The 144,179-nt window shown below is 33.4% G+C and overlaps 1 protein-coding gene across 6 annotated transcripts; it reads right to left on the bottom strand.

Annotated features, from left to right (window-relative positions):
• Window positions 1-37,894: 37,894 nt before the first annotated feature.
• Window positions 37,895-121,519, bottom strand: Cdh19 (cadherin 19). Of its 6 annotated transcripts, XM_076941672.1 has the most exons (14): window positions 121,012-121,450; window positions 118,918-119,006; window positions 116,240-116,413; window positions 95,792-96,095; window positions 90,720-91,011; window positions 81,746-81,865; window positions 76,106-76,270; window positions 72,308-72,492; window positions 71,537-71,790; window positions 65,864-65,985; window positions 54,763-54,884; window positions 46,290-46,407; window positions 43,282-43,533; window positions 37,895-40,197 (listed from the first exon to the last, which is right to left on the bottom strand). In XM_076941672.1, the coding sequence occupies exons 4-14, from the start codon at window positions 95,981-95,983 to the stop codon at window positions 39,707-39,709; spliced, it is 2,313 nt and encodes a 770-aa protein (XP_076797787.1). In that variant the 5' UTR covers window positions 95,984-96,095; window positions 116,240-116,413; window positions 118,918-119,006; window positions 121,012-121,450; the 3' UTR covers window positions 37,895-39,706. The 6 variants fall into 6 exon arrangements, with proteins under 6 accessions (XP_076797787.1, XP_076797788.1, XP_076797786.1 ...); XM_076941673.1 differs by lacking the exons at window positions 116,240-116,413; window positions 118,918-119,006 and adding an exon at window positions 121,494-121,519 and having other exon boundaries at window positions 121,012-121,058; XM_076941671.1 differs by lacking the exon at window positions 116,240-116,413.
• Between the last annotated feature and the right edge of the window lie 22,660 nt (window positions 121,520-144,179).

The raw sequence follows: 144,179 nt of genomic DNA, 5'->3' as shown, positions 1-144,179 counted from the left end.
AAAAATTCTTTATTTAGATCCATACTTTAATTGGATTATTTGTTTTTTTATATCTAGCTTTTTGAGTTCTTTCTATTTATTGGATTGTAGTCATCTACCCGATATGAAGTTAATAAAAATTATTTGCTATTCAGTAGGCTGTTTCAAAGAGATTGTACGGATAATATGTTGTATCCCTGATCCATTTGGAGCTGAATTTGTACAGGGTGATAAATAAGCATCTATTTGATTTTTTTTCTAGACAGAGCAATCCAGTTTTTGTCAGCATTGTTGTTGAATATGTTGGGGTTTTTTTTTTAAGTGATTTTTTTTTTTTGCTTCTTTGTCAAAATTCCAGCAACCATCGTGTGAATTTATTTCTGGTTTTCAATTCAATTCCATTAACCAAAATGCTATGATTTTTTTTTCTCTTAGCAATGCTTTCACTATATCTCATAAGTTTGCATATGATATATCAATATTTTCATTAAATTCCAGGAAGTCTTTAATTTCTTTCTTTATTTCTTTCATGACCAAATTATCATTGAGTAGAGAGTTGTTCAGTTTCCATGTCTATGTGGGCTTTCTGTTGCTTTTGCTGTTATTGACGACCAGCCTTAGGCCATGGCAATCTGATAGGATGCATGGAATTATTTCAATCTTCTTGTATCTATTGAGGGTTGTTTTGTGACCAGTTATATTGTTGATTTTGGAGAAAGTACAATGAGGTGCTGAGATTGAATTATATTTTTTTGTTTTAAGGTGAAAGGTAGATACCTGTTAAAACAGTTTGATGTATAACCTCTATTAGTTTCACTATGTCTCTGTTTACTTTCAGTTTCAATGGCCTGTCCATTGGTAAAAATGCGGTGTTGAAGTCTCCCACTATCATTGTGTGGGGTTCAATGTGTGTTTTGAGCTTTAGAAAAGTTTCTTTTATGAATGTGAGTCCCTTTGTATTTTGTGCACAGATGTTCAAAATTGAGACTTTCTCTTGGTGAATTTTCCCTTTGATGAATATGAAGTGTCCTTCCTCATCTCACTTGATAAATTTTGGGTGATTGTCTGTTTTATTGGATGGACATTAGGATGGTAAATCCAGCTAGTTTCCTGGGACCATTTGCTTGGAAGACCTATTTCCATCCCTTTACTCTGAGATAGTGTCTGTCTTTGTCACTGAGGTGTGTTCTTGCATGCATCCAAATGCTGGATTATATCCAGTCTGTAAACTTATGTCTTTTTATAGGTGAGTTGAGTCCATTAATATTGAGAAATATTAAAATCAGATGACTGTTGTTTCCTGATATGTTTGTTTCTATAGGTGGCTTTATGTGTTTGTTCTTCTCTCCTTTTTGCTTTGTTATGAGATGCTTAATATCTTTTCTTTGATGTAAGTTCCTTCTTTGTATTGTAGTTTTTCTTCTAGTATCCTCTGTATGGCTGGATTGATAGACAGCTATTGTTTGACTTGGGTTTTGTCATGGAATATTTTTATTTCATCATCTATGTTGATTGAGAATTTTTCTGGGTACAGTATCCTGGGCTAGCATTTGCGTTCTCTTAGAGTCTGCATGACCTCTGACCAGGCTCTTCTGGTCATGTTGAGAAGTCTCGTGTAATTCTGATAGGTCTACATTTGTAAATTACTTGGCACTTTTCCCTTGCACATTTTAATATTCTTTGTTTGTTCATGGGTTTAGTGTTTTAATTATTATGTGATAAGAAGATTTTCTGTTCTGATCCCATTTATTTGTTGTTCTATGGGCTTCTTGTACCTTTATGGTCATCTCTTTATTTAAATTGGTGAAGTTTTCTTCTATGATTTTGTTGAAGACATTTTCATGTCCTTTGAGCTGGGAATCTTTGTTCTCCTCTATTCAGATTATTCTTTGATTTGGTCTTTTCATTGTGTCCTAAATTTCCTGGATGCTTTGGATTAGGAGTTTTTTATTTTTTGAATTTTCTTTGACAGTTATGCCAATCTTTTCTAAAGTATCTTCTACACCCAAAATTTTCTCTTCTATCTCTTGTACTTTGTTGGTGATACTTACATCTCTAATTACTTACTTCTTTCCTAGGTTTTTCATTCCAAGGTTTGCTTCCATTTGTGTTTTATTTATTGTTTCTATTTCCACTTTTTGGTCTTGGACTGCTTTATTCAGTTCCTTCACCTGTTTGTTTGTATTTTCCTGTATTTCTTTCAGTGTTACTTATATCCTTCTTAAAGGACCCTATTATCTTCATGAGATAAGATTTTAGGTCAGCTTCCTGATTTTCAGATGTGTTGGTATATCCAAAGTTTGCTGTAATTGGAGAACTGGCTTCTGATGATGTCCACATATATTGTCTTTTGTTGCTTGTGGTCTTGCACTTGCTTCTCGCCATCCAGTGAGATGCACATCTCTGGTGTTTGATGTTCGGGTGACTCTGTCTGAAGTCTGCCTCTTTTGTCCCTGGGTTGCTTCAGGTCTTCTGGTAGGTCTGTGGCCCTGGCTTTTGCAGACTACCTGTGGGGCCTTCCAATTGTGGCTTTTGAGTCGGGGCAGAGAAGCTGCTTATCTGTTACCCTCACTGCAGTATATCTCCTGGGAGAACTTCAGATTATAGGGTTTTTAGAAGAACAGTCAGGCTGTTGTCTTGTGTGAAGATGGTCTCCAGGTGGTTCTACTGACTGTGGTTTCTGTTTTTCTGTGTGCAGCAGAATTCCAGGGAGGCTTTCAGTCTGTTGACTCAGTTGCCCTGCATGACACAGAGCCCTCAGGGGGTCTTCAGACTATGGTGTCTGCTGCCCAGTTGCCCTGTGTACAGAAGAACTCCTGGGATACCTTCAAGCTGTTACATCTTCAATGGAGCAGACAAGCTGGCAATCAATGCTCTGTTCCCTTTCATGTAGCAGATCTCCTGGGATACTCTGAATGCTGTAGATTCTCTGGGCTGGTTCAGGATATGGTGTCTTTAGAAGAGCAGACTAGCTAGCAGTCTCAGTCTGCCCCAGGACTTTTTTTTTTTTTTTATAACCTTTGGTTGAAAGTTGATTTTATTAAATATTAGAATGGCTATTCCAGCTTGTTTCTTATGACAATTTGCTTGGAAATTTGTTTTTCCAGACTTTTACACTGAGGTGTGTTTCCTGTATGCAGCAAAATTCTGGCCCTGTTTACCTATTCAGTATGTTAGTCTATTTTTTTAAATTGGGAGTTGAGTCCATTGATGTTAAGAGATTATTAAGTAATAGTGATTGTTGCTTCCTGTAACTTTTGTTATTAGAGGTGGAATTATGTTTGTGTGGCTATCTTCTTTTGGGTTTGTTGAAAAAAGTTTACTTTCTTGCTTTTTCAAGTTTCACACCTTGTGTTGGAGTTTTCTATTATTCTTTGTAGGGCTGGATTTGTAGAAAGATCTTATATAAATTTCTTATATAAATTTCATTTTTCCTACAATATCTTGGTTTCTTTATTTATTGTAATTGAGAGTTTTGCTGTGTAAAGAGCAGTTTTCCTGGGCTGGCATTTTTCTTCTCTTAGGGTATATATGACATCTGCCCAGGGTCTTCTGGCTTTTATAGTCTCTGGTGAGAAGTCTGGTTTAATTCTGATAGGTCTACTTTTATATGTTGCTTAACCTTTTTTCCCTTACTGCTTTTAATATTTTTTCTTTATTTTGTGCATTTGGTGTTTTGACTATCATGTGAAGGGTGGAATTTCTTTTTTTGCCCATTTTATTTGGAGTTTTGTAGACTACTGGTAAGTTCATGGACATCTTTTGTTTTAGGTTAGGGAAGTTTTCTTCTATAATTTTGTTGAAGATATTTACTGGCCATTAAGTTGGGGATCTTCACTCTCTTCTGTGCCTATTATCTTTAGGTTTGGTATTTTTACCAAACACAGTGCTGGAGGTTGCCACCTATAAGAACTCACAGAGCTCCACTCTGGGCATTGAGAGATCCCAGTCTGATGCCCCACAGGGCAGGAACTCTTGGATTGAGGACACCTGGGCAAGAAGAAAGATGGAGATCTGCTGGTCTCAAGCCCTTGGATTCCCAGATGCCACTGAAAGGCCTCTAAGGGTTGAGACCTGGGTGTATGGCCTGGACAGGCAGCCAGCAGACAGGGGCGAAGGGGGAGAAGATGAACTCCAGCAGCGCCCTATGGGGAAATGAGACTCTTGGTCAAGGCAACTTGCTTGGCTGGGTCATGGCTGGCTTGGCTAGCTCTGCTTGAGTTGGCAGGCCTCGTTGGCTGGAAGACAGAGAAGTCATCCATGGGACATTAGATGGAGGCTCAGTAGTTGAGACCTTCTCCATGTCCCCCCAAGGCAGGCTCCAAGTACAAGAGGTAGTCCATGGTATTAAAAAGTTTATAGCCATGGCAGAAAGTGGATGAAGCTGTACCCCATGTTCTCAGGGTGGGCCTGAGGTTAAATACCTTTTGTAAGTGGGAGGAGGGTCGGGAAAGCAATGCTTAATTGGTTATTCCCTCTGGCCTTTAGGTACATCATTAATCTGGAGATCTCTTAAGGCTCTGCGGCCTGTAGTCACACCCTCTACATGTGCTATGTGACACAAACCTTTCTTTGGGAGGGGCTGTAGAGGGCTGTCCTAAGTGAAAAGAACCAGGGCCCAGGAGCAAGGCCAAACACCTACCATCCTTTTAGAGTCTCAGAAGTTCAAGGCCTGCACTTGACCAGGTACCCAGCTGTCTCCCACAGCCCACCACCCCACACTTTATCAAACTGTATATCTATGCAGTGCCTTAATCATAGTTCAACAATTCCAACTTTAAATTTTTTTACAAAGATTATTTTTTATCTCATATTGATAAGAAATATTTTATATTATATTTCTTTTTTTTCTATCAAGTTATATTTTTCATATAAGCAGACTGAATGGGGAAATTCCTGAGGCTCCTTCAAAGTAATTAGATTCATGTGTTCCCTTTTATTTAGTTTTTCATGAAATATAACATGACAGTTTACTACAAGTTATTATTAGTTTTCTATTTTCAGACTTCAATCTGTGAACTTTCTATTTTAACTAAATTACATGAAGTTAACAAAAATACAGTTACCTTACTTTCCAGATGCCATGCTGAGGAGATAAGTACCTGTTTCAGGGTGATTTGGTGACTATCTGACATATATTTCAGAGATATCATGTTGAGATTGATGGAAAAGAAAATTAACCCCAATTTTCTTAAGAAATTTCAGAAAAGCTAAATTATTTAGGTAGCAATTTTATACAAAACAAATCCATTTTATGGAACTAAAATGATCTGAAGTTATAATACTCTAGATTCCAGTCACGTTAGTATAAAGAGCTGATAAATAACATCAAGTGAAATATCATCCATTTTTCTTGTCAAGAAATGAAATTTCACATTTAGTGGCAAATGTGCATATTTCCCATCACACAAATTTAAAGACTTAATCAAACCAATACAAGTTTCATGTAACACATTATATGTCTCACATTGTGTATACACCTCTAGTTGTATAGATACATTTATGCAAGCAAGTGTAAATACATAGTTTTATAAGCCTAACAATAACATTCTTATCAAATACAAATAAGAATATTTTTATAATAGAATTCATCAATATTCCCATATTTTACTTTAATCTAAACTAAGTTGGACAGCTTTTCTTATTTTCAAAAAGTAACTGTACCCCTATTTTTAAACCTCAATCAGTAACTATAAATCAGATGAAGGACTTGTGGTGCTTTGAATACACTTAACACAGGGAGTGGCACTATTAGGAGGTATAGTATGGATGGAGGAAGTTTATCAATGTGGAGTTGGGCATTGAGACCCTCCTCCTCCTAGCTGACTAGAAGAAAGTCTTTTGTATGCTTTTAGATCAAAAAGCCAATGTCCTCCAGTGCCATGCCTGCCTGAATGCTGATATGCTTCCCACCATGATTATAATAGACTGAATCTAAGAACCCATAAGCCAGTCCCAATTAAATGCTGTTCTTACCATAGTTGTCTTGGTAATGGTGTCTATTCACAGCAATGGAAACTCTAAGGCTGACAGTCCCAATGTGTATTTTTAGAGAAAAAAAAATTAATATATTTTTATTGGATATTTTCTTCATTTACATTTCAAATGTTATCACCTTTCCTGGTTTCTTTCCTGGAAACTCCTTATCCCATGCCCCCTCCTCCTGCTTCTATGAGGGTGTTTCTCCCACTCACCCACTCACTCCCACCTTCTTGTCCTGACATTCCCCTACACTGGGACATGGAGCCTTCACAGGACCAAAGGCCTCTCCTCTCATTGATGCCCCACAGGCGATCCTCTGCTACATATGCACATATGCAGCAGGAGCCATGGGTCCCTCCATATATACTTTTTGGATAGTGGTTTAATTCCTGGGAGCTCTGGGGGGAGGTCTAGTTGGTTGTTATTGTTGTTCTTTCAATGGGTTTGCAAACCCCTTCAGCTACTGCAGTCCTTTCTCTAATTCCTCCATTGGGGTCCCCATGCTCAGTTCAATGGTTGGCTGCAAGCATCTTGCCTTTGTTTTTGTCAGGTTCTGGCAGTGCCTCTCAGGACAGCTATATCAGGCTCCTGACAGCATGCACTGAAATATTTAATAATGCAATTCAGTGAGTCATTAGGACATTTATTTGTAGTTTTTCTTTTAATAATTCATTGTTTTCATATCTATTGACTTTATATGGAAACAAATATGTAATTGATATAATGTTCTTGACAAAATATACAGTATATTTTTTAACACTTCAGCTGAAAATTAGATTTTTCTCTCCAGTAGTCAGTGAAACATGAGAACTATTATTAGTATTATAGAACAGCAGTGTTCTTTTCCTGGTTCCCTGTTAAATCGCAGAAAATCTTCTGCACAACATAGGATTTCCATACCATAGTATTTGCAAAGCTGAATGAGTCAACATAGCATCTCTCAGTTTCTTACTGAATTGCTAAGTTTGGCTTCATACTAACTTTGGCAGTATGTTCAAATCTTCTATTTTCTTCTCATTCTCTGGGTGGTTCAGTCTTCACCTATATCAAGCTTGTTCCCTCTTTGCAATCTATCTCTGTAAAACTGTTCCAATAAAATTTCCTTCTCTCTCTTTTCTTTTTTTTTTTCTGCTCTGCTCTTTAACTAACAGTGGGGCATATCCTAGTCAGTCAAATGTATCTCTGAGTCATCATTTTGTCTGACATTCAATTAGACATCAGTTTCAAATATTGATGTTTTCTTCTACAAACTAATTTTACTTTCATTGTTTAGAATTAAAGACTTGTTGTAAGTGTATGTCTGTATTCTAGCCAGAGGAATTTAAAGTATTTTTAATAAATAATACAATTTCAGGTTCATAGTATGACCAAATAACCTACAATATTTCACAATCAGTTATAATATTTATTTGTAGACTTTCAATTTCCAGGTATCAGTAAATCTTGAAAAATCAAGAACATCCTATAAAAACACATGAAGTTGAACTAAAAGAGTGTGTAAATCAAAAGCTATGAAGCCCAATACTGCACTTCATCTTAGATATAAAAAATATATTTTAAAGTATGTATGTGTGTATAAAGTGAAACTAGAAAGAAAATCATGAGCTAAAAGGAGGAGATCTTATGGGAAGGTGGAAAAAAGTGTAAACTAAAGGAATATATGTAACAAGAAGGAAACTAACTAATGGAAATTGGTACCAGTTACAGCAGTAAGGGAGAACAAAGGCATTAGATAATAGAATGACACTATAAAATATGGTCATATCAAAATTAATTTCCCCTCTAGTATCCCAACATCTTTCCCAACATCTCAACTTCCTATATTCTACTATAATATATTAATATGTATTCACATACAAAAATGTATTCTGACATTTTCAGAGTTTTACATGGCAGTGCGTTCATTTGTGTGTATATAATACAATACCTTTCTGCTGATTAAAAATATTTTATGTTTTCACTTTCATGGAATATATATTTACTAATACCAATAGTGTTGTCCATTCACTATAGCATGAGAAACCTAAAAGTTGGAACAAACTTAAAAAGAATAAAATTTCCTTCCCCAACAGCTAAATATTGTCTAAAGCCCCGAAGTAAATATGACCTTTAAAATTTTTTAATTAAACTAACTTCCATGGCTAGAGAAGTGCCTCAGCTATTAAAAGCCTTTACTGTTTTTTCAGATGATCCAAACTTGATTCCCAGAATTTACAAAAGGGTATATTTGCTTCCCAAAATAGTTTGATATTAATCAGAACACACACACACACACACACACACACACACACACACACACACACACACACATATGTATATATGAAAACTAAACAGGAATGGAAGTGGCAGTTGTATCGCTGTATCACTAGATACATATCTTTAGGTAAAATATTACTATTTCTGGTCCTTGTAAGTCAGGTGATGAGGAGGAAAGAACTGACCCTTGGTTTGTAAAGACATGAACTATCTAAAAGTAATAAATAAATGAAATAATAAATTATGTTAGTTCATGGTATTCTTGACACTCCTCTTAAGGGGCCATGTGGAATGTACCTAGTCACAGCTATGATTGAGTGTGGCCAACTGCGGGTTCCTCGATTCAGGTGACTGACTTCAGTAAATGTCTGAATGTAGAAAAATAAATCAAAGAAAGTTTCTAACAGAACTGACAACCTTTAAAATGATTTGTTCTAGCACAGAGTAGCAGAATTTTATTATAAGCATAAAAGGATTCTTAGGCATACTTTAATGATATACTGGCCACTTTCAAAAATAAAATTAAAAAAATAAAGTTAATGTATAAACTATTACTAACTAACCTTATATATCTAATGAATCATTATTAAAAGATAAAATGTATAACAAACTACTACATGATATGAGAACATGTTTTTTTTACTAAAATTCTAAAAAAATCTATGTATATATATGATTTATATGACACCCTGGTCCAGATTAATTAAATTTCAAATGCTTAATAATAATATTTTTCTAGTAGGTAACTCACGGGAAGAATTATCCCAACTCCTGGCCAGCTGCAAGGCTGAGCATCTTGCCTGAACAAAACAGTAGAGCTAATCCTGTTGACAGTGGTCTGGGTGAGTCAGCCTTCAGAGAGTATGAGAGAAGGAGACCTGTACCTACCAACACCATCTGCTGTAGGATTCTGGAGAGCTGGCCCTTGTTGAGGGGGTAACACTGATGAGCCAATCGCAGGGCACAGAAGCTAGAGAGCTGGCTATGCATTTTGCCAGCTCAGCAGGCTTGAGTGCTAGTCTGAGTTCTTGCCTGGGCAATGTTGACCCCGGTGGATTTGGTACAGGAGAGCTAGTGTGTAGACCAAATATGTTTACACCCAGACCCAGATCCAGGCCTCTGCCTTAGCAAATCCCAACACCTACTCATCTGTGAACTGCTGGAGCATATGAAGAAACCAATTGACAGAACTTAAGCTGCAGTACCTCCGCGATATAGGACGTCAACATATCAGAGTGGTGTCTTTATAAGGTCCCAGAATAAAAAGTGTTACAGAGGCTTTGAACCTGACTAATGACTTATTCTAATGAATATTTGCAAGTATAGCTGTTTGTAAAAGAGAGTATCCTGTGTGACTCATAGTGACACACCACAGCTTTCATAGTGAGATGGGTTTTTTTTCTTGTTTAGTTTAAATGTTTTGCATTGTTTTATTTTATTCGCCAGGAAAGAAAAAGATGCAAGGGCTGTGCAGGGATATTGTGGGAAGGTATGATTGGGATTGGGGTCCAATGACATGAAATTCAAAAAGAAGAATGGTTTTGACCGCCATGTTTGATTTGCTGAAAAAGACTTGTCATCACAACTTGATAATATTGAATTGATTGAGGCATGCATGCTGCTGTTAAGCATGGGTTCAATTGTCATCTGACACAGGTGGAGAAGGGAATCTTAACTGTCAGTATGAATTTGATTTCTTTAGATTGGCCTGAGCACAAGCCTTTAGGGATATTTTCTTAATTGGTAATTGATGTAGGAGGTCCCAGGCTACTGTGGTAGATCTGAACTTTATAAGAAAAGCCACTGAGAAAGACAGAGGGATCAAGCCAGTAAGCAACATTCCTCAGAGGCCTTTGCTTCAATTCCTACTGACATGTTCTTTTCTGAATTCCTGATGGTCAGCTATTGATGGCAGAATGTCACTTGAAAATAATATAAATTCTTCTCTCCTTTCATTGCTTTTGTTCAGGGTTTATCATAAGAACCTAGAAGTTAACCGGAACCAATTTCTCAGACCACTATAGTTTAAATGAGTGATAGGTGATAGAGAAGATACAAACCAATTTCATTTCCAGAAAACAGCAATTGAGAGCATATAGTATCACTAACGTAGGACATCAAAATGCTGATGAACACACTTAAAATTTATTTTTTAAGTTTGAATTATTCTACTAAGACAGTCATTTACTAGTATGTACCTACAAACCACATGACTCAAAACTCTAATAATGATAAAAGTTATATTGACTATAAAACCTTCTTTGAAAATTAAGAATAACCATGTAAAACATCAGAAATTTTATGCTCCATAATATATATATATATATATATATATATATATATATATGGTTCTATTCATTGATCCACATATGTATAAGTTTATGAAGTTTTATTTGAACATTTGCTCAAACATAGCATTCAAAATAAGTGTTATAAATAGTAAAGAAAGACTGAATTTGCACAAATAATATTTCATTCAGGAAAATAGAAACTAAGACAGCCATGTGTCAGCATATGCCCTTAAATGCAAGAGGGTTAGTTTGTGTAAGGAACTATATGAGAACAAAATCCTAAAACATGTAGTACTAGTTATGACTAGTTTTTAAAATAACTATCTTTGTCTCCATTAATAAATTGCTCACATTTAATTTAATTTTCTCATTGATAAGTTGGCATAAGGAAGTTTTCCCTTTCCATGTTCTTGATGTTTTTATGAAATAACAAAAAGATTCTCTTCACTTATTTCTTACACATAATATATATGTAACAAACGTTAATTTTCTAAATATTTAGCTCTAGGTTAAAGATTATGTTCTATTTGGAGATAAAGGCAAATAATTTATTTTGTAGTGTAATATAATGGAAGACATACTTTAGAACAATGATTGGTAGATCCAAAATTAATAACAACAAACTAACAAGAATAACCCTTGGTCACCTTGTACCACTGATTTTTTTTAGAATATATAACATAGCCAGCAAATTGCACTGATGTTTTGCCAGTGAACAGCTTTGGCAGTTGGAAATGTAAATTCAATTGCTAACGTAGTTACTATATTATCCCCCATTCCTCAAAGACATTGGATGTTTTGGCAGATGAGTTTACCTAGCTTGTTAGCTATTTCCATGGAAATCATATTATCTGATTGGATAAGCACTTGAAATGAGGCAGGAAATTTTGTACTTTTCAAATTAATGATTTTATAAAATCAAAAATTAAAATGGAAAACCAAGATATGACCTTCAGTTCTCCAAACTTTTATTTCTTCAGTATATCAAAGAAACTTACTTATACACATACATAAAACACAGCATACAATTTCTAATCAGAAATAAAGTGTGAATGGTGTTTTGTTTGTTTGCTTGCTTGCTTGCTTGTTTTTGTCTGATTGACTCTTTATTGTTCAATAAACATTGGACACCCCTTCTGTCTTCCTTTTTACATTTTAACTCTAGCAGTATGAAGCACTTTGTGAGAAAAGAACCACTAAGAAAAAAGAAAGGCAAATGATCATTCCCATTATACTATGGAAACTCATGGGCTTCAGAAGAAGCAATATTTTCGGTCTCTAGGCTTTATTAGTTTTCCCTATAAATATCCTGTCGAATGCTATAGGGTTCTGTGATTATGGCCATGTTTCTGCCCATCTGATAACTTTGTGCTTTCTTTAAAAATGATATAGAGATAAAAAAATTCTACAAAAAATTTTGTTTTTATAATTTCATATTTATGTTTATTTCTGTAAATTAAATGTTGGATCACTTGACTTTTATATTTATTAAAGAGGTGAAATATCAACATGCATGGCATAAATTTATGTTATTTGTGTTTATGAATAACAATGTTAAATTAAGAATGTAAGGCATCTGGAATTTAACCATGACCACTATAACTCATTTTATGTTTCTCATAATATTTGCTAGCACACTTGGGAAATTCAGGATCTATGATAATGTTTTATAAAATATCCATGTGGTAAAAGTACCAAAGGAGGTTCTTTGAAAGGACAATGTGAGTGAGTTTTTACTTTTAAATTACTATGACTTTCATTAAAATTTAGAAGAACCAGCAGTGGTAATGCTGCCTTTAATCTCAGCACTTGGGAAGCAAAAGCAAGTGGATCTCCATAAATTCAAGATCAGCCTAGTATATATAGAGAGTTTAAGGACAAAACCCATCTTAATAAACAGCAACCTCAAAAACCACAATAACAAAAAAACTTGAAGAAATTACATTACATTTTTTAATTGTACAAGATAAAAGTTTGGAAGAATAAATTGCAAATTGTGTAACATTTTCTTCAATAACATGATGCAAGACTTTTATTAATTTTGAGACTAGTCAAATTTAAATCTTTGGGCTATAAATAATAATAATAAAGGATTTTGCCTATATAACAGGTGTTCTAAAGTTTAACACTGACTATAAAAATAATGTTGGTTCAAATATTTGCAACGTAAATACAAAATAACATCCAGGCAGCCAGTCACTTTATTTTTATTAATTTTACATGAGAGGCATTTATGTCCCAAGAAGAGCAATCTACTCTCAGTCCAATGTTTATCCTTTCTGAGCAACTGAATTCCATAACTATAATTTATACCTAGTATGAGAAGCTAGTTTAGGTTCTCATTGATCACTGTTAAACAAACTGCTATGTGCTATAGTTAGTAAAGTCATAAGTTTTGTTATGATAAATCAGAATCAATATAGATGGGAACAACAAATGAGTAAAGCAGTCAATTCCAGAAAGGGTTAAAGAAATTTTTAAAAATGAAAATAAAATGATAAGTAGCCCTGTAACTTTAAAGTATCACAACGGGACCAGGCAATTCAACTAAGTGGCATATAATACCTTTTCTAATATGTTTTAGGATGCATGTAGAAGGTTATGAAAATGTGACTGTGGCTAGAGAAAGTGCTTCAGATTTATTCCATAATGTAATTTCTTGGTACTAATCTGTATGCCTACTAGAATGATTCACAGAGGATAATGTTTCAAAATAAAATTCCCCGCAAGGATACTATAGTTATGTCTTGACAAATTCATGTTTTAGGAAGTTTCCATAATTCTTTAGTAAAACACTAAACCCACTTCACTGTTAAATTACACAAGAATAAAATGATCTACAGGCCCTTGCTTTAAAGAAATGACAGAGATAGCCACTATTTAAAGAAGATCTGTATCTTTTGAGAGGTACTGTATATGATAATCACTAAGCAAAAAATGTCCATTCAAAGAAATGGCTGCATGGGGAGGAATTATGGATAAAAAGTGGAGTTACATGCTAAGAATTGAGGTTACTTCAAAGTCAAATACTTTTAACAGAACAGAGTTAACACAGAACAAAAAAGAAATACCCTCTGTGATAGGAAAAATAAAAGATAGATCTTCTTGTGGCATGTGAGGTTTTCACAGGGGGTTTTATTTGAGAGTATAAAAAAGAACCAAAGCATATGGTGAGAGGAGCAAATTGTAACAAAGTTATATATATGCAATATTTGTCAAAACAATAACTAAAATAATAATAATAAGAGGGAAGGGAGTCCATGATGAAGTACACTCTTCAGTTCCTAGTATGAGAAATTTTTAGGGTTTTTGCTGTTGCGGTGGTGGGTTTTGTTTTTGTTTATTAATATAGCCACTTCAATGAGCTTGATTCTTAGCACTACTTTGTGTTACATAAGTTTTGGGTATTCCATGTTTTGATTTTCTTTGAATTTGATGGTCTTTAACTTATGACCTTATAACTGTCCAGTCTCATTATTTTATTCATTAGAGAGTTGATCGGTTTCCATGAGTTTGTAAGCTTTCTGTTGTTCCAGGTTTTCTTGATATTCTACTTTTATCTATGGAGTTCTGAGAAGATGGAGGAAGATATTCAAATTTTCGTTCATCTTTTGAGACTAATTTTGGGTCCAAGTGTGTGGTCAAATTATAGAAAAAAAATCCATGAGTTTCAGAGAAGTGATGAATTCTTCAGTGTTTGGGTGAAATTTTGTGTAGATAATTTTTAGGTACATTTGGTTTATAATGTCTGTTCATTCCAGTGTTTTTACTTAATTTTGGTCAGATGGCAAGTCTGTTGGTGAGATTATGGTATTGAAACATCTCACTATAAATATCTGAGGTTCACTGTATAATTTAAGCTTTAGTGATGTATCTTTTACTAGTGTGTGTATCCTTGTATTTGAGGTATAAATGATAAGACTTGAGATGTCTTTTTTGTTTATTATTTCTTGATGAGTATCAAGTGGCCTTTCCAATCATTTTTTACTAATTTTGTTTCAATGTCTATTTGTTAGATATTAAGAGTCACTATACCCTCTTGATTTTTAAGTGAATTTGTTTGAAAAAATATTTTCCTACCTTTAGTCGAAGGTAATTTTCTAGCTTTGATAATGTTTCTTAGATATTGTAGAAAGATGGATCCTGCTTTCTCATCTATTCTCTTAGTCTGTCTTTTATTATGGAATTGGGGACATTATTTCTGAGCGATATCAAGAAGCAGTGGTTTTGATACCTGTTATTTTGTCTTATGGTAATAGGAATAATGATAGTAGAAGTGGTGTCTGGGTGAGTATGTGAGTGTGTGCATTCTGTGTGTGTTGTGTGTGCATTTGTGTGTGAATGTGTGTATTTCCCTTCTTTTGATTTTGCTGAAGTAATATTTATAGAATAGTTTTAATCTAGTAAACATGGATCCCCAGCAAGGATTCACATTCAAAGACCTAGATTTGTGTGATCTGGATGGAATACAGACAATCCTTCAGGACATAACTCTAGTCCCAGACATTGATGTCTAATTGAGGTGCATACAGGTGTCACGGAAGTATTTGACACAGTGAGTCAGAGATGGTATTCATCCAGTTCTCTAGAAAATAGAAAATAGAGGCTGCTTAAGAGCTGTGCAGGAAGGAAGTGGAGTTCAGTAGAGTTCTGGTGAGTTTGTCTAGTTCCATAAAGTTTCTTCAGTCTGTACACTCAGTGCAGTTAAGTTCAGAGTAAGTGAAGAGGCAGTTTTTTTTTTTTTTTCCAGGAATATCCATTCATTTAGAAGTGAAGAGAATCCAGTTTGAATTAGTCAGTGTGGAGAGAAATTTGAGCCAAAGCAGCTGAGTTGAAATGGCTAAGCAGAGTTCAGATAGAACTGGAAAGGGTGAGTTTATCCAACAGTAAGGCTCAGAGATTGAAAGATTATAGGCCTAGGTTAGCAGACAGAGGCTGGAAGCTGAAGATACCAGTATCTAGGCTTGCAGAAAATTAGATAGTACAGAAGCTAGAAGCCTCTAAGTCTGGGCCTAGAGATAATTAGATAAAAAACCTCTGGACTCAGCCCAAGCCATGTATTTATAAAACTTTTGTAAGGCTTTTATCTCATGCCTACATCAGAGGAAATAAAAGAAACACTTACAGAGATTAAGGATTCCCTATGTTTGTAGGTTGTATTTGTAGATAAATACTGCTTGCATTTATTTTAATATCCTATTGTTTCCCTCTAGAGTGTTTGATAGTTTTGCTGGACTCGGTCTTGGCTATCATCTGCTGTATCTTATGGTCTACAAATCTGTTTAGCTCCATCTGATGTTCAGTGTTTCTATTGAGAAGTCTGCATAACACTGTTTGTCTTTAAATGTTGTTTTAGATTTTTTTCTTCTTCTAGTTTTTACTATTTCTACTTTGTTTTGGATGTTTACAATTTTAATTATTATTTATCAAGGGCACTTTCTTTTCTGGTCCAAACATTTTCTGGTTGTTTTGTATGGTTCTTTTAACTTTATAAAGATCTTATTCTTTAGGCTAGGAAATGTTCTTCTATGATTTTTTATTTTTGAAATATTTCCTGTGTATTTGAGCTGGGATTCTTCTCCTGACTCTCTACCTATTATTCTTAGCTTTAGTCTCTTCATGGCAATCTGGATTTCTAAACGTTTTCAGTATTTGTTTGTGTTTTCTTTTAACATTTTCTTTGACCACTGTATCAATTTCTTTTGTTGTATCTTCACCGTCATACATTCTTTCTTCTACATCTTGAATTCAGTTGATGTTTGCCTCAGTGGTTCCTGTTTGTGTTCGTACAATTTTGTTTCTAGAATTTCCCGTTGCTGGGTTTTTTATTTCGCTTCTATCCAACTTTCATGTCTTGAAAGGTTTTACTAATTTTTCTTACGTTTCAGTTAGTGCTTTTTTTGTTTTCTTTAAAGGTTTATTTAGTTTCTCCAATTTTTGTTTATATTTTCCTATTTGTATCCTGTTTAAGGAAGTCTGTTACCTTAGGTGTTGATTCTTTAGTAACTATATTCTCATTAGATAAACAATTGAAGTTTCATGTGTTTTGGAGTCATGAAAAGATGCCTTCCTACCATCTTATATGACATTTTCTTCTAACAATGACATGTGTCATTCTAAAATATACAGCAATATATAAAAATTTGCAAATATTTTAAAATATGTAAAATCAATCAAATAAAACTCTTAACTCACTAAGTAATAATGTTTGCCAAAATTTACACTGTCAACTATTTCTTACTTTTTAAATTTTATTTTGGTTTGCAGCTGAGGGAAACACACTAAAGTGACATTTTGTGTTATATGTTTGTTTATACAGTTAAAATTATATATCTTACATTTGAAATAATAAGAATATAAACTGTATAACACAATACATGAGGAACTCCTTCACCTTACCTGTGTTTTAAAATCAATATTCCTTTTTCAATTATTAATGCAAAACAGTATAATTATGATATTTAGAAATTCATCATTATTTTGGTGTTCTTAATTTTGAGGCAATGTATTAGGGCAAAAGTTAATCATAAAAGCCGCATATTGAATCATTTCTACTTGAGTTAAGAGGCAGCTTTGGAGAAAAAGAGCTCACTGAATTGCTTTATAAACGTAATGATTTCACTGTGAGTATTATGCCTCTCAGAGGGACTGTGGCCATATCCTATATACTTAACTCTTCTAAGCTTTCAAATTTTAGTAAAAGCTATTAGCAGTTTTAATAGAATGTCTTGATTGATTTTATGCTATATATAGTATGAAAATAAATGAAAGTAATTAGGATAGTAAAATATGGAGCTGGCTTCTGTACCAGGGAGTGATATGCCTGCCATAAACGTATAACTTGGCTGTTCAAACAGAGCAGCATGTGGTAAAGCAATACCCATCATGTAATAAACACTTAAAAAATTTTTTCTTTCCTTTTAAATCCTGCAGTTCTTCTATATTTCTACAATAGTTGCTATAAAACAAAACACATTATAAGACAGCAGAATATTAGAATTGCAAGCCCCTCTGCTATGTGAAATGCCAACACTGTGTCATGATTCAACTTTAAAAGCAAAGCTCTTCCTCTAGGTACTCATGATGTCTGCACATGTAATGAATTTATTAACACTTATTAGTGTTAGAAACAAAAGCAAAAAATAAATCCCTGGAAAGTTCCAAAACTTAGGACTCTAATGTGATATAAACTTCTGTGCATGTTGGTACTATCTCCTGATCATAGTTACTAACTTTCTCTTCTTCTGAGGCAGGGTGGTAATGCTACTCTTACCTCTGTGTAGCTAACCCCTGAGCTGATGTTCTTTCTGCTGTAGGAAGGTTCATGTAACTTATAGCTCCAGAGATGAAAAGGCATAAAGACTCAACATATCATCAATTTTGTACAAGCAGTTATAATTGCTAGGAAGAAGCATCTATCCAGGGTGCCTACAAGTTGTACACAAAGCTTCAGGGATACTACAGTTTTCTCGAGCCTTCATTTATCTTAGAAAAGGTTTTCTCTGACAAGATAGCCATTAAGTCACCCATGCTTCCATAAATAAGTCCTCCTGGACATCTCCCAGTAAATCCATTGGTTAACTAGATCACTTTGGATGAGACAGTCTCTGTATTATGCTATTAATACCCTACCTGGGAGAAATAGATAATTTTTTTTCTTATCCTGCCCTCAAAGTCACAGGGTGAGACAAATATATGAAGTCACATGCTCTTTCATCTTCGTAAATGTGAGTAGACTGACCTCTCCCCTGCTGGGATAGATGATGTGATACATTGTTCCTTGCCATGTCTTTGTCAATCTAACCTTTCACAGTAAGAACAATCAGTTGTAATAACCTGGTCAAGATCAATACATATATTCAATAATGACAATTCTCTCCAGATTCTAATATTTTCTCCAAAAATAATAGTAAGTAAATGTTTTGAGATTAATTGCTTTTCATCAATTGGAATGCAAATGCCATAGAAAGCAAACTTGTAAGCATATATATCATTTGAGAATGTTACTAGATATGCAGCTCCTGATTAATTATTTATAAAATTCATTCACAGTAGGGTTTTTTTAGAGACCTGCATTGCAGTTTGCGCTCAATTAGATAAGATTAGACTATAACATGAGATGTAAAATTTATAGTTCAAACAGAAACTAAACTCACTAATACAGGGTTTAGTTTAGTAGATTAGTAACATGTAGAGGACATGCAATAGAGTAAAAAAAATGAATCATAATTCATACATGGAGATTCAGAAAGTAGAAACACATTATTTTACATTTCAACAGGATTTCCTTACATCCTACTAAAGCCATTTTCTGTAATTAAGTCTCTTCTTTGTAAGTATGGAAACACAGTTTAGTCCCTACTGCCAATGACTATGTCTAGAGCTCTTTGTACTGAGCATGATCTTCCCAGCATCAAGAGGCAGGTTATGTTTGCATTGAATCCTACTGATACCCAACATGATTTTAAATTGTGCATCTGTATCATTTATTATCTAGCCTGTATATGATCCTAACACGTTTTACTTTTGGTGCCATTTTTATTAGTCAGAGTACTATAGAGGAACAGTAGGACAAAGATATGTATTTACTATTTGCAAGATAGAAAAACATAGATGCCAGCTCTAATCCCACAATCCAAATATATTCTCATAATAAAAAAATTGATGATGTCTCTGAAGGTCTTAGAAAACAAAGAATAAACAAAATCTCCAAGCAGTAGACAGAAAAGATCATCAAAATCAATACTGATAATAAGGAAATAGAATGGAAATATCAATACAAAAAACAATGAAACTAAAACCTTATTTTATGAAAAGATTATCAAGTTTGAGCAAATTTTAGCCAAATTAGGTTAAATAAAAAGGGGATTCAAGATAACAAAATTAGATAACAAAGGGGACACATTACAAAAGACTGAGAAAAATTCAGAGTCATTAAGTAATATTGTAAAAATCTATATTTCACCAAACTGGCAAATCTAACAGACAGAGATGAACCTTCAAATATTGGTAGGTAGAACCTATCAGTGATGAATCCAAATGAATTAAATAATGTACATGGATTCATAACATCCAATGAAATATAAGCTATAAATACATATCATTCACATTTAAAAAGCCCAGGCCCAGATGGATAAATGTCACAGAATTCTGACAGACCTTCAGCACGAATACTCCTAACATCACTTTATAAGATTGATAAAGGAAGAACACTGTTGAATTCTTTTTACAAATTCCATTCTTTTATATTAACACCAGAAAAGACAAAAGAATAAAACAATAACAAAAATTGTGGGCTAATATTTCTGATGAATATGCATGTAAAATACTTGCAAACATTCAGAACGAATAAAAGAGAATAACAAGCATAATCAAGTTGCTTAATCTCAGAGATAAAAAAATGGCTCATTATCTATAAGTCAATAAACTCGATCTACCCCATAAACAGACTGAAGGACAGCAAATACATGATAATGTCATTAGACACGTCCAGGTGTCTTTAGATACTTCACTATTGCAGTGTTGTTCTCCAACTTCAATGTTTCAAAACCACTCAATTTTTTTCCATTTCATATTCGTATTATAAAAATTTATATGAAGGGGTTGTAAGGGTGGCTTGATAAGAATTTTTATCCTTCTGTCTGTCTTTGACCCTGCGTGCAGTGGGTATTAGTTATATTGGACATGTACTCAAATATTAGGTTCTGAAAAATCCTCTAAATATTATAATCATAGACACCATGTGTACAATATAAAATACAACTGTAGGAAATCCAAACTGCAAGTCTAGTTTTATAAATGTTACTTAAGTACATTTCCCCTAAGTCTGTTTTAATAGGATAATTCTTAAGCAGTATTTGCATTACAATGTACCAAATTCCTTTCAGCTTTTATAATATAAGTTCACTTTTACTTTTAAACTGTTATTGTTAAACTTTAATTAAATAAAATGTGGTAATTATATATTGCAGAAACCAAACTTACCAAAAAGAAGAACCTATTCCTCATACATATTCATTTCTATGCATCCAAGTACATATAACCATGTGAAAACACATATATTTAATGGATATATACATTTTTTAATAATTAGTGGTACATCTATGAATCATTGTCAAGGTTTTGTGTCTTTAATGATTTGAAACTTACATTAGACCATTTTAACCATTTTGTTTTTATTTATTTTTTGGATATTTTCTTTATTTATATTTCAAATGTTTTCCCCTTTCCCAGTTTCCCCCAAAGAAACCCCTATCTCATCTCCTTCAAGAGCCGCTTCTCCAATTGATGTTCCACAAGGCCATCGTCTGCTACATATGCAGCTGAATCCATAGGTCCCTCCATATGTACTCCTTAGTTGGTGGTTTAGTCCCTAGGAGATCTGGGGGGTCTGGTTGGTTGATATTGTGGCTCTCCCTATGAGGCTTCAAACTCTTTCAGCTACTTCAGTCGTTTCCCTAATTCCTCCATTGGTGATCCCATTGGGGACCCTGTGCTCAGTCCAATGGTAGGCTGTGAGCATACCCCTCTGTATTTGTCAGGATCTGGCAGAGACTCTCAGAAAACAGCTATAGTACACTCCTGTCAGCATGCATTTCTTGGCATATACAATAGGGTCTGGGTTTGGTGACTGTGTATGGGATGGATCCCCTGGTTGAGCAGTCTTAGGACGGCCATTCCTTCAGTCTCTGTTCCACAATTTGTCTATGTATTTCATCCCATGAGTATTTTGTTCACCTTTCTAAGAGGTACCTAAGCACCCACACTTTGGTCTTCCTTCTTCTTGAGCTTCATGCGATCTGTGAATTGTCTTTTGGATATTCCCATCTTTTAGGCTAATATCCACTTATCAGTGAGTGCACACCATGGGTGTCCGTTCATAATTGGGTTACCTCACTCAGGATGATATTTTCTAGTTCTATCTTGACTAAGAATTTCATGAAGTCATTGTTTTTAATAGTTAAGTTGTACTCCATTGTCTAAATGTACCACATTTTTTGTATCTATTACTCTGTTGAAGGACATCTGAGTTCTTTCCAGCTTCTGGCTATTATATATAAGGCTGCTATGAACATAGTGGAGCATGTATCCCTGCTATATGTTGGACAATATTTTGAGTATATGCCCAGAAATGGTATAGCTGGATCCTCAGGTAATAATATGTCCAATTTCTCTGAGGAACCACCAGACTGATTTTCAGAGAGGTTATACCAGCTTGCAATCCCACCATCAATGGAGAAGTATTCCTTTTTCTCCACACCCTTGCCATCATATGCTGTCACCTGAATTTTTTATTTTAGCTATTCTGAGTATTGTGAGGTGGAATCTCAGGGTTGCATTTCCCTGATGACTAAGGATGTTGAACATTTCTTTAGGTGTTTCACAGCCATTCACTACTCCTCAGTTGAGAATACTTCAGCTCTTTACCCCATTTTTAATAGGGTTATTTGATTCTCTAGAATCTAACTTCTTGAGTTCTTTGTATATATAGGATTTTAGCCCTTTATGTGATATAGGATTGGTAAAGATCTTTTCCCAAACTGTTGGTTGCTGTTTTGTCCTATTGACAGTGTCATTTGCTTTAAACAAGCTTTGCAATTTTTTGTTGATTCTCTATCTCAGAGCATAAGCCATTGGTGTTCTGTTCAGGAAAAATTTACCCTCTGCCCATGTGTTTGAGGCTCCTTCCTTCTTTCTCCTCTATTAGTTTCAGTGTATTTGGGTTTATGTGGAGGTCCTTGGTTCATGTGGACTTGATCTTTGCACAAGGAGATAAGAATAAGTCAATTTGTACTTATTTACAGGCTGAGCTTCAGTTGAACCAACATGATTTGTTAGAAATTTGAAATACTGGGGTTTTGTTTGTTTGTTTGTTTGTTTGTTTTTGTTTTGTTATTTGTATTTTTTTAAACTGGATGGTTTTAGTTACTTTGTCAAAGATCAAGTGACCCTTGGTATGAGGGTTCATTTCTGGGTCTTCAATTCTAGTTCATTGATCTACCTTCCTGTTTCTGTACCAATACCATGCATTTTGGATCACTATTCAGTAATACAGCTTGAGGTCAGGGATAGTGATTCCCCCAGAAGTTCTTTTATTCCTGATAATAATTTTTGTTATTCTGGGCTTTTTGTTATTTCAAATGAATTTAAGAATTGATCTTTCTAACTCTAAAAAGAATGAAGCTGGAATTTAGATGGAGATTGCTTTTGGCAAGATGGCCATTTTTACCTTATTAATACTGCCAGTCCTTAAGCATGAGTGTTCTTTCCATCGTCTGACATTATCTTCAATTTCTTTCTTTGGAGATTTGAAGTTCTTGTCATACAGATCATTCACTTGCTTGGTTTGAGTCATACCAACATATTTTATATTATTTGTGACTATTGTGAAGTGTGACATTTCTCTAATTTCTTTGTCAGTCTGTTTATCCTTTGAGTATAGGAAGGTTACTGATTTGTTTGAGTTAATTTAATATCCAGCCACTTTGTTGAAGTTTTTATCAGGTTAGTTTTCTGGTGAAATTTTTGAGGTCACTTAAGAATACTATCATATATCTGCACGTAGTGATGTTTTGAGTTCTTTTCAAATTTGTATCTCTTTGAATTTTTTTTGTTGTTTAATTTCTCTAGCTAGAGCTTTGAGTACTATGTTGAATAGATAAGGAGAGAGTGGGCAGCCTTGTCTAGTCCCTGATTTTAATAAGACTGCTTCAAATTTGTCTTCATTTAGTTTGATGTTGGCTACTGGTTTTCTGTATATTGATTTTATTATGTCTAGGTATGGGCCTTGAATTCCTGATCTTTCTAAGACTTTTAACATGAAGGGATGTTGAATTTTGTCAAATGCATTTTCAGCATCTAATGAAATGATTATGTGGGGTTTTTTTGTTGTTGTTGTTTGTTTTTTGCTTTTTGGTTTTTTTTTTTTTTTTGTTTCTTTATACAGAGGATTACATTGATGGATTTATGTATACTGTGCCATCCCTGCATCTCTGGGATGAAGCTAACTTGATCGTGATGAATGATCTTTTGGATGTGTTTTTGGATTCAGCTTGCAAAACTTTCATTGAGTATTTTTGCATTTATGTATTTAAGAGAAATTGGTTTGTAGTTCTCTTTCTTAGTTGGGTCTTTGTGTAGTTAAAGTATAAGTGTAATTGTGGCTTTATAAAATGAATTGAGTAGTGTTCCTTCTGTTTATATTTTGTGGAATAGTTTGAAAAGTATTGGTATTTGGTCTTCATTGAATGTCTGATACATTTTTGCACTAAACCCTTTTGGTCCTGGGGTTTTTTGGTAGGTAGACTTTTAATAACTGCTTCTATTTCTTTTAGGGTTATTGGACTGTTTAGATGGATTGTCTGACCCTGATTAAACTTTGCACCTGGTATATATCTAGAAAATTGTCCATTTTATCCAGATTTTCCAATTTGGTTGAAATAGGCTTTTTTAGTAAGATCTGACAATTATTTAAATTTCCTCAGTTTCTGTTTTACATCTTCCTTTTCATTTCTGATTTTGTTAATTTGTATATTGTCTCTGTGCCCTTTGGTTACTCTGGCTATGGGATTCTCTATCTTGTTGGTTGTCTCAATATACCAGTTCCTGGTTTTGTTGATTCTTTGTATAGTTCTTCTTGTTTTCATTTGGTTGATTTCAGCTCTGAGTTTGATATTTCCTTCTGTCTACTCCTCTTGGGTGTATTTGCTTAATTTTATTCTAGAGTTTTCAGGTGTGATGTTAAGCTGCTAACGTATGCTTTCTCCAGTTTTTTTTTGTTTTTGATTTTGTTTTTGTTTTGTTTTTGTCTTTTGAGGCACCCAGAGCTATGAGTTTTTTTCTTAGCACTGCTTTCTTTGTGTCCCATAAGGTTGGGTATGTTGTTCATTTATTTTCATTAAATTCTAAAAAGTCTTTAATTTTTTCATTATTTCCTTTTGACCAAGTTATCATTAAGTAGAGCATTGTTCAGCTTCCAAGTGTATGTGGTCTTTCTGTTGTTTTGTTGTTATTGAAGAACAGCCTTAGTCTGTGGTGATCAGATAGGATGAATGGGATTATTTCAATCTTTTTGTATCTGTTGAGGCCTGTTTCATGACCAATTATATAGTCAATTTTAGAGAAGGTACTATGAGGTACTGAAAAGAACATAGATTTTTTTGTTTTAGGATAAAATGTTCTATAGATATCTGTTAAATCCATTTGGTTCAAAACTTCTGTTAGTTTTACTGTGTCTCTCTTTAGATTTTGTTTCCATGATATGTCCATTGCTGAGAGTGGGGTATTGAAGTCTCCCACTATTATTCTGTGAGTTGCAATGTGTGCTTTGAGCTTTAGTAAAGCTTCTTTTATGAATGTGAGTGTCCTTGCATTTGGTGCATAGATGTTCAGAATCTTATTAGATGTTTCTTTTGATGAATATAAATTTTCCTTCCTTATATCTTTTGGTAACTTTTTGTTAAAAATCTATTTTATTCTATATTAGGATGGCTACTCCAGCTTGTTTCTTTCTTGGAAAATATTTTTCCAACCTTTTACTCTGAGGTAGTGTCTGTGTTTGTCACTGAGGTGTATTCTTATGGTTGTCTCTTGTCATCTGGTAATCTCTAGTGCTATCTGCTCTCACTATTTCTGACTAGATTCTGTCCCTCCTATGATCCTGGTTGTGTCAAAACTCCTCAGAGTCTAGTGTCTCTGTGATCCTGTGATTTAGTGTTCCTGTGATCCTGATATCCTGGGTATGTCTGAGCTCCTGGGAGTCAAGCTGCCTCTGGGATTCCGAGATCCTGGTGTGACCGAGTTCCCGAGATTCTATGATCCTAAGTGTAATATAGTGCCTGGGAATTGAGCTTTTACTTGATGTTGTGTATTGGGTGTGGAGCTAGTGCCCAAGGTCTGCTCAGGGCACTGGTCACTGGCTTGGGGAGGGGATCCTGCATCTCTGAATACTGCTGGTCCCTGTTATTCCCAGTTGTATGATGTTGGGGCAGATGTTGTGACATCCTCAAATATGATCTTGGGCATGTTAGAGAACCTGGGAGTCAAGTTTCCTCTGGGTGCTGTGGGACTGGGTAAGGAACTAGAAGTGTACTTTTTCTAATCAACTAAGGTGATAGAAACATTTACAGGATCATAAGATTTTGAAATACATTTCAAACACATTTTAATAATTATTTTCAAGGTCTAACTAGCTATAATTTCATTTGTTATTTACATAAACATTACAAGAGCTTTCTTTCATATATTTTAACTTTGTATTACCAAAACAATGCTACCTCTACTCAGTTGGTCACATTATTTAGGATGTAAACAGAAAGAACAACAACAAACATACTAAAGTGGATGTGGAAAGCCCACAAAGTTTCATCCCTACATAAGAAATGACAGGGAGCTGAGGAATTCCAACAGTTAAGAGAACACCAACTGGTTATCCAATAGAAAGGTCAACCCTTAAAACATACATGTAAGTGTTTTTATACACACTGAACAGATACTATTTAAGACTATATAAGTACATACATATACATGTATATATTTGATTCATGTATATATACAAGTTTATATATGAAACATTTTTAAAAGAGACCATGAATTTAAAACAGGAAAGAAAGGTATATGGAAGGCTTGGTAGGAGAAAAAGGAAGTGAGAAAGAATGAAATTATAATCTGATAACTAGAAGAAAAATATATTTTAAAATATCTGAGCATGTTCAATAATTTTTAAAAAATAAATTTAAATGTGGAACACATATATGGTTTGTCACTATGGAAAATAAACAGAATATTTAATAAGTCTTAGTAAATTGCTGCATTCTTCAGTAACTTCAACTACTTAACAAAAATTATGATAGAATAATGAGTGATATTTTTTTCTGTAGACTAGAGTTTCTAACTGGCAATTCTGTGTTGAGCTACCATTATCAAGAATAATAAAATGTAAAATGCTAATATGGAGAAATATGTAGCATTCAATATTTATAATAAAACTCATATTAATAGAAAATAGTTGGTATGATGGCTTTTATACTGTGTCATATATATAATATATATATATATATATATATATATATATATATATATATGATTATGTGTGTGCATATATATATATATATGATTATGTGTGTGCAGGTGCATTAGCCTCAGTGTGTGGGATGGGTTGAAGGACAGATCCTGGTTTTCAGTGTCTTCTCAGTTGCACTTTCCCTTATTTTAGAGAGAATCTGTTGGTCATTAGACTCCCAAGCCAGCAAGACCCTTGATCATCCCCTCTCTTTCTTCCTATGTTGGGATTATAGATGTATTTTTCCTTCTTGAACTTTTTCTATGAGTACTGAGAAGCAAAATCAAATCATCAAATTTCAACTGTAAGTGTATTACCAAATGTGGCAACTCTTCAGCCTAAACATGTACTTTGAAAAGCAGAATTCTAATAATTTCTTCATCCTCTGTATGTATGTGTGCATGTGTGTAGCTGTAGACAAATAAAAATTCTGATAGAGTAATAGTATTTTAAGTATTAATACAGTTTACATGCTAAAAGATTTGAGGGCTTCATTAAATAAAAAGCACAGATAAATGAAGAATGTATAGCACAGTAGAATAAAGCTTGGAATTTAGAACTCACTGGTTTGAGTCCAACTTTTAACTGTACCGTTTGCTAAGTATATGCCCAAAGACTGACAGTTTTTTTGAAAGTAACTTTTATAATTACAACTCTGTAGGGGTGAGATAGTATACATTAGAGAAAGGATGGAACTAGAAGTAATTTACATAACACCACTCTAACAATAGCTTACAGGTATAGTTTCCGAGCTTTATAAAAGGATTAATTCAAATATTCTGAATACAAAACTGTGACGATATAATTCTGTCCATTCAAAATAAGATCTTCCTTAGGCCAGTAAACACACATTCATGTAAGTCAGAGCGAAACAGCTGCTTCTCTCTACAGTGCAGAGGAAGCTGAGTTCATGTCCAAGTTTAAAAATACTTTATATCACGTTAGCACTCATATATGATACCCACAAATGCCCGTCAGTTCAGATCCAGATATGATGCTTCATTGTCTAATTGATTTTCTCTCTCTCATTTTCTCTCTCTTTCATTCCCTCATTCTCTTTTACTCTCTCTCTCTTTCTGTCTCTGTTTTGTAGTCTCTCACTATCTCTCTGTCTTTCTCAGTCTCTCTGTCTGTGTGCATGTGTATGTGTGTTTGTGTGTGTGTGTGTGTGTGAGTGAGACACAGAAAAAGAGAGAGAGAGAGAAGCAAAAATCCACCAGTATTTACTTAGTGAAAATTTATTTCATTAATTGGCAACAGAGTTCATAATATATTTGCATAATATAATTTATAATTAAATTCATAATATAATGCATAATATAATATATAATTTCATAATATATTTGCAGCATATGCAAGACATGTTGGATTAGATCTCTAGCACTTCTGAAACTAGATGTGTTCCTATTTTGCAGCAAGCAATAGGTGATGTTAGGTGGATCAGTGTAGCGCCATATTTTCACTGCATATTCGTAGGAGCTAAGGTGAGAGGAGTAAGAAAAGGAAAAGGATGAGTAACAAGAGAAAAGAAGGAAGAGGAGGAGAGAAAAGAAGGAAGAGGAGGAGAGAGAGGACCAGAGAGAGGAAAACATGGATGCTGATGTGCACATGTGTCTACCAGTCTAAGGTAGGTGATACATCTAGGCTGGGTATTGGCTTATACCTCTGATTGTGTGGGCATCTTGTTATTGAGCATCATTAAACATATAACTCCTTTGATTAATCTTTAAGTATTAGAGTCTCATTCTTACTGGGCCTGTGTGGACGGTGGGATGGTCTAGACTCAGACCCAAACTTGTGGAGACAGCTTGGAAGATTGGCAGAGCCATCTCTTACTCTGGCGTCTGTTGAGTGGCAGGACCCGTGTCTCTGGCCTCCTGAGCCAGCGGCCTGAGCCTGCGAGAATGCACCACCACTGCTTGTGGCCACTAGGCCTTGTGTAGTCAGGAAGATGGTGGCTGATTAAGAACAAACCAGATTGGGTGCTGCCATTTTAAGTATAGTCCACAACAGATCAGTGATTCAATGTAATCTTTGACTAGGCAATAAAATCAAGGTCTATATGGGAAAAGAATCTTTGTCTCAAAAATCTTCAAACTCATAAATTTGAGTATCTAGTTAGTAACATGAAGATGCTCATTGTATCTACATGTAAAATAAAGGATAGGAGCATAACACATTTGATGTGTTATTTTCTTAAAAAAAAACAGTTAGTATACTTAGCATTTTATATTGGAATAAGTGAAAACAAGCTCATTTTTCACATTTATGCTAATACTGTTGTATTTCTGAGTATAGAACCAATTTAACAGTTATTATACAAAAATAGACTAATATGGATGTGTTATAAAGAAGTGACCATTGCTCATGTAAACTATAGTATTAGAAAATATTATTTTTATGATATAATATCAAAATAAGTTATTGTTAATAAATATGTAATATGAAATGAACAGTTATGTTTACATAATTATTAAAAGGAAACATTTTCAAATAATTTGTTGCAATATTCTATATGAGATTTTAATATAGTAAAGATGTGTTAGTTTTAAATAGAGTTACCATAGATAATTAACTTCAGAGAGAAAGCTTTCAGATCAATGGAGAGGTTATCTTGGATCATAGGAAACTTTCTGAATTCATAAGTGTTATACAGTCTGGACAACAGCCTCAAGAATGTCTGAGTTGGAGCACTGGCTCAAATATAAAAATGAGGGTGAAAAAAATAACATTTCAGAACACGTTGCAATGTGTACTCAAATGTATTTTGAAAGGAAATGTATGTGTTTTGAGGGGAAAACAAATTTAAGTGAAGGATGTAAGGTTTTCTTTTGTTCCCCCCTACCCCCAGAGGCAAAAACAATCTATCTTCAGTTGAACTCTTTAAAAAACAAACAAACAAAACACAAATGGAAAACTATGAATAACAAATATCAGACATGGACAACACATTTGTCAGACTTTCTACTGGATATATTACTGTATTTCTACTCTTTTTTGCTTGTAGTTCTCTTTTTAAAATATTTACTTATTTATTTTATGAATATGATTACATTATTGCTCTCTTCAGACACACCAGAAGAGGGCATCAGATTCCAATACAGATAGTTGTGAGCCATCATGTGGTTGCTGGGAATTGAACTCAAGACCTCTGGAAGAGCAGTCAGTACTCTTAACTGCTGAGCCATTTCTCTAGCCCCTTGTAGTTCTAATACAATGCATAGATAAAAAAATTATTTACAAAGTATATATACCAGAGAAAGTTGCTAGAAAGTTAGTTGACATGCAACTTTTTATGTTTTTCCCCAAATAAATGCCAGAGAGAAAATATTTTCAATAAGAAAATTCAATGCATAATGTATGACATAAGCAATTAATTTTTTCCTTTGGTAATAACAGAAAAATACCCTAAGGGATCAAATGGGAGGGGGCAGAAAGGAAAAGTGAGCTAATTATTGTCCAAATTAATTCATTTTATTTCTTCTTATCCATTTTAATTCTAGTAGTTGCATAAGGAAGTAGGTCTGTGAACATTCCTGAATGTTACATTAATATAATAGTTGTCATTATTTTAGTAATAACAGTGGGTAAACACAGGCAATATCTGTTGTGAATTAGGAATATTATGTATACATTCACTAGGTATAGAATAATATAATATATATATATATATATAAGTTCCCTGTGTGTTAGAAATCTAGTTAAATTTTACAAAAGTTTCATGCATTCTTAATATCCCTATTGCATAGATCTAGGTGTCAAGGGAGAAGGTTTTAAATAAATTGCCCAAGGTTAGACAGCAAAAAAAATGTTAGGAGGTAGAAAATAATTAAAAGTAAGCTTTATAGACCACATATCTAGCATACAAATAAGGCAAATTATGGAAATGCTTGAAATTAGTTTTTAGAACTAATGAAATCATGTCCACTTTCTTTTATGGCATTAAAATTCTATTGATTTTTTTTTTATTTTTTCTAGTCATGAAACACTTGAATTACCATTTCTAGCTTTATTTATAGTAGAAATATGTAATTTTATACAGTGGAAGTTACTAATAAAGGTCTTCTTTTATATAATAATATGAATATGGGAAATTTACAGAATAGCATAAAATAAACTCTTTTAATAGGATCTATGATATTTTATAAACATTAAAATTATAATTTATTTTATTTTTGCTCATGTTTTAAATTAGAAAATGGAATTTGAATTGGTTTTAGAATTCTATTATGTGTAAGTTGATTTATATTAGTAAAATGGCTTGTGACATAAAGCTATTTTACTAATTTTTATATAAAAATGTATAATCAATACAATGTTGTTTTTATAGTTGTAGGCATCTTTGCATTGATTACTCTGGTATACACAGGGACCAGATACTATTAGAAAGGTCCATAACTTCTGCTTACTTTGAAATATACCCAGGAACTCATTTAGTATGTAGAAGAGGACCTTCATATTTTCTTGAAGAGACTATGCACATCCTGTACCTGATTATGGTACTCAGAAATCCAGGATGAGTTAGGAGGAGTACAGTTAAGGTCATGGTAAAGATGCAAGAACTGTATAATCCCACTGCCTTGGTCTCTTGAGAAGAGAGTGAGCCTATAATTGGGCTCTCCTAGGATAAGTTGTACAGTATATTTTCAGAGACCCATCTCAAGAACATGATGTCAGTTGTTCCTTTAACCATGTGAAACAATCTTTGCATGACTGACGTAAGATTTTTCTTTACATCTACTAACTTTGTAATATTTCTAAAGGTGAACTGTCAGACATATTGAAAACTTATTACTTAGCCTGTTTAGGAGTTAGCAATAAGCTGTTGTCCTTCCTTCTCCCAAAAGGGCAGATGATTGATCAGCTGCCAACCTGAGAGTTCCCTAAGCTAATTCTGGAAAATTTTCAAAAAGTCCCAATTTATTACCTATTCTTGACCAGTTAGTCTCATATTTTCCAGCCAATTATTTTATCAATATGTGAAAGTGACAGTAGAATATACAAAATGCTATATATACCTTGGTTTCATCTATGTAATTAGTCTTGGATGTATAGAATGCCAAACTCAACTTAACTAATACAAACTGAGGAGCACTGGGTGCCTCAGTATACATGTGATATATGAGCTGTGTTCTGTAGTAACAGAAATAGAATCTTTTAGGTAGTAGAAAACACTTATATTTTCTTGAGAACGAAATGTGAAATTGTATCTGTTTAGTAACTGCTTGTTGTCCTCTGAAGTAAAAAATGAGGTTGGAACAGTAGAGTTAAGGTTTTTGTTTTTTCTGTTCCTTCCTTTATTGTCCCACAAACTGACTATATTGACATAAAGAAAGTATTATAGCCCAACAGTATTATTTATCAATAGTCATTGGCCTATTTTATTATCACTAAATGCAAAATAAACTGTAAAAGTCATATATTTAAAAATAATTTCCATTTTTTATTGGATATTTTATTTACATTTCAGATGCTGGCCCCTTTCCCCATTTCCCCTCCCTAGAAAACCCCTGTCCCATTCTCCCTTTTCCTTTTTGCTTTTATACAACTTTTAAAAATGTTAATCAAAGGTTTTATAAGTTTGGTAATGCTCAATCAGAAGTGTAACTCAATACCCAACCTAGATATATCAACTATCTTTGACTGATAGAGACCCATGAACATCTGCCTCGATGCCCCATACTCTCTTTCTCTCTCTTTCTCTCTCTCATCACCTAGCTTCTCCTCTCCTTCTTCTCCTCCTTTCCTTAGTCCTTCTCTTCCTCTTGGTACTCCTTCCCCCTTAGCTCCTCCTACATATCACCCTTCCTGTTAAAATAAAACTTTTATCTCAATATACAGTTAGAGCATAATTATTCCTATCTATATCAGTGAGGTACAAGATAGTCCTAATACCTAGTCCATCATTTTGTTGACTAACGAGAACCTCTGTCGTCTCTCCTAACTAAAACACTTAGTTATGAACCTGGCTTTTCTCTTGGCTTCAGAGTGAATGTCAGCTGAAAACCATCCACTCAGATCTGTTCTCTTAAAGTAAATAGCAAGGATTGGCTATGAGACTATAGGTTTTCAACCCCGTCAGAAATCCAGAATGACTGAGTTAACTGAAATTATGGGAAGCACAAAGCATAGCTTCTAAAACTTAGCCAATTTATAGAGATCGCTGAAGACCTGGACAGTCCCTATACTATAGAACGTTGGAGCATCAAATCTTCAGCCTTCTGGCCCAGAATCATCTGACAAACCTTAGTGATGCAGAATTATTAAGGGCTGATTACTCTGTCTAGGCAGATATAATCAGTTGACTATTCTGAAAGTGTGTCCTTTTCTGGACAATAATTTGTTTGTAGATGGAAAGAGGCAATTCTTGCCTAGTGGCTGTCTCCCCACACCTGGAGTAACTCCAAAGATGCTCAATTTCTTCTTAGAATCCAAGACAGAAAGCTGTCAGAAGCAGACAAGTCTCTAATCAAAATGAACATTAATATAGAAATGTTTGTAACATCAATTCTATGGACTTCTGACATTTTGAAAACCAACTATCTATGTACAGTAATCTGGACTGTTGTTTGTTAACTCCTCAGCTATTTCTAAATAAAATATAGAAAACACCCTAACAATAAGCTCAACGCCATGAATTTGCTATAGTCCCTCAACTCACAGGCTAACCATCTCAAATCAGTTAAAAAAGTTAAAGAAGGACTGGGTCTAAGCCTTGTATTCCTAAATGTGTTATACAGGCACAATGCCCATGAGAGTATCAATATTCATTTCACTTTTATATCAATAAGAAGCTGGTACCAATGAAAACCTTAATTTTGAAATCAAGATAAATTTTGTACCATTTAAGAATTTATAACTTCATCTTGATATTAATTATACAGATTTCTACCAATAGGTTATGGCTATGCAATAAATCCTAGCTAATCCTCCCTGTTCCAACAAAACTACTACTTTTCCCTAGAAAGATAGTCCAATATTAACCACTTTAGTCCCCAAGCCCAGGGAATAGGGGCGCTGACTCTTCATTGACTTCTTCAAGCTGATTACGGGTGTTGAGATATTAGAAGAGGGGTGGGGTAAAGAGTAAATTGATAAGCCTCTGATGCTGTGTCTTCACTGAATGCAGATGGAATTCCAGGACATCAGAGGTTTGAGCAGGTCTGCTCAGTATGCTTGATGAGTAGATACACCAAGGCAATTTATTCTGCAATATACAATTCTCAAAACAAGTTTTAGTATCAAGATAATTTTTTAAGAGGGCTGACATTTTATTAAAGATGTTGGTTCTAGCAACTTTTCTTTTTTTCCCTTTTTTAAATTGGTTATAACATTTACATTTCAAATTTTATCCCCTTATCCCATTCCCCCCCCCCCCGACCACCCAAGAACCCCTTATCCCATCCCCCCTCCTTGTGCTTCTGTGAGAGTGTAATTTTCCTGTTTCTATGATACTGTTTCCAGTAACATAAACTGCCTCCTAAATTTCTAAATTTTTCCATTTTTTGTTATTAAATATCTTTTTTCTTTTCTTTTTCTTTTTTTTTCATCTTTTTTTTTTCAAAAAAATTGGGTATTATATTAACATTTTAGATTTTATCCCCTTACTCCACTTCCTCCCACCACCCAGAAACCTCCTATCCCATCCCCCGTCCTCATGATTTTATGAGGCTGTGCCCCAACCTACACCCCGCCCCAACTACCCCCTCCCCACCATCACATTCCCTCCCCGACTCTGTGTTCAGTTTACATGGGACCAAGAATCTTCTCTCCCACCTATGCTTTACAAGGCCATCCTCTCCTACATATACCACTGGAGTTATGGGTCCCTCCCTATGTGATCCCAGGATGGTGGTTTAGACCCTGGGGGGCGGGGTCTGGTTGTTTGGTATTGTTACTTTCCTCCTGGGGTCAAAAACCCTTTCTGCCCCTTCAGTCTTCTCTCTAATTTCTCCATTGGGAAACCCTTGATCATATCAGTGGTTAGCTGTGAGCATCGTCCTCTGAATGTGTCAGTCTCTGGCATACCTCTAAGGAGACAGCTATATCATGTTCTTCACAACATGCACTTCCAGCCATCCACATCAGTGTCTACCTTAGGTGACTGTACATGGGATGGATACCCAGGTGGAATGGTCTTCAGATGGCCCCTCCTTCAGTTCCTGTCCCATGTTTTGTTTTCATATTTGCTCCCTTGAGTATTTTTGTTACTTGTTCTAAGTAGAACTGAGGCATCCCCTCTTGGTCCTCCTTCTTCATGAGCTTCATGTGATTTGTGGGTTGAGTCTTCACTATTCCAAGCTTTTGGGCTAACAACCTATTAACAGTGAGTAAATACCATGTGTGTTCTTTTGTGTTTGGGTTAACTCACTCAGGATGATAATTTCTAGATCCATCCATTTACCTAAAAATTTCTCGATTTCATTATTTTTAATAGCTGAGTAATACTCCATTGTGTAAATGTAACACATTTTTTTGTATCCATTCCTCTGTTGAGGGACATATTGGTTCTCTCCAGCTTCTGGCTATTATAAATAAGGCTGCTATGAACATAGTGGAGCATATGTCCTTGTTATATGTTGGAGCATCTTCTGGGTATATGCCCAGGAGTGGTATAGCTGGATCCTCAGGTAAAGCTATGTCCAGTTTTCTGAGGAAACGCCAGACTGATTTCCAGAGTGGTTGTACCAGCTTACAATCCCACCAACAATGGAGGAGTGTTCCTCTTTCTCCGCATCCTCACCAGCATCTACTATCACCTGAGTTTTTGAACTTAGCCATTCTGACTGGTGTGAGTTGGTATCTCAGGTTTGTTTTGATTTGCATTTCCCTGATGACTAAGGATGTTGAACATTTCTTTAGGTGCTCCTTGGCCATTCGAGTTTCCTCAGTTCAGAATTCTTTGTTTAGCTCTGTACCCCGTTTTAATAGGGTTATTTGGTTGTCTGGAGTCTAATTTCTTGAGTTCTTTGTATATATTGGATATTAGCCCTTTATTGGATGTAGGATGGGTAATGATCTTTTTCCAATCTGTTGGTTGCCGATTTGTCATATTGACAGTGTCCTTTGCCTTACAAAAGGTTTGTAATTTTATGAGGTCCCATTTGTCAATTCTTGATCTTAGAGCATAAGCCATTGGTGTTCTTTTCAGGAACTTTTCCCCTGTGCCTAGGTATTCAAGGGTCTTCCCCAACTTCTCTTCTATTAGTTTCAGTGTATCTGCTTTTAAGTGAAGATCTTTTATCCACTTGGATTTGAGCTTTGTACAAGTAATTAAGAATTGATTGATTTGCATTCTTCTACATGTTGTCCTCCAGTTCAACCAGCACCATTTGCTGAAATGCTGTCCTTTTTCCACTGGATGGTTTTAGCTCTTTTATCACAGATCAAATGATCATAGGTATGTGGGCTCATTTCTGGATCTTCAGTTCTATTCCATTGATCTTCCTGCCTGTCTCTATACCAATACCATGCAGTTTTTATTACTATTGCCCTGTAGTATAGTTTGAGGTCAGGGATGGTGATTCCCCCAGAAGTTCTTTTATTGTTGAGAATAGTTCTCACTCTCCTGGGTTTTTTGTTATTCCAAATAAATTTGCAAATTGCTCTTTCTATTTCCCTGACCTCTTTAGGATGCCTCTGGAAGCAGTTTCCAAAGGGGAGTAGATCAGCTGTGTGACTGCTCCAGCCACTGGGATCAGGCGAGAGGTGGAAGGGGAGTGGTTTTCTGCAGGGGTTGGTTCTGGAGGCCAGGTGCACTCTGTGTGCTCCTTACTGCCAGTTGTGCTTCTGGGGCCTAGGGCAGTGTGCAGGTGCTCCTACCTGCAGCTCTGCATTCTGTGACCTCTCTAGGATGCCTCTGGACCCAATTTCCAAAGGGGAGCAGGTCCCCTGTGTATAATTTCCATTTCAAAGAAGTAACCTAAACTGACCTATTCTGAATAGCATTACTTCTATACTATATTTTAATATACAATGAAAATAATTCATAGAAATTCTTTATGTGGCTAAATAAAATAGATTTGAATTCATTGCTCAATCCTAAAAAATACTTATTGCTCATTTTCTATGTGCTGGGAACTATTTAAGATAAGTATTAAGGAAGAAAATTTATAATATCTGTCCCATACATGGTTTATATTTTAAGATTGGAGGGAAAAGGAAATTACATACTTTTATATTATTATTTATTATTATGTAGCTAAGTGGTGTACATTTTTAAGCATTGGTGAAGTAAGACTACTAAAAGTAAATTAATAGTCCGTGTATCTTCCTAAGTAAATCATTACTCATGAAATACAATCTGTGAGGAGAGAAGAATAAAATGAAACATTTGAAGATAGTGACAGATAACGTGACATTGTGAGATTCAAATAACATTGACAGAAAGAAAGAAAAGCATGCACAAGCAAAGACGGAGTAATAAATGCTGGATGGTTCAGAACATAGTTGATTATTGTCATAGATGTTAAAAAGCTTTGGGGCCACTTCTTGAAAGAAAAAGAAGGCTTAGCATCACAGTATCATAAGTTAGATGCTAGCTTGATGCTCTGTCATTGACTGAGTCTTTACATTTGGTCACTATCTACATAGTTCTTTTATTTTTCAGCATTTAGTCTATTCTTTATTCAAATGATGCAAATAAGGAGATTCAGCCTTTCTCTATAGATTATAAACTGAAGTTCATAAAGATTAGATGGGTCCTCAAGTTCATAGTTATGCAAATTAAAGCAAATTAGCTCACAATCATGTTAAGTGGCACAAAATTATTTTGAAAAACTTAGTACTGTTTATATACTTTAATTCTATTATTATCTTTAAATATTGCTTAATTTAAAGGATTGCAATTAGAGGCTTCTATATAAGATTGAGGGTTGGACAAAGAGCTTATTAACATAAAATTGGAACATATGCATGACGATGTTAATTTAAATGTTATTAAACTGCTCTAAAATCAGAGAATGTGTTCAACATGGAAAAGATGAATTTTTTTGCGGCACTTGTGATTTATAAGAAAAGAAACAACTACAAATATGGTTTATTATTGTTTCTAGGAATTTATGAATTATTAATATTAGATATTACTCTGTAGGATGATAAAAGTTTTACATATTTTCTACAATTATGAACGTAATTATTCCTTTTTGAATATATCTTTTATTGGACAATCTTATCACTATATAAATTGCAGTGTGTTTTTCACTAATATGCAAACACTAACTGTTCATAAGTGATAATCATTCTATATTTTATATCATGTATAAGCTGTTCACACAGATATGGAGTGGGAAGGTATGGTTTAAATTCCTGCTACAATCCCGAGACCTAACTTCTTTACTCCATTTATTTTGTATTTAATCACCTTTGTACATCAGACTTTCCAGTTTTACAGTAAAGGTTCCAAAACACTTATTTTATAGTTTACAAAATAGCCATTTATAGAGTAATTTCATTCATTATAATTTTTGTAATATTTTTCTACAGTAGGACATTGTGATAGAAATAATAAATTTCTAGTGTACACATCTCCAGGTGAATTATAGGTTTTACATTTTCCTTTTTAACATTTCTGTTTTGTACTTTATTTCTGCCAAGAGCATAACACTATTGATGTGTAATGACCTACAATAATAGGCAATGTCTCAGCTACTTTACTATCTTAACTGACGTATGTCAAATGTGATTGCTTCAGGATCTTATATGTAATATTTGTGGAACAAACAAAATGATTCCTATTCCAAATTAATATTCTTTCCATTTATTATGTTTACAGGTGTATATGTTTCAGAATACAAAGAAAAATATAGCCACTCAACTGCCTTATTACATAGAAAATTATTTGAAATATTTTATATCCATATACATAGTTTAGTTAAAGGTCATGTACTATAAAAATGGACACATTATATATTTTAAAACCATTGTGTTCAATACATTATTTCAAATTGAAATATTAAGTTTGAACTCCATTTTGATTTGGATATAGTAAGAAACATTTTTTAAAAGTCAGTTTAAAATATTGTGTTCTATTGCCTAATGTAGCCTAATTTACTCAAGTTTTATGACAGACAGCTTAGTTCCTCCATAATGCTATAATGAGAAGTTTCCACTGCTTCTTATTTCTAATTCAATAATTTTAAAATGACACTGGGTAATAAGCCACATGCTAAGCTTCTATAACAGAAAAGAAATAAAGAATTTGGCATCATGTTTTTATTTGTGTGAATAGTGGTAGAAAGTGCAGGTGATTATAATATTTGGGGTAAATAATAATTAAAATTTAAATCCAGTAGAGCTGTTATTTAGCTATCTCAATTTCAGTATAAAGCAAAATGTACTTAAAAATTACAGTAATTTCCATCAGTTCCACTTGTGATAATTTATTCACAAGTAAATGTTGACATGTATTTGTTTATTGTAATTTTACATGAAAAGGGTAGACATTGGGAGTTGCTAAAAAAAAATCTATAAAAGCCCCTAAGCATATCTCTTGGTTTCCATCTCTGTGCAAACTCAGTATAATCAAACAACACAAATTACTATGTAGCTCTGATTAATACATATATTAAACAGAGCCAAATTTGGAGTATTAAAGAGTAATCTCTGCAAATATCTTAAAAGTTTCCTAATAAAATAATGCCTAAGATCTCAATCAGAAAACTGGTTATTTATATTAAAAAATACATGTATGTCTTTATGAAATAACCCAGAATTGCCCTTGTTCTTAAAATTGATCTCTGCACAGTATCATGAGCTTAGAACACATAGAGGCTTCATACTTACTTTCTAAAAGAATGGATAGATGGAAAACAATGTGAATAGCTTCCTTTGGCACATTTTTCATTTTGTCTTTCAGAATTGTTAACAATCTACATTGGGTTACACCGAAATATTCCAGATGACCATCTCAGTATTGCAGTACTCATTCTTTGCAGCAATATGTCAACTCTGATTGGTAGCATTCCTCCCAACCTCTGTGTTGAATACAAAGTCACCATAAGTGTGTACATGCAAAGATCATAATTCTACAAGTCAGGTCTTGTGGCAGACAGAAAGCCAGAGTAGGAAACTCTCTCAAAAGCTTGTCATTTCATCTAAATATACTTTAATACTTATTGCATGCTGATATTGGAAAGCCTTAATTGTAGGGCTGAACTGCAGAACCAAACATGCATGCTAATCTTTTGAAACGAGGTCCCAGGTCATTAAGGTAGTCAAAGTCTTCTTCCTGATCAGTGGCTTTGGATCCCAAGGAGCTCAGAGAGCCAGCTGATGACCCTGTCCCCTCATAGGCAAATGTCTGAAGTGAGTCGAAGGGGGGAGCACATGGATCTGTGTTGGCTTCTTCAAGCTTCTCTAGGATAAATTTTCTAAATATGGCACTGTCTGGGCCCACCTGCAGGGACTGCCTGTACAGGCTTCTGATCTCTGCACTCTTGCTCCTCCGTGGTTTTCTTTCTCTCATGACTGTACTCTGTCTCAGCTCTATGATATCAAAGGCTTCTGAGTCTTCTTCTCCACCACCTTCGTCATCATAGCAGAATATATTCTCTCTAAAGTCTTCAGTTTTCTCTGGAAATAGAGTCTCCTTTCTTCTCTGTTTCAGAGCCAGAATCAAAAAGATAAACCCTGAAAGATGGACAAATAAAAAGAACTAAATCATGGTGCATAGTGAATATTTTGTAATACTTTTCTTTGATATATTCAAGACATCACCCTAAACTCGATAATTCTAAAGAAATAAGTAATAGTTGCAAAATAATATATGAAATACAGCCATCATAATGGCTGATGGTTTAGAGAGGTATGTGCTATGAAAATAGAGTGAACTATTTTGGATCTTGCTCAAGTTAAAACTCAAAGTGTAATTTAATTTTTTTCAATGTTAAACAGAACAAAGAACAATAATGGAATATTTTTCAATATGAATGTACTTAGTGACCAATGATCCATGCTTATGACAATTCAGAAAGGAAACATTTGATATACTTTGAAGCAAAATTATGGTACAATTAGTTTTGAAGTTAGTATTAATATACAATTATATACATGAGTGATATTTATAGAGACTACAAACTATATGTATATATATATATGTGTGTGTGTGTGTGTGTGTGTGTGTGTGTGTGTGTGTGTGTATGTCTGTGTCTGGCTATGTGCCAAAAATTTCTTTATATCTGACTTTGTTATAAAAGCTTAACTTTTACTGATAGGCTTTATTTTTATGAAAATCATACATTATCATTAATTATCTATAAAAACAGAGAAAAAAGTATAGGAGTATCATATTATAACTATGGAAGAGAGAATATTACAACAGGCAAAACAATATGAAAGAATATTTTTTATTGGCTTCTATGACAGGAGCAATTTCAGAAATTCGAAATTATCAAGTATCTAATCATACTACCAATTAGTCAAACTCAGTAGCTTCTATTGGAGATCATTTTTAAAAATATATAGTAATAGAACACTTTTAAAATGCAACATTTTTTAGTTTGTGTTTGAGTATCAACAATAATCAACCCTTCCTTAGCTTTTGATCATATGTGCCTCCTCAATATTTCATGTTACCACCTTGGAAATAAATATGAAGTGATGTTATTAAAATTACAGCCATGAGATTTATACTGGGTAGTGTTTCTTGAAAAAAAAATATTGAGACCATACTCTTTATCAAGACCATACTTAGGAGTAATGAGAAATCTTTAGGATAAATAACCAAGAAAGGAGATTGGGTCTATATGGCTATCATGAAAAAGAAGAAAACTCAAGGACATCATATTGTTGAACTGAATTTTATCAAACAGTTAAAAAAGATATAATACTAAGTATTCTCAGAATCTTATAGCATTAATAAAGAAATACTAATTTGATTATTGAGGCATGAAATGAATATGTTGATTAATACCTGAAATATTTTTATAAATATTCATTTGTGTAAAACTTATGTATATGAGTATTATACCTGATTCTTTGTAAGTCAGTATACAGGTGCCTGAGGATACCAGAAAATGGTATCAGATCTCTACGGGGCCAGAGTTATAGGTAGCAGATGGGAGCCCTGGGAACTTGTGTGTACAGGAAACGCAAATTCTGCAACAATGCCAGAGCACCAATACCCTTAACTGTTGAGCCACCAATGCAGCTCAAGACATCTAACTTTTATACGCACTCTAGCTTTATTCATGATAGATAAGACTAAGGAATCAAATTACTATATTACTATGGGTTGTGAGTGTGTGCGTGTGTGTGTCTGTGTGTATGTCTGTGTAGAGAGAGGGGGGAAATAGAGAGTAGGTATAAGAGGAAGAGAGAAGGAAAGAGAGAGGACTGTGAGAGAAAGAGAAGGTTATTTAATGAGAGCATTAAGAATGGAGAGCTTTCCTATTAAATGACTGGGTATAAAATTTGTTTTTTCATTCAGAACAATAGAAGGTAGAATTAATTAACAGCCTTGTGATCTGTGTTATCTAGTGGACCAGGCCATATCAAACATCTATGATTAGGACTAGACTGCTAGAAATCTAAATGACACTTAGAATACTTTTAAGATTTCCCAAACTCCCACAACCAGAACCAGAGGTGGATAATAGCCCAAATACTTCCCTATCTGATGGACCGACACTCCCAAGGGCTTGAAGCTAGATTAGTTAGCCTATTTCTAGAACTCATCTTCTTGGAAAAAAAATAACATATACCCTCAGCTGAGTTTCGATGTTATTAGACTTCCTTGTGTAGTAGTGATTGCCTGAAACCAGGAAACATTTTTTTCCAAACTATACTTTGTTTACATTTGCTACCAAAAAACCACAAGGCATCAACTTTCTCAAAGTTGTGATTCAGGTTAACAAAGTGAATTTGATCTGAGTTTTTATTCTTAGCTCTTTAAGGTTCATTTTCCCTACTGCTACCTGCAGCTACCCACTCAATTATTGACTTTCAAAAATTAAGAAAATCCCTTTATGGAATGAATGGTCCCAGAAAACATTATATTTACAATTATTTAGAAAGTATAAATTCTGAAGCCTTCATGCATAGCAACATATCCATAGTTAATAATAAAATATTAGATATTTTAAATTATTAAAATAATCATGTGCCTTCAACACAAAAAATTATAAATGATGATCATAATTATGTTAACTTTATTCACATGATCGTTCTGCAATGAAATATTATATTGTATCATCAAATTATATACAGTTTTCAAATAAATTAAAAGTAGAAATTGAATAGATATACTATATTAAAATTTAAATAGTTATCATAAGTACTATTATATAATTTCAGATACTGTACTACAAAGCAGCTCAAAAAAAAAAAAAAAAAACCAAAAAACAAAAACAGACTTCGGCTAGAGAGATGGCTTACCAGTTAGCATTGGCTGCTTTTCAGCAATCTTGGGGTCAATTCCCAGCAACCACATGGTGGCTCACAACCATCTGTAATGATATCCTATGCCCTCTTCTTGCTTACATAAAGACAGTGACAATGTAAACACATAATAATATAAGACCCCCAAGAAACAATTTTCTAATATTAAATGGAGCATTTATGAAATCAACATTTATTAAAAACAACTATATTTTGTTTTAAATTTTAAACATTTAGTGCAAATAAACACATATAGAACAGTTTTTGTAATTACCTCCTTTACATATTTGTAGTGATTTTTGCAAGTTAAGGTTTGTACCATTCAATATGACTTACCAAATATTATCATAACACATATCACAATGGCAATTATTGCTTCTGCTTTGAATCCCATGATAAAGATAAGTCCCTTGTCAGCACAAGTCTCTGTGTTTCCACTCTCTCCACAGTCACAGACTTGTATAGTGAGAGTGTTTGTGCTTGTAAGAGATGGGATTCCGTTATCAGCAATCAAGATGATCATGTAGAAGACAGGCTCTTTTTTAAGGCTAAAACCAGTTCTATTACTCAGAATTACAGCCGTGTTATCTAAAACAGAAACCCATAGTCACAACTTTTTTCAACAGTATAAAACAAATCTGTAAAATATTGGTACTATAGGCAAAGGTGTTTAAATATAATCATATCTGTGCAAGTAAAACCTAAGTCTTATATTAAAATATCCAGCACAAAATCATTTGGAGCACACACACACACACACACAACACATATATGAATTATATAATTAATTATTTGAATCAGTTCCAACGTTCCTGAAAAATAGCAGGAAGAATAGTGCACGGAAAAGAAAATGTGTCTCTACTGGTAGAAACTGTTAGCATTAAGCCTATAATGAGGCTCTCAGTTTTATTTGAATGAGTTGTGCTGAGTACTACTTTCACAAATACAGGATATGTGCAAGATTTTCAGTAACCTAATTGCAAAAACATGTGCTCTTAAATAATATATATTCTAATTAGAAAAAGAAATAATACAATTTTGGAGAAAAATTTTATTAGAATATTTATTTTATTGTAACTTTTCCAAGTCATATTTCATATAAAATTCCAAAACATTCTTTCTTACTTGTCATTTTAATTCATTCACTAAAATAATACTATAGAAATTAGTAAAACTTCAAACTATTAATAAAAATGAACAATAAGTACTTTCATGTATGAGAATATTTTCAGTAAATCCCAAATATTCAGAATGACATTTGCATGGTCTTCTTCTCTCAAAATTGGACTTTTCCTTTTCTAGGTTTTAGTGTTGGTTTGTTGTTTCTTACTAGTTTTAACATTTGAATAGCCTTTTATGATAATTAATCTTGCTTTTCAAGATGACATAAAGGGTACCTCAGGCAAGGACTGCTTAAATTAGCTCTGTCTACTGCCATGACTGTGCTAGTAGATTCTGGAGGGCCCAGGCTACTCATATCACTTGTAGACAGATGGGCCTATACTTCCTAAGAAAGAGAATCGAACAAGCAGGAGAAAACATGGCAGTATATCCTGCTCCTCTGTAATTTCTGCTTCAATCTACTTATCTGACTTCCACCAAGATGGAGTGTAAGGCAAATAAACTCTTTCCTGGCCAAGTTGGTTGTAGTCAATGTTTTAACACAGCAACAGAAAAAGAACCAGGACCCCTTCTGACTACCACAAATTATGTTTGTATCTATTAAACCAAATTGATAAGAACAAGAAAAAAAGATTCATTTCATTCCAAGTATGTTTCAAATTCACAAATTTTAGGTATTAAAAATAAATATGCATCTATATAATGGGCAAAAACCTGCCTACAGATAATGAAAAAGCAAAAGATATTATAATTTATCACTCCTACTCAGAAGGAGCAGCAAATCTGCCCTTTCCAAAGAAAATACTAACATTAAAATACTTATTTTTCAATTGATAAAAATCTTTGTGTTTTGAGGTAAGAAAGATATTTAAATATTATGTTTATGTAATCTATTCATAATTAAGTCATGTTAATCTCTTGATCTTTGACAAAGGAGCTAAAACTGTCCAGTGAAAAAAAGACAGTATTTTCAACAAATGGTGCTGGTTCAACTGGAGGTCAGCATGTAGAAGAATGAAATAGATCCATTTTTGTCTCCTTGTACAAAGCTCAAGTCCAAGTGGATAAAGGACCTTCACATAAAACCAAATACACTGAAACTAATAGAAGAGAAGGTGGGGAAGATCATTGAATACCTAGGCACAGGGGAAAAATTCCTGAACAGAACACCAATGGCTTATGCTCTAAAGCAAGAATTGACAAATGGGACCTCATCAAATTGCAAACCTTCTGTAAGGCAAAGGACACTGTCAACAGGACAAAACGTGAACCAACAGATTGGAAAAAGATCTTTACCAATCCTGCATCCAATAAAGGGCTAATATCCAATATATACAAAGAACTCAAGAAATTAGACTCCAGACAACCAAATAACCCTATTAAAACTGGGGTACAGAGCTAAACAAAGAATTCTGAACTGAGGAAACTCGAATGGCCAAGGAGCACCTAAAGAAATGTTCAACATCCTTAGTCATCAGGGAAATGCAAATCAAAACAAACCTGAGATACCAACTCACACCAGTCAGAATGGCTAAGATCGAAAACTCAGGTGATAGTAGATGCTGGTGAGGATGTGGAGAAAAAGGAACACTCCTCCATTGTTGGTGGGATTACAAGATGGTGCAACCACTGTGTAAATCAGTCTCGCAGTTTCTCAGAAAATTGGACAAAGCATTATAACTTAAGTATATACCATTACTTCTTCATTTTTACTTTGATAATTAAATCTTTCAGATAATTTGATAACTGACTCTGACAATTATGAAAAGACACATGATGTCACAACCATAGTAATATTTGAGAGCTTTTCAGACTTTCCAGTATCTTATAATTAAGTGTAGCTTTCTATTTTAAATGTAGCTGTAATAGAACAAATTCATAGCCTTACATAAACCAGGCAAAGCAGTTACATCTCTTTCTATTTTAAATGTAGCTGTAATAGAACAAATTCATAGCCTTACATAAACCAGGCAAAGCAGTTACATCTCTAGGCCCCACACTAATGATTTTTCAACTCTGCTTCTCTAGTTTGAAGCAGTATAAGGAACAGATCCAGTGTCCTTCAAGTTCATTTTGAGATCATTCTCCGATTTTGGCCAAGTACCCTTTTGTTTTGTTTCTCAGTAGTATCATGTTGCCTGAACAATAAATAATCAGTTAGAAAAACCCATTGGAATAAAAGATCATTGATTGCATCAAAACCCTTATAGATGAGGAGTTACCTTGATTGTCTATAAGCATAAAACTTGAGTTGTTTGCATCTTCCATAGAATGATTAAAGTAAAAGTGGTGATCTTCTATGGACTCATCTCTATCGATTGCACTGATGATCTGAATTGTCTAGAAAAATATGGAGAAAGTTGATTGCTATCATTTGGAACTGTAAATTGTTCAATGTTATTATTACTTATACTTTTAATTAATTTTCTTATCGTCATTAAAGATATTACACACCTCTATATTTCTTCCTTACTTCCTTCTTCCTTAGTCTTCATCTGATTGCCAGTCATTATGATTTACAGATGCAGTCATAATGATATAGACTTCTTGTATATGCATATTTTGAAGAGTTATTAGCTTATTTCTTAAAGTAATGAGTTTTGTAATTGATTTTCAGAAAGGATGCATTTAAAGCTTACAGGCAATGTATAATTAATTGCCTTTGACAGAGAAAGACATTCCAAGAAAATAAGTGTCATTATATATCTCAGATATATATCTCAGATTATAAAACTGTATAGAAGTACAGATATAAGCATACCAGTTTTCAATTAATTCTTTTATGAGGACATATACTCGTCATTACATTCAGAAAAAAGGATATAGTCATGATCACACATTAAGAATGTGATTATGAAGATTAAAGTAAATTGGTTTCTCTTTTCTATAAGCAAAATGCCATAAACAGTGTTTTATATGAAACTTTCATTGATTTTAAGATACAGATCTAAATTGATAAATTATACTTCAAAAAACAGCTACTTTTCCACATACATGAAGAGTAGAGTACAATAAAACAAAAGCAATTGGTACATTATATGGCCATGCTGAATTATATCTTCTTCATAATTTGTTTCTAATTAAATCATAATTATTTAAATATATGATAGAAACATTTTATTCAATTCCTGTGTATAATAATAGATGATAGCAAGGCAGTACTTTTATCAGAAAATATTTTTATAATTGCCTTTAGGTTAATCCAGTCAGTAGTTTAAGACTATAGTATTGTCAGTTCATATTTTGCTACTCGCAGGTTTTCTAAACTGAGACACTTTGAGGATCCCTTTGCAGGCACATCTGGACCAGCTTTTCAAGAGGTTTTTGTTCTTCTCTACAGTTCTGTTACATGCTCATCAAGAAAACTATCTCTAGTAATATTACCAAAGGATGTTGTTCAGATTGTGACTGAACACACTACTGTGTTTATTTGTAAAAGTGAAGCAAGATTGAAAACAAATTGTAAAAGTTATGTTTACTTTGATGGAATGTACAACAACAATCCTTCTTTGTGAGGTTGTGTGTCATACTTGTTGAAAATGCTTATTATTGGTAAAGGAATGATTCAGAAGTTGATAGGACATTTTTGTTGTTGTTGTTGCTGTTGTTGTTTGTTTGGGTTCTGTTTTATTATATATATTTTCTTATGCTTTTAATTAAAACTAATCAAAATGCATTCTTCCTCTTAGAAAAAAATAACATGAGCTCAATTTAAAATAAACATTGATGCATTTATATTTGCTTAATAGGCAGATTTCAAATAACATTGTACTTTTTCTTGTTAAACTTTAAAAATAGAAACCCATTGATACATTCCTTCCTTAGACTATCTGAGGTTCTATTAAAAATGCATTCAACATTGAGTATATATTATGCAAATCATATATACATATAATATATTAGTTTATATAATATACATGTTGTATATTATATATCATATTGTATATAAATATATGTGTGTATACATCTTAAAATAACAAATCTTTAAGAAATTGTCAGTAATATGCTCATATTTTTTGTATTTAAACTGTAACAATGAAAATACCTCATTTCACTGTGCAAATAACAGTCTAAGAACGTGTTTATCCTTAATCTTGTTCAGTTATTTAAACTATGATATTTACCTAGCTCAGCCCTATTGAGCCCTTGGAAATTAATGAGGTTATCAGTAATAAAATACAAGATTTAATGTAGACACAAACTAATCATTGTTCTATGAATCAAGTAAAAGCAACAATCCTAAAAATTTATGGCAAATTTCGATAGTTCCAAGTTTTATGTTTTTTTGTTCTCTGAGCAGAATTTGTCCAAGTTATTTTTGACATGGTACATTTGCTTTCCTCTGTATAATTATTTTTAAGTTATATATATATAACTTAAAATGTATATATATGTACATATATATATATATATATATATAATTTTCACTAATATTTACAGTGAGCTTTTGGAATAAATTCTGTCACTAACTTCATTTTGTAAATAGTTACTAGGGTCAGTCAGAATGAGAATGTACCAAACACTATACTGTGAGCACCTTATAGTGCTATTCTGCCTTCTATAGAGATTTTTATATCATTGTTTATACATTATGTATTATATATCTCTATATATTTAATATATTAATCTAAATATAGATTATGGCAATTATATACATATATGTAACATATGTATTAATACATGTAGATTAATATGCATTATCTATTAGATGAAATTCAAAAAATAAACGAATGTTAACTTGTTTTAATTTGATATAAAAATAATTCTAATTCAACTACTCTGCATGTCTATTTTTTATTTTGTAAAATATAGAGTGATACTATACACATGCACTGAATGTGTCAAATATTTGAATGTAATTTCATTATGAAAATTCGTGCATGATTACCATACAAATTAATAGACTTTGTGGTTTCACCTTTTGTCCAGCCAGCCTCTGGCTGCTGCTCAAGATGTAAGCTTACACTCCCAAGCAGCCTGCTTCTGCAACTGCAGAAAGAAACAACCCAGCTTCAGTTTACATGAGAAGCCCAAAGACCTTAGTCTTCTCCAGACCAAACAAACCTATTCTTCACTGAGTATCCCTCTTAGAATATGTGGCTATATTGGAGCTGTAAGTACCATACTCTGAAACAAGATGAGGCATTCAGCCTAAACAACTCTGTCAAGGGCCCACACCATGTGTGGCTACCTTCATCACTCAGGACCACTAAGGATAAAAAAAGGCTCCAAGGTGCTGATATACAAATCTACACCTGTATGGCTTGGGCTAATCTGGCTAGCATGGGGAGGGGGTAATGTTTAGGTCTGGGAGGAAGCACCTGCCACCCTTCTAGGTGATATAATAAAAATCATTCAGCTGTCTAAAATTATACTGCAGTTTAGGCTACACGAGACTTCTCTAAACTCAGCCTTTGGAAGAGTTTTCTAAGTGAGTCCCCGAGTCTCCTCTGAACTTACTATAATAACAGTGGATCCTGTAATATAACTTCAGGTTTTCTTGTGCTCCATTATGACAATGTTTGGTGGAAAATATTCCTCTCCCTCATGTAAGTCTAATTCTATGTTCTATATTCCTGAAATAATTTTCTTCCCATCCATCACCTCTAGTCTCTTGTTATTCTATGGAGACAGCAGGCAACTGCCTCTCCCATATCTGTTCTCGGTCCAACACTTTGTCAACACATTCTAACATTACTTTGGAGAACCTCACTGGCACCAGAAGAAATGCTCTTTTAGTGTCAATTCAAACTTTACCAATCAGTAGCAAATCTATTCGTGGTCACCCGATGAATGGAAAGGGGCACAGCAAAGAAACTAAAACTGTTTTATGGGCGAAAAGGGAAAAGTTTATTCCAATCTGCAGAGGCTGTCTCCTGGGAAAGCAAGGAGAAGTGACAAGAAAGATTTACAAGATTAAGAGGGAATTGGAGAAAGCATTTGAACTTATAAACAGAGACTGCGGGAGCCTAGAGTTTAGCAGTGACTTTGAAAGTTAGTAGGTAACACAGTCATATGTTAATGAAGAGCTTCATGTTGCTCTTGCCAGGATAAGGACTCTCATATTTTAAGAAGCATGAACTTCCTTCAAGACCCTGAGGTGGCTTTTGTCTAAATGCCTCGCCTTGTGAAAAATAACTTTTGTGGGGAACCGAAAAATGGGTAATAGTTCTTTATTTCCATCTCCAAATTTTTGGCATAAACTATTGTCAAAATCCACAATAGTGGATATATTTTGGCAAAGGTAATGGGCACTGATTTACTAAGAGAATCACTGTTTTCTCTTACCTCACTCAATGTTGGCTATGTTAGATCCCCATCCTGAGCTTTGAGCCACAACAAAGCCTCAAAAGCCTCACTTTTCTGCATGATAATTTAAGTTGTAAAGAGGAAAGAGGTATTTCTCTGTTTTAGAAAAAAAGATAGTCGTCGAGGTCCAAAGTACTGAGATAGAGTTGATCCCCAATGGCACTCCATTCTGCTTCTGTCTTTATATATACATAGTAACATGACTTTATTTCACCATAAATAAGATGTACTCATCTAAATTTACAATGCTTAAAATAGGATATATACAAATGTGATCAGTAGTAAAGAAATGGTGTACCAAAATATAAATAAATTGACCTATTTTTTAATGGTTGAACATAAACCTAAATAGAAAAATATCAATACAGCTGTTCTCCTTTTTAAAATCATTAAATTGCATGTTAACTAATATGTATTTACCACATTTACATTATATAAACACTTGACCAAGAGTGATTTAACATAGCACTTCCTTGCTTGGTTCCTGTAAAAAAAATTTGTTGTCCCTATTTTTAACACTTTTTTTTTTTTTTTTTAATTCATTATGTTAAAGCACTATTGTTACTGCTGGTATCAGGCCCTGAACCCAGTGACATCACATCTAGGCAACCGCCCACATCGTTACAAAGGCAACCGTCATACATTTGCAGAATCCACCTGGCTACCTCACCTTTATCTTGGAGAGGCTATGTCACCGCCCATATAAAACATGCAGAACCCCCTGACCTCGCTCTCCTCTTCCTCTCTTCTTCCATCTTCTTCCTCTAATTCTTTCCCTCCCACCACCATCTTTGCGCTATCTCCTGAATAAACCCAACTTGAAACTGTTTGGTCTAGTGTGGTCTGGTCTAAGCTGAGCGTGTTCGTCTAACAGTTACTATTATTATTATGACTAAACTTTAATTTTCACAATGTTGGGTATCCCAGGGTAGCCATGTACATTTCTCTGTATTGGAGAATGACCTTGAATGGAGTGGACCACCTGGTCATGTTTAATGTGGTACTGTGAATAATTTAAGAGTTTTTTAAATTAAATTGAAAAATGTTAATTGCTTTTTTTCAATGTTGATATGTCTCCCATACTCTCCTATTTAACAAACCTGTGCTGTCTTTCTCAAGCACCTGGAGCACATTCACTCCTTTGAAATGTAAACATGGAGAAGTTTGCACTTTTCTTCCCAGGACCCCTGGTAGACTAACATTTAAGGACTCATTAAGGCCCCAGTTGCAGTACCAGTTGGCACTAGGATTTCTGCAGAGATTTTCTGTACTACAGAAGAACAGAGAATCTAAGGCTCCTTCACACTCTTAATCAAAACCACATGTCCTTTTGTCTCATCTGTTTGTTTCTTAAGTCTTTAAAATTATTTATTTATATTTTTACATTATAATATATTGCATAACTTCCTCCTTTGCTTTCTTCCCACCCATATATGATCAAATCTATGGCCTCTGTTCAATAATTCTTAATGTCTATGTCTATGTCTATGCCTATGTCTGTTTATATATTCAGAATTATGTCAGTACAATCTGCTCAGACTAAATGTTAGTTGTGTAGTTTCAGGGTCGACTAAGAAGTCAGGTAGCCAACGGGTTTGCTTGCTTCTGCCTGAGGGTAACTATTTTCCTGCACTCTCAGCATTCCTTTGTAGTCTGTAGTTCTTTTTGTGGGGTCAAGTTCTTATAGACTCTCCTGTGTCCATGTCAGCATTCCTATTGTTGTCCTTGTCAGCACAAGTTTTGGCACTCAGGTTGGTGACATGAATATGTATTCATTGTGGTAGGAATATTCATGTACCACGACATGCATCTGGAGGTAAATATTTATGTATGTATATTTATATACATGTATCCTCATATTTCATGTGTTTGTGATATAACTTGAATTATAGACTTATCAACCAGCTTTACCTACTGTAACATATAGCCAGCCTCATATTTTTTGTTTCTTTCTTATACATTATTCTTTATTAACTACAGATATCTTATATTTCTATAGCATATTGTGTTAGCTATAAATATTTAAAATTTGTAAAATAATGCATTGTTAAACTCAGTAGGAACTTTACTACTTTCCCCTAACCTATGAAAAGAAAATTTAACAGAAAATTCTTCCTTCCTCTTTTACCTAATACTTTTAGTTTCTAGGTTATCACACTCTATTTCCCTAAGGTTTTCACATTAGTTTATCCCTGTCTCAATTTCTAGACAACACAGTCTATAATGTCTCACAAATGCCTGATACATTTAACCTTATCATGCCCACCATTGACCTTTCCCTTTAACTCCATATTGAAGTCCAGGACATCAACACAATTTAAAATATTAATTTAAAATTACACAACAGTTTAAAAATTTGCAACTGAAATCTTTATTTCTTAACCTAATTTCTCTCATATATTTTTCTTCAATCAGGCAAAACACATTTCTTCTCTCTACATGCACTGGATGATCCCTCTGAATTTATTTATCAATCCTATTGCTTCCACCACCTACTTCAATATCTTCCTATTGTAACATCTCTTCAGCCCTTCTTTTGTATGCTGAGAAGCAGAGGATACAATTTGCTATGGACCTGTTCTTTGGAACATCAATACTTAAGTGCAGGTTTAGACAACAATAGGAAATATTTCCATTATTCTTTTTTAAACCCACTATTGATTTCAGAGCTTATTCAAAGAGGGAAAATCTGTTGGTATTAAGCACACAAAGTAGCATGGCTTGGACTGCTATCTCTATCTCTGGGACCTACTACAGATTCTATTAGATACTGACCCACACACAGGGGCACTCCTCTGTTACAGTTTCCTATCTACTCTACTCGCTGTCAGTGTCAGTCCTAGACAACTTATTCTTCCAACCCAATGGATAACAGTGGAATTCAATACTCTCCTTTCTCTTTCTACTTCAGGACTTTATTAAAATTGTCTCATCCTAATGGGACTTTCCCTGAATATATTATACACACCCTGATTTTATTTTTCAGTAGCTAATTGCCCCCCTTTTATTCCCAAATTTTTACTGCTTTTGAAAATATTGTATGACATTCTTAATCTTTTTCTTGTTGTGCTGCTAGATATATATAGAAAGGATTCTTGATTCAACATTTCTGAAATATAAATATTTACTACCACCAGAATAAAGATTTATAGTTAAAAATATAATCATAGAAATTCATAATTCTGTATTAAACTTTAAATGAAATCAGTAAATATGTTTCTCTGTTTGTATTTTTGCTCTGGTCAAACATAAAAATTACTTTCCTTGACTATAGTTATTTCTATGTGATTTTCGTTATCTAACTGGTATCTATCAATTAGCTAACAGTTTCTAGGACAGAACTTCATTAACTAATTATCTCTTAATAAATCTTGACATTGCTGCTCAGGAGTCAGTGGTGTTTAGAATTCCATCTTCTGTTCTTCAGTTAAAATAATATGTCATATGCTATAGTAATCTCATGTTTAGTCTGGCAATCACCTTACCCTCTGATCTGTTGCACACATTCATTGGATTCAGATTTTAATTGCTAGGATTGCTCTGAAATACTTATAATTGAGAAATGTGCCATGCCACAACATACACATCTACTCTTCTATATGTACCACACATTCAGTTGTGTGGTCTCCTGAGAGATGAAAATCTGAAAGAGAAGACTAGATAATTTGTCCCTGTTAGTCTTTCATATAGTGTGAATGAAAACATTGCTTCTGTGTCAAACTATCTCATGTATTTATGTGTATTGAAATATACATACTTATATGGATCTTGTATTCAATTATATAGGATCTATAAATAGATATAATTATATATAAAATAATATAATTATATATCAAATATATAATATACATTATATATCAAATATATATGTTTATAATTTATATTATATATACATAATATATTTATAATTGAATAGTTTCATCTTTATAAACCACTTACCCTTGGCATTCTTATATACTGGTATATTTTATTATTTATTACATCATTATATTAGAATCATTAAACATCATGTTTTAAGTTAATAGAATGAAAAATTTGTAACTTGGAAATAAAAATTCTGTGGAAGGATAACGTTCTATCAATCAGTTATTTCTGTCTCTTGCTAGATTGCTTTGTTCATAACAAAGACTTAAGTTTTGATGAAGTAAAATATCATTGAAGAGATACAGGAATGTAATATTCTTTAATTTTTCAAGCTTTAAAGAGTTCATAATAAAATTATATATGTACATACATAATACATGGTTTAAAACCCAAATAATTTACCTTATGTAATATATAATATTTAGCCTTTGTTGGCATTTATTATATATTATATTTAGATAATATAAAATATGAAATGCTCTGTTGCTCAGATTTTGGTGATCTATTGTGATCTCATCTTACCTTACCAGATTCAGCATTTTCACAAACATAAGTCTCATAGAATTGAGAAAACTCGGGAGCATTGTCGTTAATGTTAAAAACTTGTACATAAACATGAACTGAAGATATCTGTTGTACATTGTCTGGAAATTAAAGATACAGAATGCAGTTAATTACATTTTTATTAAAAGTCATGCAACAAATTGATTTAGAGGCTTGTTGTATACTAGTATTTGTACTTGAGAAAAATTGAAGATGGGGTCTATATGATCCACATATTTATCAGTAATAAAGGCTAGAAAAAAAATCTATGTTCAGTACCAGTCCCATTTAATTTGTGCTTTCTATGTGTTATGGTTTTAGTACATGATGAGTGTAAAATGGGTAAATGATAGTTATATGGACACCTTACTAACACTTACAAAGTGTTTGTAGGAGTCCAATAACAGAAATTAGTAGTTTGCCAGTGTTTCTAATTTTCACACTTGCACTGCAAAAGCACATATTTGCAAATTATCTGAGGTCCTAGCACAACTGAAATCTTTTATAAGGTCATAGCACATCAAATTATGGAACACTAAAATTAGATCATAACTTACAAAGTGTAAATGAATAAACAACATAGAACGAACATACAAAGACACAGTTAATTAAAAATAAGCCTTTAAAGGTACAAAATGAAAAACGTTAAACAATGATCTTTAAAGATCCTTGTGTATTTCAAAATAAACTTTTATTTTGTTTCAATTACTTGAGCAAAAAATAGTTGTAGATGAACTTATATAACACATTTCATCATCAAATGCAGTTTAAGGCAGGAATTCAAACAGGACTACGACATGGAGGTTGGAGCTGATACACAGGCAATGGAGGGGTGCTGATTACTGCATTACTCTTCATTGGTTGTGAAGCCTGCTTTCTCGTGTTACTAAGAACCACCAGCCCAGAGGTGACAACACCTACTGTTATCTGAGCCCTCCCACATCAGAAATCCAATAAGAAAATGTACCATAAACTTGTCCATAGGACAATCTGCTTGGGCACTTTCTGAATTGACACTAGCATGTGTCAAGTTGAAAGAACAATGGCTAGCACATGTGATGTGGTAAGCATTTATGACTAAGACATCGCCATAGATTCAAACTTTAAAAATGTTTTTATTCTTATTATGTTTGGCAATATGAGACACTTTCAGCCTGAAATTCTGTAGCTGGTGGTAAATAGCCTATATATGTTTCAGTGTAGTTGTGGAGGCAGCAATGAAAGGGATATTCAGGTAAAGGTAAAGAAGAAAGGATAAAGCATTTTCAAGGATAGGAAAGGTGAGGTAAAGTCAAGAAGGCTTAATCCTGCTTTATGCAGAGAAACTTTTCAAGCCTAAAAGGGGAAGGCTGTTTGAGCATCTCTGAGATACATGTTATAAGTCACAGGGGGCAACAGTGATCAAAGGACAAGGGTTGCATGGACAGGAAACTTGGGGATACGCAGGCCAACTGATGTGTTTATAAAAAGATAAAGAGAAGAGGAATATGTTCTATGGAGGTGTAGTGAGGTATGGGGGAAGGGAGTGTCTCAGCGGGCCCATGCTAAGGCATCCCTTCCCCCCTGAGGGACCAGCCACACAACTGTATAGTATAGAATAGAGTTTAGTAAGGGGATGGGGAGGAGACTTAAGAGGGTAGTAGAGACAAAGAAAAGTAGGGAGAGAGTGAGTAGTGAAGTACAGAATTAGAGGCTGGCCATGAGCACATGGAAAAATAGGAGGGAAGAGAATAGGGAAAAAAGGAGAAAGGGAAGCAGGAAAAGAGGAAGAGAAGGGCAAGAGTGAGGAGGGGGCAAGGAGCCACTTTTATAGTGGGTCAAACCTACCTGGTTTTGCCAAATAACTGAGGGGTGGAGTTTAGACAGAATGCTAACACCAGCTGTGCCCATGATAAGGAAGCAGCCAGCCACACAACTGAGTCCCAGCCTGGGATTACTATGTCAGTATCCCAGAAATGAAAACTTTGATATGGCCCTTCCTTCTGTGACACCTATTTCATGTTTGAGAAGGCAAATTTTGTGCTGCTTTTATCATTAAAAATTACATAATAAAATTCAGAAAATACAGATTAGTAAATCAGATCATGAAATGATCTGATGATCTATTCCTGCTGCTTTAGCTTCTTCACCAGCTAGAACTAGATGACTGGATGATGCCTTGTGGAAAGGAGGACAGATCTTAGCTCACCAGCAAAATAGCATTACCATCTTAAGACTAGAGCATAATCTTTGGGCATTGCTTAGTGTATATTGGCACTTTCTGTGTTTCTATTTGAGGTTTTATGTATACTCAGTGTGTTAGTCTGTAAATTAAAAATACAGTATATATTTGTAATGTGATTTGTAAAAGTAAATATAAATGAATTCTGAAAGCCTTAATTTTCTTGTTAAGCATTCAGCAAAATACTTATTTTTCTTAAATAATGTGCATGTTCATTTTTGTATTTCAAAATATAAGTATTTTTCTAACATTTCACACATAAATGCACACATGCATGTACACACACACATGTGCACCATAGTGAAAGAAATTAGTGTAACTTAAGAAAGTTGGAAATTACCAGAGCTATCATAAATATATATATATGTATATATATTTATACATACATATAAATATATATATTTATACATGTGTATATATATATATATATATATATATATATATATATATATATATACATACATACATGCTTTTCACCAATCATTGGTATTATATTTAATATTGATGTCACGTTAAAACTACCACTACTATTTTGGCATTTATCTACGTAGATATCACAAGGCTACTAAACAGCATTCTTTTCTGCGATTTTGTCCTTCTTTTACATAAAATTACATAAGAGTATAAGACACTCATGCTTTTCACTTCCCATTTCTGAGCACTTGCTCTTAGAGTCCTGCACTGTCACACTGAGACAGAGGATACATAAGCAGAAGCCTAGATCCAGATATATTGCATATGTTTGGCAAGTGTGACTGATAACTATATACAGCAGAATAGATCTCTCAAAGTTTTATGGAGAGGGCACTTATTCCCTTTAATATTTAGCATATATACTTTGTGTCAAGATGACTAAGATTCTATATTTACTTTATATTCAAAGATGTGAATGAGATCGATTCATTTTGACAGTATTGACAGTTGTTGCCCTGTTTGTAGCTAACTTCCGTCAAGTAACTGTGTAATGCCCCAAAAATTAACCTGTCAGCCCCTCCTGCCCAGGAACAATGTAACTTCCTAGAGTGCTTAGAATTGTAGTTCTAAGAAATAACAAAACTTCCTGGGAAAGTATGGTGGCCTATAGGTTTGCCCTTATAAACCCCTGCAACACATGGTACAGCCATTCCAGCTCAGGAATTCCAGAAAATTGTCCTGAAAAAAGTGTACCTCTTGTTCAGTATTTAAAATTTAAATTTGCTTTAAATTTGGCCCAAAATGGTAAGGTTTTTTTTTTTGGGGTGGGGTGGGTGGGAGGGAGTGGTTTTTGTTGTTGTTATTTATTTAATTTTTTGGCAAATGACAGGATTAACAAATAATGGCTCCCAGCTGGGCAGTGGTGGCACACGCCTTTAATCCCAGCACTTGGGAGGCAGAGGCAGGTGGATTTCTTAGTTCGAGGCCAGCCTGGTCTACAGAGTGAGCCTGGTCTACAGAGTGAGTTCCAGTAAAGCCAAGGCTATACAGAAAAACCCTATCTTAAAAATAAATAAATAAATAAATAAATAAATAAATAAATAAATAAATGTCTCCCTACTGCAAAGATCTATGTTTCCTGGAAAACAGAAACTGCACTATAGTCTTTGGATTCTAAATACATTGCTTAATTACTGAAAAAAAGTATAACGTTGAACAAATACTGAAAAGAAAAATTACCTGACACATTTTATGTTTTTTTTTTATTTATTTACTTACTTATTTCATTTTCTTATTTTTTATTAATTTTGGAAAAAATACAGTACCACAATACCACAAGAGACTCTACTAAACCAAGAAAGAAGAATAAAACTACACCAAAAAGAAAAAAAAACAAAACAAGTAAACATAATAGCAGCAAAGGAAACCAGCCAACCTCTAACAAAAGTAAACACACACACACACACACACACACATACACACACACACACACACACACACACACACACATCAAAACTGTCTAGTTTGAACATGAGATCTCTCCTTGGAATGGTTGGTACACCTGGGTCATTTTCCTGGGAAAATTGATTTTCCTTCTCCTAACAGGTTAAGTGATAGATGTTCACCTTTACTCTAATGGCTAAGTTTTCATTCATTTGTTCATTCATTCATTGCTTCATTCATTTTCTATGTCCTATAAAAACAAATATAGAGATCCAGAGCTAGACATTATGCAAAAAGTAATGATCAACCTCAGCTCTAAGTGAAATGTATCCATCAAATCTCTCCCTTCAAAGCTCAGGGATCCCCTTGGAAGAGATTTAATGAATGAATATAAGATCTATGGGGGAATGGAGGACACTAAGAGTCCAAGAACCTCTAAATCAAAATGACAAAACTCATATGAACTCACACAGATGGTGGCATCATCCACAAGCCTGAATGGGCCTGTACCAGGTTTTCTGCATACATATCATAACTTCCAGTACAGTTTTTATGCAATTTCTAAGTGTGAAAATGAGTAGGTATCCGATTCTTGTTCCTGTTTCTAGTTCACATTTTCATCTCTTTGATTTTGTCCAGTTTTATTTGACAGGTTTTCTTTTATCTTATAATTTACTTGATTATATTAAACAAAGCATGGAACCATTTTAATCATTTTACTTACTTTTCCCAATCTAACAGATTTTACTCACCTCCCTACCAACCCATTTATGTTGTTTCTTTCAAAAATATAAAATATAAATCAATACCCAAACCAACCAAACCAAACGAATAGCACAGATATGCTAAAAGTTATTAAAATAAGCCCCCAAATATATATACAAAATGAAGTTTGTTTTGTGTTGTGACAGGGTGGTTCTGATGCTAAGATCCTGTTCCCTAATTGATTCCTGATCTATCAGTAAAGAAGCCATGGGTCAATTATTGGGTGGAAGGAACAGACAGGTTTTTGGTTCCCAGAGGTGAGAGACAGAAGAAGGAGAGAGAGAGAGAGGGGCAGGGGGAGGTTACAATGCTTCGATGATGCTTCAGAGAGAGAGAAAAGCCAATTAACCATCTGAGATCTCAGTTGGAGCAGCTCCAGGCCACTTTTACAGGTGAGCAGTTGGAGATGATGAGCTAGGATTAAAGGTAACTGAGCAACTAAAGCTGCGGGCAGATGGAGAGGTGTGGAGCTAAGAGTATAGTTAAGGGCACACTTCTCCAGGTGGGAGATAATTAGCACCAAAATGCAAGTTGAAGTTGAGCAACTTGTGTCTGTGTTTTTATTTTTATTTTTTATCCATGGATTCAAGGGAAACTGGGTAGGGGCTGGTAGCAAGGCTGGTTCCCAGTGCTTAGGTGGGGTAGCAAAAGCTACATGCAACAGTGTTGGTTAACTATTTGGACATGGTACCTGAACTTGAGTATGGCTGATATACCTCATGACACCTCACTATGATCTTTTTTTATTTCTTTCCTTTTTTACTTCCTGCAGCCATCAATTTCTAATAGCTTCTCTGTAAGAGCTAGGACTTTATATATGCCTCTCCTTCCAAATGCTGGGGCTTTGTTTGGTTTGAATCTATGCGGGAACTATTCCAGCTGTTACAATTTCTGTGAGGGCATTTGTGTGTCAGTCCTGTTGTGTCAGGAATACACTGATTTTTTGAAACCATATATCACTTTTGGCTCTTAAATCTTTTACTTCCTCTTACACACAATATTCCTGAGGGGTAAGGGAGTTTGATAGAAGCATCTCTCTTAGGACTGAGTGCTATATCCCCTCTAAATATCCATTTGCCCAGTTGTAGGTCTCTGGGTCAATTACCATCCACTGAAACAAGTTAACACTGAGAGCATTTTTCAGCACCACAGTGTAACTCAGTGCTATAGGAGTTTTGTACATCTATACATATATGAAAAAAATTAATTAGATTCATCAATTATGATGGATATTCTCAAGTTTCAACTTGATTAAGTTCTATAGTTTAAGGCTTATATCCAGGCATGGTGGTACACACAACTTTAACCCCAGCATTCAGGATACAGAGCAATGGGGATCTCTGAGTTCAGTGTCAATCTACAGAGCAAGAACCAGGACAGCCAAGTTTAGACAGTAAAGGAGATGAAAAGCAGAAAGCTAGTGATAATGTAATATCATGTTCCAGGTCCAGTAAGCAGCAGATCTTGGTAGCTTCAGCCAAGTGGCTCTTACTTTAGAGTCAAGAATAGAACTGTCTTCTAGCATAATTATTGCAGGTTATTTGGATCTTAAAAATTAGTAGTGATTAAGAAGAGATTTGCATCACTGAATTGAAATAGTCTGGGGAGTGTTTTCTGAGAGCACAAAAGAGCTGTGTTCTGAGATAGTCCCAGTTGTTCCTCAATAAGAATCACCCAGGTGTTAATCTTTGAAAGGCATAAAGTGGTCATGGAGTTGTGGCACTGCGAGAGGTCATGAAAAACCATTGGTACAGGGACAGCCTCATTTACAGTTTACAGCTTAAGACTTAAGCGGTCATGCAAAGAAATTGAGGCTTGGCACCATGAAGGAAGCCAATGAGAGGCTGTTGGTCAAGGCTTGTTGCAATGTAATACTATAGAAATTTGTTGACACCAGTTCCATAGACAATCACCAAGAAAAGTAGCAACAGTAGAATGGAGTCCAACAGAGCCTAGAGTGATATAGAGGGCAGAGTTGAAGAAGTGACCCAATCCCTTTTGAAGAGCCCAGAAGATCGTGTGTGGATCCCAGACATTGGAACTCGAAGCTGTGTAGTCGAAGTTGTCTAAGATTCTGCAAGCTTTTAGATGTATCAGAGTACTGTGATACCTGACTAGGAAAGCTGCTAATAGCGAGTGGAAGCAGCCCAAGAGAACTTCTGCCGAATGCCAGATCTGACAACAACAGTTAACAAGGATGAAAGGCACTGGATATCTGAATCGGACTTTAAAATCAGGCTTGGAGACTCAGAGTTTAGAATTTGACCAGCTGGTATTTGGTGTTGCTTTGATTCACTATTTCCTCCCTATGATGCTTTGGTATGAGTACAGATCCTGTGCCACGTTATGTCGGAACTATGTGATCTGCTTTTTGATTTCAATTCTATAGAGAATTACAGTTAACAGATTGCATGCATCCCAGAAGAGACTTTGAATTTTGGACTTTTAAGCATTTACAAGACTATAATAGACTATAGGGATTTTTGAAAGTGGACTAAATGTATTTTGCTTTATGCTATGGCTCTGTATCACCCACATAGACTCATCTGTTTGAATCAGCCTATGGCAGCCATTAAATGGAATGTAGCAGTTTGAATATTCTTGGCACATAGGGAATAGTACTATTAGGAGGTGTGGCATTGTTGGATTATGTGTGTCACTGTGGGTATGGGTTTTGGAGGTCTCTACCTATGCCCAGGCTCTACATATCACAGAAGAGAGATTCCTTCTAGTTGACTGAGGATGCCAGTCTCTTCCTGGCTGATTTCAGAGAAAGATGTAGAACTCTCAGTTCCTTAAGCACCATGTTTACTAGACATTGTCATGCTTCTTACCATGTTGATAGTGAACCAAACCTGTGAAATATTAAGCCAGCCCTAAATAATGCTGTCCTTTGTAAAAGTTGCCTTGGTCATTGTCTCTTCACAGATATAGAAACTCTAAATAAGAGACACAAAAATCTATCTAAAGTGAACTTAATGAATTGTTTTATAATATGTCAGTTGGAATGATATACAAATGTTGAATACTACTTTTTAAAAAAAATTCATTCATTATCCTATACCCTTTAAGCCTAATGACAAAAATAATATGGGAAATATCAGAATCCTTTTTACCAAAATAGTTTGTGATTCTCAGAAATATAACCATATAGTATCAGAAACAGATTAAGATGGACTTCATCTTCCTGACCTGAAAAAATTATTATCACTTAATTTGAAATGTCCATATACTTATAAGATTTCTTATAAGTAAAATAAATGCACTCAGTTTATATTGTTTACTTTTCAAATGTTGACATTTTATTTTTTGTATTTTATTTTTAAACATTTGTTTGTCAAGAATAGTATACACTATACATAATGTCTAAGTTAAAATAATTATAATTTGCATAATTTTCGTTCATATTATCAACTATACCACTGATGCAATGTATTTTGTGAAAATTGTTTCAAAGTTGTACATCTAAATTTACTAAAACTTATGATTTCTTGGTGGAATGATTGATTGATCTGATTATTGGAGATAGATTCTAACCCTGTAAGCATTTTGGCTTTGTATTTTCACAAGAATTTATCTGCTGAACTCATAGGCAATTTTCACTTCAGCCTTACAAAGGTTATGATTGAAGGAATGAAAGTCTACATTTTATAGACTTTGGTCTTTACTTTTTCTTCAATTCCTTTATCATAATTAAACTGTTTTCAAGACCTTCTATATTTTCAATTTTATGTATATTTTCTCTTTACTTATGGTTAATATCATCATAAGATGACAAAGTATAAGGTTATTCTGTCTAACAAAGCTACATAAATAAGGAAATGTTGAAGATAATCATTTGTGTAGGTGGGAGCTTTCTCACAAATTAAAGATATGTGTTAATGTTTTGATTCTAGTTTATAACGCTAAAATTTACTTTTGCCTCCCTCAAGTCCTAAAATTAAAAAAGAAAAGAAACAAAAAGGAGAATTTACTAGAAATTTTCTCTGATTGTCAATATTCCTTAGATTAAAAACATCTAATTAAATGATCTAGCATTCTTTTTTTAACCAAACATGTTTTCATTAGTCTTATAATTTTTACAATTTATCACAATTAGAGCATTTTGAGTCTACAAATAAAGGCAGTAGATCCAGCGACACTGCTCAGAAGTCAAAGAGTCCTGTCAGTAAGTCAGATAGTCTGACTTCTATCCTTGAAACCCAAATAGTAGAAAGAGGGGAACAATTCTTCCAAAACATTCTTTGACTTCAAATATACACCAATGTATAACATGTATATGTGCACACATGTACATAAATACATATGGCAAGTAAACAAATATAAAACAAAATATACTGTCTGTAGATTGCAAACATTGTCCCTAATTATTTATTTTGCAATGTACCCAGTGTAAAAGGTAAATGATTTATTTTATTCTCCTCATATATGAGAAAAGTTTTCAAGTGACTTATTACTTTAGCTTTGACAGATTAGTACCTGAAAGTTATTTTACAGAAAATCCTTTTATTTTTAATTTCAATTTCTCTCTTGAGCTGACCTGATTGATTTTTAAAATAGCTTTACAGAATGACATAATAATTCAGTCTCAGAAACCCAGAATGGAATAAGAGCTCTAGTGCCAAGTAGAAGCATCATCATGTCTTCTCATATGGAAAATCTTGGCATTTCTGTCTGCCACAAACTGTCAAAATTGTTCTTCTGCTCTACTTTACCATTTAAATAGACAGAAAATTAAAAATCTAGGACCAAGTTCACTTGTCTTGTTTCACTATATAATTCAATATCTATTTTAAATAAATGAACAAAGAGGCTAAATATCCTCCATTCTAAATGTCATATGGTAACTATAAGGAGTGCATTATAAGAGATACATATGCTTCGAGTCTTATATAATGTCAATAAACTCACAATTTTTATTGCAATTCACTATAAAACCATTTACAAGGAATACAGAATACTTCCTATATGAATTTTAATCTCTCGTTGTGCTAGTTTATGTTCAATGACTTAAATAACAAGAATTATTTATCAATTTTCAAATATTCATCACTTTTAGTTTTAATTGATATATATGATCAAATGAATGATTAATTCACAATTTCAAGGACAATAAGCAACAAACTGGTACAAGTGAATATATTTTCATAATCAGAAAGACATTATGAACCTAGGTCTGAAGAAAGGAACAACAAGAAATCAAAGAGCTGGAATCTGCTGATTATTAAAGTTCTACTGTCAGAAATCAGAAGCTATGAGCAGAAGTTCAAAATGAATTATTGTTTCTGTTGTCTACAACAAATGAAAGACAACCAATGAATGGTTTTGCAATCCTTCATACATATTCCAACTCATAATCAGAATAAAATACGATTCATGTTAAATGTGCTTTAGTATTAATTTACAAAATTAGTTCTAATATTTTATCCTAAAAGAGTAAAAGGTAAAGATGTTCATATTAAGCTTCTAAATATTACCTACAAACACTATAACCTGTTACAGTTAAAAACAATTAACCTCTGGGTGATGGTGGCACATGATTTTAATACCAGGACTCAGTAAACAGAGGCAGGCAGATTGCTATGAACAAAGCCAGCCTTATCTGCACAGCAAGTACAGGACAGCCAAGCATACACAGAGAAAATGTGTCTGGAAAAAAACCAAGGCAAAACAAAAGAAAATAGCACAACAAAATAAAACAAAAGAAAAAACTCAACAACAACAACAGAAAAACAACAGCAAAAGAAAAACAGTTAAAACAACATTCTTTAAGTGGGAAATTTAGCTAGTGATACCTAGTCAGTAGCATTATAATTGTCTTTTCAAAAGTATATGGTTTTTAAATGTGCATAATTTTTATTACACATGCTATTTAAATTATATGCTAAAATTTATGGAACATCCATGAAAAAGTATAATGACACATTGCTCTATAATAAACATTTTATATTTAAAGATTATCATTTTCACTATTCTGTGTGTTTTATTCAACCTTTATTTTATTAAGCCAATATTGTTAAGTAAGTGAAACTCAAATATTAACAGTAAATATATAACAAGCTTTAAATACAGTGAGCAGATAGTAACTTATAAGATAACCCACATACAAGTAGTTATATAAAAATTTTTAATTTTATTTCTACAGTACATAAACACACATCAGTCTCTAATTTCAAAATTATTTAATTGTTTACTAATTACAGTTATTGACTTTGCAACTGGTTAAGGAGAACTTACACGTTTCAGTAGCTGTGACACTCAAGTTGTACCAAGCACTGACCTCTCTGTCAAGCAGGTTAGTGGTAATTATTGTTCCATTGCCATTGATATCAAACATTTTGCTTCCAGTGAGAGAATATCTGCATCAAACGGAAAAGAGATTATAACCAAATTATAATATTTTATAGCAAGGCTATAGGGCCTACCCAAATTCAAAGCTGAAAGAAAAAAAATGTATTCTTCACATGGAGAAGGTGATGCTGAATAATTCAAATAAACTCTGTTTACATATTTAAGATTATTCTCAGAATAAATGTTTAAAATCAGAAAAAATAGCCAGTAATGAAAAAGAGACCCTGAATTTAAAAGAGAGCAGAAAGGCTATATTGGAAAAGGATTTGGAGGATGCAAGGAAAGGGACAAATGTTGTAGTTATATTATAATCTGTAAAATTAATATAAACAGTTTTTGAAAACACAAAATTAATAAGATTTTGGAGAGAGGTATTATAAATACAATAGATGGCTCTCCTATCTATATCATGACTTGGTGATGGTGAGTGACTTGGTCAAAAGAATTGCAAGAGTCATGTTTCATATAAATTAAAGTACAACTATGTCAGGAATGAAATATGTGACTGTCATCCTCTTATCCTTTCTGTTTTAAATGTAAGCACTTTGCTCAGTCATCTTGTCCTATTAGTCTCTATTCCATACCATGGGCATTATTTCAATTAATAAGTTTTATATATCATATATAAAAATATACTTATCTATAGATGTTTAAATCACATAGATTTATAATATTTGTAAAAAAGTATCTGGATATGGCCTCCAGCCTTGCTTTTATTTATTTATTTTTTATTTTTTAATTTTTTTATTTCCCTGATATAATCTATAGTGTGTGTCAGGCAGTTGTATTAAATTGGTCTGCCCAGAGAACACTGTGGGAAATGGATGCTCTGTTACTATTTAGTATGTGCTTACTGACTTCCATCTACATGTTTTCTTGTGTCTTTTCTTATATCTGTGTATAAAAGTACAGTGAAACTGAAGTAAGGTTATCTACATCATTGGATGGAATCTGCCCTATTCTTGCTATTCCTTGGATCCCTGGTCTTGCAGACACAGGTCTGCCTAGGTCAGCACATATTAACACATACTAACACTTAATTCTTTTTGGAGAAAAAACTCAAATATTTGAAACCATTTAGATCATTTGGGTTAAATACACTGATGATGAATTTCATTTAGTTTTCTTGGAAAGTAGCTGGGTTACAAGTTCTTACAAGAAATAGTCTGAAATAATGGTCTCAAATTTATAACAAAATAATCATTTCAAGCACCCAGCATGTTTTATCTGCTTGAGAATGATTAATAATAAGAAGGAGGCATAATACCTGGGATTTAGCTGGTTTCTTTGTAGGAACACATTCTTGAAGACTTTCCACAAATGTATTTTAGATTTATTATAATTATGTGGCAGGGATGAGAATATTTTATACTTGAGTTGACAATGTTCTAAAAATGTTATCCTAATTTGAGGTTAGATGTTCAAAAGAAATTTAAGATATGAGTTAGAAAGGATGATACTTTAGAGTAGAGTTCAATTTAGATTCATTCAATGTTAAATATTTTGATGCATTTTACTTAAATATCTACAAGTGAGTGCATTTCTGATTAAACAGATTTGCTATAGAATTAAATGGTTGCTATTTTGTATTTTACATCTAATCCTGTTCCTATAAAACACCACTCCAAATAAATTCCCTTAGAAGTTTGAGAGAAATGTGTTTTTTTTCATAGCTAAATAAAGATTTGCTACAATTTAGGAAGAATAGTCAAGATCAAATAAGTTGATTAAGATTGCAGAGGAAGCCGGGTGGTAGTGGCACATGCCTTTAATCCCAGCATTTAGGAGGCAGAGCCAGGCGGATTTCTGAGTTCGAGGCCAGCCTGGTCTACAGAGTGACTTCCAGGACAGCCAGAACTACACAGAGAAATCCTGTCTTGAAAAAATCCAAAAAAAAAAAAAAAAAAAGACCAAAATTTATGACTTCATGAACACTGAGTACTTGCCTAGCTTTCTAGGGTAGATTTTAGGTATAATTAGAGAGCTGTTGGTTACTAACAAAATATAGCCCTACTATTGAATCCTTATGGGTAATCTGACAAGTTCATTGTTGTGGTAACCACAGATATGTATAGTTTTGACCCCTCATCAAAGAAAATTCTCCTTGCAACGCACATTGACTTTTACAAGAATCACAAGTGATTGAATCCCAGAGTTGTGGAACCAAGTCCCAATGCATATTGCATTGAGCAAACTGTCCTACACCTATTGCAAATGGCAAATGACTCAAGATAGGGCTGAAAGATTGTAGGAATAAGAGGATCAAACAGATTTTTGAATTTTTTTCCTAGTAATGCAGAAAATACAACTAGGAAATGTCATTAACATGACTCCTTAAATATGAAAGAAAAGAGTTAAACACCAAAGTAGATGAGAAAACGGCAAAGTTTCAACCATACAGAAAGTATTGCAGGTTTCTAAAAAAAAAAAAAAAAAAAAAAAAGTGAGAATGAGAAAATAGTCTTCCCCAGATAGGATCACACCAATTGGTTATGCAATAATAGCTAACCCTGAAAATAATGTTTGCACAATCTTGGCAAGAATAACATAATAATGTTGTTTATTTTTTACAGTATCATATTAATCATATATGATACTGACCCTTGTCTTGCTAACAGTGATTGTATACATACTTGAACACTTGATTAGTTCAGTGTCTGATAGTTTCTCTACTAGTGGAGTCTTCTTATGCCTTTCTTTTTACTTAAAAAGATCTCTTGATAATATTTTGAAACAACCTATTTCTCCTCAAACATTTACCTGGCAGTTTTCTCAACCACAAGTCAATGGAAACGGGATTTGCCAGTGTAGTGGACTTAACGATTATTTTTATCCTTTCCTCTTTTCGTATCTCTTTATACAGTTTGGTTCCAAATCATAGACAAGTTTTCCCAGTGATCACCCACAGTTTTATATATATACATACATATGAATCCTGGGGAGCAATTCATTTGAATATTGAGGGAAGATCATGCTAAGAAGGCATTGAAGATTAGTTATACAAAAGGTGTCCACCCAATACTATAGCCTTCTTCTGAGACTCCTGTATCTGTTTTGTGCTCTTGTCTTTAATTTTACATTTATTGATTGATACATATATTTATTTTATTATTATTTGAGTGCATGTTTGTGTGTGTTTGTATGGAACATGCTCTTTAAACCTGAGAATGTCACAGTATATTTCTGAAGGTTATAGCACAATTTTTCATGGGCTAGAACTTTCTAACAGGAAATAAAGTTAATCAACTCATTGCCAGCATGGCAAAAAGCTGTTTATCCACTTTGGCCCACATACCCATTTCTACATGCTTAATCCTATAACCTTAGTATATAGGTAGCATATTCACTACACACAATACACATTGCAAGTATTGACCAAATGCCATGTTAGGGAAAAAACCATGGAAATATTGAGTAAGTAAAATACATTACTCAGATGCAAATTTTCTTCCTTTGACAAGGTCTTATATACTCAAGGCTGTGTCTGGCATCATTACAATGATGATTTCTTTCTTTAGAGATACTAAATGAAAAGATATACAAAATTACAAAATTCTTCATGGAAGTTTTATTGTAATGCACACACACACATATGATACATAATATAGTAAGTCAGTTCATAGAAATATAATCTTATCTAAAAGTATACTCTCATCTTGTACAGCTATGTCTTTCAAGTCTGTCATGGAGAGCAAGCCCTTACCTTCTTTGACTTCTGGAGTCCTGAGAATCATAACTACCCCAATGCTTTTACAAACAACACTTTAGTATCTGAGTACATGACACATGAAAACCTTTTCCCTGTTCTTACATGTTAGCAGACATATTGTACTAAGGTCCACCGCTGGTTTTACCTTGATATTATCTCTACTGTAACTGTGTCCCAACAATATTCTATTTCTTAAAAAAATGGGCTATCATTCATCATTTCTTTGGAGACAATTCTTGGGACAGATAAGCAGACAAATGTCTTCTCATGAAGATTTCATGTATTTGTGTAAGTGCAGTGATCTTTTGTTAATCCCTTCTGATAAGCTCCTTATACTCACAAGTTATTATGTAAATCATGAAATTATGTATTTAGAATGTAGAAAACCTAGCCAGGATTTCTAATGCTAGGTTTTATTGGACTTGTGAAAAAAATAAATGCTAACCTTGCTCCCAGTTAAGAGATAATTAGAATTTTGTCATTAAACATACATTTAAAGGTGACATCCTAAGGAAAGAGCTTTTCTGTTGTTTTTTAAAGGAAATAATATATTAGTTTACCTGAACACAACACTAGTACTCCTTCTGGGTCTATGCTGTGTCTCCAAAGAGTAAAAGAGTTCTAAACATGTAAATCAATATATACAAGATTACATAGTTCTCTAGATAGTGGGCTGTGACAAGTTAGTGGGAAAGGAAAATCGGTGAAAGCAAATATGTAAAATATTGGATTTTATATTCATTTAGATTACACTTCCTATTTTGGCAAAACAAGTACAACATCACAGCTAAAACTAGACTTTTTTAATAAAGAGGAAATATTTGTTTCTTTACAACACAGAAATTTATTGAACTCATTTTTCTTAAGCCCCTTTATTTCTTTTATTCCTAGAAAAAAATTGAATTTTTAAAAATAATTTTAATTAAATATTATTCATATAAGTAAAATATAGATTGCCATACATTGTGGTCTGAAGTGGTATATTCAATAATTTCTATCCCCTCATATTTATTCCGTAGTTAAAGTATTAGAAGGGGCAGCAATATAGCTCAATTGATTAAGGCTTTTGTTACCAAACTGAAAATCTGATTTTAATATGTTGGGCCCACACTGAAAAAGAAAAGAACCATCCTCCTCCAGAAGTTGTTATCTGTCCTCCAAACACATCTACCAGGAACATGCCAACATGTATACATACACATTTGCACATACACACATACACACACACACACACACACACACACACACACACACATTAGCAAACATTAAGAAATGAAATATAATAAAGTATTTTAAAAGTTACTGGAAGTGGTTCAGTGGAGCTGGCTTTGTGGGAAAAAGCACTGAGGCTCAATCAGAAGGACCATGTAAAAATTCAGGATTGTCATTTATCTGTAATCCTAGTATTGTGAAGATTGGATACAGAAGTACCTTCTGTACCTGCCTACTGGCAATCTAGTACCATGAGCTCTGAAAGAATTTGTCTCAGAGGAATAATGCAAAGAATGATAAATCAGGAAAGATACTTGGTGTCCTATGACCTATACAGATACATACATAAAACTCACACACATGCACGTGCACACACACACACACACACATGCACGTGTTGTACTCAATTTCAGGTCAGGACTGCCTATTACATATTTTCCACTTAGACTTTTCGATGCATTTTGATAAACATTTAGGCTATTTAAACTTACTTATCCCATTGATACAAATCTGTTCAGTACTGCATTGAGAAATATAGTATACAAATGTCTTATTTTACATTTTCAATAAATATTATTTCATTCAAACTTCTCATTAATTAATTAACAAAATGTTAATGTTCATATATAAAGACTTACCTCATAGGAGATTGTCTTCGGTCTGGGTCTATGGCAGAAACTGTCCCTATAATTGTTCCATATGGCTTTCCTTCAGGAATTTCAAATATGTAATATGGTAAGAGGAAAACAGGAGGTTCATCTTCATCTTCTACTTGAACTTTAATGTAGGTTGTGGATGCATTAACATGGGCAGGTGCAAGCTCTTCATCAACATGATAGTTTTTAACTTTAGCTCTAATGCCATAGTGACTCTGTTGCTCAAAATCAACTTCCTACAAATAAATTCAATATGTTGAGAAGAAATAATTTCAGGGAAACAAGGTATTACTTAAAAAAATTTACTCAAGTCTTAATTCTTTTAATCTAGGTTTGATATTAATATATACAAATTCATCTCCTATACTCATTACAAAGGGCATCAAAACTAGAATTTAATTATAACTCTACTAGATGTTTATTTGAAATACCTATAATTTACTTTAGTAATAAAATTATAAATTTATGAGCTTAAATATTTTAGAAAATTGAGAATTAATGTCTTACTAGTTAAGGTGTTTGTTCCAAATTACTATTCACTTAAATCCTTTTAAATTTGAACATGAAAATTAAAAAGTACTTTATAAAACTACTTCACCCATTTCTAAATTAATTGCATTTGAAAGCTACATATAATGATCTCTTCAGTTCAGTTGTTAGTGAAGCAAAACATAGTCAATAACGATAAATAATTATATATTATTTTTTAAATTTTGCACTACTCATTGAAGTAAATAATTTAAATGTATGTACCTTTTGAAGTATGACTATCCCTTCTTGGGTCTCATTGTCAATTATTATGTCAAATGTTTTGGAATCATCATCTTCAATGCTATACTCCATCTCTGCATTCTCTCCTATGTCATCATCATATGCCATAATTTTTCCTATAGATGTTCCACTGGGTGCAGATTCAGATATACTGAAGCGGTAGAAACCTTTACAAGGAAAATTCCAGATAGTTTGGATAAATTTTTAACATATGAAACTTCCAATTTTAGCATATTGTAATATATATATATATATATATATATATATATATATATATATATATATATATTTACTTACTATTATTCATAGTATGTGCTGGAATATTCTTTCATGTTAATAGTCTAAACATGGTAATTTGTAAGGTCAAAAGCAGTATATACAATGAATTTATTTAAAGATGTATTAATTCTTTTATGATTTTTTTTCAAATCATTTCACAGATTTCCTTTGGAAGTTTTGTATTGTTTTAAATATTAGAGAAATATTAGTTAAATATTACTGATATTCTACCACTTTATTTTTAGAGCAAAAGTAACAGTTTGTGCCCTAGAATTTCTTTCAGTTGAAAAAACATGTGTGATTACAGAAAGTAAAATAGTGACTTGCTATCTTATATTTAAAAGTAGTTAATGGGAATTGAGCAATGGATCAATGGTTAATAGCACTGACTACTCAGAGGATACAAGATTTATTCCCAGTACATATCTCATCTCGGGGGCCACACAAATATCTGGAACCCCTTTTCTAGGGGATATGAATACTGTCATTTGACATAGATCCATATGTTGTAGTCAGACACATACCCCTAAATAAAAATAAATCATAAAAATGATACAAATATGCATCTTTGGGCTTACATATTATTGGGTTTATTATGTTAAGCTACTTTTTTCAAAACTAAAAATAATTAAAGTATTTCCTTTTTTTCTATGCAGTTTACCTTTTATTTTTTAATGTTGTTTCAACCTAGACTCTTTTTAAAGTCATGTTCTAAAGTTTTGTGATAATATGACAAATAATACATATATAGATTCTTTCTTTAGTTTATGGTCTTAAACAGAAAGCAGGTAATAACCATGATATCTGTAGGTGGGAAGGTGATATAGTGAGATTGTTTTACATTTTTGCTAATGTAAGATGCATTTATAGTTGAAAAGATTTTGGGATATGAACTGAAATTAGTAATATTTGAGGAAATAAAATACTAGAATTTAAAAAGTCTAAATCCTAAATGTTCTAAGTACAGAGCAGAGAACAAATGGTAGAGTTTGAGTCATGTCCTCATAGACAGGGCAATAAAGACAGATCCCTTTTAAGCATTACTTGAAATTAGTTTGTACCATGGGTTTGACTGTTTTCTGTGAGATGAAGCACTATGGTGAGGATATCCGCTGTGCATCCAACAATTTCACTAAAACTATGTGGAGTAGAGAAAAGTGGATCAATGATATTAGCACAAAAGTTAGATGAGAACACATTGAGATGGAGGAGAGATGAAGGTATTGATGTGAAACAAGGACAGAGAGCTGAAGTAGTGGGAAGCTCTTAAACATTTTAAAGGCCAAATCAAGAGAATTGTCAGACTGTTAAAGTTTTTGGTGTAAGTAATAATACATGAAAACAAATGGCTAAAAACTTTCAACAAAATTATTTTCCATTTCAGAGGATAATGAGTTACATACTTATATGACTGTTTTAAGTATTCATCTATATATGTGTGTGAAGTGTGTGTGTGTCAGTATGTATCTGTGTATGTGTGGGTGTATTAAATGTGTATGTGAGTGTGTGTGTTTGTGTCTGTGTGTGTGTGTGGTGTGATATGGTGTGTATGTGATGTGTGTGTTTCTGTGTGCTATGTCTGTATATATGCTAGTTTGCTAACAGACCATTAAAAACAAAAAATATCATGAAATTTGTTGTACCAATCATCAATTCAGATGAAGTAAGAAATTATACTTTAAGTATATTTGGCACAGCATACTGTGAACTAAATCATTAATTTTACATGCAGTGTAGTGTTTGACTTGATTAATTTGATAAGATTGATTTCAATCATTTCAGATACTAAGATTTCTGCATGGGAACTATGGTATTTTAATTTGTTTTTAATTGAGATGAGAAATAATTAAGCATAAGAGATTCAAAGGATAGGTGAGACTACAGCATGAACTTTTCACAATATACCAAATCTTAAAACTGTGTAGCATGTATACAGGAAGGAATTCCATTTTAGTCTTATACCACCAGTGTTTTATATATGCTATATCTGTCTCTAAATTGTTGACCAGTTTCATTACGAAGTATATAACACTCTTTTGTTAGGCTAAATGATTTAATACTTCTGTGATTGACAAGTATTGGCTGAGTAGTGTTATTTCTATAATCTTTAGAGATGGAAAGTTTTGTATAGGCTTATACATTAAAATCTACTATAACTATCAATCCATTAAAACCTATGAATAATGGGAAGGATGAAAGTTCAACTTTTTCACATATACTGATTGGCCAAGACATATAAACAACTTGGTAAAATGTCATCATGTTAATGCAGGTGCTACTATATAGGGAGAATTGCAAAAGGAAACAGTTCTAAAGGCAGACAGAATCATAAGCAATTAAAAGATAGTTTTATCAGGTGCTGTATCTCATGATTCTTCTCTGCACTTGGAAGACTGAGGTAGAAAAGTTGACATGAGTTGAGAATCATTAGGCCCTACAGAGTGAGACTGGACTTTAAAAATACATAAACACAGCAAAATAGCAACAACAAAAATAATAATAAACAAAAGTGACAAAATAAAAATAGCTTAACAAAATATCAAACTCTATTAAAATTGGTAGCAAAACAGAATGACAGTTTTAATTCTGCATATCTATAATCAAAGTCCAAAAATTATGTTATGATTGATGAACATATCTACTATTCTCTTCTTCTTATGTTTTTAATGATTGATCACTGTTCATGTTTTAAAAAATACTTGTAAATCTACTTTGTTCCTTTGTTATGCTGACCTAAAAATTTCTCATGATTTCATGTATACAATAAATGATTAGAGCAGATGTAACTTCTTCTTGCTGCATGAACAAAAACTAAAATTACTTGTTAAATTATCATTACAGATACACAAAAGAACAGTTACAAAAGGAAATTCATCTGAATTCCCTGTGAGTTCATGAATGTGTTTCTTGAAATAACAAAAGGAATCAAACATTCAGATAGAATTAAATTGCTAATAAGGTGGCTTTGACACAGAAAATGTGCCCTGATTCATTTAGCTCTTCACTCTAATCATGTGAAACCATCAAAGTAGAAAATGAGGCAAAAATATTTTGCATAGATGTGTAAGTGTGAGACAAATTTGGTTTACTAGATGCTGCTGAGATGTGTGGTCAGTCAAGAATTATCAGGCAGCCTTTGGACTTATGATTTATCACCAGCTAACACCCATTAAGGAACTCTGTCTAATACTAGCTACACAGACAATGTAACAATGCTAACAGTCCAATAAAGAATGAAGTAGAATGTGCCTAAGAGATATAGGAAATGTCCATGGTATTTTGATTGTAGCCTAGTGAGCCCATGCTAAAGATTTTAAAAACAATTGATGAGCCATCAGCTTATGGGAATTTGTCACTGCAGCAGTAGAGCACAGACATATTACTTTTTCTCTGATGTTTTCACATTAGAACAGTTGAACTGTATAAAAATAGCACATTTATTTTATGTAATTTTAAACTGCATATAAAATTAGATGAAAATTTCAGTTACTTCCTACTTACTTTCTTTGAATATTGGCTTGTTGTCATTAATATCTGACAGCTTAATTGATACGGTCGTTGTTCCAGACAGGGCTCCAGGCTGACCAAGCATGTCCTTGGCTTGAATAATTACACAGTACGTATCTTGCAACTCTCTATCCATTTTAGAAGATATTCTTATGACTCCTTTTGAAAATAAATAAGACAATCCAGTTATTATTTCTCATGATCTTTTCCTAACTAACATCTTAAGCATCCCATGATGTAACACACTCTTTCTGGTATATGCTAGCTACTAACATGAAGTTCTGTAATAATAGTATACTTGAACACTAATTTGATCATGACTATTATCATATTACTAAATAAAACTATAACCTTAATATAATAGTATAAGTAATATAATCTAAGTGTTTCAGGAGCCTCAATTTTCTCGATTAAAGAATGAATGTCTGTCTTTTATATTTTCTCCATAGCACAAAAGATCAGTCTATTCTTTACTTCACTTTTGCCCAGACTTAGGTCATCATCTTGGTTCACCAAAATGCTCCTTTACAAGGAATCTAAAGTTACCCTCACTTTTTCTTTCTCATTTGAACCTTTATGTTCACTTGGGAATTCTTGACTGATTAACATATATATTCATTGATATCCACATGTTTATTAGACAGTTCTAAGTTCTATGGTACAAAAGTCCATGTTTATAATTTTTTAATTGTTCTTATTATTTAAGAGGTCATAGGGACAAACGCTGAAAAATTCTTTATATACTATAATGCCTAGTATAAAGTCAGAATTTAACAAACAAGATTTTAGGAAGGAACTAAATCTTTATCTTTTAATATTAATAAAACAAATAAAAGAAAATAAAAATTTTAAAAAAACAGGGAAAGGAGAAGATTTATTACTAGTGGAAGGGCAAACTGGTTCAGCCACTATCAAAATCAAGGTGGTTTTTTGAGGAATCTGAGAGTCAATCATTCTCTATACTGCTCTAAAACATATGCACCCAAAAGACCTTACAAAAGAGATACTTGCTCATCCATGTTTACTGCTGCTCTAGTCATAATTATCAGAAATTAGAAACATCATCCATTGACTGATGGATAATGAAAATGTGGTATATTTATACAATGCAACATTATTTAGCTCTTTGCAGCTAAATAATGGGCTTGGGAAAAAAAAGTTCTAGGTGAAGTAATCCAGACCCAAAATACAAATATCATATATTGCCTATTATATTTGGATGTTTGATTTTAAGCTTTCAATGTGAACATTGCATTAAAAATAACCACAGAGTTTAGGTACCTCATAAAATTCAATTGTGGAAAAGAGGATCTCTCAAGGAGGGAACAATTATATGCAACATTGTGGAGATATGAATGAAAAACTAGGACAGATTGAATAAGAAGGTAATATGAAAGAAGAAGGATAACGGGGAACATATAGGAAGATATAACTAAGATCAAACATCATTTGAAAGCCAGGCAGAATGTTAGCACCCAAGAAGCTTCCTAAAACATATACATAGATCAAAAGAGTCTAAATGAAGGCACCTTGTGACAGAAGAAACAATGCTCCAAGTAAAATCTTCAATTGTTTGAGCAGATTATATCTTTATGTGGTGTAGTTAAAACTAGAAGCCAAACAGAATGGCAGTTTCAATTCTGCATAACCAGAAAATTATGCTATGGCTGCTCTGTGTTTATTATGACAATTGATAATTGTTCATGTCTTAAAAAATGTTTGTAAATGTATTTTAGTTCCTAAAGTGTGACTACCTGCAAATTTCACATGATTTGATATAAACAATAAATGATTCGAGCAAATGTAACTTTTTGTTGCTGCAAGAACAAAAACTAAAATTTCCTGTTAAATTATTAAAATTGATGTGCAAAATAACAGTTTCAAAAAGATATTAATCTTCATTTATTGTGATTTTTTTTAATGTGTCACTGGCCGAAGGGATCCCAGGGAACCCCTACATATCACAGTCTTTTGCAAGACAGCAGGTTGCTCTGTGAAACCTCATTGTAAGGTCAATAAAGGCAGCACTTACATGTCATCAAAAACAAAGAAGTCCAGTCATTGCCTAACTAGATGCTTCATCCCTACTCAATTGTGTTCATGGTACTAGCAGGTAATTTGCATAATATCACAGGAGATAGTTAATATTACTCAGCTAAATCACTGTGACCTATAATAGAAACTTGACTATAAGACATAAAGTTACAATAAGAGTACACCTGTTATGGAAGTAACCAACAACATTTAAAATTGTATTTAATGGCCATTTTATGAGATGGATCCTATAACGGACATTGTTACAGGAACTAAAAACCTGAGGATAATTAGGTTATAGGCTTAAAGGAAAAGATACTAATGTTTTTGAATAAAACAATATAGCAATGAAATGAATTGATTCATTGCTAGTCCTATTTGATCAGTGCCTTGTTTAAACTTCATCAAATAAGTTTCTTCTTGTACTACATGAAAATAAATGCAGAGATTTACAACTTGACAATGTCTAGAGAATAAGAGATTTTGGAACATTCAGTCCTAAATGGATGTTTCCATCAAACCACTCTCCTGAAGGTTTAAGCTTCTATATGAAAGAGGAGACAAGGAGACTGTATCTTCCAGACTCCACATGACTGAAGCTAATAAGAACTCACAGATATTATGCACCAGATGCATCAGATCTACACCAGTAAAGGCAGACAGAGTCACAGCGCTAACCTAACCCCCTAACCAATAAATTGTATGCAATTGATACCTGCTAGCAAAGGGAAAGTCTACTTATCCCCCACCAACAGTGTTGTATCACTTGTAATATCAATTATATTCCTGTGCAGCCCATGCTGAGTTGAAGATAACCAACATAAAAGGATCTCTTTGTTAATTTTTTGATATTTTGACATTTTTTATTGGCTATTTACTTGTTTGTTTTGATTTTCATTTTGAGGGGATTTTTTTGGGGAGAGAGAGAGAGAGAGAGAGAGAGAGAGAGAGAGAGAGAGAAAGCCCAAGACAATAAACTTAGGTTAAGTGAGTAATGAGGTGAGAGGCTCTAGGAGGGGTTGTGAGGAGGAGAGAAATATGGTCAAAATACATTATTAGGAAATATTATTACAATAAAAATGTCTAAGAAACAAATTTACCATATGAAATTAAAAGTATCTCTCTTGCATATTCTGAACCACACATTATATGTATAACATTTCAGAAAATTTAGAACATTGTTACAAATACAATACAATAAAACAAAACATCATATTTCATAAAATATGAACCTCATAAAGCTTTGAGAAAGACAGACAATAACTTCTCACAAATAAATGAGAAAATATTTAAACATAATACAATGTAGATTATCTTTTAAAAACTTAAAGCCTTTTTAATTTTAATAATAACCATAACTTTGTCCAATTGTCTACTTGATAAATTTGGAGACAATTAACTGGGATTCCAAAACTCTTAGGCCTATAAGTTCTGAAGAGGAAGATGTGTAAGTGCTTCCCATGGATTGTGATATAACAAGTAATATTCATAAAACAAATAGAGTTATATAAATATTAAGTAGTCAATGGATGTATTTATAGCTGATAATCAAGTTCAGAGTTTATTTTCAGCATATGTAAGACACTGGGTTCAATCACCATAAAATACTAACAAATTATTTTAAGATATACTTTAAAAAATAAGCACATGAATTCCCCTTATCTTAAAAGCTATTGAAGGAATTGATACAAACTGAAGCTGCAATGATAATCTATGTTTAAAAAGTATAAAATGGAACTAAACCAAGAATTCTCAACTATGGAATCTCGAATGGCCAAGAAGCACTTATAGAAATTTTCAACATCTTTAGTCATCAGGAAAATAGACATCAAAAACCCCCTGAGATTCCACCTAACACCAGTCAGAATGGCTAAGATCAAAACTCAGGTGACAGCAGATGTTGGTGAGAATGTGGAAAAAGAGGAACACTCCTCCATTGTTGATGGGATTGCAAACTGGTACAACCACTCTGGAAATCAGTGTGGCAGTTGGTTCTTCAGAAAATTAGACATAATATTATCTGTGTACCCAGCTTATACCACTCCTGGACAGATACCTAAAAGATGCTCCAATATATAACAAGGACACATGTTCCACTATATTCGTAGCAGCCTTATTTATGACAGTCAGAAGCTAAAAAGTATCCAGATGTCCTTCAACAGAGGAATGAATACAGAAAGTGTGGTACATTTACACAATGGAATACTACTCAGCTATTAAAAACAATGACTATGTGAAATTCTTAGGCAAATGGATGAAGCTAGAAAATATCATCTTGATTGAGGTAACCCAATCACAAAAGAACTCACATGGTATGCAGTCACTGATAAGTGGATATTAGCCTAAAAGCTTGAAATACCCAAGATACAATTCATAGACCACATGAAGCTCAAGAAGACCAAAGACCAAAGTATAGTTGTTTCAGTCCTTCTTAGAAGGGGTAAACAAAATACTCATGGGAGCAAATATAGAGACAAAGTGGGAAGCAGAGACTGAAGAAAAAGCCATCCAGAGACTGTCCCACCTGGGGGTCCATCCCATATACAGTCACCAAAACCAAAGAATATTGTGGATGTCAAGAAGTGCTTGCTGACAGAAGCCTGATATAGCTGTCTCCTGAGAGGCTCTGCTAGAGCCTGACAAATACAGAGGCAGATGCTCACAGACAGAAATTGGACTGAGCATGGGGTCCTTAAAGGAGGAGTTAGAGAAAGGACTGAAGGAGCTGAAGGGGTTTGCAACCCCAGAGGAAGAACAACAATATCAACAAACCAGACCCCCAAGAGCTCCTAAGGACTAAAGCAACAACCAAAGAGTACACATGGAGAGACCCATGGCTCCAGCTGCATATGTAGCAGAGGATGGCCTTGTGGGACATCAATGGGAAATGAGAGGGAAGGGAGGCAGGAGTGGGTGGGTAGGTAGGGGAAGAGCCTCATAGAAGCAGAGGGAGAGGGGATGGGATAGGGGATTTTGTGTGTGGGGGGGGACTAGGAAAGGGAATAACATTTAAAATGTAAATAAATAAAATATCCAATAAAAACTCACATTATAATAGAAAAAAATAAAATGGCCTTGTTTCAAATATAAAGACAAAAGTGTGCAAAATAAAATCTCTGCTGTAATGGACTTCCTTACCATCTGACACCATATATGCTTAATATTATCCAGTAAATTAGATATGTAGTTAGGAATGCAAATGCACTTTTTTGGTTTTTATCTTCATGACCCTGATATTTAATGAAGGTGGGACATTTTAATGTACTTTCTGTCTTTTGCTATATGATGTCTGGTCAGCTTCCTGTAATGTTTACTTCATGTATTTTTAAAGTCCTTTGCTTTTTTATTCCCTGATAGATTTATAAGATTTATTGCATATATATTTTTATCACACATGTAAATATTCTATGCAATATATGTGGAAAATCCAATCTCTGAATCATAAAATGTCTCGGTGAGTTTAAATATTTGTGAATGATATCACATTCTGTTGAAACATGGCATCTAGTATAGAACATGTTCTCAATTAGATGATTTGTGGTGACACTTTTTCTTTTGAGAATCATGAAGAATCGCCTTATTTTTTTAAGTCACATATACCTGTTGTTGGCTCAACAGAAAAGTATGGTTGGCCTCTTTCTAAATTGTATAGGAGGCGAGCATGGTAGCCAGTTGTAGGATCATCTGCGTCATTGGCTGTCACCTTGATCACAAATGTCCCTAAAGAGAAAAGATGTATTAACAGTAACTCAAATTTAGCTCTTACTTGACAACAAATCCAATTCTAGAAAACAAACAAAATGATCATGTTAAAGAAAACTATGCTGTTCTTCCCATTTCAAATGACAAATTTGTATGTAACATACAAACAAGAGAATATACATTTATCAATAGACTTCGTTCCCTTAAGCTCTGGAGACAGTAAACCAATTAATTGTATTAATGAAATAAACTATTAAATCAGTCATTGTTGCATATTGTTTATAATTTTTAAAGATGTGTGATGAGTTGAGGAACTTGAAAATACTATCAAATGTATTAAAGTATTAAGTAGCTTAAATAAATACAGTTTAAAAGCATTTATAAATATTATAGTAATTAGCTTCAAGAATTATCAATTGAAAAAAGGTACATCGATTAATGATTCCTAAATCTTTTTGTAAATATCTACTTGATTTATTTTTTAAATGCAGACACATAAGTAATCATTATTATTAAAATTCAACATATGGATATAATTAATTATATATCTGCAATAAACATTAAGAGATATCAAGTATTTCAAAGAACTAAACTTTACTTTGTGTTTCTATTAACATAGAACTTCAAATCCTGATACTTATGAAAAGTTATATTTTGAAGTACTATACGCTTTATAAATAAGAATGTCAAGAAGAGCTCAAAATTAAGTAGACTGTTCAGATCTCTTTACAGATAGCTTCATAAAATCACCCAGAAAAATCACTATCATAAATGTCTCATGTATTTTAACTGCTGAAAGAAAAAAACTGTGACTTTCATTAGTTTTGTTTCTTTTTTGCTTTAGTATTGTTTTTTAACATTCATGAACAGTGCAGGATATTTTATAGCAAATAGATATTTATGTTATTGTTAGCCAATATCTCAATCTAGTTCAAAATCATGGTACAATAAAATGTATGAAAAGGAAGTGTTTCATCCATCTCTTCAAAATCTTAGCCATCCCAGCTGTTCAACATACAGACAAGGTAGCTTCATGTGGTTTTAAAAATCATGCATCTAATGTAATCATTAAAATACTGTAAAGAAATATCACAAACAACATTAATCTAATTTGTGTGTAAGGCACTGGGTAGGAAATGTTTTTAAATTGTGTCTTGGACCTAAAAATTTTATTTCTATTTCCTCTTATGCGTTTATATAAATTCTTTGCATAGACCCCAGCTTTAGTTTCCAGACCTAAACCAGATGTCTTTGCTTTCTGAAAATCTCAGAAAAGCTGTAATTTGCTAATTGAAGAAATTCATAATATTTTACATGCTTAAATGTCTTTAACATATAATTATGCAAGTAAAAAGGAAGAAAAAGAAATGAACCCCATTTGACACGCCTCACATTGCTATAAACTTTTTTCCTTTCCATTAAAAAAAAGAATGACAAATTATGGCATGTTTTTGTAACAAAAACCTAACTACTTGAATACTTGATGTTATTACCTCACTTTGAACTAAATAGAAAACCTAATATACTTGATTTAAGCATCACACAACAAAATTAGTTAACTGTGTGGAAAATTATATCAAAATCTTTTGAGTAAATAAAAAACTGTTTCATATAAATTCACAGAATATCTTTGTCATGATAGCTTAATAAGGAATTTGGTAGCTGGAGAAGAATCCAACTATTCTTTATTATGAAACTGCTATTTTTTATAATTATTTTATGTATCTTCATGTGAATGTGACATATGCTCACATATTCATGTTTCAGTAAATGCAGATGCTTGTGTTTGTCAGTGAAAGAAGTAAATCTATTGGCCTGTTCTCTTTTTTTCCTCCTTTTAGTTAGAGACAGGGTCAGTTGCTGAGCTAGGCACTCGCCAGGCAGTCCAAGGATCCTTCTGCTTTCACTATCTCCATCACTGATGCTACTCATGCTCATGAGGATGTCTAGGTTTGTAGATGAGTTGGGGATCTAAACTGAAATTTTCAATTCTATTCAGCAAGCACTCATAAATCCTGAGCCACTTCTCCACTCCAATTATATAAAATTAAGAATAGATTGCCTTATAATTAGGCAACTTAAAATTATACGTTTCAGATTTGTTCTGTCCTTGATCAGAACAATGAGAATTGAGGAAGAATATGCACAAACAACATATTTATGTGCATGTATGTACGTATATTCAACAAAGGCTGTAAAATATGCAGATTCTCTAAAAGTTTAACATATTTGTACTTCATCTTAATTCTTATTTACATTTTCTAGATATTAACTTTAAAATCCACCGTTCTAGAAGAGAAAAAATATGATGTAATTTTATATATTTCTCCTTTTCTTAATTTTTGTTGGCTTTGGAATTAATTCCTACAATCTCTTCAAGTTAAACATCACCTGTATAATTCATACATAATTGGCAAATTCACTATGAAAATAATAATGCACCTCTCAGTGCAAATGATCAATTGTTTGAAAAACTCTGCTTCTATTATTACTTAAATATATGTTAATTAAGGTTTCTTATTTGATAGAAACAAATGATTAACTCCTATGTTTCCATTTACAAGAACAAGAGGTGTAGATGAGAGTTTGAAGGAAGGAAAGAAAAAAAGGGAAATAATACAATTGTATTAAAATGTCAAAAAAGGCATAATCTTAAAATGAAAATGTCAGCTAAAAATGTATTCATCATTAACACATAAACATTTTCAATGGTTGAGTTCCTTTAACTGATATTATATATTGTATCATCTGTAACCTATGGACCAAAGAACATCTCAGAAAAGCTAGCAGAATGTTTGTAACAGCCAAAGAAACCAGGAATTATCTGTGAGCTTGTATCATCTAGTCATGAAAGCAAAGCATCTGTGAAATCTCAAGAATATTGGTACCTAAGTTCTGACAGCTAAAACAATAGTTGGCATATAAATATTGATGAGGAACTCTATCACTAGGTGAAAAAATACAAGTAATTAACTGCTAAGAAAAGGGAAGTTAATCTTCCCAAGGGATGAGCTTTCTGGTCGATTAAACCCATAATAATGAATCAGCCCTAAGAATACATACGCACATAGACTCAGAATACCCATTTATGGATGCCTTCGTGTATATGTATAGGTATAAGTATAGGTATAAGTAATATAAATAGTTAAAGAAGGGGAACATTAATTTTGGATGAGGAAACATACATATGAGAAATAGGAGTAAGAAGTAAAGAAAACATGAAGAAATTACATTTTTAGTTAAAAAACAAAAGTTGTTATCTGACATCAATGGGAGAGTTGGCCTTTGGTCTTTGGAGATTTGATGCCCCAATATAGGGCGATGCTATGGTGAGGAGGTGAGAGTGGGTGAGTGGATGGAGGAGCACCCTAATAGAAGAAAAGGGGAGGGGGTAAAATGAGATGGGGGGTTATGGAGGTGTAACCGGAAAGTGGATATCATTTGAAATATAAATGAATAAAATGGTTAATGAAAAAATAAATTAAAAAGATACAATTTTGTAGTTTCTCCAAAATGTACACAAATTTATTATATATAGTTCAACTGAAACATTTTATGTGTGTATATACTGTCTCTATATTCTATTATGAATATATATCATATATGCATATAGCATATGATTTTATATTTTCTATATATTATTCATGCTCTATAAATATGTATATCATCTAGATACTGTTAAAGGTAATCCTGACTAACTTCACCCCAAACTTGAGCTGTTTTCCTGCCTGAATTTAATTACAATTTAGTTTGGAAAGAAAGTTTTGGTAGACAGACTATGGCTAAAATTGTTCCACTCTACAAATGCCACAATCTGGAAATCTATCAGCATGCAAAGAAAATTGATGTGAAAAAGTATTAGACAAAACACTTCTAAAAGTAAGTTTTATTTGGATGAAAATAAAAGTTGACCTTTTAATTCTAAAAGTGATAAACTTTTAAGCACATTTTACTCTTTTTTGATATCATAATACAATTACATCATTTTCTCTTCCCTTTCCTCTATAAAACCATTTCTATTTACCTCCTGTTTTCTTTAAACATATTGAGCATTTTTTTTTATTGTTGAGTTTCTCTCTCTCTCTCTCTCTCTCTCTCTTTCTCTCTCTCTCTCTCTCTTACTGTCTGTCTGTCTGTCTGTCTGCCTGTCTGCCTGTCTGTGTGTGTGTTTATATGTAGCTCAACAGTGATCATATAATTTGTGAGGTACTAACATCTTACCCTAAATTAAAAAATATGATATTTTATGCCTCTTATGGTTTTTCTTTGTTCTGTTTCTCAAAAAGCAATACTATGTACTTACAACAAAATGAAGATAAATTGATATAAATCTTTGTAAGAAAATAAATAAAAGTCTAATATGTAAAATTACTTAATAAAAAATCTTTAGGACAAAGTTAAGAAAATTCTATTACATTAAACAGTGTAAAGAAAAATATTTTATCCATTCATTTTCAAAATCACAGTCACAGTAATGTAGAATAGGCATGACATCAACATATCCTTAACTACCACACTGGATGTCAGAATATTATCCTGTAATTAGGACTACTTGGTAAATAACAATCAATTAATTACATTGTTTGCACATTTATCAAGCAAAATATATACAGTGCACCATTCCTTGTTTCTGCATGAATGGTTAAAATCATGTAATTCTTGAGAGATATTCTCATTAATGTGAATTGAAGTATTACATCTTTTTGCTTATCTCCTGAACCTTTACCATGATCATACAATGTTTTTGTGAAAATAAATGACATACAATATTAGATTTGGTCTATGTTGCCTCATGGCTTACTGTAAAACCTATTATGTCAATGGCATGGGATGTAATATTGTACCAGGTATTTCAGAGAAAGGTATAGTTTACTTCTCTTTGGGAATTATATATTGGTATTAAATCCTATCTTTTTTAATGACACAGATCAAATTAAAATGAGATGATTATACATTATTAGAGAAAATATGTATATTATATATAAAATTTCACATAAAATATCATGTTTGCAGAAGGTTAATAAGTGCTAATCTCTATAAAGCTAAACCAAACTTGAAGATTAGAAGAAATCTTAGTAGTAAAGTCAATAATAAAATATCTCCACACATGAACATTTTCTGTCGGCAATAGATTTAACTGACATAAGGAAATTGTAACTCTGTCAATGTGGATTTATTTGACATTTATGATCACCCGAGAATTTTATGGAAGACTTAATGATTCCCACCAAACTGATAAGTTTAGGATCTGCAAGAAAACCTCATTGGCTTGTGATGCTTCAGCTCACAGAGAGTGCTTTATCCTCTCATAATGATCAGAGACATCCAAAGAGAAAACATAAAAGAGTAATAAATTTTTACACACACACTAATCATGGTGGCCATAAGGAATTCAGCTCAGCAACCTGTACCTAGGTCATTATGTAATTAAAGTATATATTCATTCCAAGGTATTCATTAAATAAACACATGTGCCACAGTTTATAAATGTTAACTGCTGAGATTCAATGCTTTGATTCCAAAATGACTCATTTATTTTGATATGTAAATAATGTATAGGTTTGAAACTTTCAGTATGCCAGTTAAGAGATTTTTAGTATGTTAGAAATACAGATTGTGTTAGGAGACATTAATTTTGTGTTTTGAGATAAGCAATTACATGTTCAGGCCTGCTTGTCACTTTTAGTGTAGACTAGACTGAACTAGAACCCATAGATATCCATGTGATTTTCTCTCCTGAGCGCTATGGTTAAAGGTCATCACTTCTATAACCAGGCATAAAATAGCTTTTTTAACATATAGTTCATAAGTTTTATTCATCTTTAATTTATCAAGATATTTACTGGTATAATTGTGAACTCTAAAGGAATGCACAGTACATAGAACTATATTTACCTGTACATTACATGGTTTTTTTTTTTCTAATAATAAAATAGTGAAAAGAGTAAATAGATAATTAAATGATAATAATCAATAGATAAGTTACTGTTTTATCAGAGATCTGTTTATCCATTCAAAATGAGACCCAATTTCATTAGTAAGAAGATCTTCACTTACTATTAATTCCTAAACGACACAACCTTACTATATTTGGTAGGTAATTCCTTAACAGCCCAGAAATGACAAGTAATATGTGAGAAATAGGTTCTGTATTCCATAATACAATGGGATATATATATTACAATCAATGAATAACAATGCAAATTTTTTTATTTATAAACTTCAAAATACGTTGGTATGTTTTAAAAACATAACTAAAGCATTTGTTTGTGAGGCATTGGGCTGTGAGATGGTACCTGGTCAAGCAAAGGCTTTAAACCCTGGTGACCCTCAGGCATGGTAGGAGTTTGACCATGCTCCTGGACTTTTGGCAACTTTCACATAGCTACAGACCCCCACATTCTCCTGAAAAGAGGTTTGTGGCCATCAGTCATGTAAGAGCAGCACCCCAGCCCCTCCCACAATTAGATAAGGTATCCTAAAGCTCTCAGACCAAGCCAACAGGAAGTACCTGCTGCCAGACCCTGACCCACCCCCAAAACTGCATATAAGAGTCCTATCCAGAAGGAATAAAGCTGTGCGAGAATTACTCCATCATCTGAGAGCTTCTGTCAAAAGAGCTGTAACACTGCCACTTGGCAAGAGATCTCTCCTGAAACTCCATTAGAAGCTTTTCTGCACTCCTTGCTTGCTGGTCAGTCTCTTGCCAGCTCGGCCTGACCAGACTCAATGCAGAGCAATGGTGCAGGTCTTGGAGCAACTGAGGCAGCGATCGTGGAGACAGAGGTGGGGGTAGCTGCAACAGGAGAGGCAGCAGAGGAGATTCATCCTCCCTGCTCTCACTCTCCACTTTTTCTGAAACATTACACCTAGCCTGACCAGAGATCTCCGTGGAAAGCCTCCAGCACACAGACCTGCATCTGTTTATCATTTTAAGTAGATTTTTAAATTAAATTCTTCTGTATATTGTTAGCCAAATTTTAACTGACTAAATTGAAAAATATTTCATAATCATAGGTTCTCTGGACTGCACAGATATTTCTCTTCTCCAAAGAAGGTGACTACTTTGCCACATAGAAGTCATCTCTTCAATCATTATAATTAAGATTTTAATGGGAATAGCATTGAAAAGAAACTTAAAATTAACAAAGCTGAATGGAAATGTTCAAGCATTCTTTTATATTCCTTGATTTTAATACTTCTAATAGTTTTTAAAATTATTCTTACTTGTATTTTTTTTTTGCACACCAGCCACTGCCCATCTCTCTACAACCCCTCCCACATTTCCTCATCCCATTCTTCCTCCTGCATCCCTTATCTCCAAGAGGATATCAATTTGAACTATTGACTGTATCTTTTGCCTTACAGAAGTTTTTTAGTTTCTTGATATCTCATTTATTAATTTGATCGTAGAGCCTGAGCCATTGAAGTTCTGTTCAGGAAATTTCACCTCATGCCAATGAGGTCGTGGTTCTTTCACACTTTCTCTTCTATTAGATTCAGTGTATCTAGTTTTATGTTGAGGTCCTTGATCCACTTGGACTTAAGCTTTGTGCAAGGTGACAAATATTTGCATCTTTTCTACGTAAGACTGCCAGTTAGACCAGCACCATTTATTGAAGTTGCTTTCTTTTTTCCATTGTATATTTTTGGCTTCTTTGTCAAAGATCAAGTATTCATAAATGTGTGGGTTTATTTCTGGGTCTTCAATTCTATTCCTTTGATTGACTTGTCTGTCTCTGTACCAATACCATGCAGATTTTATCACTATTGTTCTACAAGAAACAATAGTTTGTATTGTAGTACAACTTGAGGTCAGGGATTTTGTTTCACCCTGAAGTTCTTTTATTGTTAATAATTGTTTTTGCTATCTTTGGTTTTGTTGTTGTTGTTGTTTTGTTTCAGTTTGCTTATTTGTTTTTTTCATATGAAATTGAGAATTGCTCTTTCCATGTTTGTGAAGAATTATTTTGGAATTTTGATGGGGAATTCATCGAATCTGTAGATTGCTTTTGGTAGCATGGACAATTTTACTGTTTATCCAGCCAATCCGTGAGCATGAAGAACCTCTCCATTTTTTTCATGCTGGTTTGATTTCTTTCTTAAGAAACTTGAAGTTCATTTTATGTAGATCTCTTACTTGTCTAATTAAAGTTATTCCAAGATATTTCATATATTATTTGTGACAAATGTGAAGGATGTTGTTTCCATATTTTCTTTCTCAGCCCTTTTATCATTTCTATAACGAAAGGCTACTGATTTGTTTGAGTTAATTTTCTATCCAGCCACTTTGTTGAAGTTATTTATCAGCTATCATATCATCAGCAAATAGGTTTTCTGTAAAAATTATTTTTTAATTCATCATTTATGTTTTATAAAATTTAGTAATCAATAATGTATATATATCTAAACTTTTTAAACATAATTTTAAGACTGATATAAAAATAACTTCACAATACAGAATAAAAAAATATATAAAATGTAAATTTTTAGCTGAATTCTACTTGAAAGTTTATGTTTGAAATTAAATTTATTTCAGACATATATGCATGCAACAAGAAGTATATATGAAGATGCTTGTGTTTGATACAAATAGTGCGAGAGTAAAACTATCACATTATACCTTAGAAGAACAAACAAGTTTGATAAAATAATAAAACATTAACTAAATAACATTCAACAGGAAGCTATCATGATTTTTCTTCTAATTGTACCTTATAAAACATTATTACATAATTTATTTTTTCAAATATTTTACTTTAAATGTTTTGTCAAAAGAATTATAAAAATTAATGCACTAACAAACAGATATTCAAAAATTTAAATCAATTGTTTTGTAAATAAATCTCTGATGTAAATTAACATTTAATACCTTCTGGAGACATCTCTGGTACAATGGCCTCATATGGTTCATCTAGGAATCTGGGTTCATTGTCATTGATATCCGAAACTCTGATGACAAACTCAGACTCAGGTTCCACAGCCTTCCCATTAGTGGTGTCTATTACCTGGGCTCTCAGAATGTAGAGGGATTGTTCCTCTCTATCAAGCTTCTGTATGGCAAATATGTCACCTGTTCTTTCATCAATGCTAAAGCTTCCAGCTCCAGTCCCAAGTAGCTTGTACTGGAAAGAGTTGTTTCCATTGTCTAATTCAGATCTTAGCTGCAAGTGTAAACATAGACAAGTGAATTTCAAGATATATGAAAAATTCAATGCAGAATGCACAGTTTTTAAAAATAGTAATCAGTATCAAGTTAATGATTCTATATAATTTTTTTTTTTAACTTTGGCTGTCCTGGAGCTCATTCTGTAAACCAGGCTGACCTCAAACTCAAAGATTCACCTGCTTCTGCATCCAAAGTGCTGGGATGAAAGGTATGTACCACCACCATCTGGCTTATAATTCTTCATTATATCATCCAATGTAAAATATTAACATCAGATGTATATCCACGTCAGGCAGTGGAGATGTTCATAATTTCCAACACAGTGAAATATCAAAACTTTATTATTAAAAAAAATAAGTCTAATTAGAAATATGGTGAATATAAAATATCCATTGTGTTAAACTCAACTAGTTCAAATATTTTTAGCCAGTAAAAACATGATCTCACATATCTATATTAATTTAAGACATGCAGAAATATAAGAAAGTAATCATCTAGATTTACTTAAACACTAGACTTTTCCGGTTAGACTGAAAATACATAGAAGATACAGAAATACGAGAATATATAAAGAACATAATAGAAAATAAGTCTATCAACAACATATTTATAGCCTTTCCAAAATCTACAAAGCATTAAAAACATAATCATTATGGCTACTATCATTATGATCATTGTATTTTTAAAGGTATTTATTCTCTTTTTGAATTTGCATGTGTATGCAAGTGTGCATATGAGTGTAGATTTTTTTCAACATGTTTGTGTGAGGACCATCAGATAACAATAGATGGAAGTCACTTATCTCCTTAGAATTCAGGTTGTCAGGCTTAAAGCTTTTCCCATTTACTCACTGATCAGTCTTATCTGCTTTAATAATTCCTTTTTATAGTGCAAGGAATAGCAAACATAAATTAGGCTTCTTATTGTTACATGGATTTTGTGTATGTTTAATACTTAGACAATAGTCTATGAATGACCATAATATTTAATGAGGAAAACTATATTACAAATATTTAAATCTCACGGGGCTGAGGAGTACTTGCCTAGTATGCAAACAACCCTCAGTTTACTCACCAGCACCACTTAAATGATGAACAGTGGTAGAGGCTTCAAATTATAGAAGAATATCAACAAGAAGTTCAAAAGTTCAATATCATTCTGTTCTAATAGCACTTACAAGAATAGATTATCTATAGACATAATCTCAAAGGGATAAAGCTAAAAAGAAAGAAACAGACAAAAAGATCAAGACAGACAGAGACTGGAAGGTTAAAACCTTAAAATTAAGCAATTCAGTTAAGAAATGTAAACTTACTGCACCTCATTCTAACTTCTCATATGTGCATATTTTCTTATATTTATACTGTTATTCTGTTCAAGTCAACTTTGTCATCATATATTCTGTTGATAAATGATTTTGAATTTAAAATTGTATGTAAAAACAAGTGTTCTTTTGACACAACAAAATGGTTTGGATGGTATCTCATATGTAAATTATTTTATATTAAGATGTCACTAATTTCTATCTAAATATGTTAGTATTACACAGCATATATCTGTTCCTGAGTCACCATTTATGAATATGCTCTTTTTAAAATAAGAATTTAAAGGAAAAAGAACATTCATCCAGGAAGCACAATTTATAGTGATTGCAATGGTAAGAGTTGTTAGCTATTGATCTGGTCTAATTGCTTGTTGTATGTGATCATGGATACAATCAGACTATAGCTTAAACTAACAATTCATTGTTTTAATAGTAAGATAAATATCATTTCTAAATGACAAAATAGGGAAACTACTGTACAAACCTACTTTCTTGCTACATATCTTAAACCGGACATAATTAATTATTTATAGAATGAAATGAGTGTTGTTTACTGAATCATAGGCTAAGAAATTAGTAGAAATAAATTTACACATCAATGTATCAAATGACAAAATAATTAAAATTTGAAAATGTATTCAGTAATAGAGGGAAGATAAGTGAAATTTAGAGACAAATAAATGTATTCCACACTTATTTGTGAAATAATTTTCAAAGTGCATTGAGCTTAGTGTTTAAGGGCAGTAGGGTCCCCAAAATATTTTCTTGACTGCTAGGTTTTCTCATTATGTCCTCAGACTCCAGTTAAGTAAACTCCTGCCCATTGGCTATGCAGGTATAGGATATACTTTATTTGGACAAAAATATTTACTCAAATAAGTACCTTTTGTTATGTTGGGAAGCTGATATCACTGCAACATTTTACCTACGTGAACGTAATGAGTTACCTGACTTTAATAGTTATCAAATGTGAAGAATCCACATTATAATTTATCCTCAATTGTCTTTCAGTTACAAGTACCAAGAATTGATTAAAGTTTTTTTACTAAAACTTATTTGCATATTCAATAAGCCATGTGGAATTATTTATAAAAAAATCAAAATGATCTCATATTTAATTTTATAAAGTTAAAATAATAATGTCTGCATGAATGGTTCAATGACTCAAAGTGCTTTTTGCTCATTCAGAGGTCTTTTGTTTAATTCTCAAAATTTACAAGGTGGCTCAAAGTAGTCTGTAACTACAGTTTCAAGGGATCCTATGACTTTCGGCATCCACAGGTATCAGGCATGCATGTGTTACACATTAAGGCAGACATATATATCTATATCTGTACCTGTATCTGTATCTAATTATATCTATATAAGTCCATCACTTAAAAATGGACTAAGAATACAATACGCAGAACCAGTCATTTATGTGTGATAGCCATGTGTGCAATTTGCCTGCAGAAAACTAAAGAAGCAGAGTTGTACCATTTGTGGCTGGCACACACATGCAGACATTGGAAGGTTTAAAAATCTATAGTTGAATGTACATTTTACCGTTAGTATACATAGCCTATTCGTGGATTCTGTAGACCAGGCTAACAAGTATCATCTTGAGTGAGGTAACTTAGACCCAAAAGGATATGCGGGGTATGTACTCACTAATAAGTAGATCTTAGCAAAAACCAAAAAACAAACAAATAAAAAAAAATACAGAATACCCAGGATACAATCCACAGAATTCAAAAAGGTAAATAAGCCGGAGGGCTCAAGTGAGGACACCTTAATTCCAATTGGGAGGGAGAAGAAAGCATCACAGAAGTGGGGAGGAAGGGGCAATCCTAAGTGGGAAAGGAGACAGGGAGAGAAAAAGGGAATCATGATCAAGTATTGGGTGGGGGAAAAGGACTTAAGCCCTTAGGGTCAGCAAAAAGAATGGAAACAGTCAACCTTGGGAGGTAGGAGGTCAGGTCAGGAGACTCTCCAGAATGTAGCAGAGACCTGGGAGGTGAGAGACTCTCAGGACTCAAATAGAGGGACCTTAGATGAAACGCCTTACATTAGGCAGAGGAAACTAATAGAGCCCACCTCCAGCAGAAAGACAAGGCATCGAATGAGGGAGAGGGTTGCTGTCGAAAAGTCAAAACTCTGACCCATAATTGTTCCTGTCTGAAAGAATTGCAGGGATGGAAATGGAGAAGAATCCGAAGAAAAAAAGTTTCAGTGACAGGCCCAAAGTGAGATCCAGCTCAAGGGAAGGGCCCAAGGCCTGACACTATTACTGTGGCTATGGAGTACTCACAGAAAGAGACCTATCATGACAAACTCTGGGAGACCTAACAAGCAGCTGAAAGAGTCACATGCAGATATTTGCACCCAACAAGTGAACAGAACCTGCTGACTACTGTAGTGGAATTAGGGAAAGGTTGGAAAAAGCTGAGGAGGAGGACCAGCAGTCTCAATCAACCTGGATCCCAGAGATCCCTCAGACACTGGACCACCAACCAGGCAGGATACACCAGCTGATATGAGGCCCCCAATACAGATACAGCAGAGGATTGCAGGGACTGGGTTCAGTCAGAGATGATGCCCCTAACACTCAAGAGATTGGTGGCCTCAGTGAGTGGAGAGGTCTGGCGGGGTAGGGACATTAAAGATGGAGGTGTGGAAGAGGTATGAGATGTAGAACAGTCAGAGGGCGGAACAGGAGGGGGACAAAATATGCAGTGTAAAAAAATTAAATAAAAATTTTAAAAAAAGAAACAAAGTAAGTATGTAAATTCTTAGGGCTTCCAATTAATTACCAGTTCATTAGCAGTTAATTTATTTCAGTGCATCTATCCAGGGGGATGAAAAAGTTATAAAGCAACATGTTACTGTAATTTCCTGTGTTTAAAGTAAAAAAAAAAAAAATCTAATAATACAAACATCAAATGTACTAATTGAAGAGGTTCTCATAAGAAAGTATTCTTTAAATATAGTTCCCCGAAAAAATTAAAATGACCATTCTTTACATTTCAACTTCACTAATGAAATAATGTGTGTAGGCTCTTGAAATTCCTGAGTCATTAAAATGGATTGGGTTATTATGCGTCATTAACGAGAGCCTGTCAATAGCTATTTACCACAGCTAAATATGATGCTAAGTACTGTTAATACTGTTAATAATAATATTTGACTCTGTGACTGCTTTCATCCATTGTAACAAACAATGCGATTTCATTTATAGATACTAATGAATGGAGACAGCACACTCTTGAAAAAGATAGAAAAAGACATTGGAAAACTAGACTTCCCTCTTTCAAGATTTGAATGAGTGTTTGCAAATTCAAGTTTATTATGCTTTTGCTGTTTTTTTTCCTAAGAGATCCTTTAAATATGTGGAAACCATCAGACTTTCCAAACCCATTTCCATCACATCTTTACAAAGCCATCTACTGTAACTCTTTCAGAAAATAAGTACCCGTCCGACATGTTGTACAGTATCCATTTCCTCTGGTACGACAAATTGGTTCCACACCCAGCCACGCTTAGCTCTCCCGGGAGGTGGTACTGCTCTCTGAGCCTTCTCAGCTTTCAAGGTCTCTGCAACTTTAAGGCAAGGCCATAGGAGAGGAATCATCAATATCCAGTGTTTGAAGAAGTGGTGATTCATTCTGGTGTGTATTTGGATTCCAATTCTTATTCTAGAGAGGAACAGGACTGATTCAAACCAAATGTGTTTGTTTCTCAATACTCCTGTACAATCTTAAGTATCCTGTATGTTCCTAAAATGTGGGAAACAGAAAAAAAATACATTTAAAGAACATTTTTCTCACATAACTACTAAAGATGGGTTACAACATTTGCAGCTGGAAATAAGTGCATAAAACAGACATTTAATTTATCTTCTAATTAAGCTAGTTAATTGTATTTTGTAGCTAAGCAATGATCTGATTGTAATGCTATAAATTTCAGCTCAAGCACCATTTGTTTTAAAGTGCACTCATGAATCTCCCTGAAGGTTGTAGTGATCCTTTAACAATCTCCTTGATTGACAGCTGACATTGAGATAGAGCCAAGCAGTATTATCATTTAACTGGCTAACTTTCTCATATATTTCTAACTCTGAAAAAGTCTGGCTAACGAATTAATGTAACAGTCAAGCAACGGGATATAATAGTCCTCTCCTTCGACTATCCTAAGATTTATCTTACAATTCTTAAAGTTATATTTTATTAAATAAATTAAATACAAAATAATGTGTCCAATGAGAAACTTAATTAATTAATTAATTAATTAATAGTGGATCCAATGTGGGGAAAATTAGAATAAATTTCACCATTATATCAAGATCTTAAAAATTTGTGTTGCATATTGTTTAAAATGTGTGTGTATGTCTGTGTGCTAGACATCTAATTAAATTGCTACTACTAACTAGAACAATAATAGATGATAGATAGATAGATAGATAGATAGATAGATAGATAGGTAGATACACAGATATTAGAGCTATGATAGAAAGAATCATGATAGGTCATTGTCATTGGTTAGTAAGACTTGGAACAATTATATCCTTTCAAGAATTACATTTTGTGTGATATGGAAAATTATGAAAGTAAAATTATCACATTTGGATAAAACATTATCTCAGTTAACTTTATATTCTGATTTTTGTTTAAATTGAATTTGTTTTTGTTTACTCTTTATAGTATTTAATGCTGTGTGTGTATGTGTAATATATTCATATGTCCATGTTGTTACATGCATATCTATATCACAGCACACATGAAAAGTCAGTTACAATTTTTTTTGGCATTTATTATCTTTTTCAATGTATTCTAGGAACCAATTCATGTTATCATGCTTCATGACAAGATCTGCATGCTGAGACATTTTGCCATCATCTATTTATTTTCCTACTATCAACAATTTATAAGAATAAATAAAGCAAATTCATATATATTAATACATGTCATTTTTCAAAGTCTGTGAGCTTTTAAAACTAAAATTTGCTAAGATTTCAAAATAATAGGATAAGACTTTAGAGCAGCCAGATACGCATCCAGTATTTAAATTTAAAACATTCAAGCATCTTTAAATCAGAATTTAAGTATATTTACATGGAGATTTTTGTTGATATTTGTATACATTTCTTTTTGATACATCTATTTTTTGCTATTTTTATAGTAGTTTTATGCTATCTGTTTATGAACAAAGATAACTTCATGCTATGATGTTTTCCATATTCTGAATTGCAATAGCTATGTCCTTGTGGCTTTGTGGCTTTGTGGCTTAATATATATCTTTGCCATGCATATTTCATATAACTTCCAGAAACTTAAGTAAATGTAACAAATTTTTCTCAAATAATTAAGGTAAATTAACCCATTCTCAAAAAGAAAACAACTGGTTTTCCATTTGTAAGAATAAGATGTTACAGAAAATCAATATTATATACTAATGGCATATTCTCTAGGAGAGAAGAAAGTAATAGAAAGAGAGGGAGTAATGTAATGTGATGTGGTACTGGGCAATATGCTCAAAGGTCATCATATAGTTGTACAAAATAGCTTTATATAACACAGATTATAAAATTGGAAGCTTTCAACATAAGAGCATATAACCTAAACATTTACTGTTAGACTATTTATAGAGATTTGATTAAGTTCCTTTTTTACTTGGACCTAATGTTTTATTAAATTTCTCTATATTGAGCTGTTTTTGCTGCTATAAATATCATATCAAATAAGCTACAGCTGATTTGTCTGTACTTCCTATTGCATGATATCTTGAGCTTTAGATCATTTAGATACCATTACCACCCACCACCTGTATTTTACTGTGAGTATTGTGGTGGTCTATCTTTGGTTATATTACTCATTTGCAGATTCATGTATTTTCTAAGGAATAATTATTTAAGAGCTCTGTAGAGAATATAATTTCAAAATTTACCAAGTCAAATCATCATTAAATAGTCCAGCAAATGTATTGTAGAACATGACATCAACATAGAAACCTCAGAAAACAAAATTAATTTCACAAAATTTATAACTATAAAACTTGTAAAAATCATAAAGTCATGCAGGTTGATTAGGGAACAATTAAGATCTCTGGCCTTGAAGACACATAACAGGCCAATCATACTGAAATGCAATGATAAAGCTCACACTATCAAGTTTTTTCTTTAAAAAAAAAAAAAACAAAACAATTATAATATACAAATGTGTTTCAGTGTAATCAAACATGAGAAAAAATAGCAATTGAAAGGAGAAACTAATTAGATGTTTCTCAGAAAAACATACAATTCCAGCAAATTTTATATGTGAGGAATTAATAAAACATAATAAAACCAATAATAAGCACATTAGGGTTGTGTTATTCACCAGCAAGACTGCATTGGGTAAACAGTAAGGAAATGCTCAGAGGAATGACATATAAACTCATACAAAGTAATGACTGGGAGACAAATATTAGGGGTTGGGTTAAATGAAACAGTTTTTTTTTTTCATAAGAATTTTGGATCAATTTGTTTTTTGTGTAACAAAATTATAGGTTTTGGACATATAACAAATGAAAAACCATAATTCGTAGAAATACTGATATAAATGAGTATTTGCCTGCTAAATTCTTCTATTGCAGATCAAGTACCATAAGAGCAATTCAAGCAGAGTATGATGGCTCATATTCGACAAGTCACTGGTTCAGCCAAAGAACAATACAAAGAAGGCAAATGTTTACAACTCCACAGTAAGAAGCAGATCAACTAACCAGCCCACCCAGAGTTCCCAGAGACTAAACTACTAACCAAGAGTACACATGGAGGGATCTATGGTTCTAGCCCCATATGTAGCAGAGGATGGCCTTATCTGGCATCCATGGGAGAAGAGGCCCTTGGTCCTGTGAAGGCTCAATGCCCCAGTATAGAGTGGGTAGGTGGGTGGGTGGGTGAGCACCCTCATAGAAGGAGGGGGAGGGGAGATGGGATAGGGTGTTTCTGGGGGGAGGAAGGGAACTGGGAAAGTGGATAACATTTGAAATGTGAATAAATAAAATGTCCAATAAAAAAGAAAAGAAGAGCTTACATGCAACATTAAAAATTGAGTTAAATTGTGTAAATCAGAGAAGAGGATGCACTACTATTAGTACTGGTAGCTATGAACATATGTGATGTTACTCATAGAACAACATGGCTTTAGAGTTTAGACAGAATGAACTCTGCCTGGATTTTTCCATAAATCCATAACATCTTGTGTTATAATGGGAAAGGAAGTGTAATTTTCTCTCTTTATAACTAAAAAACCCAAGACCTAAAAGGTTATTGCAGAGTGGTAGGAACTGTCAGATCCTGAAGCTTAGCTCTGTCTACTCCGTTCCTAGACATCTTTGTCTTCCCTGGTAAAAAGAGAAACAAAATCTGTGTGCACTCTGTTGTGTAAGTTAGCTTACAATTTAATTTGCATTGACAATAGTCAAGTGTGACCTCAATTTTGTTTAAAAGTATTTATTTGGACACATATAAAAGAAAACAATAACCTATGTTTGTGAACCATTGGGTTGTATAGTTTTCACCTGGTGGCTTAGGGATATTTTGGGGTAACATCATGGTTTAGCTAATTAAATGTATTGTGACATAGTAAAAAAATACTCACAATTTAACTCACTGAAGCATTTAAATTGAATAACAAAAATTGTTTTATAAGATTATGCAAAAAATCATACAATTTATCATTTGTAGGTCAGAAATTTTAATATAAAATTCATTGGATAAAAAAATGAAGACAGAGCAGGACACAGCATGGCTTTCTAATGGAACCTATTCCTTAAATCCTCCAGTTCCCAAACAATTTTTAGTTGATTGTTTTCTTTGGCTCATAAGCATCTTCAAGGCCAGCAACAGTATCATTAGCTTTCTCTTGGATCTATCTACAAATTACCTATTCTAGTGTGTGAAATTTCTTTTGACTTTCTCTACTATCTACAGTAGAATATCTATTGAATTTAATTTTTCCTATCTCAGTGATCCAAACAAATTCTTCTCTTGTCCCATAATAGTAATATTTATGGATGCCAAAATTGTGACCTCAGTAATTTTAATAATTATTATAGAGCCTACAAGATGTACTAATATGAAAATGAAAAGACTAGCCACAGAGTGAGACCAAATGGTTATAATTTATATCTATGAGAAAAGAAAGTATGAAGAATATTATAGTACTTTTGAAATTCAATAGCAAATGTGTCTATAAAATGCAGTATAAGAAGCATTTGAACAAAATTTCATGAAAGTACCTATGACAAAAATGTTACAAAATAACCATAATCAGGAACTATCCTTAAATCTTGTGCCTGCCTGTGGATCCCATTCCAGTCAGTAACTGGTTTGCCTTCTTTGTCCTCGGTGAGAGGTGAGAAAGGATGTGCCTAGCTTTGCAGAGACATAATAACCAGAGTAGGTCTCCACCTTCTCAGAGGAGAAGAAGGAGGGGGAAATGGAAGATGAGGGACCAGGAAAAGGTAGTTCAGCAATTAGAATGTAAACTGAATACCCAGGTGGAGCAGTCTCCAAGAAAGCTCCTCCTTCAGTTTCTGTTCCACAATTTGTCTCCATATTTGCTCCTATGAGTATTCTGTTACTCCTTCTGAGAAGTACCCAAGCACCCACATTTTCATCTTCTATCTTTGGAGACTGCTCCACCTGAGTATCCATCCCATGTGCAGTCACCAAAGGCAGACACTGATGTGGATGCCAGAGAAAGCATGCTGACAGGAGCTTGATATAGCTGTCTCCTTAGATGTCTGCCAGAGCCTGACATATTCAGATGCAGATGCTCACAGCTAACTATTGAACTGATTATGGGGTTCCCAATAGAGAAGTTAGAAGAGTAAAGGAGCTGAAAGAGTTTGAGGCCCCATGGGGAGAGCAACAATACCAAACAACCAGAGCTCCCAGGGTCTAAACCACCAGCCTGGGAGCACAAATGGAGGGACCCATAGCTCCAGCTATATATGTAGAGTAAGGCCTTGTTGGGCATAGGTGGGAGAGGAGGTTCATGGTCCATGAAGGCTGGATGACCCAGTGTGGGGGAATTCGAGGTGAGAAGTAGGTGGGTGGGTGGAGGCATATCGTCATGGAAGCAGGAGGAGGGGGGATGGGATGGGGGTTCTGGTTTGGGAGGAAATGGAAAAAGGAGATAACATCTGAAATATAAATACATTATCCAATTAAAAATAAATAAAGAAAAGAAATTTAAAATGAAAAAGTAAATTAATTAATGGAAAAATAATAATTGGGATTATATCTTTCAGTAGTATTGCAAATTAAAGTATTACAAGACACTACTGCAAATAGTACGGTAACAATTAATAAATCAACTCTTTAAGTTTGAAAAACAGCTAATCACCATTTACAGATCTCCTTTCTTGGTGCTTGTGATGAGATTATCTTGTCGGTTTAAAAAAATAGTTTTAAACTTAATAATGTTGGAACATGTGCCTACTACTTATATTTTATTTTATTTACTTTTCTGTATATGTATGTTTGAGAAAGGGTCTCTCTATGTAGCCTTGACTGTCCTGAAGCTCACTATGTTGTTCAAGATGGTCCCTGATTCATAATGTTCTACCTGTCCTTGCTTCTACAGTGCTGGAGTTAAAGGCATTTGGGACCATGCCTGAACTGATACATCAGTTTACCTTGTAATAGCTACTTGTCTAAAATTATAACATTTATCTCAATAAATAGATTTAAATGGAAATCCCATGCAAACTCATGATAGCAAAAAATAAAAAGAAAAAAAGAAAAAAAGGAAGGAAGGAAGGAAGGAAGGAAGGAAGGAAGGAAGGAAGGAGAAAAAAGAAAAGAAATAAAGAAAAACACTGTCAAAGTGAAAAACTTCTTTTGTTATCTTGGAATGAAATTCAACATTAAGGAAAGAAAGAATTATTTTTTATTTTTTAATTGAAAATAGATTCTTCCCTCACAAAACATCCCAAACATAGTCTTGCCTCCCTCCACTCCTTTTAGTCTCCCCTCTCTCCCAGATCAACCCTCGACTTTGATTTCTCTTCAGAAAAGACCAGGCCTCCAAGAGGCAACCCAACAATACAAAAGATACTGTAAGTCAAAGGCCCTCATATTAAGGCTGGACAAGGCAACCTAACAGGAGAAAAGAATACCAAGAGAAGGCAAAAGAGGCAGAGATATTCCCTCTCAGACTCTTAATAGTCCCACAAAACATCAGGCTAACAGCCATAGCATATACACAAAGGACCTAGCATAGTTCCTTTCTGACCATATGCTTGCTATTGCAGTCTCCATGAACCCATGTCTGCTGAGTTGGTTCAGTGAGCCATGTTTTCTTGCTGTCTGCCATCTCCTCTGACTCCTAAACTCTTCTTTGCTCTCTTCTGTTGTGTTCCTTGATCCATTTCCTGGTCTCTAAGAGGAGGGGCCTTATGGAGCCCTCCAATTCGGACTTTCTGTATAATGTCTGGCTGTGGGTCTCTGCAGCCACTAGCATCTAATTGAGGAGGGAGCCTCTCTGATGACAGTGGCTCTATGACTACAACAGAATATCATTAAGAATCATTTCATTGGTTTTTTGTTTGTTTGTTCTCTTTGTTTTGCTTTGATTTTGTTTATTTTTGGTGGGTTTTTTTGTTTGTTTTGGTTTTTTGTTTGTTTGTTTGTTTTGTTTGTTTGATTTCTCAATCCTGTTTGCGTCTACTCTCTGTTTCTGGATCAGGTTTCTGGGCTAGCTAGGCTCTGTTTTCTGCTAATCCTGGCAGAATAGGGCATGAGCTCTCTTTAGTGGCAGGGACCTCAACTTTAACAAAGCATTAGTTGCCCCTCACCAAGTTCCATGTCAATTTGCTCCAGCACATCTTGCAGACAAGGACCAATTGTAGAAGGAGGGTTTTATAGCTTGGTTATATCCAGGTTACTCCTTAAAAATATTTTGTAGTATCGGTGTGAGAAATTTTGCAGTATGTGTATGTAGTGTATAGGTGAACTCCTATGTGCTTCTATAGAGATCACAGTCGGACTACCAATAACCTGCTTTATCCCTAATTTTTCCCTTCAGACAGGTATCTCATTGAAACTGTGACAAGGCTGATGAGCAGCTATTTTCAAGAATCCTCCTGTCTCTAGTGCCATGGATGCTTGGAATTTTAAATTAAGTACTTATGCTTAGACACTAAACACTTTAACCAGCTGAACCACCATGCCATTCTAAGATAAATGAAGTCTTGATGCAAATAGTGTCTCAATTAAATTGAGCATTAAAAACTCCATAAAATAATGTAAATCATACATTTATATTTATATGTAACTTAAGAAAGCATAAACATAGTGAGATTAATGGCTTTTAAAGAATGAGTCTGAAAGACAAAAAGGAGATTTAAAATGAAATGAAACAAAATAAAAATTTTATGAATAATGAATTACAAGTTCACTATGTTGATTTTGATGATGATGTGGTGGAAGCAAAACTATACTTAAATATGTTTTAAAAATCAGTTTGAATATATATGTAATAAATATATATTCATATATATTATATATTGATATGAACATATATAATGTGTATATATGTGTATATAACTTCATCTTCCAATTATATGCTCAATCAATGTTAAGATTCTAATTGGTCAAATCTAGAAAAATAAGCAATTGTCTTTGTCACAGAAGCCAATAAATGCATCTGATGTGATTTACTGGGACTTAACAACCAATCAAAAAAGTTTTTTTTTTTTTTTTTTTTTTTTTGTTTTTCGAGATAGGGTTTCTCTGTTAGCCTTGGCTGTCCTGGAACTCACTCTATAGACCAGGCTGGCCTCGAACTCAGAAATCCGCCTGCCTCTGCCTCCTAAGTGCTGGGATTAAAGGCGTGTGCCACTACTGCCCTGAGTTCAAAAGGTATTTTTATCAAAAAAAAATGTTGAATGCTAATTTCTAGGTTATACCAAATTTTTCTATGATGTTATAACCAATCAAAGGAAATACTAAGAATTTACCAAATAATTCCACATTTTGAATCTTTCTTGAGATTCACCACTACATTCTGGCAGATAGCAATTTCTCATTAAGAACACAGAATTGCAGCCTTTCTGGACACAGATTCTCTTGAGGATGCATTTTACACTATACACCACCTATAGATAACCAGAACTCTGATTGCCTCTGAGCTACCAGAACCATTCCTTCAATATGTCATAGGAGTAAAAATCATACTGAGGAGATAGGAATGAGAATTTTCAAATTTAAAATAATTCTAAAGATCCCAAATAAGACAGAAATAGTTTAATAGGTCGCTGACAATGATAGGCACATGCAGTAACGTTTAAAAGATAATCTGAAGACATTACCAATTTAGTCAGGCATTTAAAATACACTTTAAATTGCAAAGAATCATGCCACATTTTTGTCATATGTACTGAAGTATATCAAAGTTGGCAAAAAAAATATGGTTTGAATGTCTAAAATATTTGGTCCTAGAATAGCAGAAGAAATAAAATAGTGGCGAAGGTTGATGATCATATAAATTGTTTCACAATTATTTTGACTTTTATTCGTATTTAAAATATACTTATTTTAAAATAAACTATAAAGTAATTATAATTACATTGTTATGTCAATATAAAAGAAAAGCAGTAAATATTTTAATATGTTTTTAATTAAAACAAATAACAATTGCTTTCCAATGATCATTAAATTTAAAATGTAGACAAACATTCTGGTTAATAATTTTACCACACAGTGTAATTTTAAACTTTTTTACATAAAGTACAGAAACATTTTGCTAAGCCTTTCCTAAGAATCTCCTCGAACTAGCCCACACACTAATCATCAAGTATAAATTGCATGAACAGAATAACATGAAAAAACAAACTCAAAGGTAAAAGACAGTACACTGTGGCTCTGTTGACATGAGACATTTCAGTGTAATAACTGCTATAGAAGAAGAAAATTGGCCCACTCAATTTTTCAGAGTAAATGACTACAAAGAAGGAGCGTTGCCATAAAGAGAAATGTTGAAAATAACTGTCTCTTCCTTTCTCTAAAACAATCTAACATGAACATGGCTAGCCTGGGTGATTCATACCTGTAATTCTAGAACTATTGAAGCAGAAGGAAGAGGATCAAGAGCTTTAGGGCAACTTGAGCCACACAGTAAACCCTCATCAATTAATCAATCAATCATTAACAAACCCAGGAGATAGTTCATTGGATCTTGTATCTGCTCCCAAGTCTGAACACCTGACTTCTATCCCAGGAATCACAGAGTAGAATGAAACAACCACCTCTTCTAAGCTATCTTCTCAGTTCCAGTAGTGCACTGTGATGCACTTACACAAACATCTGAATGTGAAACAATTTTTTAAGACAAAGATAAATAAGTAACAGATCAATACCCCAAAATATGAATGATTTCTTATTCCATTATATGAATCGGATATTGCAAATTATGTAATATCACATAGTAAAAAAACACTTCAGAATTCCAAATATAACAAAACATATCTGAAGAACTTTTAATTTATGATTCTAGTGTGTGTGTGTTTCTCTTTCTCTCTGTGTGTCTGTGTGTGTGTTAATAGTATGAACATAATTGAGTATAATGATAACAATATTAGTAACTGAATCATGAAATGTTTTGTTGCTTACACTCTGCTATATTTAAAGTTTTCTACAGTTTTCATGAATTTCAGAAGAACTGTAAAACCTTTACAAATAATGGTCTACTTCTGATTGAAGATGATGGCATCTATCAGCAATACCAGGATTAAGAAGCACCCTGGGTAGAATCTAGGCAAAAAAAAAAGGAAGAAGAAGAAGAAAGAAAGGAAAAAAGAAAGAGAGAAGGAAGGAAGGAAAGAAAGAGAGAGAAAGAAAAAGTGATAACAATTACTTACATCAGTAATGCACCAGGTGAGAACAATACCTCTGCTCTACACTAGCAATTCAGTTTATACTTTCCAATTAGGTGAATATATTATAATAACCTTAAATATTTTCATATGGTGAAAATATGCAAATCTGTTATTTCAATGTGGTTGAATTTATTCTCTTAGGTTTATAGGTATATTAGTATGCATTAATTAAGTTTCAGAATATAATATATACTTCATAATATGCATGTCTGAAAATGGAGTTGAACTTATATGAAGCTGTAAAGAACCATAATTTTAATAATATTAAAACAACACTTACAAGCATCATTGACACATATTAGAATCCATATTTATCTATTATTATACAACACAGAAAGAAGATATGTTCAGAAACTTTAAATAGGTTATCCACTGTTAAGCCCTTATAATCACACCATGACTAAAAACTGTGTTTTATTGGATGGAAAGTGGAAAAGGACAGTATTTAATACTGTGAAGCCTGCTGCTGTTTTAGTTTGTTTACAATAAATAAGGTTCTATAAGGTTTTTTTGTTTTGTTTTTACTTCTAGACTATTGAAAAATGAGACATGGTAAAAATGTTTTCTATCTTTTTAGGATACCTTTCTCCTACTGGGAATAAAGTCTTCAGGAAGAAAAGGAGTCAGAATGATGGATTTGGTGGCAATTTGAGAAAGATAAATGCTGAGTCGGATGGAAGTGGATGGGCTAAACATAGAAACTCAATTCTATTTGTGATCTCTTAAAAACCAAGGAAAATGTGGCAGTCTCACAGAATAACACTGCACACACAGCCTTTATAGTAAAATTCTTGGGACCATATTGGAAAAAGATGTGTGTCAGAAGGAGCTCTTATGCATAAGAGAGAAAAACAGTATCTCAAAATCCTGGAATGTCCGTGACCACAAACAAAATCTAGCTTCAAAAACATGCATTCAACAGGTAAATGAACAATCTATGCCCTATTTTTAACTGTAGTCAATTACATATCAAGGCAACATCTCTTTGGGGTTATGATGTTCCTTTGATATTGTAGCCCATCCATTCATTGTTTGTATGATGTCTTAGGACATACAGGGACTGGTAGAGCCATTTCATTCTTAGTTTGGAATTCACAATCCAGATTCTTAATCAATGAGGAAAGATGATACGTAAGTGAATACTGCATTTGTAGCACTAGACATGCTCAATACTGACGGTGAGCAAAAAATGTCAAAATTAAAGCACAGAATCCAGTGGATATAACATTAAATAAGACTAATTTTCTTAAATTAATCTTTTATTTCTTCCTCCCTTATAAAAACTATTGAAACATACTTCTTCCCTCAATAAAATTATTCCTTTGTAATTATAAATAAAACTGGTATCTCAGTTGAAATGAAAACAAGTGAATTTTTAAACTTAAAATTAATATTATTTATCCATTAAATGTGTATATAATTTGTAAGATGATCGTATAAAAATTTAAGAACAAACAAATGATTTCTCCATTTGGATAGTAATGTTGTATGTGATTTCAGGAAGGAATCTATGGAAAACATTAAATGCCATATTAAAGCAGCAGGGAATCATGTATGAATTACAGAAAACTTGTTTTAATCAGGAACACATTGCGTCTATGCCAGCATGGATGATGTCTGAACACAACACATACAAACATATACAGTACATACACATACACTCACATATATTCATGTAGATACACAGAAAGAGTGAGACAGAGAGACAGACAGAGAGAGAGAGGAAGATGAGCTAGTTGAAAAGATAAGACAGGGCTATTGAGGGTGAATATGAGCAGAATACATTATATATGTGTATGAAATCATCAGAAACATTTTTTGCTTAAAGAATGTTTTCACATGATTACTTCAATATTTTACTATCTAGTTAACTATTACATATATGGCACAAGAAATATTACATAATATTATGTCACTTTTACTGACTCTAGGATTATCCTCGGTCCTGGTGAGATGAAAATGTTCTAGGATACGCAACACAGGAAATTGTCAAACAGACTATCTTATGGGAAGAGAAGATAGAAAATGTGTTCACGGGATCGGCAACTGCATTCAGAATTTTAATTGACACATTTTACATAAGTGTGAGTAGGTGTGAATTTGAATATTGATGCATTTAACCAGCTACCTAAACACAGCTACTCACAGTTAAATAGCTATGTTTCAGTGAGTCTCATTTTCTCAAATTTGAATTTTTAGCCATTATTTTCTGCAACACACACACAGACACACAACCTTCATAATTGCCTGTTCCAAATATAGTTCAAGATAGTAGAGTGTCATTACTTTGTGCTAAGCATGATTAAATGGTATGAGAAATAAATATGATCACGCTTGAAGCAATGCATGATATTGCACAAACACATATAAACTGACAATGATCCCAGTGTGTCTCAGAACAATTATGTTTACAAAGAAAGACTAATTATGACTTTAGGGATGAAAAATATCATCTATGCACTTATAGAACTTCAAACTGAATCTAATTAGGAATTTTAATTTCTATGACCTCCTTTTCATTACATAAAGATAATTATTCCATCTGTGAAAACTTATAAAAATATAAAGTACTCTGAAATGCTTGTGGATCATGAAATTTTGAGTCCACTGAACTCAGCTTCTCATGGAGAAAAACAGATGGCAATTAATACAATAGCTCCATTTCTGTGACACTGTTGAGAAGGCTTGGCCAATAATAAGATCTATTATAGGACTTATAATTTGATGACCAGGAATTTCTAAAGCTTTAAAATATCAGGAGTACTTCTAAAATATAAGTAAGCTAAAATAGGATGAAAAAAAAAATCCTTCACAGTTTAAAGACTGTTTTTATTAAATAATTTTATTTATTTACATTCTAAAAGTTGCCCCCCTTCCTGGCCACCCTTTTTTAGTTCTTCATATTGTCCTCACCTCCTGCCTCTGAGAGGGTGCTCCCCTGACTGCTGAGCTTATTGAAATCTAAGTCTGTGAAGTAAAACATAATAATGCTTTGGGTAAAAGAAAAGTGGAAGAGCCTCTTGGGCCCACAAGTTTTATGACTGACTATGTGGCAGTAGTTACAGATACTTTAACATTTTATAAGTCAAAAATGTTCTCCATTTTAATTTTTTTCATTTTCCTTTTACTTAGATAAAGGTCAAAGGTTTCCGACTGAGTTCTGTGAGTAAGAGTTCTTCTTAGAAGGGGAAACAAAATGCTCACAGGAGGAAATACGGAGACAAAGTGTGGAGCAGAGACTGAGGGAAAGGCCATCCAAAAACTGCCCTACCTGGGGATCCATCCCATATACAGTCACCAAACCCAGACGCTATTATGGATGCTAAGAACTGCTTGCTGACAGGAGCTGTCTCCTTAGAGGCTCTGCCAGAGCCTGACAAATACAGAGGAGGATGCTCACAGCCAACCATTGGACTGAGCATGGGGTTCCTAATGGAGAAGTTAGAGAACAGACTGAAGGAGCTGAAGGGGTTTGCAACCCCATGGGAAGAACAACAATATCAACCAACCAGACCCCCTAGAGCTCCGAGGGACTAAACCACCAACCATAGAATACACATGGCTCCAGCAGCATATGGAGCAGAAGATGGCTTTGTCAGGTATCAATGGGAGGAGAGGCCCTTGGTCCTGTGAAGGCTTGATGCCCCAGTGTGGGGAATGCCAGGGTGGGGGGAAGTGGGAGTGGGTGGGTGGGGAAACACCCTCATAGAAGCAGGGGGAGGGGGATAAAACAGGATGGGGGGCTGAATCTAGAAAATTGGATAATATTTGAAATGTAAATAAAGAAAATTCTAATTTTAAAAAAAGGAAAAAACAGATTGAATAAAAAAACAAAAATAAAAAAACAAAACAACAACAACAAAAACAACAACAAAAAACACTGGAACTTTGTAGATGTCAGGCTAGTGAAAGATCTTATTTCATAGGAAAGACAGCTAAGAGAGTTTTGGAACCAGACCCCCCAGCATTCTACTGTGAATTCTCCATGTTCATTTGCACATAATTGTATGCACGTAATGCACACAGATATACACACATGTATATACACACAAATATGTGCATAAAATGTTGTAAAATAAAATCTATATTTGACACCATTATTGTGGTGAATAGATATGTTATGGTCTCTAGAAGAGAATTTAACCTGATTATGCTTTTTTCCCTCTACTCTTCCCAATTCCTCCCTACCTCTCTTCCCATCTGGATCCATACCCTTTCAGTCTGTCATAGAAAAAAATCAGGCTTATAAGGGATAATGATATTTATACAATATATGATATGTGATATGATATAAATATAATGCAATTAATATAATATAGTAAGACAAAACCCAGGATATTGGAGTTGGACAAGACAACAAACAAACAAAGAAAAAGAGCCCAAGAGAAGGCACAAGAATCAGAGAGTAACTCACTCACACACTTAGGAATTTTGTAAATCATTAAACTGGAAGATATAATATATACACAAAGGACCTACTGCAGACTCAAGGATATTAGTAGTAAAGAGTTTAGGTAAATAAAAATGTAAGCCACCTCTGAACGGTCCTTTCTGAAATGTCTTTGGATTCCTAATCTAATTTTCTCATTTTAATTTTTTGTTTATGATAGATTTAGTATGCATTTAACATGCATCATTAGTTCTACTACAATATTAATTTAATTAAAAACCCTTATATTCATATTAATCTTTGAAAAGCCTTATTTGGAGGACATAAAAAGACTGTTTTCATGTCACAGTGAATTCAACGCTTCATCTTCACCACTTGAAAAAGGGGGAAATAAAATTGTCATAGAAGGCAGAGGGAGGGAGAGAACTGGAGGAGAAAAGGGAGGGGGAGATGAATGGGGAAGCAGGATCAGGTGTGGGGAGTGACATAAGAGAGTCCCAGTGGGCCAGGAGAATGAACACCTGCTGGGGTGATAGAAAGGGGAGAATCTCTAGGAAGCTCTAGAGACCTAGGATAGGGAAGGCTCCCAGAAGTCAATATGAGTTACCTTAGCTGAGAGTCCTAACAATGGGACTTGGACAGGGTCTATACAGGCCACTTCCTGTAGCTAGTCAGAACCCTCAGTGTAAGGATAAGGACACCAACCCATCTACTAAAATTTTGACTCAAAATTTGTCCCCTCTAAAAGAAATGCAGGGATGGAGCAGAGACTAAAGGAAGGCCAACCAATAGTCAGCCGAATTCTACTCATCACATGAGCAAACTTCAATCCCTGACATTATTAATGATAGTCTGTTATGGTTGTAGACAGGAGCCCAGAAATGGGAGCAGATACCCAGAGCCAAACATTAGACAGAGGACAGAGACACTTATAAATGTGTTGGAGAAAAAGCCAAAAGCCCTGAAGTAAATGGGAACTTCACAGAAAGACCAGCAGGTAAACAAACCTGGACCCCTGGGAGCTTACAGTATCTGAGCCAATAACCAAGGAACATACATGGGCTGGAACAAGCCACCCCCACCCCCAGCACATTTATAGCAGACAGGCAACTCAGTATTTATGCCTGCCCCATCTGTCCTCAGTGTGGGAGGGTTCACCTAATCTGGCATGCTTGATGTACCAGGGTCTGGGGAATACCCAAAGGAGGGAAGTTCCCAACCTCTCAGAAGAGAAAGGGAGTATTATGGGAAGAGAGATTCAGTGAATGTGGGATGAAATGGGAGGGGGGGGAGGTGGGCATAACAGCGTTTGGGATGTAAAAAAAAATTAATAAATTTTAAAAAGAAGGGAATAAACAAAAACAGCACTCTGAGTATTTATTTTGCATAGAAAAAGTGGGAATATGAATCAGATATTCAATAAAAATTTGGACAGTATGTTCTGTCATAGAGAAAACCAGGAAAGAAAATGGGGGCAGAAATTGAATAGAAACCACAGAGGAATGCTCATTTCTTGCTTGTATGGCTGGCTTCATAGGTAGGTTTTCTTATAGCAATCCAGGATTATGCATATGGTCAATAAAGGGCTGTGACTTTCATCATCACATATGCACACACACACACACACACACACACACACACACACACAGCAACAGTCATGCCCATAGGCTAATGGAATGCATGTAATTCTTCAAAGATGTTCCCTCTTCATAGTTGACTCTGTTTTGTTGTTAAGTTGACAAAATATAATCAACTAGCACAGTCGTGTGACTCAGAAATTTTTAAGTGTAAATTTAAAGTCTGTACATTTGTACAGCTTTCTAAAGAGATTTAAATTGTAATGACACATTTAACTAAAATTTAACTAAAAGGAGATTCTTTTTGTATCTCTATTCCCTTCAAATAATACGGGAGGTTGTACTAGTTCTATTTGTTTGTCCATTTGATGAAAGGTAATCTATGAAGCTAATCTGAATTGAAAAAGTGCTTCTATTAGACTCCCATCTGTAGACATCTGGCCCTGTGTAATATAAAAAGACATGTTGAAAAGACCATAGAGAGCAAGTAGTAAGCACCATGACTCCAAGCTCTCTTTTTCAATTCCTGCCTCCAGGTTTCAACCTTGAGCTCCTATTCTGACTACCCTCACGGAGTGATTGTTACCCTGGAGGTTGTAAGCTAAAATAAACCCCTATTCACCAAGTTATGATTGTAATGTCTTGTACATAGAATAAAGGAAGCCTGCCCCCACTTGGCACTGATTGCCAGTGGCCAATGGCTGGGCAGGGACACAGAAGCAGGACTTTGAGGATCCCAGGCAAGAAATATAAGAAGGGGAGAAGGAGAGAGTCTCCATGAGAGGGCCATAGGACAGACAGACCACACCATGAAGGATCAGGAAGAGAGATGGCTGAAATGTAGGTGAAAGGGGAAAGCGGCCCCATGGAAGAGCTATGCAGAAGTAAACAGGGTAGCAAAGATAAAATGTAGATTTAGTAGTAATTAACTCAGGCATATCAGAGGGGTGTGTATTACCCATGTAGAGGCTTAGGATTGGCCCAGACATCGAGCTAGATACAGCTTATTAAAATTAAACTGGCCTGTGTATGTCTTTCATTCCTGAATCCACAATTCTTGGGCAGGTGCAGAGGAGCTGCGCACGCACCCTCTGAATGCACGGAGCAGAATTTTAACCAATTACCACAACATTTTTCAGTCCGTATTACTGATTTTGTATACTATTGGTGTTTTCCAAGATACGGAACTCATTGTTTATTTATAAGGCACATTTTGACTCAGTTTGCAAACTATATGTATTGTTTTTACTTCTGCTAGAATATTTTTAGCATCCACATTATAGATTGTATATCATTATAAATATCATGGTATTCTTTAAATATGGGGATTTGCTAGCAAACATTTTAAAATATGGCCACCTACACCTGAGTTGATGAGTATAAACACCTTTGAAAATTAGTATCTATGAACATCTTATTACGTGACATAGTAAGTTTTTTAGCTATCACTATGGTAAAGTATTATATTCTTTCATTCTATGATATTTGGCTTATTGTATGTCTGTATGCACATTATCTATTTACCTATATACTTTTAAAGTGCAAAAGTTTAGATGACAGGGTTTTATTTTATAAGAATGGAGATATTTGTTAATTGATCTTGAAAATAATATTGTTTAACCTTTGAGTATTTTATGCATTTACATAATGCACTTTCATCATATTTATACCTTACTCCACATCCAACAACTTCCAGTACCATTTCTCATGTCTCTCTAACAAATCTTTGTTGTCTTTTTCATAATATCTATTTACTTTATTTTTGTTAGTGTGTGCTTCTATTTTGGGTTTTTATGATAAGTTTAATCTTTGGGGATCATGATACAATTGCATAATTTCCCCTTATGTTTCCTCTAATTCCTCCCAACATGACTCTTTTTCAAATTAATTATTTTTTATTAATTCTTGTTATATACTATTTGTTTATATATATTTTCCTATTATTGTTACATACAAATATTGTTAGCATTCTGTCTAAATTCTCCACCTCCACAGTTACCTGGCAACAGCCAGGTAGGCCTGACCCACTATAAAAGGGGCGGCTTGGTCCCTCCTCCTTCTCTTGCTCTCTTGCTCTCTTGTTTCTGGTTCTTGCTCTTGCTCTCCCCATCCTTTCCCTCCCCCTCTCCACATTGTCATGGCCTGCCTCTACTTCTCTACTCTTTCTCTGCCTTTCTTTGCCTCTACTACCCTCTTAACTCCCCTCCCCATTCCCTGTATAAACTCTATTCTATACTACACTGTCATGTGGTTGGTCCCTCTGGGGCAAGGGATGGATGCCTTGGCATGGGCCCACTGAGACATCCCCTTCCCCCATACCTCATCACACCCCCCATAGAATATATTCTATATCTCTTTATCGTTTTATAAACACATCAAATATGTGTTTATATTTTCTCTTTAACTACACAAGTACAAACTTCTCAGCCTGTATAATGTTAATTACATGTATGTTGTAATGGCTAATCATTGGGCATTAGATAAAAAACTGCTGTGTTCTTCCCTTTGGGAAATAATTCTCTTCTCTCATCATTCATGGGTTGTTTGTAATTTTGAGGCCTCATGTACTTTCTACTCCTGCGTAAGTATACCAATTGTTATTTTTTTTTCAGATCGTGTTTAGGCAGTCATGCTGGTAGCTTCTGATATTCTTAGGAAATATAATCTCATCATTTTTTTATCCACAATAACTAGGACATGGAAACAACATAAACATTCTTCAACTGATTAATGGGCAATAAATGGTTACAAAGCTAAACTGAGAAAATGCCTGAACTAATTTCTTATGACATGTCTGTGGGACATTTCCTTCCTTCCTTCCTTCCTTCCTTCCTTCCTTCCTTCCTTCCTTCCTTCCTTCCTTCCTTCCTTCCTTCCTCTCTTTCTTTTTCCATTCTTTCTTTCTTTTCTCTCTTTATTTTTATTTATATATTTATTAAGTTTTGTTTATTTTTGATGTGGCAGGGCTTAAACTACCTGAGTCTTTGCCATTCTTAGGTCAGGGTCAGGTTGAACAAATAATAAGTTTAAGTAAGCTGCATTTCTTTGTGCTCTCTGCTTTCACTTCTGTATTGAAATATTTAATGTTTATTTTCCTGTTCTATTGAAAACAGACCTTTTTCACATATTATATTCTGATTAGTTTCCACTCACTCTACCAGTCCAGTCCCTCCTCACATTCTATGTCATTTGTATCCATTTCCTTTATGTCTCTCATTAGAAAGGAACAGGCTTTTAAGGGATAGTTATAAAAGAAATATAATGTAATATAAACAGACTGACACATCAGCATTGGATAAGACAAACCAACAGAAGAAAAAGAGCTCCCCTGCTCCTGCAAGATACAGAAATTAAAGATCATCTTGTTTCCATACACAAGAATCCATCCCATAAAGACACTAAACTGGAAGCTATAATAAATACCTGTTGCAGACCCACTCAGGCCCTATGCTTGCTGCTTCAGTCTTTGTGAGTTCATATAAACTTTGATTATGTTGATTATTTTTCTTGCTGTTATCCATCCCTATCTGGCTCTTACTCTGTTTCTGCCTCTTATCCAAAGTTCACTGAGCCCAAAAAGGAGGGATTTATCAGAGACTTTTCATTTCGTGCTGTATGTTCCAAGGTTTGTCATTCTCTGTATAATATCTGGCTGTGGGTCTCCTTATTTTTTTCCCATCTGCTGTAGGAGGAAACATTTCTTATGGTTGTTAAACAAGGCACTGATCTATCATTATAGCAGAATGTCCTTAGGGGTCATTCACTCACTATGTGTTTTGTTTGTTTTCATTTTATGTGTGTGTTTGGTTTTTTTTTTTTTTTTTTTTTTTTTTTTTTTTTACTAACATTATTTTCTCTTACCCTGCATTCCTGGGCTATCTAATCTCTGGTTCTTGGTTATTGATGCAGTATCATATATTCGTTTAATATTGTGGAGTGGCCTTTAAGTCCAATCAGATATTTATTTAGTTATTTTCACCTGTTCAGTATGTATAATGTTATTTATATATATGTATTTAGGGCATACCATTTGGCACTTGACAACTTGACAACTAATTCTGTGCTGTTCTCTGAGGAAAGCAATTTCTCCAGCTCCTTGGTCCTTCAGTTGCCTATAATTCTTCATGTTGAGGTGTGGCTTCAGGGACTTTTCCCCATTGACTTTTCATGTATACTTTTATTTATAGATTTAAGGCTCTCTCTGTAAGACAGATCCCATACTTAATACTGCAAAAGTGGATAAAAACTTAAAACTATATAGTTGATAGGCCTAGCTGGAAATTAATCTTAGTATCCTCCCAAATGAACACATCAGAAATATTAGATCAATTGAAATCATAGAAATTATGGCAAACATGTATCAATTCAGTAGAGGGCCCATCACTAAGAGAGGCTCACCCATAACCAAGAAGCCATTTATAATTGATATCTAATGACAAAGTGAAAATCAGTTTTCCTTGATAGAATTTCACTGGGTATATCAACTACACTCCAAGTCAGGCCATATGCCCAGGATTAGGTGGTTGATACAAAATAAATTCCATAGTTTTGTTGTTGTTGCTTTGTTTTATAAAATTTGGTTTCATTATTTTTATCTTTCTGATCTACCTGTTTGATTTGATATTTTACGATTAATTTGTTTGTTTGTATGGTTATTTATCCATTTTAGAGAGTTAAAAGACACTCAGGCCAAGTAAAAAAAAAAACTAAAATAAAATTAATCAAAAAGCAATGAAAATAATAATGTTTAAAAAATTTTGTTTTAAGTTCATATCTTTTATGGTGCATTTTCATTGGGTGCAGTATAATATATACTTGCCACAACTCTAAGAAATAATTATATCTCATCTTAGTAATAATAATAATTATAATTTAGACAAAATTTGTAAGTAATAAGAAATTATATTTTCTATGAACTGGTATTTTAATAATAATAATAATACTGCAAAAGTAAAATTATAAACTTTTATGCATTCAACTAGAAATAATTTTTTGTAGACAATATTTAGGCCAATGTTTGCATATCTATTAGTAATTATGTGTTATTAGGTTTAAACTTGATATATCCCTATAATTGGTAATTTATAAAGCCTAGTTAAGAGAGTAGAAATATACGTAAAGAGATCCACACATCTAACATGTTCCACGAGGAGTATTATTTAGAAAGTATGTATTTACGTGCAACTAAAATGATACTGTAGCCTGACTCCCTTTGATCAAACATTACAAGAGGGTATTATTTAGCTTTACCATCTCAAGAGCTGTCATCCAAGAATTGTCAAGGAATATTTACTTACTGACACAACAAGCATCTGTTTGAATTTCCACAATGATGCCTTTATATTTTTCCCAGTAATATTTTATTGATTTAGTTACTTTTCATATTTGTCTGTTTACCTCAACAGTGTTATCATCTTATGAAAGAAATTCATAGTCTCTTAACTGAATACGATAATACAATACATGATAGAAGTTTTTATGAATATTTAGCTACAATATGACAAAGGTAGAAAAACTGGGACATTTAGATTTCTGTTAGTCATATATAGTTTGTTCATTTCTACAGAAGTACGATTTTTAATTACTTCATAGAAAAAAATACCTTTGTAATGTTAAGGCATGAATTTAATATACTCTATTGTAAAAGCACGCAATTCACTCATAATGTAAGTTGCAATTAAAGCACAGATCAAGTAGAAATGTATTGGTCCTTCATGATGAGAAATTACTTTGTTTAGAAACACTTTAAATTTCATTTTCTATGTCAAAATACAAGATTTGAAAAGCAAAATCAAGTTTTTCTTTTAATTATTAAGCTATTGTTAGTAACTTTTTAAATATAAACTTGATAATTCATATAAGAAACTTTATAAAAAATTTATGCTTTATATTCTAGACCCTGCTGAAAATGAGACCAACATCCTCTTGAAGGACAACCACAACAGTCCAGGTGACTGTTGAAACAGGAGGTAATTGGAGAATTATCTTTACAGTAAATTATCTTTACTGTCATGAAGACAATGGAGACAGTGGGTAAGATAGAAACATATCTTTGTTGCATCTATTTTGGCTTCTTTTTACTGGGTCAAACATATTTCTTGTCAGCTGGGTAATCTCATCTCTATATTCTGTGAGCTGTCTTTGAAAACATAAAAGGGATTCTTGCAGCGATATTAAAAATTGAGTAGTAATATAGTTTTAGCCTTAGTCTTTTTTATTTTTTTGAAAAATTGAAATAAACATCCTGGATGATCATGGTTTTAAAAATTATTTGTTACTATAGTATTTAAAGTTATGTTTTCTCTTACTAGTAAGCTCATTTGTCATATAAGACTGGCAGCACTAAATCTCAAGAATGGTGTTTGAAAAGATCAATGTACCTCTTTAAGCACTGAACAAATTATTTTTTATTTCTCCTAACTCAATAAAAGTGTCAATATTTATCATTAACATATAAGATCTTACATGCATTCTAAAATTATGATGGGGAAAAGCAAGTCTCTTTTTATATTTATTTAGATGTTATACTTTAACAAGTTTAATTCCTGAAAAATAAGTGGGAGACACTTATGTAATGTTTTATACTTTCATTTAATTAAATTTATTTTCTCTTATATAAAACAAAATATGCATAATAACATTATGTCACAGATGTCTACATACATGCAATGTAATATTCAAAGGAAGGTAAAATGATGTATTCACCTCAAATATTTTCTGACAGTGAAGACATTCAAAATAGACATCATTATCTTCAGTTTATAAGAATTTAATCAAATCAGTTTAGAAAATTCCTGTAGATAGACACAACGGAAAAACACAAGAACAAGACCAAAACTCTAAATACACTATGTACTTCTAGATTTGTACAAATTGGAAAAGTAACAGTTATAGGAGGAAGTGAGTGTGTGTGTGTGTGTGTGTATAATGAGAAAGTATGGGGTAGAAATAAAGAGCAAATCTTAACAAAATAGGAAGCAATAGAATATAATAAATGTAAATGCATCTTATACACTGTAAGATGTACTTTGTTTAGAGGGTAGAGGATCTTGATAAAAAAGTAAATGCATTTAAAGAACAGGTAAATTTTAACTTGCATAAAATGATTAATAATTTTAATGATAATCCCATATATGTAATTAAGTCATTTTTGTGTTTAAAAACATTTTTGAATATTAAATTCATTAATAATAAATATTCATATTATAGAACACAATATTTCAAATAAAATACAATATTCTTATTTATAATTTGCATTTTGCAATTAGGAATTTTATACTACATTAATGCATTTACAATGTAAATTATGTAAACTATGTTAATATAAATTATAATATTAAATTATATTAATCATATGAATTCATCCAAAGTATAAATACATTATAAAACATAAATTAATGACTTTATCTTAGGAATAAATCCTTTATAAACCTAATATATAAAATTACACGTACAAAACATGATTTTTTGGACTATTTTTTTATTTGAAACCTCAGTATTTGTAAGGTGTCTTTTTCCTCTAAAACAATTTGAATAAAAAATAAAAATAGTTTTTTTAGAAAGTCATAATCTAAGATTGAATATAATTTTGATATCAACATAAGCTGGGAATGCAATAGTTTCGATGACATGACACTTAACAGCAAAACATAGACTCATGCATTGCGTATCATGTATCAGAAAAAAGTCTGATGCATATGTGAAAACCTGATTTCCACTAGCTGCAAAGACAATTTAACGATGAAAAAATGAACATTATCAATACATGTAGCTAAATCAGTTGAGTATCTTTAGGTAATATTGCAAACCTCTGCCTGCACATTTCATATTGTCAAATGCATTTTGGATTGTCTCACTCAAAATGATTTTAAAAAATACTCAGAATATAACTATTTTTTATTTCAAGAATAAAACTTCAGAAAACTTAAAATGATTCATTTATTTATTCATAAAAAATTATTGGTAGCAAACATTTAATTTGTGTTTAGTATTCTGGATTTTATAAATCCTTTTTGCAACTAACTTAGGGTTTTATTAAAATTGATAAGCTAATCAAAATTAGAGTTGATAAATTATATTTGTCTCTTAAATTTCCTATTTTCTAAATTTTGATTTTTAACATTTTCTTATGTAGATTATCCTTTTTCTAATTTTTAATTTGATACATATAATTGTCTCTGCACATATATTCAGGCAATTATGTATCTACTTCTCCTACTTCATATTAATCTTTATTAGAAATAATATTAGTTAATTATTTAGCAATTTTTGACAATAATTTTAAATAAAATAAAAAGTCACAAATTATCAAAAGTAGGAAAAAAATTCTCTGACTTTGATACTTGTTAGATTCACAAAGTAATATATTAATATGTGAGAAGTTTCTATTCCAAAACTTATTTATCAGAAAATAAACTGTTATAATTCATAATTATTTTATAAAGAAATGTATTTCTTATAATTTGAAGGAATATAAATTTATTAGCCATCGTTCATAATGCTATAAAGTAAATTCAAGATAATTTAAAATACAATCTAATCTTATCCATTGTTGAAGAAATATACATTTACAAACTAATACTTGAGCAAATTTTTATCAATTTGTACTAGGAAAGTAGAATTTTTCTTGTATAATTGTTTTAGGAAACGTCCAATACTTGTACTGACTTCAATTATTTCTAGATTGCTTTTCTTTATAAAATACCAACTAGCCAAAATGTTTCAACTACTTGTTGACTCTATCTAGTAAATTCTGATAATTCATACATTTCAATCTACCCAGGATCCTCGCAGTCTTACCTTGTCAGGTTTAAATCCCAGGACTCCAGAAACTGAAACTGCAGCTTCTTAGCAGTGACATGAGAAAAGAAGGAGAAAAGCTTATTTGCTTTACAGCCTTCTCAGCAGACTCTCCATGGATTACTGTGCTCTGATTTAGGGATGCTGGGCTTTTAGTAGCACAACACGTCAGTATGTCAGTGCTTAGTCAATGCTATTTTGGGTTCTCCAAGTAGAATCCTGAACACTGAGCCTTTTGTTCAAAATACCATAAGGGCATTCTGATGTCCCTTCTTAGTCTGAGGTTAAAATGGAGACAGCTTAACAAGTAGTACAATACAACTTTCTTCTCTCTCTCTCTCTCTCTCTCTCTCTCTCTCTCTCTCTCTCTCTCTCTCTCTCTCTCTCTCTCTCTCTCTCTCTCTCCTGTTCTCTACCACCCCCCAGTCTCTTTTTTCGTGTTTTGTTATTTTTCCTAACAGCAAGCAAAAGGAAGTACTCACTTGAGATGAGAACAAGGCGACTTATGTAAGAGTGTTGTGCAAGTGGAGAGGTCATGCCCCCTGCTTGGGGATTAGCCCAGCAAACAAATGATCAATTTAAAAGTTACTAAAAGGAGAAAAGTCCTTCCCTGTACATCTAGACCTTCTCGCTGCTTTTTAATTCTGGGCTTTTGTTTTTATTTTTATTTTTTTGGATAAAATATATTGCTAGTGAGAAGACATCATCTAAATTATAATAATTTTTATTTCCCTTGGCTTACTTAATAAAATATATTCATTAGTTAATTCATTTAATTAAAATTACTTATAAAACTTTTATTTTATTATAAAAGTGTCTCATTATATGCTGCTAGTGCAAATTATTCTTTATTAAATTACATTTGCATCAAAAAGAAAACATGCTAAAATAATGTAAGCATTGTTTAGAAAGTAAATGATTTCTATAAATTTTTTCTGAACCTTGACTATGTAAGGGTTAGTATACTTCTGAGGAAACATCCTTACATTTTAGAAGTAACACTTGAGACATGAAAATTTTGGGCTGCATTCACATCTTTTTTATATGATCCATGAAAACACAGCAGTAAATGGGCTATATCAACGCTAGTAGCTTATTGGTACCAGAGAGTGTATACTGTACAATTTATGCTTTCATATTTAAATGTACAAAAACCAAATTTTTAAAGTTTGATTAGATAAAAATTATGTGCTTTTGTAACATGAGACAAAAGTAAAGCTCTGTGTACCTATGCACTGTAGTTACTAAATGTATTTATATATTTATTCATTATTCTGTGTTTTAGGACAAGTACTGTAGAGTGAAAAATTATAAAGACCATTTTATGAAATATGAAGATTCTTTGCCCTTAGACCTGGGCAGAAAATTGAAGATTCCAGAACGAGGAACTGAAAATAATCCTCACATACTTATAAATACCACACTTCATCTCCTTCAGTTAGAGAGTAAAATAAAACTGACAATTATATGAATAAGTTGTCTTTTTCTCTTCGAGCTGAGCTCTTGTAAATCAAAATCATTGGCATTAGAAAAATAATGATCTTGACATTCATTTAAAATACCATTCAAAATTGCTAAATCTTTTTATTTTGGCTGTATTCATCGGCCTCCTTGAGCAAGAGATGTCACTTCACTTATGCTATAGATGATAGCCACCTAGAAAAATTTTATTAAATTTAAAATTATTATAAGAAAGATATACTCTCAAATTTATTCATGTGGGTTCCTTACCTGTAAAAAGTCCCAGACTTTCACAGGAGGAATTCTTGAGCACACTGTAATGACCCATGACTCTTATTTTCCAAGTCTCTGTCTTCAACTTTTTCTTTTTTTGATAACTTTGTTTCTTATATTTTGTGGTTAGGGTTAACTTGACTATTTCTACGAAAGCTTAAATTCTGAGGTAGCTGGCTGCCTATTCATGCACATGCAACATCCATCCCATTCCATTGCATGCTCTGATAACAGTTTAGGTGTTTACCTAGGGCTGGTATTTTCACTTTAATTTCAGTGATTATCACTATTTAATTTCTATTTTGGGGTTTCTTCCATTCTTTTCTTTCTCTCCCTCTCCCTCTCTGTCTAAACTGTTTGTTGTGGCAATTTGTAAGTATATTCCTGATAGCATGTAACATTTACCCAACAGCCAACAGATTATGTTTCCTCTTCTTAGCCTTTTTCCTCCCATAGATATCTCCCTTCTATCTTTTATTACATGCATTTCATTATTTTTGTTTTTAATCAAACAAATTTGTTTTATTTAAATATCATTCTCTCCATGTATGAACCTCTTTCTAGATTCATGAAATACATAGCACACAGTCATGCACAGTCACATACAATCACACACATACAAACACACACACATTGCTTGTATATTTAACTTCAGATTCTGAACAATAGAAAACATTTGCTGGTTTTTGTTTTCTTAATCTTACTTAATTTGGTTCACATAGCAATTTAATGACACATATTTTTTCTGCAAATGACATAATTTTATATTTCTTTATTAATGAATAAATTGTACTCTGTACAAAATATTTATATAAGTATACATCTATGTTTGTATATGCAACCATTGCTAAGGATTTAAGCCGATTGTGTTTCTTGGTTTTATGTTAGAACAAGATACAGGTTTTAAATAAAAATTTCAATAAAGTTTCTAAGCCCTGAAGTAACAACCAGGAATCTTTTAGCTAAGTTGTTGGAGAATTATATCTTTAGTTCATTTCAGAAAATTCCACATTGGTATATATTTCACTCACACATTTTTATCACCGTCTTTGTGTCTTTCTATCGATTTAATCTGCATTTTCCTATGGCTAACGATGTTTGCCAATTTTTCATGTGTTTCTTGGATCTTTTTATTTCTTCTCTAGTGAACTATCCGTTAGCTGTTTGTTTATTGATGAAAAGATTTACTTGCATTCATGTGTGCCTTTTTAAAAATTATTTTATATTTTATATATTAACTCTTGCATGAGGTATAGTTTGGAAAAGATTTTCTTCCATTTTTAGGCTGTTTGTTATCTCTGCTTATAGTTTCCTTCGTAGTTAAGGTGCTTTTTAACTTCATTTTAATATTTTTGTCATTTCAAAGGATTATGGAGTATACTATTGGAGTAGTGTTCTGAAAGTCCTTGTCCATTACTGTATCTATAGAGATTCCCATTCTGATTTATCTAGCACTCTCAAGGTATAGGTCTTACATTAATATTTTTGATTCATTTTGAATTTTGTATGGGGTCAGAAATATGACTCCATTGTTTCATTTACATATACAGAATCTCATTAACCAGCAACATGTGTTGAAGTGGTTGTCCTTTGTTAATATATTTTCCATATTTTTTATATTATCAAAAATTAGGGGCTTGAAGAAGCTCTGTCTGAAATATGCTAGCCTTGTAAATGTGAGTACATACCTCTTGAAGCCATTAAAAAAATAAAATTAAACACGATGGCACAATTTTTAAACCCAGTGCTGGGGAGTTAGAACCAGTATATCTCTTAGGCTTGCTGTCCAGGTAGCCTAGCACAAGCATTTAGTTTAAGACCAAATGAAAGACCGTGTCTCAAGAGCATAGGAAAACAATGAAACAAACAAAAGCCAAGTATATAATGTCACTAATGATAGAAACCAAGGTTTCTCATGTCTTACACACACACACACACACACACACACACACACACACACACTCACTCCTGAGGTAGATATAATTGTGACTTGGTTTTATTGGGAGTCTTCTTTTCCATTTGCCTTCATGTTTCTTTTTGAACCAAATGCAAGAATTTTTGTTTGTCTGTTTTTGTTTGTCACTGAAGCTCTGTGATATAATCTGAGATCAGGTATTTTGAGGCCTTAATTATTTCTTGTAGTAAAACTTTTTCATGGCTATTCAGTCTTTTCTACTTCTATAGGTATTTAGGGATAATTTTACCTTGTAATATGGAAAATTTCATTGACGTTTACGTGGGATCTTATTGAGTCTGTAGAATGCTTTCAGTGATAAATCCATTTTTGCAGTAGTTTTTGTGAATGAGACATTTTTTCATCTCCTGAAGTTTTTTTTTTTTTTCATTATCTTAAAATTTCAGTGGAGGTCTTTATCTTTCTTAGTTAGCCCCACAAGGAAAGAACTCATAAATTTATATTCATGTGTTTGTGAACTAAAATAATGTAGTAAATAACTGAAATATCAAAATATAACAACTGTAAAACCTAAGGTAAACAATGAAAAGCTAAAAAAAATTAGAATTTTTTTTTTTAGTTTTATGAATGTGGGTTTGTAAAACATGCTGGGAACCCTGCTGTTTTGAGTAATTTACAAAAGGCTTGGCCATGGTGAGGCATTAGTCTATGACTCAGTACTGACCATCTCTGCTTTTCTCTCTAATGTGTTTCTCTCACAGCTTCTGTAAGGCAGCTTTCCCATTCTTGACACAGGAACCATCAAAACCATGAGCAGAGAGAGACTGAGCAGACTGTGTTGGTGTCACATGGATTTGAGCACACAGACATTAAAATAGAGCAGCGTTGGCCTTGATACCTGCTAAAATGTGTGAGGATGGAGTACAATGCTCTTTATGGACCTTTCTTAACTAGGTATATCTAAGAATACATATTTGTATAGAGCAACATTATGATATTATGCAAAGATGTCAATTGAAATATTTTAATATCTACATATTTCAGAACATTGTTAACAGGAAAGAACAGGAAACTTTGCTAAGAATATCTGAAATGAAAGACTTAAATATTTACCTCATCATTTACATATTTTAATAAATAAATATTTAAAAATTGGCCAAGAAAATTTTTTTTAAATATTACACTGATATATTATGTATTCTAGCATTTATTTTAGAATCTAATGTATTGTAGAACGCTATTTTTACCTTGATATTTATATAATATCAAGCTTATTTTTAATTGAAACAATGGCTTTCCAGTTCACAATTCATCATGTGACTAAATGCCTTTTTAAAGATCTATGGAAACAAATGTGGGAAATTCTGTGTCATGGATTACTAAATCACTGATCAATAATGACCTTAGAACTACAGAAAGTACAGCAGATTTTACATTATATGTAAAAATAAAAAGTGGATTGTGACCTTGTTTTTTTTCTAAAATATCATAAACTATTTTGTAACTTTATGTGGAAGATATATTAGTTTACAACTAAGAGAAACAACCACCTGGAATTATTTCTAACCACACAACTTAATATCTTTTCAAACCAGAGAGTTGATTAAATCACACTTGAATTAACATGTACTGAGGTTATTCTGGTGGTTACCAACCAAGAATTCAGACTTGATGGTTCTTGTGGAAAAAGTATTTCAATAAACTTAAGAATTATAGCTAATGTCCTTAGTTGATATCAAGAGGAAAAATAATGAAGCATTTCCCCAGTATTGGAGAAAAGGCAACTGCAGCTTAGTTGATTGTGACTCTCAGAATGTAGAAGCTTGTTTCCAAGCATGCTATTGCTCATTGAAAGCACCCAACCAATGGACAGAAGCTGCTGACCCTTGTGGTTGAATTAGGGAAAGGCTGGAAGAAGCCAAGGAGGGTGACCCTATAGGAACACTAACAGTATCAATTAACCTGGACCCCCGAGATCTCTCAATCGTTGGACCACCATCCAGGCAGCAATCATAAGCTGATGTGAGGCCCACAACACATACAGCAGAGGACTGCCAGGTCTGAGTTCAGTCAGAGAAGATGCACCTAACCCTCAAGAGATTGGAGGCCCCAGGGAGTTTAGAGGTCTGGTTGAGTGGTGGCTGGGGAGTGGGGACATCCTCATAGAGTCAGGGGGCTGAAGAGGAGGTATGGGATGTGGACCAGTAGGGGGATGGAATGGGTGGGGGTGGTGATAAACTCTAGAGTGTAAATAAATAAATAAATAAAAGACAAAAAAAGAAAAAGAAAATTCCAACCTTCACTATGAGGATTATGTAAGGATACAGTACCATGATAAAAACACAAAAGAGGTAGGAAAATTCCTGTAACACTGATAATGCTGCATAACTGCACTGACCATTCTGGAAAATACTGCTTTGTTGCTTTCATATTTATTTAGGAAAGCTATACTAATATGATTTGCCAGAATATTGAGAAAGGAGTCTGATGCATCAAAATCCATAATATTCAGATAATAGAAATTCATTAAAAAAACTAAAATGCTACAATTCACCAAAATCCTATAAGTACCATCTTTCTTAAAAATTATAACTAAGGTGTATACATTTAATGACAAACTAGGCACAAACATGTCTATTGAGTTCTGGAAATATTTTGGTAGGCCAGTACAAATATGCCCCTTAAAAATAGGCCTTTCAGCAAGGTACTATCTGCTTGAATTCCTTCATAAATAGCCGTAATTCCTTCAACAATTATATGTGGGCCCACTCCCATCAATGGTTATTAAGGTGATATAATCTAAGACCTATTTTACCAGAGAAGTGAGATTCATTTTTAAGGGTATTAATTATATAATGTCACTACAGCAGGAATCTTTTAGCTACCAAGCTGATAACAACTAAGCAAAATAAAATATTTTTTAAATATTTGAAATAATATACATAAATAAGAAATTAAATTAGGGTAAGCAACAATGGATTGAGAGGCTTCATTCATGGTCTACCCTCAAGTTCATTCTTTGCTTTTTTTTTTTTTTTTTTTTTTTTTTTTTTTTTTTTTGGTTCTTTGAGACAGGGTTTCTCTGTGTAGCCCTGGATGTCCTGGAACTCACTCTGTAGACCAGGCTGGCCTCGAACTCAGAAATTCACATGCCTCTGCCTCCCAAGTGCTGAGATTAAAGGTGTGCGCCACCACCGCCCGGCTCATTCTTTGCTTTCTTAAAATCAAGCATTTTAGTTCAAAGTTCCAAATATTTTTGATTATTATCTTTTAGAATTAAAGTGTTACTTGTCTATATAGTAACAAGTTCTATCAGGAGAAATACAATACTCAAATACCTTAATCCACTCTGGAATCAAGAGTTATGTGGGGAAAGTACACATGGTCCCCAAAGCAGAGTGTAGTTGTTGAGGGTAGACTGTAAGTCACAAATGCATATATATATATATATATATATATAAAATAATTGTGTTATAAGTATATATATAATTGTGTATATATATAAGTATATATATATATATACTTATAACACAATTATTAAAAGAATTAAAATAACAATAACTTTTCTCTACGGATTATCTTTTGTGAACTTATTTTCTAGTAGTAAAGTTTTAAATATTGTCTTTTTCATTTTCAGCTATGAACATGAATTACAACAACAAATACAAATTTAATAAACTGTATGATTAAAACCTCCAAATAATGTACAATTCACATAATGTAGTAGTTTATTGTCAAACTTAGACAAAAACGTTTCATAGTAAAAAAAAATATGATAACTATAGCATTTTTTAAAATTTAAGGTATAAATCATGGTAATAAATATTTTTCTAGGAGTTCATTAAAACCATATTTCAGAAGTGCAGATGAGTTTTCATACTTAATTTTTCTTTTGACAGAAGTTCCCAAATGCTCAAGGCTGTCCTCAAGTATTTTTAATTTTTTTACTGTGTCTTAAGTCTTTGACAATGCCACACATTATGTTTTGTCATTTTTACCTTCTTCTCTAAATCAGTCTATATCTGTCTTCATCACCCCTTAACTTCCCATCTTTTTTCTTTTTAACCAATGAAGTTCAATTTATGTTGCTCAAACACTCTTAGCTATGTGGCCGTACACTGGAAGATGATAGATTTACCAGTGGCAGTGCTCAAAAAAAGCTCAATTTTTCTAGAAGCCATCTCTTTCCAACAGTTTCTCAGGGATACTTGGAACTTTATAATCCCCATGGTTCCATGGTAAGATTTGATGTGACTTTAGCTTGCACAGGTCTTGTGCACATTGTTACAACCAGTATGAATTCATGCATGTCACATTGTGTCTAGAAAACAATGTTTCTTTGTAGTTTCTTCAATGCCTCTGGCTCCTTTGGGCACTATTACAGAATGATTTCTGAACCTTGGGAGAAAAAATATTATAGAGATATCCCATTTTAGGCTGAATATTTCATAATCTCTTATTTTGTCTGCCTCCACTATTTGTGGGTCTTTGTGTTAATGATCCACTGGCTACTAGAAATGGAAGCTTCTTTGATGAAGAATTAAAAGTGCATTAATCTATGGGAATGACCACAAATTAGTAGTATTCAGTTTAATACTATGTCTATTTATCAGGCTAACATCAGTAGACTTCAAATACTTTTAAAGATTTATTTTATTCTATGTGTCTTTGAGTCAACAAAGATCTGAATTTGCGTGTATACATAAGTTAGAAGAGTGTGTCAGATCACCTAGTGATGCAGTTACAGACAATTGTGAACTACCAACATGGGTGCTAGGAAATGAACTATAGTCCTTTGCAAGAGCAGCAAGTCATCTTAATTACTGAGTCTTATTTCCATCATTGAACTTTTGATCTCCCCTGCTCTACCAGCTTGTTGGAAATACAGGTTTGTATCACCACACTCTACTTTAATGTGCTTCTTGGAATTGTTTCTAAAGCTTTTGTGTATGCTTGGGGAATATTCTACCAACTGAACTATAGTACAAGTAATGCTTCTAAATTCTTACATTTTAGTATCCCTGTACATTTAATATTAAAGAGTTAAAAAAAATAAATGATGCATTATTGTGGTATATAAAAACCCTTAATATTTTTAATCAAACAATAATATAGTGAACATAAAAAGGAATTTAAAAATAATATGACCCTTATTTTTAAAATAAGTAAAATAAGAGTTTATAAAATGAACTGTATTTTATTATAAAATAAATGTTTATTTATTCTGTGAAATATGCATGCATGTTTACATCCTATCTTTTTCCTACTCATTGATTCCCTCAAGCACAACTCCATTCAAACTTCATATCCAGGTTTATACTTTTTTCAACATCAACACTATAATCATTGTCATCATGGTCATCATCATCATTATTGATGTATTAACCCATTGAATGTCATTAACTCTGTTCATATGTTCATGGGTGTGAGGTCACCCACTGTGGTATGGGAGAGTTGTGTGTCACTAACCCTCTAAAATCAAGTGGGTTTTCTTTACCCAAAGCTATTATTGTTAAGAGTTCCTCCTTGAAGGACTCTCCACAGTCAATACTTGAGATTTTAACTGGATTGATATTGTAGAGGTCTTACATAGGAAACCATAGCTGTTAGGATTTAACTGGTGTAAAAGTGATATCATGTCCAGGAAGAGCATTTCACAGCAAACTTCCTCATTCCTGACTCTTTTAATTTTTCTTCACTCTATTCCATGATAGTCCCAGAAGCTTGAGGTTGGCCCACCTAAGCCTAACCAATCATAATAAAGTATTCTCAACACTTTGAACAATCATAAGTCTCTGAATGATTCATTACTTAAAGCACTAAGCAGCCTCAGTGACTAAGGTTGAAAGCAGCAGAAATGCACAAACATAAACACAAATGCTTAAAGACAGTTTGGCAATATGATCAGCAAGAAAAATAACAGAAAAAAATCATTCGATCTAGGACCTCTACTACACTTAGACATTTTTTTTACCATATTTACAGTAGTAGACATTAGTTTCATCCTATGAAGCAAGAATTAGATTCAGTCTGTAAAGCTGTAGTTTATTCACATAACCAATTACTTAAGAGTCCCTGACCTCTGTTTAATATCTGTCTCTGGGTATCTGCATTTGTTTCAGTCAGTTGGTGAAAACCCTATAATATTAAAGCTAAATGAAAATACACATTTTTAAAAAGAGTCCAAAAAAGAGGTTGTAGATGAATGAACAATTATGCTTTCAGTGGGCTAGGTTGTTAAATAAAGGCCCAGTGTGAGACAAAGTTTACCTCCCTAAACATTGATCAGAAAGACCATAGAGGCAACCAAAACCAATATAGGGTATGACACTGCTGTTGGTTGCTCACCAAAACAAGGTGGTGTGATCCTAAGACCAGAACACATATTTTGATTGCAGTACACAGAAAAATAAAACTTAAACTCATTTGCTGGATCTCCTTCACAGTGTTGGCAGGAGCCAAGAAGGCTTGAGGAGACAGGCATTTATTTATGTATTTATTTATTTATTTATTTATTTATTTATTTATGTATGTATGTATTTATGTATTTATTTATTTATTTATTTATTTTACTTAATAAAAAAATGAAAGCTTAGAGAAATTTATTTTTTGGAAAACTTAAATTTTTATGAAAGTTGTGATTTATACTGTTATCACTTACAATATCTTCTGTGATTAAAGTTTTAATCTTATGAATTATATAAATTACTATTTCATATGTCTATCAACTATTCTCTTTGTTCAAGGCATGATTTTAAGGGTTATAATGATAAGATGACACATTAGAGTCATATTAACTATTTTCTATCAATAAATTTAGTAAAATTAAAATTTTATTTAGAATTCAAAATATAGAAACAATATGTATTGGAATGGATCTAAACTTCAGTGGCTCATTTTACTGTGATTCTAAGACGATGACTATTAAGTAAAAACTGTCATTGCTACTGGTAGACAATAGCAATTGGTAAAATTACAACAAGTATTCCTATTATTCTCATTACATTTGTGAAACAGTGAGTACCTAAATCCAGGCTAATCTTAAATTTGGACTCTGTGTGAATCAGCTTTCAGAAGTCAGGGATAATCATTGTGATTCACCACACTCAGTACTACTCTTTAATATTTAAAAACCTGGGTTAATGGTGAGAGGTTTTTAATTTATTCTTCCATCACACAATACATTCCAACCCCAGTTTTCCTCAGTTCCTCCCTGTGGCAGAAATTTTCTGCCCATTATATTTTCAGTGAAAGCCCTGTCATTGGACCAGGAAGAGAAAGGTGGAAACAGGAGTTGTGAGGGGAGAGGAAGAGAGGAGGAGGGGAGAGGAGAAGCAAGATGGTGGCAGATGTTACCTTCATGTCTCTAGAAATCTCAGGTAGTTAGTCATATGAAGGTTAGATAATTGGAATAACAACTCTAATTGTGTGAGCATCTTGTGTACTGAGTATTTGCTGATATATAAATCTATCTGGTTAATCTTAAGCATTAAGAGTCTTATTTCTACCGGGTACTGTGAATTGTGATATCTACCTAGAGAATGGCGATTATTGTTGGAGGTTAAGCTGAGCCCTATGAGGGTAGCAGAGTTGGCCCAGGGATCATGCCTAGAGCCATGGAGTCCACAGAGCTGACCGTTGGAAGCAGCAGCCACTCTAACGTTTTTGTGGATCCTGGGCTGGTGACACTGGCAAGCCTGTGACATCATTAGTGTGGAACCTTAGAGCTAGCTGGAAGGATGTGCCTTTTCAAATACCTTTGGCAACACCTCCCATCACCTCTTCTCTCCCACTCTTCCAATTCCCTGCAGAAAACAACATGTTTCCCATGATTATCAACACAACACACTGTAACAACTTACAATAAGACTAGGCAGAAACCCTGATTCTAAGGCTGAATGAAAAATTTTATATGAGTTTCTCTGGTCATTGTGTCTCTCAGCATCAATGGAAACCCTAAGACAAATGTCATATATATTTGTGAGCGTGATCAATAAAGTTTATGTATAAATATCCATAACTATACAAAAATGTATGCAACAGAGATTACAATATTAGTTGTTATCTTGTCTTATATTAAAATAATTCAATAAATAATGGGACAAAATGAAACATTACTGTTTTAGGAGATATAAAATTCATTATTTATATATTTTGATGTTTTATATGTTTGTTTACATGTGTTTATATGATATTTTGTATGTCTATTTATATGTGTTTATAAGTTATGTTTTGATATATATTAACCATAATATGATTATGCATATCATTATGTATTATTATATGATATATAACAAATATATTATTAAATATCACATATTACACATTACACATTACATATTATATATTATATATTATTGTATGTTATTATATGTTATATGTTATATATTATATGTTATATATTATATAATGTGAAATATATATATGTGTGTTAGTAAATACATTAAGTATAACTTGTTCTGTCTTTATGCTGTTACCTCTTTTTATGACCTCAGGGGTGACTTCATGGTATTGAGCTTCTTTCCTGAGGGCAGATCATTATCTAGATCTCACAATTTTCAATTGCCCATGCTTCTTTCTCTGAGTTGAAGACCTATGACCTGTCCTCCATTCATTTTGGTATGTCCATGGTTGGTGTCACTTTTCAGATCTTATACTGCAAGCCATGTTGGTAAAATTTCATTTGTATAATCAATTTGACCTTTTTAGGAAAAACAATTTAACAGTAAAATTTTGTTCCTATGGTTTAATCATTTAGCTTCCCTTTTCTGAATTGAGCATCGTGCCTAATAAAACAATACAGGAACTGTATTATAGAGGTACAAAGTGGACCTGGGCACCACATAATCTCTTGTTCTTTGCAAAATGTTCTTACATTTTGGTAATTTGTGTTTTCCTATAAAAGTGTGGCAAAGAGATGTTTATTTGAGGAAGAGTAAGAACCTTATTTACTTTCAGATATACCAATATATACTTAGAATGGAGTTGAGAATTATGCTGGTTTAGTAAAGTGTTGGTTGTAGGTTCTCCCTCATGTATATACAAATACTAAAAGTGAGTCAGCTCTACAATCATCATCATCTGTGCATCATATTTTATTTTTTTCCCAGTATACCCTGCTGAGCACTGCTATAGTGTAAACTTGTAGGTACTTGTTACTCATTTCTTCTCCTTATAAATGTCAAGACCCCTTTCTCTTTATATTTGAGATAATAGCATATTTGTGAGTTGGGAACATCCAGCTTGAGCTGTCTTTTTATTGTGGGTAAACTTAATCTTACCTAAGTGTAGATTTGTCACATGACACTAACAAATCCCAACCATATCCTATCTGGAATAAGAACTGTGTACTATCTGGCCTAAAACTTTCCCAATCAGAACCTTGCCATTGGTTGTCTTTCTAAGTTCCCTTTTGAGCCACAACAGATTGTATTATAAATTTTAAATTCCAAAAAAGCCACATTAAACTATTCAATATGGTAAAGGTAAATATTAGCATTTTATATTTTTCTCTGCCCAAATCATTCTTCTCTGAGTAGTTTTCTTCTTTTGACAATTTGTACATTTAGTCTTATGTTTGTTTTGTGATTAATAATGAGTATATTGGAGAATTATGCTAATTTCACCTCAAATAACTCCGATCACTTTTGTATTATTCCCTCTAATTACAAGTTTCAAAAATTAAGACAAAAAAAAAAAATAAAGAACAAAAAGTAATTAAATATTCTCATGTGAACATAAAGGTAACACTTAAAGATGTGTTGACCAATCAATATATTTTCCTATTAGTATTTTGGCCTACAGTACCTAGCCATTTAGATCATTCCTCATTGGAATAAAAATGAAAAGTTTCGTTCAAACAAATACATAATTATTTTTAGGAACACAATAAAATTAACCTTTTTTTTCTAATTTGCTCTGAACAGTTTGTAGATATGTTTGAATTTCTACATTATCAGAGTACTCTTGAGACATTCAGAGCATATGATGATTAAACTAAAGTCTAGCTGTCAGGCAAGAAATTATTCATATGCAAAAATCCATTGAGATTGTATATATTAGTTTATAGATGGAATATATTTATTTTATTTTCTTCATATCGACGTCATGTGTGTTATTGACAGTACAGGGGAATATATCTCTATAGATTGCTCTCATAGCTCAGCAAAGATATTTTAAGTAAACTACCTATTTTGTAATCATTTCTCTTTAAGTGTGATAGTGCATTTTCTTTTCTACATTAAAGTTTTTATTAAGAATGGAGGAAGAAGGGACCCACTAGAATGCACCAGGGACCTGGGAGGTAAGAGGTGCTCAGAACTCAAAGATAGGACCTTAGATAAAATGCCCAGTAGTGAGGGGAGGGAATTTGTAGAGTCCATTTCTCATAGAAAGACAGAACATCAAGTGGAGGGATGTGGTTGCCAACCCATAGAGAAAAACTCTGAGTCAGAATTGTTCCTGTCTAAAAGAACTGCAGGGACAAAAATTGGAGAAGAGACTGAGGGAAAAAAGTTTCAGTGACAGGCCCAAATTGGGATCCAGCTCAAGGAGGATAGGGGGATGCAAGGCCTGACATTATTTCTAATGTTATGATGTTATGACAGGAGCCTAGCATGGCTGCCCTCTTAGAAGCACAATAAGCAGCTGAAAGAGTTATTTGCAGATACTTACACCCAAAAAATGGACTCAACTAGCATTCCCCTCCCACACCCCCATAATCTCTCAAACACTCAAACACCAATCAAGCACAATATACTATCAGATATGGCAGCCCCATGACACATATCTAGCAGAGGACTGCCTGGTCTGGTCTCAGTGAAAGAAGACATACCTAACCCTTGAGGGACTTGAGGTCCCAAGGAGTGGAAAGGTCTAGTAGGATGTGACTGTGGGGGGTGTGGACATTCTCTTGGAGACAGGGAAGGAGAAATGAAATGAAGGGTAGTCGAAGGGAGGGCCTGAAGAAAGATGACTGGACTGTAAAATAAGATTAAATAATTAAAAAAAAGATATGTCATTATATATTGTTAAGTAAGATCCCATATTCTCTATTACTTTCAAAATATCACTTATGTTTACCTAGGCAGGTCCTTTTATTAAATTCATGTTAACTTTCTTTGATTTTAATGAACAGCTAAGTATAGTTAATACTTCCCATATGTGCTTACATGTTGGGTCAGCACCTTCTCAAGGGTAACCTACCAAGTGGTCATATCTAAAGAAGAAGGACTGTCTCTTCCTTATCACCTATCCAATGTCATTATTCCTTGGTTTCTCTATTATCCATTTTAGTACTTTGATCAGCTTGATCTGGTATTTCTGTATCTTGATTAACTTACATGGCTTACGTGTGAAGCAGAAAATGAAGTGCTCAGTGTTGGGCAGAATTTTAACATTCAGGCCTGAAAGTATTTACAATAAGTTTACTCAAAATCCTTGCTTTGTACTCAGTTATTTAGCCTTCACTGAGATTGTGCTTGGGAAATAATGACTCTTGAGATTACTAGAAATAAAAGATTATGTGATTTATTTATGATATTATTGTGATGAACTACATTTTTGTTTTTCATGCATAATACACATGTTGAATTGTAAGATGCAAGTAAATATTTGCTGAATTAATATCTCCATGTTTCTTCTGGGAAAATTATTATCATTAAGGATTTTCAAAATTTAATTATTTATGTGCTTATTTCCCAAATTATGCACTCTGATAAATCAATCAAATTTTGAAAATAATCATTTTATAACATTCAATTTATAAACATTTATGAAAAAATATTTACAAGAAAAAAATAAAAAAATACACTTCAAATTTATCGGGGTTATTGCTACATTCAAGTGTGTATTACTTTTAGAATATAGGTTATTTTGTGAAAAATTATAGAAATGTCTATGTAAAACAAAAGATTATGGATGATGAGCACATGTCCAAGAATTAAGATATAACAATTTTTAAACTTATGGAAGATGGTAAACTATAATAATATATCAATATATTTTTAAATTGATATACTATGGAGAAAAACAGATATTTGAAATGAAAATGTACTAAGTGCATAAGTGGACATCATCTTTATAATATACTCATTGTGTATGAAATACAGTGTGATACTTCACTGTTTATATTTTAATCACTTATTACTGCATCTATTTTAGCATGAAGCACCTACTCAAGAAGCATTAGTACTTCCCAATAAGTTATGGTATCTTATGGATATGATCAATTTCCAATTGTTAAAGTGTGTACATTGCTCTCAAATACATTTAAACTCTTAGACTCACATATCAATTTAGGAGTTCAACAGAATTCCATCATGGGAAGTAGACTTGAAATAGACATTATTATACAGCAGGTTCCTCCTAGACAAAATATTCTGTCTAAGATGTAAGCTCATTAAGAATCAGGATATTCTAAATGGAGATAGAAACTTGCATGGATGCTAATTAATCTTAAGAAAAAAAACAAGTCAAAAGCTTAAAGAAGTTCCTGTAACTGATCATATTACTAGGTTCTTTCCTCCTCAAGCATGCATAAACAGGAAATATTTCTTAGAAGATCTTTAGATAAACTGTCTTGCCTAGGAGAATCACAGAGAAGACATTTCTCTGTTTTTATTTTTTTCCACCTAATTTATTTACTTATTTTTTTTTTCACTTTATGTCTCAATAGAAGGCCCCTCTCCTCCTACCAGTCATATGGGTCCTCCTTTGTTCTCTCCTTCCACTTCATCTCTGAGAACAATGAGCCCACTCTGGGCTCAAAACACTTCAAACAATCCTGAGGGTTTTGAGGGTCCTGACACCTCTCCAACATGTAGGCAACAGAGTCAAGGTGAGCCTCAACTCCAGTTGTTGGGGAACCTCATTAAAACCAAGCCATACATTTGCTGCATATGTATGCGGAACCTAGGTCCAGCCCTTGTATATTCTGTGGTTGGGGGTTCAGTCTCTGGGAGTCCCCAAAAGTCCATTTTAGTTGACTGTATTGATTTTCTTGAAGAGTCCCTATTCCCTCCGTGTTCCTTAATCCCCCCCCCCAACTCTTCCACAAGACTTTCTGATCTCCATCTAATAATGTTTGACTGTGGGTCTTTCATCTGCTTTGGTCAGATACTGGGTGGAGTCTCTCAGAAGACTATAAGCAAAGCTTCTTGAAGAGACTCTGACCACAGGAGTTGCCAGAAAAAGATACTCTCTAATTAGTTACCTTGCCTGAAACTTTTGCAGTGAGCTGCAATTTTCATGATTTCTTGAGCTGCTACCCAGACTTGCACAGGAGGAAACTTTTTGGTGTGGCAACTGCCCTAAGTTATTTCTCTTCCTTTAAGTGTGCCCTTTTCTATATTTCTAAAAGTCATTCCAATAAAACTTATTCATTAAATTGGACTTTAGTGGTAGCTTTACTTGTGTCTATTGTTCATTTTATTATCTGAGGTAGGTTAACTTTTTGTACCCAGGAAGTAGTGTCATAAAAAACAATCACACACACAAACACACACACACACACACACACACACACAAATATACAGGGCGAGAGAGGATGCATAACATAGAGGAATTTCAATCTAGCAACATGGCTTCTTCAGCAAGGAGATGGAGGGCAGCTTAGTAAGTGCATTTCAATTTACTTAGTTCATGCAATAGATTCAGTCAAAACTAGAGAATAAAGAGAAGAAACCAGAAGATTAAAACAAATGCCAGAGATAGTTCGTGGCCAAGCAGAATAATTCAGTGAGAAACTGAGAGAAACCAGATATAATCAATAATCTTGAAATATTAGTTTTGTACTAAAAAATAATTGAGGGTTCTATTTCACCTTTGATAATTTGATATAAAACCTCAGAGCAGTGTGACAAAATATTTTATGTTAGTTTTTATGAGTTGACATCAGTCTTCTTGTGAGAGTCCCACATTTTATGGATACCTTGTTGCCTCTCTGTAAGTCTTGGATGCGGATGAATGATGAATGACACTATCCCTCTAAGCAGCAGGACTTCATAGGCCTCACAGAACAGCAGGGACATTTAGTGCCCACACGTGGATTAGGGTTAATTCTGTCACCAGTGGCTAAAGCTGTGCTTCAGTGGGCAACTTGAAAGGAGCTGGTATTCAGGCCTGCCTTTTGTAGCTCATGGACTTGCCATCTGGCATGCAGTCAGCTCTGGTGGCCTCAGATGTATCCTAGTCCATGCTCTGAACCCTTAGAATCTTATGAGCCCAACTAGAATGCACTCTATCTCTTGTCCAGAACCCCACAAAGAGCTTGGGGTTTATCCTATGTGGCTAAGGAAACATTTCTCCCCACCTTGTCTTTATTATCTGACAGTTACAATGCACCTTTAGTCTGGAAATTTGAAGTCTTAATTTGGTTAAAATAAGTTCTGTGACACACTGATTCACCAAAACGTTGTAGTAAAAAATGATTTGGAGTTACTATGCTACCTTTGATTGCTTAGTTCTCAACCAAAAGATACAAAATCTTTATATTTACAAGCCTTAATAGCAGTAAGGCTGGACAGATATCAACCACCTAAGCTATTTTGCTTACTTCCCTTTCAATAACCCAGACATATGGTTTGCCATAATTCTTCTGGGCTTTGTCTGTTCCCAGTGGCCAATCTTCATGCCCAATTCTCACTTTCACTTACCCCATGGTGTTTTCTCCTCTCTACTCTCTTTTCCTTTTCTTCTTGGTCTCTCTTCTGACCCCAAGCCCCTCAACAACAACACTACCTACATCTCTACTGCCTAGCTACAAGCTGTAGGCATCTTTGTTCAACCAATAGTTTTATATTAAAGAGAAAGGTTACATAGCATCACTTGGTATGTGTAAGAATCTCCTCATCCTCAGGCAACCAGAGCCAGTATTTAGCATTACAGTACACAACAACTGACCAAAACTTAACACTTTAGATTGTATGGAGCTAAAAGGTAGGCACTTCCAGGCCTTGGCCTAGGAATAGTTAGAGCAGACAAGAAAATGCTCTGGGCCCCATTCATGTTCACATTCAAACAGTTGGGTACTGCTTTCATCTCAACACATTATCACAGGAAATAAAAGCAATATTTACAGCACTGGACAAGAGTATGGAGTAAAAAATGCATTTTTTCAAATATATTTGACTCAACTAATGTGGTTCATCCACTATCAATATTTAACTGATTTCTTCCTCTAAACGTAGTGTAGATATTAGGAATCTTAATTTTGTCTGTGTGAATTTTAGTTCCCAGAGATCTGGAGGCTAGACATCGTATTTCTAAATTTGAGATTTGTTTCTGGCTGGGCTGACTTTGTTTCTATTGTGTATGGTCATTGTCTTAATGTTGTAACTCAGGTGATTCTTCCTAATAGGCATCTTTTACATACTGCAGATGTTATTAATTTGTCTTCATATAAAGATATTCAAATTAATATTCAGTGCAATAGTCTCATTTTAATTATTTGTTTTAAATATTCTTTGCCTTGGATACTAGGTTTTCAACATATGAAACGTAGGAAGACATAAATTACTCATAGTAGTATTTCTTGGTTAGGCAGTTCAACTTCTATTATAATGGAGCCTATAATTATATCACTATATGCCTCCATACTCACTATACTATACTAATGTCAGTCACTGGCAGAGGGCTTACGATGGATGGTTGGAGACCTGTTGGGTCACATGCAATGCAAATAATGATAATTCTATACCCATTTCTACTGTTTCAAATATTTGTAGATTTTAATAAAATGATTAAAATTAAGTATATTACTGAAAAATTGTTAAACATTTATGAATGATTTATAGATGATATCTGAGTGTTAGAGAATAAAATTAAAGCTAAAAATTCACAAAAATATTAGCAAAAGTAAGACATGGCTGCTGGCTATGTATATGAAATTTATCTTATCTCATTATTGGATAATATTTGAGATTATTTCAGGAATGAATGAAAGGACTGAGAATGTATGATTTTTCTATTGACAGTGAATGACTTTCGAAATAGAAAGCTCACGAAAGTATATTTTATGATTTTAAAACCAGCATTAAACTACTTTTGCCCTGTCTTCATTAGATAAGAATATCCTCCTAGAAATAACAAATTATAATATAATAATATATATAATACAATATAATATGATAAAACAAAAAAATTACATCAAAGTTGGATGAGGCAAATCAAGCCAAGGAATAAGACTTAAAGACTCACTCATTAACGAACCTAAAATTTACATAAAAATACTAAGCTGAAAAGTAGAGGAGCTAGTACAGACCCATGCATGCCCTGTGCATACTATGTCAGTATCTGTGAACACATAGGAGCCATGCTTCATTGATTTCATTTGTTCTTCTGGTATTATCCATCCCCTCTGCCTCTTAAGTCTTTCTTCTTGCTCTTCCATGGTGTTCCCTGAAATCTGAGTGGAGAAATTTGAAATTTGAGACATATCATTTAGGGGTGTATATTCCAAGTCTCTCTCTCTCTCTCTCTCTCTCTCTCTCTCTCTCTCTCTCTCTGTCTCTCTCTCTCTCTCTGTCTCCCTCTCCCCGCTCTTCCCTCTCTCCCTCCCTTCTTCCCTCCCTCCCTCCCTGCCTCTCTCCCCCCTCCCTTTTTTTCTTACTCTATGAGTTCTTCCTCTGTGTTACTTTGTTTAATATCTAGCTGTGGGTCTCTATATTTGTTCCCATCTGTTGCAGGAGAGAGCTTCTTTAAGAATGGTTGAATAAGGCACTGATCTATGAGAATAACAAAGTATTATTAGGATTCATTGTATCACTATTTTCACTGCTCTTTTTTTATTGTTTTAACATCAGTAATATTTGACTTTATTCAAAGTTTCTGGGCTATCCAGTCTCTGGTTCTTGGACACACAAACACCAAGCAGTTTCTAGTATTGATTTCTTCTTGTGAAGTGGCCCTTAAGTCAAATCAGACATTTGTTGGTTACTCCATCAAGATTTATTCCACCATTGCCCTAGGACACTTCACAAAACAGCATTGTAGATCTAAAGTTAGTGGCTGGGTTGGTGTTTATGTTTTAAAATGTCTGCAGCCAGCCTGCAGAGTTCCTTCCTGAACCAAGAGATTGCAATTTAAAAGACAAGGTTGTCCATAGGTACAAGTTCAATCTCTCCATATTCAATGAGTTGTGTGGGTGTTAACTGTTGCAATAGGACCTTGCTTTCAGTTTATGGAGAACAACCTATTTTCTTGGAAAAATAAAAGGCTGTGTTTTGTGGGGTGTTCCATGGAAAAGTTGATAGTTTAAAATAGTGTAAATATTAAAATTTTTATTATAAAAGATTAAAAGTGACGCACTAAATTTTCTGCAGAGTTTTTGGTTTGAAAAGGCAACTTTCACTGTATTCTTGGTCTGTTTTAGCTAAGTATATCTGGAATTGCCTTCTTCAACAGATTAAATTATACACACACATACGCACATACACACACATATATAAATATAAACTATATGTATCTGTATATATATATACATATTATATATGTATTTATATATAAATATATATAAATATGTGTGTATGTATTTCTATATTGATTCTAATAAACTGTAGCTTTAACAATAATTTATAGAACATTTATCTTCTTAAGTTTAAAGGCTAACAATCATATATGTGATTGCTTGAAGTTTAATAAAAGTCTAAGAAAAAATAGAAAGTTTGATTAAATTCAATTAACTAATACACAAATGGAAAGAAAGTCAGTTCAGAAATGTTGACATAAGACCTGTAACAAATAAGATTTCACAGAAACCAACAAAGGCCTGTGTCAATGAAAATTAACAACTTTTATCTTCATGTAAGTTAACACAGAATGATGACATACATATTCACAAGTTAATGATGTTGTGAGATTTAAAATAGTTCTCTAAACAGGATTTATTTGCAGCCTAGTTTTATCAAGTATAGCAATGCCTGCTAAGATAATCTATTAAAGTATGATTAAAATAATTTAGGATATAGTTCAATAAATTAATCAATGTATAATTGACTGTGTTATTAAACAAAGGAGACATTTTCCTACCAATTTTCATATATCCATCTTATATTTGTTAATCCCCAGTCAGAATATGCCCTCTGTTTTCTACTCATTTTTATGTTGTTTTAATTATTTTATTGAAATGTGAATACATCACTTCTCCCTCCATTCCTTAAATCTAGTTCCATCTTAGTACCTTTTCTCAAATTCAAGTCATGCTCCCTATTTTCAAGTTGAAAAGCTCTTTGACTTGATTATATTTAATACAAATATATACACATATATTTATATACACAAATACCCACACAGAGAGAACCTGGAACATCCATTTTTGGTCTTTGTGTGCATATGGTTTCAGTATCACTGAAAACCACAGATAGACATATGCAGAGATCAACATAGATCAACTACAATGGTTACATCTATAGCACAGTTCCTGAACCTATGACTCAGTGAATGTCAGTGAAGAGTGGTCAAAATCATTCTAAGATTCAGAATAACAAGAAGTTTGTTGTGAGATTATGCTCAAGACAGCTGCATAAACAATACTGGAACAATAACATTATCAATTGACGTGTTAATGAGTCCTACTTCTAAACAAGGAACTACAGGTTAATACTGAGTGCTGGGAAAAAGAGAATGAGCCTCTTGCAGGGCTGAGCATACAGTATTATGACTCAGGGTCTAATACCCTTCTTTTTACTTCCTTTCTCACAACCAGTAGAAAGTATTGTCCTTAGTAAGAAAACATTCTTCTGGTCTTACTTATTCAAAGTCCTTTGATCACAAGTCTCAGTAGATACTTACTAAAACCATTTCTTTCTCCAAGTTAAGTCTCTCTGGAAAAAAATTTGTGCTATACCTTGTTAATGCCACCCACTCTTAATACCTAAACCCACTTCTACACATGCCAATACTTACTCAGAAAAAAACTGATTCCTGATTTTGGAGTGCTCTATGTGCTCTATCATGTTTTGATCCCTCAGACTGTCTAGGTCATAATAACAGTGTCTTATCCCTCAGTAGTCTGTGACAGGTCCTGTCACTGTTACACTTTTATAAAGCTCCTTTTGTCATTATTTCTTGATTGGTTCCCTTCAAATGCCATCAATTTGCTGTCCCATATTCTGAACATTTCTTTAGAAACATGTCTCATATCATTGATATGAGCTAGCTCATATTAACAACACAGCATGATGCGAATGTGAATAAGTCTTTAACCTATGAAAGTATAGGTTATCGGTTCAGCCCAGGGGCTGGGTAAGGAGATGCAGTCTGGAAGGTGTCAAGGCTAGCTTAGCAGGCAGTCCATTCTTCTTAGCTCAGGTAGCAGACTCCAGGGGCCGAGGCTGGCAAGGCAATGCCTCTCCTAGGTCCTACTGTTGGTTGGTCTGTTGTGGTAAATGACTTGCAGGCCTGCTCAGGCCTGGGGGAAGGGCACACTTAATCCTCCTCCATTCTCCACTTTGCATTTTGTTTTTGTTTGTTTTGCTTTGTTTTTGGTCTAGTGCTATTATGGTGAATATAGTCACAGCTA

This window comes from Arvicanthis niloticus, chromosome 10 (assembly GCF_011762505.2).
Source record: "Arvicanthis niloticus isolate mArvNil1 chromosome 10, mArvNil1.pat.X, whole genome shotgun sequence".
In the NCBI taxonomy this organism is placed as follows: Eukaryota; Metazoa; Chordata; class Mammalia; order Rodentia; family Muridae; genus Arvicanthis; species Arvicanthis niloticus.
The sequence above is the reverse complement of the archived record's forward strand: the minus strand, read 5'-3'. Positions and strand labels throughout refer to the sequence as shown.

What these genes read in the sequence shown, in the direction of transcription:
- Cdh19 (XM_076941673.1), bottom strand. Translation starts at nt 95,983, where the DNA reads ATGAATCACCACTTCTTCAAACACTGGATATTGATGATTCCTCTCCTA. An exon ending in TGTCACAGCTACTGAAACGT is followed by an intron (nt 54,885 to 65,863) that starts GTAAGTTCTCCT and finishes TTTAATTTCCAG; the next exon opens with ACAATGTACAACAGATATCT. An exon ending in ATGTGTTATGATAATATTTG is followed by an intron (nt 40,198 to 43,281) that starts GTAAGTCATATT and finishes TCCATCTTTCAG; the next exon opens with GGTTTATCTTTTTGATTCTG.